Source organism: Terrapene carolina, unplaced genomic scaffold (genome assembly GCF_002925995.2).
Source record: "Terrapene carolina triunguis isolate 2854851 unplaced genomic scaffold, T_m_triunguis-2.0 Scaffold926, whole genome shotgun sequence".
In the NCBI taxonomy this organism is placed as follows: domain Eukaryota; kingdom Metazoa; phylum Chordata; order Testudines; family Emydidae; genus Terrapene; species Terrapene triunguis.
Window position 1 is genome coordinate 4,121,956 of NW_020665277.1, and position 131,243 is coordinate 4,253,198.

General features: G+C 48.5%; 1 protein-coding gene across 1 annotated transcript; it reads right to left on the minus strand.

The window, feature by feature from the left end:
- Positions 1 to 36,083: 36,083 nt before the first annotated feature.
- Positions 36,084 to 121,667, minus strand: SYT6 (synaptotagmin 6). The gene is made up of 7 exons (XM_024211388.2): positions 121,514 to 121,667; positions 84,484 to 84,814; positions 79,402 to 79,960; positions 47,553 to 47,673; positions 44,874 to 45,045; positions 44,007 to 44,157; positions 36,084 to 37,018 (listed from the first exon to the last, which is right to left on the minus strand). The coding sequence occupies exons 1-7, from the start codon at positions 121,665 to 121,667 to the stop codon at positions 36,947 to 36,949; spliced, it is 1,560 nt and encodes a 519-aa protein (XP_024067156.1). The 3' UTR covers positions 36,084 to 36,946.
- Positions 121,668 to 131,243: the final 9,576 nt, after the last annotated feature.

The following is a 131,243-nucleotide window of genomic DNA, read 5'->3' on the forward strand; positions in this document are numbered from 1 at the left end:
TTTCTTCTCCTTCCATGCCACAAGCTAACACTGCAGCTGTAAATTAAACCCTTTCTTCTGGTCCCCAGATGTGGACTTTTTACCACTGCCTTTAGATTTGGCTGAATTGTTATAGACACATCACAGGGGAACAGTAAGTGTTGTGTTCTTGTAGATAATAGAGCTAATACCCCCTGTGGACATAAGGCGCTTTCCTGCTGCTCTGTAACGCCTCCCCAAAATGAACACATCCACCTTTGGCATGTGTCAAGAAGTCCTGCAGTGAGGCATTGCAGCCTCCAGGCCGCTCTCCAGGGAAGATCAGGAGCTGTCATTCTTTTTAGTTTATTACTTACAAATCTAGTAAGGGCTGGGTTTCCAGTGTAAGCCAGGAACACGTACAGATAATTAACAAGATAGAGAGAGGAGGGAAATATTATCAGGCAGTTCCACACATGGAAGGGGGTAATGTAATTTAGAACCAGTCTTGGTTTTCATTTGCAAGCGTACACATTCTAGATGAATTATTGGGTTTAGAACAGGATTCTATTTACATCCTGTGGATTTCTAATTGGAGACCATCTAACTCCTCCATAGAGCAATCTGCAGGGGAAAACCACAGAATCCGGGACAAAACCTCACCCAGAGAAGGAAAACTGAAGCACCGGTTCTGGGAGAGGAATTGTGTACTCCGATTCAGAAGATGTAGAGGAAAACATTGTATTTCACCGCCATCCATTTCCCCTCCTCAGTTACTGACCAGTCACAGTGTCCCCCCTCCGACCCACCCATCCTGCTATGTCCCTCACACTAAGGGATCAGCAGCAGCCAGAGAAGCAGTCTCTATTGTGTGCTTTGCTGGACTCAAAGGGGGAGACGCAGACATTCCAGTGGAGATGGCGACACCAGGACTAGAACAGACAATGTGAGACAGTCCGAGTTGAGTCCCTTAGTGAAATACACCCAGTGGGCAGAAGCCCCTCACAGAGCTCTTGCTGGCTGAAACCCCATGTAAATACATCCTGAGAGCCGCTGAGAGGGTTGGACCAGTGCCCTCTTGCCAAGTAACTGTTCACCATTCCCAAGGCTCATATTCCCACTAAAATAGAGTGGAAGGAGGTGAAATGCTTATGGAGCCCTCATCCGGGGTCAAATACACTCAACAAAAACCCAAATGCGTATCAGTCATTGTTTTTCTTGGTGATTATTCATATCCCACGGAGATCCAACCGCTGGCAAAAAGAAAATAATTTCTTCCCTGGGAAAAGCAGTGAAGCAGCCAGTTAATTTTCAGCAGTCTGGGGACATAATTGTCTTGTCTGATATTTCTCGTACATCTGCCTTGCCTGCTAGCGTCTTCTCCCGACTCCCTGTGTTTGCTAGCGCACGCTCAGAAGTTTCACATTCTCCTCCATCATTCATTAGTTAAATAAACTCCTGTAGTATTTCATGCACTGCCACCCTTTTGAGAGAACCAGGAAGGATGTATCTCTTTTCCATACAATGTGAAGCTGAGGTTTATTTCCTTATTTCTGAAGTGAGGAACCCAAAGAGGCACAGTGAACAGCAATGTTAAGCATAAGGGAAAGAGATGTGTGCGATGGAGTTGCGATATTCTGTAGCGCTCTGAAATAATGGGTCTGATTTGGACTAATTAACCTAACTACAACCAATAATATTCCATTAAACCCTGTGTTGCACATGCACACACACACACACACAGCCCTGGTAAGCTCCCTTCAGGACAGACACTCCCATGTCTATTGTGTGTGGCGCCCACCTTGCTGGACCCATATGCTCTTTGAGCCTCCTGATTCCGACCTGAGTCCGGGCCCTGCCCGCGGCGGGGTCTCTAGCATGTTTTCAGGGTGCAGTGTCTCTGTCTAGTACCCGCTCAGGAGAGCTGGAACCCCCGGCTCCTGGGCCCAGTGCTGACCCCTATGGCTTCCCATTACTTACACACCCCTGTTCAGAACTCCAGCCATGTGGGTGCTCTGGGTTTGCAGTTTAATGTGTCAAGGGCACACGACAATGAAAGCCAACAGATGGATGGACAGGCAGACAGCCAGCCTGTGCACAGGTTTCTAAACACCGCTGCTCTGTACTTAGCACGAGGGATACACGGCTCTAGACAAAATAATACACACATCTGTCTGCATTTCCCTGCTTCAGTTTTCTCACCAGGATAATATCTGCTTCTTGGTGCTGCAGCTGACTAATACTAGCACTTTGGCTATGCCACAGAACCCACGGGGTTGACTCCCAAAATGTTTTTGGAAGAATAACTTTACTGTGGAACGTTGTCCCGGGTGCTGAGACACCTAGGTTAGACAGAGAGATTGTGCCCCAGAGATGGCTGCACTTGGGTTGCTTTCTGTACTTCAATCGTTTGTAAAGCACTTGGGGATGAAAAGGTGCTATCTAAAGATAACCTGTCTGTTAAATTCCCACCAGGGTAGCCCACTACAGACAGATAGGAATGGCCTCAACCTCACTTCACCTCTGCTCTCTCCACCACGAGTCTCTCCCTTTGTCAGACTTGCTCTGTTCTAACATCATTGGCAGTGAAGGGTACAATGCAGAGGTGTCACTGCTGCTGCATTAGGAGGCTTCCTTGGTCTGTGCCTGGAGCAACCCTTCATGTTATCCATCAGAGAGCCATTTTCACTTCTCTGTGCTAAAACTGCAGCATTCACTCCTCTGTGCTAAAACTGCAGATATTTGCTGGGTAATTATTAGGATTGTTGATGAATCACAGTTAACTCACACGATTAACTCAAAAAAATAAACGCTGCCAAATTAAGTGTAAAAATGTAATAAGAAAAGCTAAAAAGGAGTTTGAAGAACAGCTAGCCAAAAACTCAAAAGGTAATGACAAAAGTACTTAAAAATTTTTTAAGTACATCAGAAGCAGGAAGGCTGCTAAACAACCAGTGGGGCCCCTGGACGATCGAGATACAAAAGGAGCACTTAAAGACGATAAAGTCATTGCGGAGAAACTAAATGAATTCTTTGCTTCAGTCTTCACGGCTGAGGATGTTAGGGAGATTCCCAAAACTGAGCCGTCCTTTGTAGGTGACAAATCTGAGGAATTGTCACAGATTAAAGTGTCACTAGAGGAGGTTTAGGAATTAATTGATAAACTTAACAGTAACAAGTCACCGGGACCAGATGGCATTCACCCAAGAGTTCTGAAAGAACTCAAATGTGAAATTGCGGAACTATTAACTATGGTTTGTAACCTGTCCTTTAAATCAGCTTCTGTACCCAATGACTGGAAGATAGCTAATATAACGCCAATATTTAAAAAGGGCTCTAGAGGTGATCCCGGCAATTACAGACCGGTAAGTCTAACCTCAGTACCGGGCAAATTAGTTGAAACAATAATAAAGAATAAAATTGTCAGACACATAGAAGAACATAAATTGTTGGGCAAAAGTCAACATGGTTTCTGTAAAGGGAAATCATGTCTTACTAATCTATTAGAGTTCTTTGAAGGGGTCAACAAACATGTGGACAAGGGGGATCCAGTGGACATAGTGTACTTAGATTTCCAGAAAGCCTTTGACAAGATCCCACATCAAAGGCTCTTACGTAAATTGTCATGGGATGAGATGGAAGATCCTTTCATGGATTGAGAACTGGTTAAAAGACAAGGAACAAAGAGTAGGAATAAATGGTAAATTTTCAGAATGGAGAGGGGTAACTAGCGGTGTTCCCCAAGGGTCAGTCCTAGGACCAATCCTATTCAACTTATTCATAAATGATCTGGAGAAAGGGGTAAACAGTGAGGTGGCAAAGTTTGCAGATGATACTAAACTGCTCAAGATAGTTAAGACCAAAGCAGACTGTGAAGAACTTCAAAAAGATCTCACAAAACTAAGTAATTGCGCAACAAAATGGCAAATGAAATTTAATGTGGATAAATGTAAAGTAATGCACACTGGAAAAAATAACCCCACCTATACATACAATATGATGGGGGCTAATTTAGCTACAACTAATCAGGAAAGAGACTGAATTCCTTGGGGGAGAATTATATGTCTCCTGCTCTGTTTTACCCGCATTCTGCCATATATTTCATGTTATAGCAGTCTCAGATGATGACCGAGCACATGTTGTTCGTTTTAAGAACACTTTCACTGAAAATTTGACAAAATACAAAGAAGGTACCAATGTGAAATTTCTATAGATAGCTACAACACTCGACCCAAGATTTAAGAATCTGAAGTGCCATCCAAAATCTGAGAGGGACGAAGTGTGGAGCATGCTTTCAGAAGTCTTAAAAGAACAACACTCTGATGAGGAAACTACAGAACCCAAACCACCAAAAAAGAAAATCAACCTTCTGCTGGTAGCATCTGACTCAGATGATGAAAATGAACATGCATCGGTCTGCACTGCTTTGGATCATTATCGAGCAGAACCCGTCATCCGCATGGACGCATGTCCTCTGGAATGGTGGTTGAAGCACATTTGAATCTTTAGTTCATTTCGCATCAAAATATCTTGTGACACTGACTACAACAGTGCCATGCAATGCCTGTTCTCATTTTCAGGTGACATTGTAAACAAGAAGCAGGCAGCATTATCTTCTGCAAATGTAAACAAACGTGTCTGTCCGAGCGATTGGCTGAACAAGAAGCAGGACTGATTGGACTTGTAGGCTCTAAAGTTTTACATTGTTTTATTTTTGAATTCAGTTTTTTTGTGCATAAATTCTACATTTGTAAGTTCAATTTTCATGATAAAGAGATTGCACTACAGCACTTGTATTAGGTGAATTGATAACTACTACTTCTTTTGTTTTTTACAATGCAAATATTTGTAATACAAAATAAATATAAAGTGAGCACTGTACACTTTGTATTCTGTGTTGTAAGTGAAATCAATATATCTGAAAATGTAGAAAACATCCAAAATATTGAAATAAATGGTATTCTATTATTGTTTAATCACGCGATTAATTGCAATCAATTTTGCTAATCGCTTGACAGCCCTAGTAATTATTGATCTATACTCAGGTGCTGGATTCCATTTGTATTTTGTTTTATTAACCCTTGATACAGTCAGTCCCCAGTCATCTTGGCTCTTCCTGTTGATTGAAATTGTTTTGCAATTATAAACTATTGATTAACCTTTGAAAAAGCAACATACATCTCTTGAAATCAGTGACTATTGTAGTTAATAATGAAAGATTACATGACATTAGCAGCCTCTGGCTCGAGACCAGGAAAGTTTACCAAAAACCATTAAGAGCTACATGAAACAATTGATTTTCTTGCAGTTTGTCGCCTGAAAGGACTGTTTTTATTTCGCTGAAGATAATACCCAATGTTCAGCTCCAGCACCTCCTCCCCTTGTTTTGGGAGCTTAGAGCACTTTGTATCATTCCTAACCTTCATTGCTTCCCTTCATTCATTTTATGCTTATCTCCTCTGAGAGCAACACAGGTTTCATAGTCAAGGCATTGAAAATGTACCTCTCTCTCCTGGTGCCAAGATAATGGACCTTAAATTCCTCCCCTCCCAGAGAAAGCAAATCTTAACATCGACATTAAATGCTTATTTGAGATATAATTTAAAGAGATTTCCCCAAACTTTAATTTAACACTTATTGAAAATGCTGCTTGCTGTGAAATCAGCTCAACACAACATTAGTAGGAAACATGCAGCTAACGCCTGATTGGTTATGATGAACTGACACTTTGTCTATGTCTACACTAGCACTTTTGTTGGCAAAAAAACCACCCCTGACATAAGTTTCATCAACAAAAGCATCAGTGTGGACAGCGCTATGCCGGTGGGAGAGTGTCTCCTGCGAACACAGCTACTGCCGCTCATTGGGAGTGGTTTAATTATGCCGGCAGGAGAGCTCTCTCCCATCGGCATAGAGCGGCTACGCAGGACACCTTACAGCAGTGCAGCTGCAGTGGTACAGCTGTGAAGCTGTAAGGGCCATAGTGTAGACATAGCCTTAGAGGACACCGCTGAGAACTCTCCTGCAGGAGAGCTGGCTGGGATGGGCCTCACACGACACATCCATTAACATGGATTGGCTAGGGACATCACGGCATGGGTGGTGCTTCTTTGCAGCACCTCAGGGCCTAGCCTTGCTTTGCTCTCCTTTCCTGGGCATTGGACTCATTGGCTGCAGACCTGTGAGTGAACCAAAGATTTCCACTTGCTAGATATTCACCCCTACAAACGGGTGTTTGTACTAATTTTATCCTAGGCGAGTTTTTCCCCCACTTTGCCAACAGATAGAGGGTTGGTTTGTTTTAGCGGGGTAAAGCCAGGAGTATCAGGGTCATGCCTACTCTTTTTCTTTCATCCACAGGACACCTGGGGGAAGTCTTTCATGCCAGTGAAATACTGGGAGCATAGGCGCTGACTCTGTGGATGCTGCGAGGCTGGAGCACCCATGGGGGAAAAATGGTGGGTGCTCTGAACCCACTGGCAGCCCCCCTATCAGCACCTCCCCCTCCCCCCAATGGCTCCTGCCCACTGGTGGGCCCCACCGATCAGCACTTTCCCCTCCCTCCCTGCTCCTGCCGCCCGCCGCAATTAGCTGTTTCGCAGCATGCAGGAGGCTGGGGGGGAGGAACGATGACATGGCGCGCTTGGAGGAGGGGGCGGAAAGAGGCGGGGTAGGGGTGGGAAGAGGTGGGTGGGGCAGGGTGGGGTGTGGCTTTGAGGGAAGGGGTGGCATGGGGGTGGGGCCTGGGGTCGAGCCCTGCTGGCACAATGGAAAGTTGGTGCCTGTGACTGGAAGGGGGAACCAAAACGATTTAAGTATGTTCACAAACATGATTGCTTGGCTGTCTGTGCCAGAGCCTGGTCCCCATCAAGCTGCGGCGCTAACTATGGTCACAGAGAACAGCAGCATCGGGCGTGCATGGCCAGAGCACCTTCCACCTGAGGAGCCCAGAACCAATCACTAATACTAGTCAGTGCTCCCAATCCTCAGGATAGCGGGAGATAGACAGGTGCTGTTCACTGCACTGCACGGCAGCACCTGGGGTCCTGAGGCAGTCATTGCACCAGGGAATTCTCACTCTGCCCGACCTGTTAGCAGGTGTTCCCAAAGCCAGTATGAACTGTGTTGTACTTTCCTCCCGTGGTGTAACTGTGGGTAGATCTGTGTGGCAGCTGTAATCTGATTGTCACTACATAGCCTGCTATTGCTGATGTTGCCCCAGGATGGTTGGTTGGTGGATTCATTTAAGTGGCACCACATGGTGGGGCTTGTTAAAAGTGTTGTGTCAGTTTTTATATTGATTGTTTACAGGTTTAATTATATTAGATTTCAAATGGTTCCTCCAGGGCCCTGAGCGCCCCAGCAGGGCAGCATGCTATAAACAGCATTGCTGTCACCACTGAGACGAGGCAGACTCCTGACCTGCTCTCCCTAGCTGATTGAGCCCAAGTTCCCTGTTGTATTAATGTAGATGGAATATGGGGGCCTAAGAGTCACTGTCCAACGTTAAGCAGTGTTGGACAAGGTCTGGCATTCGGTACACGGAGACAGATACTCGCTTGGTTACTTGGTTCCTAACATCTCCCCAGCACTCCCCCACTACCTTGCAGAGACATCACAGGCCGGGGTTGAGAGTTGAGGGGTTATAAATATGCTGCATGGATTCAACTTATCTTTGGATAAAACATGCCAATGAAGATGTACATTTTAAGGGGATTTGTTCAGGTTCTGTCACTGCTGCAGTCCAATGCGACGGATAAATGTGTGGTTCATATAATTTAATCAAAGGGCTAGATAATGATTCTGTTTTCCGTCAGATGTGAGTGACAAATATGCTTTCTCAGCTGCCTATAAAGGGAAACTGCTTGGAGGATCTCATTATCTGGATCTCTGATTCATGTGATTATACCTGAGTCAGCTGCTGATTTACTGTAGCTCCAGATATTAAAAATCTCAGTGTGAAAGGAGGCTGAACAACTAATGCTGTGATCGTCTTGAAATGAACGGGACTCAGGAGATCCCATCTCAAGGCATTTAACGCTAGACTGGCAGAGCTCTAGCAAAGGTATCTAGGCATCCCTCAGTGCCTGAGCAACAGAAGTACCAGGCTGGGACAGCGCCCTGCATGGGGGCTTGGTCCTGTAGGAGCTGCTGCTTTAGTTCTCCAGGGGCTGGATTCAGTCTCTGGTGCTGACCAAGACAGCCACGGTCACAGACACACTGGAGGGAATGCTTCCTCACTGGCCTGTCCAGTGGGCAAGGGTCCCAGGGTGCTCAGGTTCCAGGCCTGCCAGCCCCTCGGACACAGCATGCTAGGCCTCGGCTAAGCTCGGGTGGTTGCATGCTGATCGGATCCTTGGTGCAGGCATGGATGCTAGGGGTGAGTGTAAACGTGCCTGCGTCCCAACCCAGTGGTCACCTCCAGCTGGAAGTCAGGGGCTCCCCTTGGGCCCCTGGTAAGAATAGACACTGGCTCTGCCCCATTTCAGAGCGCTCTGGGTCAGTGCCCCCTGGCATCACCCTGCCCCCCAGGACTGACTGACACCAGAGAGTTAGAGACAGGAACCCTGGCTATGGAGGAGCAGCACTGGTCTCCTCAGGACCAGGGAGTGAGCTCAGGTGTTTGTCGGTAACATCAGATGACAAGCTGGGACTGTTCCCTTGCTCCTAACGATTAAAGCCAACACCTGCTGCTCGTGGCATTCACAGGGCTGAGCTCCCCGGGTGCCTGAGGTATGCCCTGCCCTTTGCCTGTTTGGGCCATTAGAGTGAAAGCTCTGTGGGTGTGAGATGCATCTCTTCCATGCTCATGCAGCACCCAGCACAGCGGGGCCCGATCCCAGCTGGGACCTATGGAGCCTTCTATAACTATTTACTGCCACTAGTTACAGGGGAACCCACCAGCAGCTTACGGCTCCCCTGTGAGAACTGACACAGGTGGAGTGAGTCTGCCAGCGGCAGTTCTTCACGTTCCTTCCCCAGATAGCCCTGGAGTTGTGATGGGCAGTCGCACATACTCCCGAAGACTCATGGCTGCTCTGATCTCAGTGGGACGCTAGTTTATAGACGGCTCATCGGGTGTTGCTAGTTTGTATGCAAAGGACTCGTGCACACAGATAACACCTGTTTGCTTCTCTTGAGCTATTTTAATCTCTTCTCCACACATGTGGGGCTGATCTGACGCGGACTAGGATACAGAGAGGGGGTTCTGAACCACTAAGTGCTTTGTGCTACTTTTAGAGACAAAAATTCTCGGAGATAGCCAAAAACCTAAAAGCCACCTCTGGTATGCAGTTTTTCCTCTCTGCAGTGTGATTATCACTAATTCCAGGCATGCAGTTTGTATGACATTTCTTTGGTACGCTCCTTAGAATAGAATAAGCAAGCAGTCGCCTTTCAGAAAGACTATGGTATGGGATTTGAGTAATCTTTAGTTGACTTCTGAGCTGACCTATGATTTGCATATATATGATAAACTCTGCCATGATACAAGAACAACTCACAGTGAGGCTGATTGGTGCAAAGTTGGACATGCAAGGAATAAATCTCTCTGTCAGTGACAAAGAGACAGTTCTGTCTAGCAAGCTTTTAAGGATGCAGTAGACGTTCTGCTAGCCTACATGATAAGAAATCATAATGGCTGTTGCCTTATTAATTAATGCACAATGAGACTGTACCGCAGTCTCCAAGCACTGGGCTATTCTCTGAAAACCTGCCCCATCATGCAGATAAACCTTCAAAATCTAAGTCTGTATCTCTGGGCTTGGAGAAGCTCTGATAATTCTTTTAGCTTTCAGAGTGCTTCCAGAATCTAGGTAGAGAGAGTGAGACTGTTCTGTTCTGGGTGCTTTGGGACGACCTTGTTTTGTATCTAACTCATCCCATGGTAGCTCGGCTCCTGACAGAGTCTAAACTTGTCCTGAATCACAGAGGTTTGTAAATCTGAATTAATTGCCACATCCCCTCCATGAAGCGTTGGACCCCATAGACATCTGAATGATCCATCCCAGATTTACCTGCCCATCACAAGCTTAACTCTGCATCAAGGGGACTAATTTGTAACCATACATTATTGGTTCACTTAATCGTTCATGATTCTGGACCCCTTTGGCTGCAGTCTGGGCATTGTCATGACTGTCAATGACGACCAGGTGGCCCTAGATGAACCGGGGGGGATGAATGTATTTGCTATGAAGGGCGGCAGACACTGCAGCTCATGAAACGTTGCTGTGAAAACTCCGGAGCCCCAGGTCCAGGGAAATGACATTAGAAGCTCCCTCACTTCCTGCATCTTGCAAGAACCCCAGAGGTGATATTGCCCATACTAATGGCATCGCTTCTGGAAGACCAGCGTCAGAGAAAGCAGGTCCTTCTGGGTCAGTGTGAGCTCCCCTCTTGTTTATTTGGAATATAAATGATCTCGGCTCATGTTTGCAGAATGCCATCTGGTATTTCAATGTTTTTTTACTCCTGTGACTTGTGTTTCAGACAGGAGAGATGCCACTGCTTCCTGGGCCAGAATAAGCACCATCCATTAATTCCCAGTGCAAGTTTGAAAAGCTGCTGCTACTTTGACATGCAGATTTGTGGCAGGGGGCACGATGCTTTGGCCATCTCGTCTCCAATGTACATCACGCAGATCAGCAGCATTGCAGAGGGGCAGGTGGGCTGCTAGAATGAGGCTGGTGCTAGCATATGTGTGGGAAGTAACAGACACTTATGGCACCATGACAGTTCATACCAGCTGAGGAGCATCCTGCCCTGATGCCTTTACTGTTCTCCACAAAGTCGGTGCCATAGGAGGGTTGAGCTGAATCACCCGCCGTGACTTTCTGTGCCTTTTAAAGTTGTTTTGGGGCAAAGAAAAGAGGGTTGTCTTCTCTCTCCCCGCTATGCTTCGTTGTTGGGGACACACTGTATCAGATGTTGGAGCAGCCTGCACTGCACTAACACAGCTACACAAACGCGCGTGGAAGGGGAAGAAGAGCGTCGCACCCCAGCTTCTCTCTAACTTGTTGTGCAACACGTTACAGGGTAGCTTCCGAGCTCACTTATGCCAGCGTCGCCTCACTGGCTTTAATGGAATCACTCCTGATTTACACAGGTCGGTGAGAACAGAATTAGCCCTCAATCTGTGTCACAGCCTTGTCAATGTCAGCGTGCTGCAGTGACCCTCAGCTCTAGCTGACGGTAGTTGCTACAAGTGGAGGCAGAACCAGGCATGGTGGTCGTAGAGCTGCTCCGCATGGCTGTGTCCTGACTACGCCTTAGTGAGCATCATTGGACGTGCCTTTGTGGCACACGTGTAAAGCATGTTGGTGATTCAACTTCTCTGCATTATCTGGGATCTGATGCTAGGCATGGAGGCAGCGACACAATCATTAAATGTCAAATGTACGACTAATTCTCAGCTGCTCTCAGTTTGCCTGCTCTGTGTTAATTGGGAGCTGTTCCTGGCTGGCTTATCTAGGTACATCGAGGCAGGGCTTCCAGTTCTATCTCTCCCTTATGGCTGGGAAAATTTCAAGGCCTCTCAGATAAATACACCGTCTTACCCACCACATCTCCAATTTGTTCCCTAGTAATACAGCCAGTCCTCAGTCCTTGATTTCAATACATGTGCAAAACTGGACAATAACTGGCAGACCTTGACGTGGGCTGGGCAAGCTGCTATTCAGCTGGGAGAATCCACAGCTATTCCTCTGAAGGTGGATTTTTTGCAAGGGCAATGTGGATACGTTCTCAATGAGTTCATTTAGAATAAAGCTGCACTTTACAGGCCCCAGGATGCCAGAGTCTGTGGCACCACCTCTGTCCTTCACGGGTGTTTCCTGTCCTTGTTTCCAGCTACTTGGAAAATTCAGATTTCTGCTTCAGCCAAAATTTTAATTCATGCTGGAAAGTAATTCATTGTTTGGACAGGCAAGCCGCCCCGGCTTTCTCTGTCGGAGTGAGCAAATAGCGGCCCTATTGTCTGGCCAAATTATAGACTGGCCAGTGACTTTATGCCTCCCAAAATCCCTCACCATATTCTTCCCTCTCTCTCCTAGACTATTGCATGGTGTTACTGTGTGCTGGGAAACAGAGGTGGCAGTGTTTCAGTAATGGGTGATGTGAGCCCTGTACACACGAGCTTGCAATCAATTTGCAAAATGCCTTGAGCTCTTTGGATGGATGACGGGCACTAGGTAAACGTTACCTGAGCCATTATCACTGTGCGCACAAACAGGAAAGGAACAGATCCACTTATAAATCCACTCCCGCTGTTCAGTTTCTCACAAGGCTAGCTGGATAAGGGCAGGTTATATTGTCCTCCGTCCCGCCCTTGGTACCAACGGCTAATTACACTGGGAAGGACAGTCACACACTTTTCCTCTTCTCTAGGTCACGACCCACCATGCAAGCTCTTTTTTCAGGGGGACTGGTGCTTCTGGATACATGTTGAGAAGTAGCCACTTGATTCGGTGGCAGAACAATGCCTCTTAGGGCTGCAAACAGCATTATCAGTGTAAGAGGAAGCGGATGGACAATTCCTTCTGATCTCCTGGCCGAGGGTCCAGGGATGGACAGAGCCCAGCCCAGTCTGCTACCTACACCTGATTAGCTCTACCAGAGGGGAACACAAGCTGCCAAATAAGCAGGCAGCGTGATGGCAGAGGCCCTGCAGCCAGGGCCCAGCATGCAGTAATTAGAGCCTTCATGAGATAAAGAAGAGATTACACAACAGCCAGAAAGGTCCTCCTGGTTTTCATAACGATCACAGCCTAGAAAATTCATTTATGATCTTCTCCAGCAGGTAAGGCCGTCTGATAGCAGATAACGCACAGGGTCAGCCAGCCCAACGCCCTTCATAGGAGCTGGGCCTCAAAACACTCATGGGGCTAAACCGACACTGAGCTGAAGAATGCCACAGCCACCTCGCAACAGAACAGGGGAGGAGAAGACACGTTTTCAGTGTGAAAATAAATGGGGAGCTGGGAAGGCCATTCCAGATAGCAGGCACTGCAGAGGAGAAGGCACTCACACCAGCAACACTGGTATTTTCTGTAATATCTTCTGTCTAAAGGCCCGCAGAAGGTGAACCCAGCAGCTGCTCACGGACACAGCAAGGTGCCCAGCTCCTCTCTCTGGGTGCTAAGATGAGCATTTATTTCCCCACCATCCCCAAGATCACTGCATTGTGGAAAGGGAATGAAATCCCCCTATGCTGCAGAACGTGGGACCTGCCTGTGTCTGTGTGACCTGCCCTCATTCAGGTACCTCCTACTCGACACCGAAGCCATTGCAGCTCTTGAGGAGCATAACGGAGTCGGGAGCAGCCACCCAGTGAAACTCGGTGTGCCAGAGTAGAACTGGGGGCTCTGGGGGGCTCGGATTTTTTTTTATTTAAATTGGATTCTTTTGATAAAATGCTTTTTGAGGAAAAAAAACTATCTAAAGAATTTTAATTAAGATACATTATAGCTCAAAGATATCTCCTCATGGAATAGGGATTATAAATTCTAATTCTATAGTATGAGACAATATATTCATGTAATGTTTAAGAAAAGTTTTGTAAATGAGTTCCAATAGTTCATGGATTAGGGACCCAATTTTATGGGGTTCCAGGGGCTTCTGTATCGATTATTTAGGTTAATCTTTCTATCTACCCAGTGGGACTCAGTGCTCAGTCTAGAAGATACCATCAGAGATGCTTAGTTTTGCAGTTCTCAAACTGTGGATTTGTGTCTCCAGAGATAACATGCTTGTTAACAGCAAAAATGTTTTTAAATAAATAAATAATGTATAGAGGTGAGAAATAACTGACCTCAACCCTATTGTCCCTCTGCAAATTTGTGTACACAGAGTCAATCTCTTACCTCGCTCTAAAAGTGCAAAGTTTCAAAAAGTTCAATAAACAGAAGATTGTTGGGGGCAGAATAGATCTGGACAAGGAGAAGAAGTCTGGAGATAAATTTGAGAAGGGAGGGATAGGCAGTAGAAACAAAAGTGAAACTGTTTTGAGTAGCATATTCCAGAAGTCTTGAGGTCTTTCTGAGTGTAGCCTTCATTGATTTGAGATCTACCATACCATTCTCTCACTAGAAGGGAAAACCTATAATGGCAGCAGGCCATAAAAGAGACTGAGTTTGGGCATAAGAACCATTCAAGAAATATATGTTTGCTGATGATGTTTTAAAGAAAGTCGCACCAGTGAACTGGTGGAAGTCACTTAAGCACTTGGATTCAGAGACTGTTGAAGTGATAATCTCACTTTTAACAGCAGTAGCTTCTTCTGCCGGTGTAGAAAGAATATTTTCTTCCTTTGGACTAATTCATTCCAAATTGAGAAATCGTTTGGGACCTGAAAAAGCAGGAAAGCTTGTTTTTCTTTTCCACATTATGAACAAACAGGAAAATTAAGGTGAAGACGACTGAGTTAGCCGCAGAAGCCAATATTTTAAGTTTATCATGTTGACCTGGCTGACACAGTCAATTTAATTATTTTTTTTAATATTTCATTTAACTATTTTAGTTAAAAACAATTGTAACAAAAACAAACCTGATTTTAAAAAACTTGAATGTTTAACTAAATTCAAAAATTCATATGCTTGTTTTGTTAAAATATTATATGTTTGCTGTTGAAGAAAAAAATCCAGAAAACATAACGTTGTTGTTTTAGTTAAATAAAACAATTTAAATGTCTGTCTGGTGATGTTCTCCTCCTAATACAGCATGTCAAGAAAATCCTCCAAATATTAATGATTAACCTGTTGAATTGGAGATAGTTCACCTCCCAATGATTTTATAAATCTCTGCTTCAATTACCTTTGGTAAATGAAATAACCAAACAATCATTCATTTTCTGATATAGCTGTAAAACTAATCTGAAAAGTTTTCAAAATAAATCATTTTTAAAATGTTTAGCGTGTACCTTCTAAAAATGAAACCTACATCTATCTCTAAGTTGTGAAGAATATGTATTAAGGTTATAACAACCAACAAGAATGCACTTTTATGTAGAAATCCATGATTAAATCGCGTCTTCCTGACTAATGATTTAAATCAAATCCACCCTGGGTTACACAGACCTGGCCTTGGACTGGGAGCCTGGATGGGGTGTGGGGGAAAGTAGTTGTAAACCCTTGGAGCTGCATTGCCACTCCCCAGCCTTTGCCCCCTTTCCCCATTCACCTGAGCTGATTTTGGCCAGGTGGATATTTACAGAAAACACCATGATTGGTGCACAGACCTTCATGAACAACCTGTGTTCTGACCAGTCCCGTGGTTGGAATAGCAGAGACCCAATCACAGATCAATAGTGCTACAGTTTGTGAGCTGTCCGTTGGCTAAAACTTTTTCATGTGAAATCTTCAAACAACAACAAACATCTGTAAAATCTGTGATTTCTTGTTGGGCATTTTAAGAACAGAAAGCAAGGCTGAATTCAGCAGAATAATTATTTGCAATGTATTATTGAGCCGGTTCTAGCCGTGACACTGGGGTATTCCTTCCACATGGAAATGGCAACAGGAGCTTTGTTAGACATTTGTACAGCACCTAGCACAACGGGGCTGGGGTGTCTAGGTGCTACCACAATACAAATAACGTATAACTGTCTCCAACGTTCAGCTGGACCAGCTCCCGGAGCAGGAAGAGGAAACTCCAATACTTGCCATGCTAGTACCTAAGCATTTTGCCCGCTTTGATGAATTTAGCCTCCCAACAGCCATGCAAAGTGTCATCCATTAGCAGCGTGACGCTGCAGTGATTTGCCTATCGCGCTGTCACTGAGCAGCAAAGCCAGCGAAAGAACCCAGCTCTCCTGACACCCCGTCCTATTCCTTAATCACAAGGCCTTGCAATAGCTCCTCCAGCACTGCCTTATGCATCCCTTTGGAGCACGGGGTGATGCAGTGCTGCATGCCCACTGGCACTAAGAATTAGGCAGAAAGATCTTTTCTTTGGTGGGTGACACCCTCTGTGAATGCAGCAAACCGCGGTGTTATGGAGCCTGAGCTCGAGATTCAGTGGGACTAGACCTGACAGGCTGCCCTAGAGCTGAGAGCCATGCCTGTGGATCTATGTTAACATTGCAAAGGTAAGGCACAATGTCTGGGCCTTTTTGCAGGTAGCAGTTGACTAAGCAGTGTATTAATGGAGGACTGCAAACCAGGAGTGAGGCAGCTGGGACTGCAGGATTCGGAGGAAGTTGGCAGAGCAATAACAGAATCCAACTCCATTTATGAAAAACAGATTCATTTTATCCTAGAGTAGCACCAACAACTGACTTAATTAAAAAAAAGTCATTAGTGCTCTTCTTCTTGTCCTTTGTGGCAGCAAGACTCATTTGCTGAGGCAGTTTGGAACGGAAAGAGATGTGTGATTGCTAATGGGAGATTAGAAACGACCCCTTTGCACTGGAAGTAATTAACCGCCCAGAAAGTATTTACAGATGTGAACTGATTACTGGGTCAGGTTTCCTGTGTATTGGTTTGCTACGTGTCTTTCTGAGCCCAGAGTGTACAATGCCAACGTGCTGTAAAGAGGGCGCATGGGTTTCCTCCCTTTCCAGCTGCTCACCCCCCAGCGCTCGCACCCCTCCTATAGCAAGGCAGGGATATGACCCTTAGCGGCCCGCCCTGAGGGCTTCCTCCACCCCAGCTCTGGAATTTGAAATCCAGGCGCAAGCTTTGGGGCCCAGTGGGATCACCCCTGTTAGTCTGTGAGCCAGGCAGCAGGTCAGCACACAGACCAGCTGGCCACAGCATCTCTGTCTGTCTGTCTGTCTCCTGCAGAGCCAGAGAAACCAGAACCAGCCCAGGTGGGACACCGTGGGCAGTGCACGAACTGCCAGCTGGGGGAGGCTAGCTTCCAGGCCTGCCCCGTCCGCATCCCTCCACCAGAGTCCAGAGCCACACACCCTGCAGCCGCCTGTCCCCGCCCCAGGCTAGCTCCCCCAGCCCCAGAGCGCCGGGAGGGCGGGTGGCGCAGCCCAAGCCGGGGCCACCCCACAAGGAGACAGGACTCCAGCCGCGTGGAGTGGGAAGCAGGAGCGGGAGGGGTCACACCTGGTTGTTTGGGGAGGCACAGCCTCCCCCAGCCTATGGGCTGGTCCAAGCTAATCCCCCACTGCGAACTAAGATACGCAACTTCAGCTCCGTGAATAACGGAGCTGAAGTCGAAGTATCTTAGTTCGAACTTACCGTGGGTCCACACGCGGCAGGCAGGCTCCCCCGTCAACTTCGCGTACTCCTCTCGCGGAGCAGGAATACCGGCGTCGACGGCGACCACTTCCGGGATCGATCCGGGATCGATTTATCACGTCTACACAAGACGCGATAAATCGATCTCAGAAGATCGATTGCTTACCGCCGGACCCGGAGGTAAGTATAGACGTACCCTATGATACCCACTACCCATGGACACAGCCAAGGGTCAGATGGGCCAGGGGATGATCTCATGTCTGAGGAGAGGGCAGAAGGGAAGGAATTGCTACATCAGAAGCATCCACCATTGGAGCCCTGCAAAGAGAAACCACCAGCGGTTCCCCTTGCTTTCCATATGGGCTTGGGGGAAGAAACATTCTGTTGCCAGCTGTGGCATCCCCCAGGGCCCTGTCATGTGGCTCTCACAGGCAGAGACTGAGACATTTTCAGGCCAGAAGGGACCATCATGATCACCTAGCCTGACCTCCTGCACATGACAGGCCACAACCTCCCCCACTAGGGAAATGCCCTGCAGCAGGATTCTGCATGGAAGAGTTCAGAGACATGCACCAAGCACTAGCAAACCCTGTCCCCAGTTGTTCTGCATTTGAAAAGCTGCCCCAGGAGAAGTGATTTGGAAGCCCCCATCCCAGATGCCAGGGAAGGGGGCTCCATTCTACGCCCTGGTTATTTCTTTGACATGGCCAGATGTAACATTTCAATAAGCACTGCTCCCACGGGCATGGCAGCTCTTTGATGCGTGAGAATCAGTGGAGCGCTCATGGACTACATGGGAATTGACATGCTGCCCAGCATTTCTCTTACAAGTTAGTGTTTGGATGGCACGGCTCAGCTGCCAAGCAGACAGAACAGGGAGATTCTACCTGTGATTTGCCCTGCTGTGGGGCGGGGGTGAGAGGTGTGTTGCTTAGCCTCAGACCTATTACTCCAGTCAGGGGGTAGGCACCGTACAAATGCTTGGGAAGAACCAGTCCCTGTCCCTGAGTGCTCACAAGCTAAATCGATAAGGCAGAGTAATGGGGATACAACACAGAAGCAAACCCAACCTGTTTGCAGGTCACTACGTGCCTTAGCTGAATCTAACTGCTCTGCGGATCTGGATCATGATGGCATTAGAATGGAAGTGCTTCTCAAAGTTTAGGAAATCCCCTGTTCCCTGCTTGCAGAAATCCTTGGGCATTTCTCTCTAGTTTCCCTTGAGCCACAAGCATGGCTGGAAATATAAATCTTGCTGCCCCATGAACACAGGGCTGTTCACACTGCAGCACCAGCCGTTTACAGCCCAGTTTGGCCTGAAGCAGTCACTGTACGTTTCCCCCCCCTGCAGCTATATATAGTGTGTGGGTTTGTTCGGCACTAGTAGGGCACCTTCCCGAAGAGAAGAGCTTCCCCTTTGTGAGCAGACCCAGCAGAGCTGATAGGCTGTCTGCACTTCACCAGAGCGAGCCTGGGAGCGGAGTAACAAGAGGCTGCCTGAGGAGGAGGTGGTTTTTTTGGTTTGTTTTTTAGAATTTTGTGCATCTTTTAAGGCATTTAACCTCCAAATCATAACCCCATAAAAACCTTTATAGTTTACAAAATTGCAACATAAGACTACAAAGAACAGCACACTTTTTTGCACACAGTGAAATACTAATTATTGTACTTTTTTGTAAACTTCTACTCTTATTTTCCATAATTTTTTTAAATACTGCACACTATTCCAAATATGTTTGGATAAAGAACTGGATGACCAATTTGGTAGCATTATCAAGTGTCCTGACATTTTCTGTACAAGTTTTACAAATGCCTCTGGTATCACGGAAGCATATATTATGAAAAGAGTTCTACTGAAACATTGCACAGACTTTCTGCCACTAGGGCTTATACATTGAGTCAAAGGCAACTTCCAGGCAGGAGCAAGTGGCTCCTCAGCAAGGCCCTCGCCCTGCAAGCTGACTCCACGGGCAGAGCTCTGTGCACAGCAGTTTGTCCCACCTAGGTGGAGTTTGAACTCCTCTATTTTCAGCCCCGCCATAAAGCAATTCTCTCCATGCTGCTGCCTGCTCTCATGTAGCTCATGTTCCCTAGCCGGCAGTTGTGGTCTGTTACAGGCATACTGGGCTGAGCAGCCCCTCTGGTTGTTGGTCAGGCAGCACCATTCCCCTTGCCCAGTGCAGTGCTCTTAGCTATACACATGTTCTGCCTGGCTGCTCTCCTAAGAGGGGTCACAACCAGCTAGCTTACACCAGAGAGCCCCAGCCCTGCAGGCTAAACACCCTGTGAAAGGGACCTTCTAGAAACAGCCCCTCTCTCCACTTTCTCAGGGTGTCCCTGGAGCTAAGCTCAGACACACTGAACCCACTGCTCGAATGTGGGAGCTTCTAGAGGCAGCAGTTCCCTGCCACCTGCTCTCCCTTCCATTCAGAGTCCTGGCCTCTAGGCAGCTACAGCCCTTCCCACTCCAGTTTGCCCAGGGCCTGGCTCTTCCCCTAGCTCAGCTGGAAAAGGCATCTCTCCAGCAGATGCTGCAGTGCACGAATGTAACACAACCCTGCCCTCAGCTGGACACAGGTTACAAAACCCTGCCTTGTGACCCTCCCTCTATAAGCTCCCTTGCAGCCCAGTCAGCACCCTGGAACACCATGCACCTGTGTCGGCTTTAACTGGAGCCCAGCAATTAACCCTTCATTAACCCTCGGCAGCCTGTGCTCTGCCCTGTCCCACCCCTTGCTCTCTAGTTCCCCATGATTGTTCTATGGGGTGATATTAGCAGAGATTGGACAGCCTCTGTTTACTTTTCCTCTAATTACCTCAGGTTGGTTCATGCGTCAAGGTCTCCCAATCCACCTCGTTAGCCGACTGAAAGGGCTCCTGCCTCAGCTTTAATGCCCTCCTTTAGAACCCTAATTACACAGAACGATTTATTGGATTTCCCCTCTTGGAACTCAGCCTGGAGGGGATCCAACGATTGCAGCCCAGCTGCTTCTTAAACATTTAACCTGGTTCTGAACAAAGATTCCTCCTTGTCCTTAGAATCCCAGTCAGCACTGGCCTAGGGAGGAAGCATGCCCTAGTGGATGGAGCCTCTGGGTTCTGCCACTGAACCCCTCTATGAGCTGAAATGAGCCCCCCGGCCCCCTCTGTGCCTTAGTTTCCCCAACTGTCAAAGGGAGCAATGACAGCGACCTGCCTGTGTAAATGCTGCGAGATGTACGGATGAAAAGGTGTGCACCTGCAGATATTATCGAGTGTTATTATTAAGGCACCGGATAAGCCCTCGTGGTTCCTTCCTCAGCTGTTCTGATCTCTGTCTGAGCTAACTGAGCCCAGCCGTCTAGCCTCACATTCTGAGTTACAGGATCTGCTCTTCACTTGCACTGAAGAGTCTATACAGTAACATCCAAGCATTACTATCCCTCCCACCCACAGCCCCTAGCTCTTACCCAAAGGTAAGCGGAGGAATGGTCCTGCTATCGTGGGGAACTTCCCTGGCCTAGACATCACTCCGGAGGAACTGGCTAGCGAAAGGATCTGAGTCCTCGCTCCCACTCCCTTTACCCAGGAGCCTGCCTGCCCTTGAGGGTCCCCTTCCTCCCTCCCGTGGGGCAGAGTCCTCGTAACCCCGACAAGGCCGGGCCCAGGATCCCTGGGGGGGGTTGGACCCCCAGTCTCGTTGTGGTCACTTAGGACAGTGGCTAGGGTGTCCCCACGGCGGGGTGTTCTCTCTGCCCTGGCCACGTCCCCGACCCACTGCTCATTACATAGAGTTCAAAGCAAATACGATTGATTAAACAGCAACCAACAAACAAAATAAGGCAGGGACGCTGCGGGTGGGCTGCCAGTTTTCAACCGAACACCCGGTTGAGAAAGGGCCCTCCCCAGCCCGGTGAAAATGAGCGAGTGAGTGTGTGTGTGGGGGGGGGGGGGGGAGGATGGAGTGAGTGGGGCGGGGCCTCAGAGAAGGGGCGGGGCAAGGGTGTTCGGTTTTGTTTGGTCAGAAATTGGCAACCCGGGGCCGCCCTCAGGCTCTAGGTGGCAGGGCCCTTCCCCCCAGCGTTGCCCCCTCCCAGTCCGGCTTGTGAGACCCCTTGGCTGGCGACCTCTCCCTGCGCTGGGCCCCTCTGCCTGGGGTCCCCCCTCGCGCTCCCCAGCTGCTCACCGCACTCGGCTCCGGACGGCCCCAGCTCCTGCCTCAGCGCGGCTGCGGCTCTGCCTCCAGCGCAGCTCCCCGGGCTGCCCCTCTGGCCGGCGCGGCTCTGCTCCCGGCCCAGCTCTGCTCTCTGGGCTGCTCCTTTCTGGCTCTGCCCCCGGCCCAGCTCCGGCCCCTGCTTTCCCCTTAGCTCGGCCCTGCGCTGCCTCGGGCAGCTCCAGCCCACTCGGATGGGACCCCAGCTCCTGACTCCCTCATTGGCCTGTCTGCCCTGTCAATCGGGCTGACCTGGAGCACTGACCTCTCCCCATTGGCCCTGGGGACTGTCAGTCTCAGGCTCCTGATTTCTCATTGGCCCTGCCCCTTTCCTTTGGCACTGGGCGACCACCAAAACCCCCACTCAGTGTCAGTGAGGGGCCAACCGTCCCCTTACCCCAACATCCGTAGGGCAGCACTTCACCTGTCAGACGGCTCTGCGCACACACCACGTCGGGCACCCACCTGTCCTGTCCCCTGCTCTGCGCCGGCAGCAAGTGCATTATCGCGAACTTCAGCACAGCCGCCACATTTCCCTGGCCTCGGGCAGCCCTAGCTGCTATCACAGCGTGTCGTGCTGTGACCCTGTCGCTGGAAAATAGGCTTTGGGGGTCAGACTCAGACAGCATTGAACAGGAATCATCGCTTTACGAGTGGGGTGACCCCAGAGAGCCTCTGGGTAAGAGGGAAGCTGGATTTTGTTCTCTGGCCCCAGTCCCATGAACTGGGGCTAGGTGACTAAGCCGCTACCTTTGATAGGCTGCTGTTACCCCATGTGCAGTCGGGGCCAGGAGCCTTGGTGCCCAGAGGGCTTTGTGAAAAGGCCTGTTTTGTACACTGATAGGGAAAAGTGTCCAGGGCCGGCGAGTTCTCACCCCTCTACTGCTCCTCTCCTAATGGCACATCTGACAGAGTGTTGTGTCCCTCCTGCTCCACAAGCAGCTAGTTGTTCAGCCTGTGTTACTCAGCTCTCCCTCCGCCAGCCTCATGCCGCAGCTCAGAACTGTTTGGAGAGCAACACACATTTATTACTCATGTGGAAGAGAAGCATCCGTTCAGATCTCCAGCCCATTCCCTCTCTTCCCCGCTGGAGCAACATCCCGAGCCTTAGCCTATCATTTACTGTGCCTGATCCTGCAAGCTGCCCACGCAGACAGGTGGTTGTGCCTGCAGAGAGCCATACGCAATCCACTCTGGCACCAGGGCTTCCTAGGCTGGGCCTAATGCATGGCTGCAAAATGAGGGGATGCTGGAGGTAAAGTGCTGGCCATGTTACACTAGGTCATGATGGCTAAGGCTGGATATTTATCAAATTAGCTATTCTGAATCCTTTCTCTGGGATAGTTATTGCACTATAAACCCTGGGTGGACACGCTTATTCTGGAATAAAAGCTTAATCCACTTCCAATATGGATGATTATTCTGGACAAGCTATTTCAGTCAATCCCAAGTGCAGACAAGCCTTATGTCTTTACTGCCCAGTGAACATGAGTCAGCTGCATTCCGGCTAACTCCTCTCGAGCTAGCCTCGCTCAAGTGAGAGCGGCCACACTGCCCAAGAACACGCGAGCGGCACAGAGAGCGTAAGCAGCTGACAAGTTGTGCTAACTCAACCGGCAGCCTACACCCGCCAGCAGGCCAGCCAATTTGAGTTCAAAGCACCACCACACTTGGGAGTGTGGACAGGACTTGAATTAGAGCCAACACATGAGTTATTCCTCAAGTTAGCTCCGCAGTGAGGACAAGGCCTGGGAGTTTTCCATACATGGCACATCAGGTGAGAACCTCTTGATACTCTTGAGTTCCTAGCTTTAGTCCTTGCCACTATCTTTCCCAAGGGTGACTGAATGCTCTGGGATAGATTCCTGGGAGTCAGGAGACCCAGAATGTGCAGACGCGGAGATGTGCAGCAGTTACTCATGGGGCAATGCACTAAGGGAAAAAAAGCCAGGGGAAAAAATCTCATGTCCATTAGTGAACGGGACCCACCAGAATTAAAATCCTCCCCGCTCCAGCTGTTATTGGCCCTTAGTAGCAGCATTGTCCATCTGTCCCAGATCAGCCTGGGGAATGTTTTGCCTCACATATGGCTTAGGCATCTCTGTACACTGTGCTGCTGACGGTCCTTCCCACAGTACAGTGATGCTGTGGCCTTGTTGAAATAATTTATCCGTGGTTTCCATTTGCCAGTGAGAGTGCTAGGTCCAGTGCCTGGCTACATGTCAGCGCCTTCTCTCATTGACACACAGGATTCTCGGCTGTGGGCGGGAGACTCAATGCTCTGCTTAACGGTCTCTTGGCTTCACAGGCCTGCATTTTCCCAAGTGACAGTGGTAGTTGGTGCCCAATACGCAACACCACAAAGGAGCTGGTTTTCAGGCCATGCCTAGCACCCACCCTCTGAGAGCCAGACCCCACGAAGGTGTCTCAAACTGGGCACCCAAAATCATTAGCCTAATAACCAGGGAAGCTGTAATCCACATGTGTCATTTAAGACCCAGGAAGCAAGAGCAAAGCTCGGCTTATGTCCTTGGGAACTAAGCAGTGCCCTGAATGTGCCCCTTTGACGTTCCTGCAAGATGCTTCCATCACTTTATGGTAATTTTCTTGCCTCCCTAAGCTTTCCAGTGAGACTTTTTGCTCTGGTTCATTAGTATATTTAATACTTCTTGGGGGTGACTCTGAGTCTGGTCCCTGAATGTTCCAGCACTGTTTGGAAATCAAATCCATCTAAAGGCCCTGATTTCCTGGGGTGCAGGAGCTCTACAGTTATAATGACCCGCATTGTGTCTAGGTTGGCGGCCTGATGTTTGACACTGTCCTAGGTACAGGAAATTCAGTTTTTCTTTGTTCAGGAATATAGGATTTGCAGTAATGGATCAATCCCTTAACCCACAGAGTCTGGCATCCTGCCTCTTGCTGTGCCAGACCATCCATCTGTCTAGTCAGCTAGCTCACTACCTTCTCCACCAGCTCCAACCACTGGAACGTACAGTCTGGCATCTCAGCTTTGGAGGAGGTAGAAAAAATCTTCCAAATGCCCCTGTCCAGCTGTACCACGCTGCACATGGAGGGAAATTCCAGGCCCCAACAGAAATGTATTATAACCCACATCTGGTGGTATGAGGAAGACACTATAGGGGAGACTGGCTGTTGTGCATTTGGGCTCAGCTGGGCATTGCAGCCTCACTGGCAGACGCTCACAGTGGGACAGGAAGGAACAGGGGGAATTGTGGGTTGTTTGTTTTCATTTTATTTTGTACTTGACAAAGATGCAGGTTATGCTCATCACCACGGGTGTTTTCCATGGCAACAGAACATATATTAAGATTAAAACTCACAATGAACCATTCTAAGTTATTTTATTAAATTTAATAAACTACATTTTTGAATGCATGTCTAGACTAGATTTCGGAAATAAAGTGTATCGTAAATTCCTTTTTCTTTTTAATTAGGAGTTACACACATATAGTTGCATGCTTAATGCCCTGTTTTAAAATATAGAGACTCTCTAAAGACAAAGACAATCACTGCATGGTGCAAAACGGTACAATTATTTTACACGTCTAGCTACAGGAAATAAACATTCCTCATAACACAGAGATTCAAGTAAAATTGCCACTGATGGGGCACTGAGGATGTAAGGCACAAGAACTATCCCAAGATGTTTAATGCAGTCATGTACTAAGTGCCACTCTCTGTAAACCCAGGCGAACTGTAACGATGAGTGAGAGCCTGCTTCTCTTAGGCCCAAGTTCACCATGGGCAGATGACCAGAACAAAGTCTGACCTTACCACAAAATAGACTTTAAATGGCGCAGTGGCCTAGTTTTTGCCGTTTTCATGGAGCAGCATTCCTTCTTGGGCAATAGAACCAGTCTACATCTTTCCCTTGTGCACAATGAGGAGTGAGTAGGGTGACCATATTTCCCAAAGAGAAAATGGGACATCCCCAGCTGCTCGCCCGAGGATCCCCCTTCCCCCCGCAAGGCTGTTGCCCATGGCTAGACCCCTGCGGGGGGTGGGGTGGGGGGAGCCCTCAGGAGGCTGTTGGCCCCTTGCTGGAACCCTGCTGCTGCCCCCCCAATGCTGGAACGTTGCCTCCCATCCCCAGCCCTGCATCCCCTGTTGCGGGGGGCTGACATCTCTGCTTACCCTTCCCTCCCCCCCAAATTCCTCCACACTGCACCCCACTTTTTTGACAAAAGTGGGCATTTATCCCATTTTCTTTTGCCAACTGACAAGACAGCAAGAGCAAATGGGACAAATGCCTCCTTTAAAAAAAAGTCGGGACAGCCAGGATAGGGCTTAAAAAAGGGAATCTCCTGGCCAAAACAGGACGTAAGGTCACTGTAGGAGTGAGCCACTCCAGCCCCATGCACAGACACAGACTGCAGCTGATCTTCTCAGCAGGGCCTGCGGAATAAGGTGGTGATCCAAGACCGAACGCATTGCTGGAACTGACGACAGAGCACAACCCAAAGGCTAAGGGAGACCCAAGGCATCAAAGTCCTGACTGAATGCTGGAATCAGTAAGGGCAATTTCCTTCCAACTGCCTCACAACGTGTGCATGGCCTGCGGGAGGTGTGTAAGTGTGACAGCCACGGGTAGTCTGCACAGCACATGCCCTTTTCATGCATACTTAGCAAAAAAGGCACAGTCTAACTCGACTGCACACTGTGCCGCAGGATTCCCACATGTTCACAACGCAGCTAGAGCTAAAATAATTGTTCTTAGGGTGCCCCAAGGCTTTGCTCACTTGGGAGACCTTGTTCCTTGCCAAGGTTCGGCCTCCAGCCCCCTGTCGTTTCTGCTGCTAAAGAAATGACCAGAATGTTTCTCATAAAGGGGAAAGTATCTTCCCTCTGCTCATGCCAACAAAGAGCTGAGCCATTTTTGCTCACCCTTAAAAAGCTCTTCTGGGCAGAGAGTAAGCTTGGAATATGTTCGCCTGGAAAGGGAACGTTTCAGAAAGTCTGACAGCAGCAGAGCTTAGAGGTTTATAATAGAAACTGTTACAGCCTTTTAGCTAGGAGTTGCCCTGTGGTACCTAAGAGATGAGACTCGGTGAGCGTGACCTTCTATGAACTCTGTGAGGTTTCCGCTAGAATTACGTCCAGGTTGCTGAAGAATATGGGCCTGTGACTGGGCTTCTGCTCTAGTAGAAATCCATGTGTAGCAAACTGCTGCCAGCTCTGCTCTGGCAGACCTCGGGGCTGGATTCAGACACTAATGTGTGGAACGACACTGATCGCACATGCTGGACGTCACAGGAACATTTTCTCTTCGGACCTGTTGCACTTCTTGCCTATTTGCAAAGCTTTGCTACAAAATAGAGAGTCATTCATATTTGTGTTGGAGAGATTATCCCAGGTCTGTCTACTTGGGGGGCTCTTGCACCTTCCTCTGAGGCAGCCAATGCCACTGGCAGAGCCAGGATACCGGACTAGATGGCCCCTGGGTCAGATCCAGTCCGGCAGCTCTATTTTCCTATTGGCGTCTAGGAAAAGCAGATGTGCAAAGTGCTTTACTGGATCAGGGCCTAAAGTCCCAAGTGCACAAACCTTTCCCTGGTTCCTGGCATCGCAGGCAGCAGACTTTGGAACTTTCCCAAACTGGCACAGACGCTTGCTGGGAGAGCTCTCGCTCACCCGAGGGATCCATGATTGCAAGGGGGAAGGAATGCTCAGGTACTTCACCACATTCCCAAGACAGCTGCAGGGAGTTAGACAGTGGGGGACACACTCACTGCATGGCAGCACTGAAGTTCAGCTTCTGTATTTATTGCTTTGGTCTGTCTCAGATAACTGCACAGAACCTTCATTTATTTCTTAAGGCCTTGTAAAGCCTCTGTGGCTGCTCTGGTCTCCTTTTTTAATTTGCCCAGCTGTGACAGTCTAAAATCAGGGCTCAAAGACTTCCTTGAGATGTAAAGATAACTTGCTAGGATAAGATTCCTGTCACCAGCAGGTCTTGGGCTACTGGTGCTTAGGAGAGTTTCCTGACACAGCAACGGGCCTGGAATCTATGGCAGATGGAGGAAGATGGCCAAGCTCCCCGACTAAAAAGGACAATTTATTCAAAAAGGAAAAGAAGATATTGCGGTGAACTAGTCCTTGGGGGCCTAGGGAAGGAGGGCAACCAGCTGACGGGATACTTGTCAAACAAGCCTTGTGAATGGGGGGGAAGCGGTAGACGTGGTATATCTGGGCTTTAGTAAGGCTTTGGATAATGTCTCGCATGACCGTCTCATAAACAAACTAGGGAAGTACAACCTAGATGGAACTACTATAAGGTGGATGCAAAACTGGGTGGAAAATCGTTCCGAGAGTAGTTATCAGTGGGCACATCAAGTGGGATCCTGCAGGGATCCGTCCTGAGTCCAGTTCTATACAATATCTACGGTGATGATTTGGATAATGGCATAGAGAGCTCTCTTACAAAGTCTGCAGATGATATCAATTTGGGAGGGATTTCAAGCACTTTGAAGGACAGGATTAGATTTCAAAATAATCTTGACAAACTGGAGAAATGGTCTGAAATAAATTGGATGAAGTTCAATAAGGACAAATTCAAAGGACTACATCTAGGAAGAAATAATCAGTTGTACACATACAAAATGAGAAATGACTGCCTAGGAAGGAGCACTGCAGAAAAGGATCTGAGAGTCATAGTGGATCACAAGCTAAATTTGAGTCAACATTGTCATACTGTTGAAAAAAAAGCAAACATAATTCTAGGATGCTTCGGGAAAGACATGGACAAACTGGAGAAAGTCCAGAGAAGAGCAACAAAAATGATTAAAGATCAAGAAAACATGACCTCTGAGGGAAGACTGAAAAAAATTGGGTTTGTTTAGTCTGGAGAAGAGAAGACTGAGGGGGGACATAATAACAGTTTTCAAGTACGTAAGAGGGTGTTATGAAGAGGAGTGTACCGTTCCTCCCTCTCGGGGCCAGGGCGACCCCTTTTGATGGTGTTGGGCAGTTGGTATGCCCACTGGGAGCTTGCCAGGCGGTCTGACTTGTGGCTGCACAATCGCCCATATGACAGTTCAGGGTGCAGAAAGGAGGATTCAGCACACCCCCAGTCAGCTTGTAGCCCTGGCTTCCTGGCTGGGTGGGCAGCAATACACTGGGGTGCTGGCCTTTTGGCGTGGGCCGAGCAATTAAACAGTTTGCATTGTTGACCTTCTGGCCTAAAGGTTAGCATGCAACCAGCCCCGCGTACGGGGCTGAGGGTAGGTGGACCCCAGGCCCACCCTGCTCCACCAGGTCCCAGCCCAGGGCCCTAGAAGTGATGGGCGATCCCACCATCGGGCCAACGGGGAAACGTACGGTCGCTGCCTCGCATCCTGGCAGCACAAACGGACCAAAGTCTTGTTTCCCTGAGCTACCTCCTACTGGCTGCTGCTGGTGCTGCTCCTTCGCCACTGGGACCTGCCTCTCAGTCTCAGTCGGGTGGCCCTTCCTCCAGTCTCTCCCTGGGGTCTTCAATCTCCTGGGGCAGTGGGCGGGGCTGAGGGCTCAGCTCCCTGGGAGGGATGTCTACCTCCTTCCCTGGTCCAGCCCCAACTGAGCTGCAGGGCCCTGCTCTTATACCGCCTGCCCCGCCCTGCACATCCTGGGGGAGTTAACCCCCTCTGTGCTGGAGGGAGGCCACACTGCCTCACTACAAGGTGGGAGGTAGATTGTTCACCTTATCCACAGGACCACAGAGGACAGGACAGGAAGCAATGGGCTTAAATTTCAGCAAAGGAAATTAACATGAGACATTAAGAAAAACTTACTGTCAGGGTAGTTAAGCACTGGAACAAATTACTTAGGGATGTTGTGGACTCTCCATCATTGGGAACAGGTTGGACAAACACCTGTCAGGGATGGTAGATAATCCTTAGTCCTGCCTCAGTGCAGGGGACTGGACTAGATGACCTAGCACAGTCCCATTCAGTCCTGCATGTCTCACGCCAGTTCATTTCATTAAGCTCACTAGGGTTACTTCAGAGTTGCAGCCGTGTATGAGATCCAGGACTGATTCGCATTTAACTGTGGCCCCTTTATACAGCTGTAGTGTAGCTGCGGAGTCAGGCTTGTAAAGCTCAGTCTGGAACGACAATAGATGTTTCTTACTGTGACTGTTATCTGCTTTTAACAGAGATGAACAAAATCAGCTGTATTCATTTGAAATGTTTCCTTCCACAAAGCACTGGGAAATCGATGCTATAACCCAGGGCCTGTCTACACTGGCACTTTACAGCGCTGCCACTTTCTTGCTCAGGGGTGTGAAAAAACACCCCCCCGGAGTGCAGCAAGTTTCAGTGCTGTAAAGTGGCAGTGTAGACAGTGCACCAGCGCTGGGAGCTATTCCCCTCGTGGAGGTGGGTTTTTAATAGTGCTGGGAGAGCTCTCTGCCGCGACTACACAAGCCACATTAAAGTGCTGCCCCAGCAGCGCTTTAACGTTGCTAGTGAAGACATGCCCCCAGTGAGGGATGCACAGAGGTCTTTCTGAACACTAAAGTGCCTGTATATGGTGCAAAATAAAGGCAGGGTTGATGGCGGACCATGACAAGTGTGTCATGCAAAAACATATTTGCAGGCCAAGTATTTAGATACACCCAGTCTCATTTCAGACAGTCCCACAGGAGCAGCTGGTAATTACGCTGCACCTCAGGCAACACCACTTCACTGATTTTTCTGCTCTGAAGCAGGGCTCTGAAAAACAGGAGCCGTGTGAGGCCGTAACAAAGAGAAGAGTGAGGCTGAGGTCAAGCCCAGGGCCTGGGAACATTTGGCAGGGTTTGGTTAGCTTGTTTCCCTTACACTGAGTAAAATTAACCACTTGTGGCTACTGTTCCTATTTTGCAAAGTTGCCAGTAACTGGTACGTGCCCTGTAAAGACTTACGTGTCTCTGTTGTGTGGAGGGTGTACGCAATCAGGGGCTGGAGCCTGAGGGACTGAAGGGGCAACGCATATTTTGAGGAGTACTTAGGCGAGCCTTGATCCAGCTCCCATTGGAAAGACTGTCAGTGACTTGGCTTGATCAGGCCCAGGAGCTGTCCCACTGATTTTAATGGCCCATTGGCATGAGTCAGTACTAGAGGGTGAAATTCACCCTTGTGCCGTGGGTGACCATTGGCCAATGTAGCACTGACGTCCCACCTAAACCCAAGGCGTACGTGGTGCATGGCCCTGGCCTGCCCCTCTGCACGAGGAAGGAAAGAAATGGTTCTGCATTCCACATGTGCTGGCCCAAGCTGCTCGCAGAGATAAAAGAACAGGGTTTCCATTGGGAGGAAGAGAAATAGTTTGTACTTGGACAATCTGTGCATTTGCTCATTAGTGTGGTCAGCTTGTGGCCTAGCGCTGATGAACATACAGTGGGGTCATTATCCCCTCACCAAGTGTCATAGCTCAGCTGCGGCATTTCCAGTCTAACTGTGGGTTTCGTAGCACGCCGGGTTGGGGGTGTTAGTAACAAGGTGGCAGCATTTCAGCAATGCCGCTGACAATCAATAGCGAGAGGAAATTGATTATCTGTGTGAAGCAGGGATTAAAAATAGAAGCTTGATGCCAAACCCCACATCTGTTTTGACTAAGTCCCAGCTAATGAGAGACGTGACGGAAAGGCAGTGATTTGTACAGAAGCACAATGCCTGAGAAGAGAGGCTTAAGGAAGCAAGGGACTGAGAGAGAGAGATATTAATACATGTTTAACTGATAACATCTTACCCTCCAGCTGAAACTGGACATGCAGCTCCCAGGGGATAAATCTTCCCTGCAACCATAACCCCCGCTATGGGCACCTGGGTTTGAACCCCGGGTTAGCCTAGGTGGGGTGTGAGCTGCCCTGCTGCAAGGCCCTGTCTGCATTGCTGTGACCTCCCTGGGGCTGTGCTCGCTGGGAGCACAGACCTGGCTTCTTTGGGCAGTGAGCTGACCTGCTCCCTGATTCCTGCCCAGGGACTTGTGAGAGAACTGATCTGGGGCTAGGGGTGGGCTAGCGGGAACCACTGGAGGGCTCTGAGCACTCGCCTGCATTCTCACTGCAGAGGGAGCAGGTTACCAGCCTGCATGAAAGCAGAACTGGGCTCCACCAGTTAACGTGGCCTGGGTCAAAGCTGGTTAGATCCGAGCAATTTAAAAAACACCAGTAGGCGCCACATGGACACAGAGGCCATGGCCGGCTAGCACAGGGTAGATTCACACCCCAGTGTGCCACGAATAAAGTGGTCTTGCAGCCGCGCTCTTGGGGAACTTGACTAACATGACCATCATTCCTGTGCTGGCTGATGAGCAGCTGAGTGTTTGGGGGGAGACTGTAACGGGCCAGGGGCAAGCCGTGCACCTAGCTCAGTCACCAAAGAGACTGAGCAATGGACCCAGGCCAGCTCCGAAAGGAGTGAGTGGAGCAGGGGTCTGCATCGGATCTAAGTTACAGCACGGTGACTCCAGAGTAATTATACCAGAGCCAGAGACCCCAGTGTACTGGGGAGCAGAATCCAACCATAGGACTCACGACACTCAGGGTGCGTCTATAGAATCATAGAATATCAGGGTTGGAAGGGACCTCAGGAGGTCATCTAGTCCAACCTCCTGCTCAAAGCAGGACCAATCCCCAACTAAATCCACAAATCCCTAAATGGCCCCCTCAAGGATTGAACTCACAACCCTGGGTTTAGCAGGCCAATGCTCAAACCACTGAGCTATCCCTCCCCCATCCCTATGCTGCCTTGTGACCACAGCTCTGCGGGAACTGGCCTGCAGACTCACTGTTTCCTCACCTGTACTTGAGCATCCCCACTTCATTGTAACCCTGCGTGGCCTAGTGCTGGCCCTGGGTCTCACAGCTGTGCTAATGTGGCCAGACTGTGTCCTGCAGAGCTGCTGATGGGGCTGTGGCTTGAGCTGCAGCCATGCTGCAAACATGCCAGGGCTTGGGTTCAAGGCTCGGTGGGAGTTGGGCTCTGACCTGCCCCAGTAGGTAGCCAGACTGATTTGTGAGTGGTCACAATGGGGTCTTGGCAGGGCTTAAAGTCTCATAGAATAGTTCCCAGCCTCCCCCCCTACCCCGTGACATCCTCCCATTCTCTGCCTACCAGATTTGGGGTGGGGAGCTCTGCAAATGCAGGGAGGCCATGGAGCTAGGGACTTTGGGGGGAGAGCATGGGGCTTCTGTCCTGAAAGGCGGGTTGGTCCTGGGGCTAGGGGATTTTGTCCTGCGGGGCTATGTGGCTCCAGGCTTCAGCTGCAGGGCAGGAGGGCCCCCGGGAGGCACTGGGGCTCAGGGCTTCTGCCCGGCAAGTTGGAAAATATTTTCCAGAGTACCACTCTGGCCCTCGCTGCCTGAATTTAAACCCTGGGTCTTGGGTTCAAACCGAGCCAGAACCTTGTCTCAGTGCCCACTGTAGCCATAGCCTGCAGTGTAAGCCTAGGGTTAGTAACTAGCGGTAGCAGCGCCTGTGTTTGTTACCCTATGGCTTGCACGTCCACGCTCATTTGTAACCCCCAGGTTAGGAATTGTTGAACCCTGGGGCCCAGCCTCACTCCTCTCTGACAGCGTCTACACAGTGTTATATGGGCCCGAGTCCAACCGCCCACAGCCCAGACTTCTTAGCGCCCTCCCAAAACATGGCCACTCTAGCCCTTTGTTTATGGTGCAGCATGAGAAAACGTGGCTGCCCACCCAAACTTAACTGTCCAGAGGATGGTCCGTGGGCGTGTGGGATACTGTTGGCCAAATCTCAGTGTGTGTCCAGTGGGGCCACATTTACACTGCAAAGCAATAGGGCATGAAACTTGGGCTTGACTCAGATTTGGCCCCTCAAGCCCTGTGGCAGGGGGCTAGCATGATCTCTGTGTAGACAGAAGGGGGTTGGGCTTGAACCCTGGACTCACATTGCAATGTAGACCGGGGTGCCGGAACGGGGGGGGGGGACTTTTTACCAGCCCTAAAGGGGGGGAGAGGCAGAGAGGAGCAAGTGTGGACAGAGTCGAGGGGGGGGGGGAAGAGGCAGTGCAGGAATGGGGGCTTGGGGGGGGGGGGGGGGGGGGGGCGGGGGGCGGGGCCTTAGGGGGAAAGGGTGGCATGGGAGGTGGGGCTACAGTTCAGGTACCAGTGACCCCCCACTTTTAGGAAGCTTTCACCATTCCTGGTGTAGACACACCCTCAGTGGCCCCAGAAGGCCAATCAGGAGATAATAGCATGCATGCATTGCAGAAGATTAATATGATCCTCTGAAAGCAGTGGGAGGCACTTTTAAACTTATGATAGCGACCCTCAACAGGTTCAATTCAGCTCAGATCATGGTTTAGAACATAAGAACGGCCATACTGGGTCAGACCAATGGTCCATCTATTCCAGTATCCCATCTTCTAACAGTGACTGGTACCAGATGAGTTAGGGGGAATGATCAGAGCAAGGCAATTTATCAAGTGATCCATCCCCCATTGTCCCATCCCAGTTTCTGGCAGTTGGTGGTTTAGGGACAGTCAGATCATGGGGTTGTGTCTGTGACCATCTTGGCTAATAGCCATTGATGGACCTGTCCTCCATGAACTTATCTAGTTCTTTTTTAAACCCAGATATAGTTTTGGCCTTTACAACATCTCCTGGCAATGAGTTGCATAGGTTGATTGTGTGTTGTGATGTAGGACTTCCTTATGTTTGCTTAAAACCTGCTGTTTCAGCATTTCATTATGTGACATGGTAAACAACACTCCCCTATTCCCTTTCTCCACCCCATTCATGATTTTATAGACCTCTATTATACTCCCCCCTTAAGTGTCTCTTTTCTAGACTAAGGGCTAGGTCAGTCTTTGTGTTGTTTGTAGGGGTTCGGCTTGCCCTGCTTGTGAGTCAATAGTTGAACTATTAAAGCTTTTTCCTACTAGAAGACACAGGAGACAATCAGAAAGGATCTACTGCCTGGAAGGTGTTTGTAGGATACCACCTGGGCCGTATAGTCTCTAGCACCAATCACCACACTTAATTCTGCACCATTACTGCAGTTTCACTGCTTCTCTTTTTAAAACAAATTGTAAGTAGCAGCGGACTGCAAAGTAATATGTTTTATTGGGCCAACATCTGTTGGTGAAAGAGACACGTTTTCAAGCTCTTCTTTCACCATTAGATATTGGGCCAATAAAAGATCTGACCTCAGCCCCCTTGTCTCTCTAACATCCTGGGACCAACATGGCTACACCACCACTGCCAATATCATTGGATTGTCTCATTTTCAGCAGGGTGTCTCCACTCAAGTTTAATTCACACAGGGGGTCTTTTGGGGTGTGCTCTGATTGGCTGAACATCTGGAAATGGATAGACACTGTCACTGCTTTCCCAAGAGAAACAAGCATTTGGGCCAGTAAAACAGGCATTACAAATCAAATCTTTTATTGAGTTTCTGCTCCTTTAGCATGTGGCACACAGAGAATTAAGATACAAAGTCTGGTGAGAAGTTAGGTATTTGTGCTTCACTGAACAACGGCTCCCTCTCACCCAGCAAAGACATACACACAAAAGTCTAGATCATTCAGATCAGTCAATCATAATGCACAGTATAGACTAATGCATGGTGTAACATTTAGGAAAAATGAGGCTGAGTTGGAAATTGTGATTGCTCGCTCAGGTGCTTGCTAACCTGAGTCACCATCCATGTACCTTGGTGATTAGAGAGGAAGGGGATGGCTGCCCAAAATTGTTTAATATCAGTGAAACAAACACTAATGTATTTAGCAACTTAGAGAACAGACGTCCAAGATGAAAAGTCTCAGAAAGTCTATTTGCTGATAAATACCAGTCAACTTTGTGGGATTCAAAAACATAGTACATTGAGATGTGGTAACATTTTCTAGAGCTTGCAGCCAATGGCATTAGCAACCATTAATTATTCACAACATAAACCCAGGTAAAAATCTGAGATTTTAGACACTTTTCTTATTAAATAGCTGCTTACAACCAATGGAAAAATTTAAAGTAGGGCTGTCAATTAGTCAGTTAAATCAAGAGATTAACGCAAAACAAATTAACTACATTAAAAAACTTGTAATTAATCGCAGTTTTAATCACACTGTTAAATTGATATCTATTGTTTAAATTTATTACAAATATTTTGGAAGTTTTTCTACATTTTCAAATATATTGATATCAATTACAACTCAGAATACAAAGTGTACAGTGTTCATTTTATATTACATTACTAATATTCGCATTGTAAAAATGAAACAATAGTATTTTTCAGTTCACCTCCTACAAGTACTGTAGTGTAATCTTTTGTGAAAGTGCAACTTACAAATATAGAAATTTATTTTACATAACTGCTCTCAAAAACAAAACAATGTATAACTTCAGAGCCTACAAGTCCACTCAGTCCTACTTCTTGTTCAGACAATCGCTAAAACAAACAAGCTCGTTGACATTTACAGAAGATATTGTAAATAAGAAGCAGGCAGCATTGTCACCAGAAAATGAGAACAGGCATTCGCATGGCACTGTTGTAGCTAACGTTGCAAGATATTTATGTGCCTGATATGCTACACATTTGTATACCTGTTTGTGTTTCACCACCATTCCAGAGGACATGCTTCCATGCTGAATTTCAGTTGGTATTCTAGTATTGTTTAACAGTGCAATTAAAATGGCAATTATTCACAACTTTTTTTTTTTAAATCTCATGATGAATTGTGATTTTTTAAAAATTGTTTGACAGCCCTAGTTTAAAAGTTTAAAAAAATAATTTTTTTTAAACCCACTTGTTTATATGTTTTGTGCTCCCCTGTATTCTCTCACGCTGTACTACTAGGACTATTTATAAAATAAAGATCTAGTGTTCATGCAAGACTTTCACCTGCTCCTATAACCCATTTCCCACCTCACATGAGAACCCTGCTTGTGTCAATACAGTCCTCTTCACTCCACATCAGACAAGTGATGTCACAGAGGAATGAGCAACAGGCGCAGACAAGATCTTAAGTAACTGTTCATGCAAATGGCCCTAGGGAGAATACAGATACAGAAAATGGATCGTTTTCCCTGAGGAATCAACAAATCTTTAATACGCCACAGAAGGAAGTTTGGGGTACACACAGCACAAACTTTGAAAGGCTCATGAACATTACTACATGAATAAGAAACCTGTAAACATGTGGCTGAATTCAGATTGATCACAATAATAAAGAGCTGTGAAGTCTAATCAAGGCTTCTATTTATACAGTTCCAATCAGAGGCAGAAAATGCAGCTGCATGCTTCTCCCCATGCCTCTTCCCTGGGGCATGTCATCGGTGTTCATAGAGGCTGAGAAGGTCTCTGTTACTGGTCCAGCATTTTACAGGTTATTTTACAGACCAACCTTCCAGCTCATGTTTCGTTCCATCTTCTTCCTCTGGCAGCAGACCCATAAAATGAAAGCCACAAACATCATCACCTTGGGAGACATAACAAACCAAGACAAATTTGACCACAAAGCGTTTCTTCTGCCTTTACCTACATTGGAACAACTAGGCCTGGAGCATCTCGCTGGTGCCACTCAACAACAAGTTGTTCAGACTGTGTAGGACAAGTGCAAAAGAACTTTGTTTAGTCCCATTCTAGTCCACTGCTTCGGTGGCTCATGGTGTGGGAGGTGGCTTAGGAGATGGACACGAGCCTTGGCTGTCGAAGCTTGCTGCTCGGCCTTGCCACTGGTGGGAGAGAAAAGCAGCATGTTATTCTCTCCACATTCCATTGTCACAACCATTGTCTTACTTTCCACAGTCTCATCTGCTGCATAATTGGGTTTAGCTTATGATTGTCTACTTCCATCATTTGGTCATTAACACCTCATTGGTGGCAGCCATACCTGCCTGACACCACCTAGGGGGGGTTGCCAGTGCATTTTATTACTTTTGTAATCCTGAACCCCGGTGCCGAGACTGAGCATCAGATAAATCGTGTTCATGCACCTTAGCTGGAGAAAAATTGCCCTCTCATTGTTTCCCATTTTAGCATGCAACTTTTTTTTTTATATTGAACTAAAGCAAAGTTAATTAAATCATTGCAGTAAAGAGAGATGATGAGACTCCACAGGACCCAGTGCCAGAGCCATTTTTCAAATTGAAAATCAGATCAGACTGGGGATGGATGGATAGGTTAGTATGTAGTAAACACTTCATTGTCAGGGACTTCAGACCATAAATTATTAGCAATTTGTCTTGGAGCTATTAGTGTACTTTAAAACCAATATCACTCGAGCTTTTGAGCTCTTGCCAGTCTCTTTCTCTCTCATTTTATTGAATGCAAATGACAAACGACATGCATCTCCCAAAGACTGCAGGGAACATGGTATTTCACATTGCACCTGCTACTGGCTCCTGTTGCAATGCTGTCCACCCCAAACCAATTCTCTCCTCTCCTGAGCCAGCAAAAATCTTTGCATGTAAGTATTAGTGCTCAAAGTGCATGAAGTTCACATAACAGAGAAAATTCACCAGCTGATTTGCACCAAACCACTGCAAATGAATAAATCCAGGCAAAAGTTACACCCCTGACTGGCTTTGCCACAGGGTTTCTCTGTTCCAGTCCAAACAAGCAACATGAATGTTACACTGTTTAGGAGGACCAATGCTCTCGACTATCACCCATGCACGTGAATCACCCTGTGCCATGAACAGCATGCACAAGACAGGACCCTGGGGAATCAACCTGCCCTGTAGGATCTGAGTGGTGTAGTTACTCACTTAAACTCTCAGAATAACTGTGAAAAGTTCCAGAGGAATTGCTCCCCTGACCCAGTGTAAACCTTGCAAGTGGCTGGGTTTGCTGCCACAGAGAAACAAATGTAGTTCCATACCTGGCTGTGGATCTCCTGTCCGCATGATGCCATTGCAGCTTTGGCCCCTGATTGGCTAGGAATTCATTCCTTGCAAAGTGTGTGGGAAAGGCCATGAGAAGTGTGTATGGGTGGAGAATTCGGATTCAGTTTCATTGAACACCCACTTTGCACAGGTATAAATGGTGATCCGAGGTGCAGAGCCATGGCCAATCAGGCCTTGCACCCATCATTTGCTACCCTGGATACACTGTCCCTTCCATGTGCAGTTCTCTCCCGTACTCTGCTATGCCACCAGCTCAGGATGGCAGATCAGAGCTATGGAATCCCTTTGTGTAGGATGGCTGGCTCCAAAGCTCCTGCTTAAGACACGCCATCTGAACACACTTGCTGGCCTGCAAGAGTTCTCATTAATTCCTTCCCTGTTTTTCTCTTCAGAAAATAAATGCTTGCTTTGGCCCAGGCCTGTCAGTGAGAAGAATGAGTCAGTCATGGGGAAAGGGCATGGTGGTGGGAACATGATAGTGACCAACCAGAGAGAGAGAAATGCTCAAAAATCCTGCTTCCATGTAAGGGTCATTAATACTAAAAGCCAGAGGGCTATAAGGGGGACATCAGGGTTGCACAGGCCTTGGGATGGCTCCTTGCATGGGGGGGAATTTCTCAGGACTCCCCATGTGCTCTGCAATGGGCACAGTCCATCTGCCCGAGTGGATCGGATGTGCTAACACACAGCTATGCCTGGCGGGATTGTGAGGTCTCCAGTCAGTGCTGAGCAGGTCACAGGGGAAGGCGTGCTGGCCATTGCCCATCTTAGAATCATAGAATATCAGGGTTGGAAGGGACCTCAGGAGGTCATCTAGTCCAACCGCCTGCTCAAAGCAGGACCAATCCCCAATCTTGGCTCAGCTCTGCCTTTGCAGGGTACACGCAACACTCAGAAGAATGTAAAGCTAGCATTATGCCAGCAGCAGCAGACATGCTGATGATCACTTGATCATTGCCTGTTAGGTTCACTCCCTCTGGGGCACCTGGCATTGGCCACTGTCGGTAGACAGGATACTGGGCTAGATGGACCTTTGGTCTGACCCGGTACGGCCTTTCTTATGTTCTTATGCTTTCATGACTTATCTGTACAAATACTCATTCTGGGGAGGCAGGGGCAGAACTGGGGGGTTAAGGGTTGGCATTTACTCCTTCTCCTCAAAGATACCAGACACTTTTCATTTCCAAAGCAACCCACTACACAGCACAGTGGGTATTTAATTAAAAGTCAGCAGAAAGTACTGCGTTAAGAACCAAGAATTGTCTCTCAGACATAGGGTACCTTAAGGTAAAGTCATTCTGCAGTGCCGCTGCCAGGCTGTTCATTACAACCTAAAGCTCCAGAGGAACGCACGACGCAGATGTAATCTCAATGGTAGAATTACCTCCAAAACAGATGGGCCATCAGAAATTACTCCAGAAATAAGCTCTCGGTAGAGTTTAGGATGTGCCATTGCAGCATTTCTCCTGCTTTTACAATGATAATGTTATCTATTCTTAACAGTGAAGGAAGCTCTAGTGAGACCAGGGTCAAGTGACCTATGCGTCTTGAGAAATTTCAGGATATTTTCCCTTCTCTTAATTAGAGAAGTGAGTCATTCTTTCTGTAACAGCAGCCAGGGAAGTGTCAGTTCTTGGAAGGACAGATGGACTCAAAGGACTAGAGGAGATTGGCTTTGCATATCTTTAAAGATGAGCAGTTGTCCTTCATTCTGGACTTGATCCTGCTCCCGGTGAAGTTAAATTATTTCTCCAGAAAAAAGTTTTAAAACAAATAAATGCCCAAGTGCTGAATGTCAAAACTGCCTCGTAACATTGGAGACGCATTGGAGACGAGATAGAGCTTTCTTCTTTCCTCCGTAACAGAGACAAATTTCCACTTTTCACGGTTCCCTTTAATGCTCATTAAAATACTCTGATTTTTAAAAATCTCTTCCTGTAAACATGGCACTTAAAGATCCTGACTGATGTCAGGAAGTATTTTGAGGGAGACAGCAAGGCATGAGAAAGGAATTGGAATGGCTGAAGCACACCTAGTACTGCAAGGGGAAACTCATCAGATGCTGAACTGTCCTGGCAGAAATGGATCAGCGTGTTGGTTCTTTAGCCATGTGCTGATGATTGTAAGAAGCGTGTGTTAGGTACCGATTAGTGCAAGGCACTGGAAAGCAGGATTCCTGGGTTCCATGACCAGCTCTGTGGAAGTTGATGAGTGAATGTGGACAAGACCCTTAATCAGTCTGTGCTCATCCAGAGAAAGGGGTATAACACTTCCTTACCCAATAGGGGCCTGTAATTAATTAATGACTTGAAAGTGCTTTGAGATCCTTCGATGAAAGTCACCAGAGACGTGCAAGCTTCTCACTTACTGGCAGCAAAACAAGAGTGAACAGAGCTGTGGCTATTGACAATGGTTCATTGCAGATCATCTCCATGAAAGAGGGAAAGGGAGAGCAAGATCTTGGCTCAAGCAGACTCAGGCCTGATTCACCATTCTACTACTCCAGTGCAATTCCTGCAGGGAGCCATCTGTGTAAGACTGGCGCAATGGCCATACTCTAGTTGAATAGTCAGGAAATACCAACGGGAAGGCAGGAGGTCCCTGGAAGAGGCCTCCAAGTTTTACACTGCCCTGGAAGAGTTTCACTGAGAAACCATAGAGCTGTGTTGTGTCTGGAACAGACACCAGCAGCTGGAACTGTACAGGGATGGGCAGCAGCAGCCTTGGAGGAGAGAAAACCTGGGGGTGGGGTGGGGGGACTAATTCATTTCATTAAAGAAAGAGTCCTTCCGCTTCCTAGCAAGGAAAGTCTCTTTTTCTGATTATTTATTTGAGGTCTGTGATCTTATTCTAAGTCCAAAGTGTGACAGGAGCACCTTTTAGACAGATTTCTGCCCCCTCCCCCTAAAATAGGTGCTAGTTGAATGCAGATTAGCGAATGTATAACGATTAGCAAGGAATTCTACATTGCCCAGAAGAAAGTGACCTCTTCAGTTTGCACGTGTGCAGTCAAATTGGGAAAGGAAGATGAGATGGGCAGGAGCTTTATCTGAGAGGAGGGGAGGAAAGACGTACAGAACTGAATGGTATAAATAACTTCAGATTCCCCCAGCTTGACACAATTGTCTGTTTTGCAATTCAGATCACTTTAAAAAAAGAATTCAAATTGGTTTCCTTGCTTTTGACTTAAGATCCAGGTCTGAATTTGGAAAGGAACTGTCACATGACAGATTGTTCCATTTCTTTCTAAAGTTGTTGCTATTCCTCGTCATTAGAGGGAACACACCTGGGGGACGGAGAGAAGAGAATCCAGAACTTGCATATTCTAATGGAAGCTTCCGAATAGTGACATTTCCCTGAATAGCCTGGTCATGACGGTTCCCCACAATAATGCAAAGTAAGCTCACCCAACCCCAGAGGGCAGGAGGGGGAGACAGCAGCTGCTTTATTGTGACAATTTACGCTGCCTAGGTGTTTCCCCCAAAGGATCTTATGCCGCAGGTGACACGTACCAAGTACACTGCATAGTGACATCTCAAACAAGTGCCTCCGTCTTGAGAAGTGTGACCAGAGATCTGAGTCATCAGCTTTGCTAAGACTGTACATTATGAGAACCGAGTCGATCAGCTCCCTTGTTGGAAAGCTCAGCTGCCCACGCAAGATCTGAAAAGGCACACTTGCTGGCAAGCTCTGGGAACCGGGTACCCGCCAGTTATAGGAGAAACCTTTCATTTGCCACCCACCTCGTTTTCTGTGAATTGACGTATGCGAACATGACAGTGGGTGATGCCCAACACCACACAACAGCCCATTAAGGAGTGGGAGGAGGGGGATGTGCAGGGATGAAGCAGCTAAGGATAACAACTTGCCACCAAAATTCATCAAGGCATTTTCTAGAGTTTAGCATCCTTACCCCTGTGTTTTACACAAGGATCGTGTCCTGACCTCCAGAGACTCCTCGGTAGGAAAGTGATTGGTGGATCCAGCAGGGGGGCAACAGAGCTATTTTTATGCGCAGAGGGAGATTAAATCAAAGACACCTTGACCCTAAACTCTCTTACAAGACTATCTATATTTACTGCAATAGAAAAACCATTTCCCCAGTAATTGCTGCTTGGGACTCTGGTAGGTTTTTCATTGTGTTTTTTTCATTTGGTTTTTAGATGCACTCCTGTACAAAAGAGTTGCACACAGGCGAGCAAAAGGGACCATTTGCTTGCTGACTGTGTGTCGTGGGTTGTGGCAAGAATACAGGACTCAATAATGCTGGGCTTTTGTCCCCCTGATCTGCCCAGCATTAGGGTGAAATGATGCATTTGATTTTTGTTTTCAACATTTGGGTGGCCGAGCAGTGGATTTTGATTTCCATTTTAAGTGGGTTTCATATTGTGCCTGTTTCTTTGAATTTCCCTGTAAATAACTGAATTTTTCCTTGTTTGTTACCAGAAATTTTATAGGAACTGAGCCTTGAAACTGCAACCCGGGTCTTAAATATAATGGAATAAAATCATGCAAACTACCAAATGGAGAAATGATTCTATTCTCCTGCGTCAGACATGACAGCTGGAACCAGGTGCTGTGCGACTGCTACTGAGACTGCAGAGGTTAAGCTTCCTGGCTAATGGATCACTGAATACTGCATATTTATCCTGAAACTTAGTAGCCACTAAATCCCAGCCCAGCAGACAGGAAGAACTCCTATGTTCCTGCCAGAGGGGCTGTATGACATACTGCAGTTTTAGTCTGAGTGGTAGATCACAGCACAGCTCACCGCCCAAAGTCACTGCTATTGTCAAACAAATTCCATATCAGAGACGACTCTGGTTATGATTCTAGTCTGACTTGCACCAGTTTTATACTACTGACTTCAGAAGAGGTCACTCCTGATTTACGGGATTCTAAAGCACCTTGGTGATAGGAGACCAGGTTTCAATGGACACACACTAGTTCAGGCCACTGCTGTGATCCATGGGGCCCAGCATCTGGTTTCCAGCAGAGCCCAATCCCTGACACTTCAGAGTACAACAAAATACTCCTTATACCACACCTAGCCATTGGGCAATGCTGCATAGGAGGGGAATGCTGTCCTGGCCCGGTTGGGGATATTATCGTCTTTATTGCTTTAGATGGCATAGCTATGAATGGTGGCTTTGCCTATCATCACTAAAGTGCCATTGATGTGCCTGGCACTGTGCAGGTGGGCAACTGCACCTCTGCCCCCAGGGATTTACCGTCCAAATTAGACATATAGCAAAGGAGACCAGGAGGCTGCGTGAGGAAGGGGAGGAAATGGAGAACAACAGAAAGGGAAACCTTGTGGATGGTCAGGAAGTTGTCCAGCCTTTTAAAGTCCAGTCACCATATTGAGTGATACAAAGATGCAGTGAAATGCTCTCTGAAGATGTTTGGAGCAGTTACACTTGCTCTGTTTACTCTTGGAAAGGCTTGAGGATGAGTCAACCAAAATCTTTTAGGGGCACAAATTAAGAGTAGAAACGTGGTGTGCCTGGGCTATTTATTCTGGATCACAGCAGTGTTCCCTTTTCCTGTCTGTTCTCTCTCAGATTAAAAAAGGAAAACCACAAAAACAACCTGATCTGTAAATTCCATCTCTTTCCACTCCTGCTTGCCAGCCCAAGGAACTATTTCAAGCCGGAGCAGAGATGCTAGTTCTCTGGGGTCCACCTCCAGCGAAAAGCTCCACTCAGCCCATCTCAGAAACTCCCCAAGTGAGAGTAGAAGCTTTTTGCAATCCTTGCACCAGCTCAGCCATGCGTGGCACACACAGTCAAAGGAAGTCAGTGACGTCACGCACCTCTTTGAAGGATTTCTTCACCTCCACTAATGGGTGCCAGTGTGCGATCGGTTTGCGAGGATATGCCAACATCTCGTTCCAGTGGTCTCGGCCCAGTCCCTCGGCATTGATCCCCACACGGCAGCCTCCAATGATCTCATTATGACCAACTCTGAAAGGCAATGGGAAAGTGGTGTAATTATCCTGACTAGAAAGTGCATGTGCACATTGCCTATACAGTCACACTGCCTACGAGTACTGGAAATTTCCCATGGACTGCCAAGACAATCTCTTATTGTCTCTTGCAACATGTGTGCTGCTCCCAGCACAATGGGGCCCTGACTGCAGCTGGGCCTCTGGGAGCTACCAAAATATAACTAAGAGTCATGCTGATGGTTTTATCCAAGCACAGGCCTTTTGGGATTCTGTATGTGGGCTGACCTCCAGACTAGGTCAATAGACAGGATCCCAATGGATGTGTGTTCTGATAACTGAGAAGTGAGAATAGGTGCTTGGGGCTCACTAATAAACAGATCCCTCAGACACTGACCGCTCCACTTTGGGGGAAGCGGTTTGCCTTCTAACAGGGGTGATGGCTCAGATGAAATGCACTCAACACTCTGCAGCCATGGGGCATATTGTACTCATTCAAGGAGAAAATGACTTAAAAGCTAAGGATCAGGTTTACTGTACTCATGTTTCTAGCAACATAATTATCCAGAGCATTAAATATACATGACATTTTGCAATGCATCGTTATGGGACGCATGTTGACACAAACCGGTTGTGTAATCCAGGCAGCAATACCAAGGCGATTTGGAATGGAGCAGGAAAACTAGGCCAAATGGGATTTTCCCGTCTTTCTGCTCTCCAGAAACTCCCACCTACCTATCATAATCCATGACGGAGATAAGAAGGCTAACTTGATCCATGTTCTCTGGGGGAATGTCGAAGATTATCGCCTCATTGTAGGTAGGATTAAGAGTGTTTTTCTTAATGGTGGTTTTCTTCTTTTTCAGCCTCCGCCCATCACAGAGCAGAGACACCTTGACATACGGATCTGAGGAAGAGTGGAAGGGAAAAACCTACTGCTTATGGAGGATCATTTTGTTCTATAGGAGGTAAATACTATGCATAACACCACCGCTGTGGGATGTTTGTAAGAGGCCATTCCATGCAGCTAATTTATTAAAAAAACTCCACCCTTTTCTTCTACCTGCAAATATTCCAATTCCCGTCCCATAGCACTAGCTCAGGGCTCAGTAACATGAGTGAGCAGCAAACTGAGATTAAACAAGGGAGGTGATGTTTTGCTGCAAAAAGAAAATGTATTTAAACCCATGTTCTATACAATGCCGGAATGGCATGAACAAGAACCCCATTCGAATTTCCCTGGTTATAGCAATAATTAAGACATTTGCTATGACAGAAATCTACCTACTGTGACCAAGGGGATGAGGGGCCCCAAAAGAACTACTCTCTTCACCAATTCACCCCGGGAAATGAATGTGTAATAACTCAGCCCACATGGGTCATCAGCAGGGTTTGAAACCAGGATCTTCAGCACCAAAGTAAAGCCTTCTACCCCTTTAACTAAAGGAGTAACTCCATGAAGCTGGTAGAAGTAGTAGACTATTATCCTGTAGTGGACCAACTAATAGAATGGGACCCAACATACATTTTACCAATGAGTTACATATGATATGTAGCAGCAATGACTCATTTCTCTGCAACAGTAAGACAGTTCAACTGCCGTCTGTATCAGTTCAGAATAACTCTGTCTCTTAAGGAGAATTTTTTAGGTAGCAGAATCTTTCTTTATACTTTTTCCCCCATTAGGTTTCATCCTTGATACATCAGTGTCCAAGTTACCTCAGGAAGGTGCCATGTGCCTACTATAAAATCCTCGCTGTATTTCAAAGTGGAGGGAATGTTCCACAGAACAAGCCTGCCGTGTGCCAGTTTTCACCTTCATCCCACTGCTTTCAATCCCTGTTTACTTTTTGTCATTTTACATTGTCAGCTCTTTGGGGAAACAATCTGGTCTTCCTACGAGTTTGTACAGCTCCTAGCACAATGGAGCTGAACTGAATCTGCAAATGCATCTGACAATACAGCAACCCCAAAACATTTCCTGAAGCAAAACGACAACTTCAGCACTTGTAGAACAGAGTAAAAATGTAACACAGCCACCTTGGAGAGCAAAATATGGAGTGGAACTTAACTTACAGAGATCTTTTGCTGCCATAGCTATGAGTGCCAATATGATGGGGGGGGGGGTGAGTGTGAGAGTGAGAGAGAGACACCCAGGTACTCAGCATACAGTAATTAGATAAAGCAAAATGCCTTTGTATCTTAGCCAAAAATGTCCTATTTCTAGGACCATCCTCTAGGAAAGTTTCCATAACTTGCACATACAAGTTTATTGTCTAAGTGACATGTCTGCATGTTGAGGAAATAACTGACCATCACATCAGGGTCCTGATAGCAAGAAGCAGCCTTTTAAAGCCCTTTTTCTTGGTGCGAAATGTCAGGGGGAAAAAGAGGAGGTAGGGCAGCTGTACCTCACTTGCTTCACCCGTGGCTGGTTTTGGCAGAGTGCCTCTAAGTGATGAGCACAGCTTGGTTGCTATGTAGACTGCTGGGGAAATCTCAATGCACTTGAAGTTCCAGTAAACAAACAACATGTTATTGCAGAGCTACTAAGCTGCCTTCCATCTGAAACTGGGATTCTCAGACATGTCACACTGCAGCAAGTTCCATTTGAGCAGATCTGAGTCTGGTCCGAGATCTCTTCAGTTAGCGTTACTGTTTACTAAAAGGTTTGTCAGAAGAATTCAGGTTCTTCCATAGACCTCCAGGTAAGAAACTCGGCTGGCTTTCATGTTAAACACTAGTGTTTGTGCATGGTGAGTTCCCAGGCAAGATTTTGGTTTTTGGAACTATGAACGCACAAAACCTTGCTAGGTGATTAAACTCTCACACTGGAGCACTAGGGCAGTGCGTGTAGTGGAATTCCCAGTCACACGCCTGGGCTCATCACAGGTCAGATTATTCAGGCAAAACGGCTAGATTCTGGCAGCAAGTGGCTAGCAGAAATTTCCCTTGGTGGAGGGGAACGCCTTTGCTGGCATAAAGCAGTTGGAGCAAGTGCCTGCATCATTCCCCAGGCCCCCAGTGTCTCAGGAGTGCAGAGAGAAGCTGGAGGGACGTGTCTGAGCTCCAATCCGCCAGTACCACACTGTTGTAACTGGTGATGCAGCATGGCACACCCAGCAGAGAATTAGGAACCGTAACTGCCTCCTCACTTCCCCGGGCGGAGTGGAGCGTGGCTCCGGAGAGGGTCGTGCACCCATTGCTCTCCTGGGGCTGGCTTTCCAAGTTAGTTTTATTGTTTAAAGTTTTGAGAGTATAGCTCCATATATCTGTATGCACACAAACACCCCACACCCTTTGTCAGGGCACCTCAGCAACAACACAAACTAGCACAGCATCAAAGCCAGCAAGCTGCCGGGTGGGGGAAGTAAAAGGGAATGACACTAACTCTTTGAGCAAATGCACACGTACCTGAGTAGCCAGTAATATCCATAGCTTTAAGATTCCTGCATTTAATGACTGTTAAGGTGAGGCGACCTGCAGTTGGCAAATAACAAAGGGAAAACATGATCTCTCCCAGGTCCACGCTTTCCTTGAATAAAAGAGAAGACAGAGCATTAGACGTGTGTAAGATCCAGCCAAGCACCAAGGTCTGTCCTTTGCATTTTCTGACTCTTTTACCCTTCTTTCCTTTTTCACTCTGCAGAACTGCTTCACTTCTCTCTCACCCCAGAAACACACTTCTGGGGAATGCATTTTGAATGCTAGCGGTACACCTGAATTAGATACCATGGACTAAAAAGCCTCCTGTTTTCCTGAGTTAATATTGTGACAGTGTACCCCATAAGGCTTTATGAGGAGGGGGTGCTTATAAATGTATGTATGACATAACTGGAATATGTTTTGTGCTGCCTGTGCCAGGTAACATATCTCCGTAAAGGTTATGGTCTACTATATCTATTCATCCTATTTGTAGATATATATCATTTTCTACTTGAGGTTAAGAATATGGGCTGTATGCTTGCTTGGTTTCTAAGTAAGCTTTGGGAGGCATTTGGTCAGCTTCTTTAGGAAGGAATTCGCCAGGTTAAGTACCTGATCAGGAAACACTTGGAGAACAATGCATCTTGGAATGCTCCAATCCACATAAGAAGTCTTCCTGGAGACATGCAAGATACCATGTGGACAATGGCGTTGGCCTGTAAAGACTGAGTCATGCAGGGGCATGTGACTTGCCCAGGTGACTCCAAAACTCCATCTTGGAGCTGGACTTTGCATAGGAGGGAGGAGGGGGGTCCCCACCCACAAGAGTCTATTTAAACCCGTGGGAGACCCCTCCATTGTGTCTTCAGCTGGCTAAAGAAGGAGCCTCTCCACCCCCCCAGGATACTTGAAGGAAACTGAAACAAAGGACAGTAACTACAGGGGTTGTGAGAGATTGCTGGACCCAGGCTAAAGGGAGATTAGCCTGTAAAAGGGAGCATTCTGGAACTGGTGAGGAACTTATCTGTATTTAGTTTGATTAGACATAGATTTGCGCATTTTATTTTATTTTACTTGGTGACTTACTTTGTTCTGTCTGTTACTGCTTTGAACCACTTAAATCCTACTGTTTGTATTTAATAAAATCACTTTTTATTTAGTAATTTACTCAGAGTATGTATTAATACCTGAGGGAGCAAACAACTGTGCATATCTCTCTATCAGTGTTATAGAGGGCGAACAATTTATGACTTTGCCCTGCATAAGCTTATGCAGGGTAAAACGGATTTATCTGGGTTTAGACCCCATTGGGAGTTGGGCATCTGAGTGCTAAAGACAAGCACACTACTGTGAGCTGTTTTCAGGTAAACTTGCAGCTTTGGGACAAGTGATTCAGACCCTGGGTCTGTGTTGGAGCCAGACAGGAGTGTCTGACTCAGCAAGACAGGGTGCTGGAGTCCTGAGCTGGCAGGGAAAACAGAAGCAGGGGTAGTCTTTGCACATCGGGGGGCAGCTCCCAAGGGAGTTTCTGTGATCCAACCCGTCACAAATATCTGTTGGGGAAGTCAGCACTGTTTAAAAATCCTAATTTTGCAAATATTCTCTGATCAACCGAGGTTTCTTGTGAAAAAGAAACCAGTCAGCTTCCTGCTCAAATTGCAACATATCCCAAGTTTCTCTCACTCACTAATATGTGAGGGGCAAGGCAGATACCATGATGTCCAACAATGCTTCAGTACACAGGCCTCTTTGGATACTGGGCAGAGACTTGGGAAGTTGAGCCTTTGCCCAGGATTCAGACTTTCTTCATCTGAACCAGTTTGCCTCCCTCATTCTGTTTTACTAACTGATACAAAGGGATCAACATTCCCCCCACCCCCCTACCACCACTACTCAGACCCATACACTGGTTTTATTTTTAGTTTCTCAACAATGAGTCAACTCCTCTTATAGTGGTAAATACCTGCCGGGATGTTGCATTTCCACAGCCATTTGAACAAGGTTCACTAGACTTCCTCTAGGTGGCAATGGAACCCCTCCCTTTCTTCAGACACATCCTTACACATCTGCCCTGCCAACTAATTAAATCATGTATGGAGTGTAATGAGCCAGAACTCCCACGTTTAGGAGGGGCAGCGGAGGGACAGAGGTACCACTATCAGCTTAGCCGTCACTGTTCTTCATGAATCCTTGCAAATTGGATTGTATCTAAGTCAGCGGCTCCAAAATCCCATTTTAAACAGATGCTATATCTTTTCTGACTCCAACCGCTGTACAAAACCCCACGCTAAGCACCCGACATCAAGGGGCAGCCATTATACAGCCATTAAAAATCTCAGGCCCGGCCAAGCACAGCTTTAGTTGGCTAAAAAACTGCGTTCTAACTGAGCTGAGATGCTGCCTGTGACCCTAGGCCGCAGCCTCAGACCGTATCCGTATTTGTACACTACATTACAGCACCACCTGGAGGGCCCAGCCAAGATTAGGGCCCCATTGTGCTGGGCACTGCCCATACATCTAGTCAGAACGGCACTTTCCCCACAGCGTTTTCAGTCTAAACAAACAAGATGGACACAGAATGGGAGGAGAAACTGAGGCCCAGGAAGATGAAGTGATTTGCCCAAGGTCACCCAGCAGCTCGGTGGCAGAGCTGGGAACAAAACCCAGGTCTTCTGATGCCTCATCCAGTACCCTGACCACACAGATAGGGAGATGCCCATCACCATGACAGCGACCCTTGACACTGTTTATCCTGGGCAGGACTGCTGCACATTATGCTATTTGTCAATCTCATTAACTGAGGTGAAGCTGCATTGCGGACAGCCTGGAAAGCACAGACTGCAGGCCATTATGAACATGCTTCACATACCACACAATTCCCGCACCCTCTGGATGTGACGCAAGGTGATTTTCGTTTGCCTTCCTGATTCGGTTTCACTGGCCTGGGATATCATCTTGCCCTAGTGCTGTATCATTTGGAGAACTTCTTTGGGGTGTCATGCGCAAACTTGCTATTAGCTGAGACATTGCTCCTCACAGAGCCACGGAACTGTCCCCCCGTATCAGTGTAGTGGTGGGTCCCACAGAACACCACTATTCCTCCTTGCTCAGCAAGGTGCCATCAGCTGCACATCACAGCATTACACTTCGCTTGGGTTTGATCTGAATGAGCGTATTAATCTGCCTAAGACACAGTATTTCTACAATGGAGCCCAATTCCCAGCAGAGGGTTTTACCAGAATAGTTCATTCTAATCAACTCTTGCAATCATGCTGCATTATTCATGGCTGCTAGTGGAAAGCCTAGCCATTTGCAGATAGTGCTTCTAAAGGGCCTCAGGGAAGGGCTGCCAATGTGACAATCATTATTCAATCACAGATCTTCCCTGGCTTCTCTTTCGTTTACTGGACTCTGCTCATTCCCTACGTCTAAACACCAAGACACCCACATCTTGCTACTTGTATGCTCATGAAACAGGATGTGAACAGGTCCACAGGCTACTTCTAGCTAACCCTCACCTGCACAGACACAGCACTCATTAGTCGCTATAGGTATGGATGGGGTAAATGAGGTTTCTCAGCAAATACAAGGAATGGGGACTAAGAACTGAGCAAAGAGCCTGACAGAGTATTTAGCTTTCCTCCACTTTGCCTTTAAATTCCAACCTAACTTTCCTCTGCTGAGGAAATTGCCAGGCAGTAAATCTGCCCGTCGGCTCACCTTGTCTATCTGCTCTTTTGTAAAGGGGCACCATACGTTTTGGCCTCTTTTTTATCCCAACTAGAGAGGATTTATGTGATTGGAGAGTAGTCGCTCTGGCAACTCCAGACAGCACGGCAATGTGTATTTCTGAAGAAGATTTGGGGGGAGGGAGGGAGAGAGAGAGATGTCCATATGTTGGGCATGAAGAGGAGCATGCACTTGATCAACAGCCTAATGCTTCTGATTTAATTTCTGACGAGCATCGTGTCTGGAACTTCCAGATTGTAATGAGCTTTTCAAAGGCTCTTGCTCCTTAGTAATGATGATGGGGGAGCTGGCTCAGGATAGAGGCAGAAGGAAGCCTGCTGTCTTGGCTCCTTTCAGGAGCAGCATGACTTGTTGGTAGAGTTGAAAAGAGCTCAGTTATCTTGGGAGGAGCAGTATAGAACTGGCAGAATGGCAACATCTCCCCTCTAGTGGCTGGGCCACTAGAGGGCAACGGTTTACTACTGCTACCACTTAAACACGCCTTATAGGGTTAGACTCCAGGAGCTCAATCTATTTAGCTTAACAAAGGGGAGGTTAATGGCTGCCTTGATTATGGTCTATAAGTATCTACATGAGGAACAAATATTTAATAATGGGCTCTTCAATCTTGCAGACAGATTCAGACTGGAAGTAAGGCGTGTGTTTCCCACAGTGCGGGCAATTACCCATGGAACAATTTACCAAGGGTTGTGGTGGATTCTCCATCACAGGCAGTTTTAAAATCCAGAGTGGGTGTGTTTTTCTGAGAGCTGTGCTCTCAGAAGGATTGTGGGGCAGGTCTCTGGCCTATGTGATACGGGGGGGTCAGTCAGATGGTCAATGGTCCATGCTGGCCCTGGACTCTGAATGGAGCTGCTTCTCTAGCTGAAGCAGTGAGAAGTCTGGTGCAGCTCTGAAGTTCCTGGTTTCCAGCCCTGCTGACAATCCATGCCAGGGGAGGAAGGCAATATGATACAAAGAGGATTTCGGTGGCTGAAAAACAGAGTTGCAACAATGACATGTGTTGGGTCCTATAGAGAATCAGAGACACCTCTGGATCCACTACATCCTTATTGTACAGTAATGCGTGAAACTGGAGCATATTAAATAACTCACAACTGAGGAGATGCTTTGCAAATTAAGAGACCCAGGAAGCTGATGCAGACCTCCAAACATTGTTCTTTCCAGCCCGGCTTGCTCTGCCAAAAGTATGCATTCTTTCCTTAGCATTGCTGGGTTTGCTGATAGGCCACCTGCCCCTATGTATCAAGCTAAGCATCAGCAGTGGGGAAGCTGGCTACAAACAGAGCTACTGGAATGTGTTTGTCAGACACTCAGGCCTGGTCTACACTACGACTTTAATTCGGATTTAGCTGCGTTAATCCGAATTAATCCTTAACCCGTCCACACAACGGAGCCAGTTACTTCGAATTAAAGGGCGCTTAAAATCGATTTCTGTACTCCACCCCGACGAGCGGAGTAGCACCAAAATCGATTTTGTAAATTCGAATTAGGGGTAGTGTGGCCGCACACCACCGAATTAATGTGGTTAAAATTAATGGGGTAGTGTGGCCGCACACCACCGAATTAATGTGGTTAAAAACCGAATTAATGTGCTTAGTGTGGCCGCGCACAATCGAATTTATACAATCTGTTTCCCAAATTCGAATTATCTAAATTCGAATTAATCTCGTAGTGTAGACGTACCCTCAGACTCCTTTGTAACCCCACCTAACCAATGCTTCTTTAGAGAAGAGACTTGAGCCAGCAGAGCTAGACAAGGCAGAAGAACGTGTACCAGAGCCATTGCCTCCTAGGACACCAGTATCCCCAAGACTTGGAGCCTGGCATTCAGAGGAGGCAGAGGCTGCAAGTCTGCATCCAAACCATAAAACAATATAGTATAAGTAAATCACCAAATCTGCAGAGGCTAGTTTAAAAGGGGGTGTGGACCCAACAGCCAGCCTCACATATTGGTAGTTCCTAGATGTAATTGAGACAGCGAGCACATCTGCTTCCCCATTAGTACAATGGGGACCCATCTCCCAGGGATGCTGTGAGGCTTAATAAAGTTATCGTCTGCAAAGTGCTGGGAAACCATGGTGTGAGGGGTGCGCTATAAAGGAAATCACTGTTCTGAGTGTTTCCATTGGCTTTTGGGATGCTGCTCTGGGCCAATGAACCTGGAAAGCTTTTCCTCAGGCTCACCTTCCCCTAGACTGTGAGCTCCTTGAAGCAGGGACCATGTCTGGAGTGTTTGGAAAGTGTCTAGCACCTAGGAGGTACATCCCTGAGTAATAAAGCAAGGCCCCAAATAGCTGGCATATCCCCAAGGTACAGACTGACAAGAGTCTCCAAGTATTGATTATGCCAAACTTTGAAGTTTGGCTTCCAGAACCTGTGTCTATTCCTCTTCCTTTGGATGGATGCATCCTAAGACTTCACTAACTTAAAATCCTCTTGTCCCTAAAGACCACATACAAGGGAAAGCCACGGCCTGAGTTTTTCCTCTTCTGAATGCAGGCAGCAGGAAAGAGACGTGAATGTCCATTGCTTCTAAAAATCACTGATTGATATTTGTTCGAGTGATGGAGAAACTTGTGTGTCTGAATACAAGCAGCAGCCAGCCGGAGACCACGACTCAAATTCTTGGTGTGGACAAGGAAGCTCTGATGGGAAGCCAGCTCCAGCTGTGCCAATGCAGAACTGGGGGTTGTTCTGAAGTGTAGTGATCCCATTTAATGGCTGTCTCCCCGCTGAGAGGCTCCAAGCCCACCTGGACTAGCAGGGTGCAGAGGGAACTCTGCACAAATACCTCTGAGTTTCCAAAATATGGTGGGATGCTGCACACTCTGGGGTGGTTGCTCTCTTCTCGGGGTTGCTGTGTTTGTGGCGTCCCTCCACTGTATATATCTGAGCTGAAGAAATTTGTTTTTCACTCTGAAGAGCAGTGGTATGGTATGAGAGAACAGCAAGTGTGGGCATAGAGGTGTCTTATGTGAGACTATAATAAACTGACTTTGATGCCCAAGACAGGGCTATGACTCCTCCAGACACAAAGGGAGTGACCAGACCCAGCCGAAGTGATGCTTTCACCTCAGTTTGATGGAGCTGAAGCAGGTAGAGATTTCTGAGATTCTGTGCAGCTTTCCTGTTCCCTTTGAGCACACGCAGGACTAGATTCTGGCACCTTGACTCATACTGTGTAGCCCCTGACTCCACAAGATGCATTATTGATGTTGGGGGTACCTTCAGCCCTGGGTATCATGAGCAGCCCTTAGCTGTGAAGGGAGCACAGGACGCAGGCAAACACCTTTCAGTCCATTCAGGAAAACGTATTACTTTATTTTGAGAATATTTGCCCAACCTTCAGCCTCTTACTTGAGCAGTTTGGAGGGGCTTGCTGTGAGACACAGAAAAGTGCATTTGTGGGCAACAGTCACAGGAGGGGATTATTAGGAACAATGCCAAAGCCAAGGGACGTTGGCCACTCCATCCTTGGATTCTAAAAACAGTCTATAAATTACTGCAGATGTCCCTTCTCAACAGCACTGCGTGCTGCACAGCTCACACTACATTCTGTGAGCAACAGGATTTCACCGCTTTATGTGAATGTTTAGGGTTAATAACATCTACAGAATGTGAATTTTTACCGCCTCCGTTACATTGTTTCTTTGCAGTACTTGTGGAAACACCTGATGAAAGACAGGATATTTTCTGGAAGAGACGTGAAGATGGAAGGCCCTTTATTTCTGGCATTTGCTGGCACATGAATTCCTAGTTTACAGGGTTTGCTTCAGAGAACACAAACTATCTAATATATGGCATCTGTTAAGACCCCAAAAACAGCCCATTTCCTTCTTCTGGGTGTGTGTGTGAGACTGCAGGCCTAGAACAGCATGCAAAGGATGAACAGAATGAGAGGAGGGTTTTTCTGAACACCTGGAGGCCTTCCTTGGAAGAGTCAGTTTGATTTAGCATTTGAGATTGCACCGAACCCCCAATCCTCACAGAGGGCAAAATTCACCCCGTGCCGAGGGCCAGCACCAGGCTTCCGCACTGCTTCTTAGATGGTTAGTCAGCATTTGGCTGTCCCTCAATGCCAGCATACATTTCACCCTGGAGAAAGTGCCCTGCACAACCAGCTTCTCTTCTTCTTGCACAGTTTCTGTAACACCATCTTTCTCCATGTCCTGATTTGGATCTTCATAAGGAAGAGACGAGATTTTCTGCATCTGGCTAGAAGGTAACCTGCAACCTCTCTTCTCAATCATGTAGAATGAGTTGTTGGTAAGATAGCATTTACGCAGCCTCACTTGGATAGCTCACATTAACCAGAGCAACTCACTTTAACTTACCTAATTCAATGTGCTAACAGCAAGTTGCAATGAAAGCTGACTTAATACTGTGCTTTTTCAGACAAAAATCAGACACATTAAATGTGCGCTTTCACATTAAGACCTTTCATATCACTGGAAAAGCTGGCACTGTTTGTGGTAAGAGTCTAAATGAGACAAATTGATAGCGTCAGATTGAATTGCAAATTGTGAAAGCATCAGTTTCTTGTTCACTCAGAATTTGGTGCTAGGATGCTGGCCTCGATGGCTCACTGCCCCTATCGATACCTGTTCAATGAGACCTGAAACCCTGGGGGGGGCCTTGGAAAGAATTATTTGTCTGATGATCTTATTTCTGAAGAAGCAAAACAAAACCAAAGAGGAATTATTTCTGTTTCCAGACAGACAGACAGACAGACACACATTCCTTAGGACGCTGAAAATCTTCTCCTTTGTTGCAGAAAGGCCCATCCCTGCCTCTCACTTTCCCTGTAAGAAAAATACGGTTACTTACCATCTCGTAACTGTTGTTCTTCGAGATGTGTTGCTCATGTCCATTCCAATAGGTGTGCGCGCACCACGTGCATGATTGGCAGAAGGTTTTACCCTAGCGGCATAGGCGCCGACTCCGTGAGTGGTCCAGGGCTGGAGCACCCCCAGAGAAAAATTAGTGGGTGCTCTGCACCCACTGGCAGCCAAGTTCCCCTCTCTCCAACTCCTCCTCCCCCACCCTGAGCGCACCGCATCCCCGCTCCTCTGCCTACCTCCCAGCGCTTCCCTCCAGCCACCGCCAAACAGCTGTTTGGCGGCATGCTGTGAGAGGGGGGAGGAGGTGGGGAAGAGGCGGGGCCGGGGATTTGGGGAAGGGGTTGGAATGGGGGCATGGCAGGGGTGGGGCCGCATGGAAGAGGTGAAGTGGGAGTGGGGCCGAGCACCCAGGGGAAAGCAGAGAAGTAGGCGCCTATGCCTAGCGGTACCAGTCGGGTCGGCTGTGGAGCCCCCTGGAGTGGTGCCTTCATGGCAGTGTATATAGGACACTGCTGACCCGCCGCCTGCTCAGTTCCTTCTTGCTGGAATACTCTGACAGAGAGGAGGTGGGCAGGATTTGGAACGGATATGAGCAACACATCTCAAACAACAACAGTTACGAGATGGTAAGTAACCATTTTTTCTTTGAGTGCTTGCTCATGTCCATTCCAATAGGTGACTCCCATGCAGTTTCCATGGAGGAGGGGTCGGAGTTCACCAAGGTGCTGATTGCAGGACTGCCCTGCCAAAGACTGCATCGTCCCTCGCCTGTTGGGTGATGGCATAGCGCAACGTGAAGATGTGGATGGAAGACCATATTGCTGCCTTGCATATGTCCTGAATAGAGACTTGTGCGAGCAATGCGGCGGAAGAAGCCTGCGCTTTTGTGGAGTGTGCCGTCAATGCTGGGGCTGGAATTTTAGCATGTTCTGATGCAGAACATGATCCATGATGAGATGCACTGGGATGAGATGGGAAGCTCTTTCATCCTTTCAGCGATTGCAATAAAGAGCTGTGGTGACTTACAAAATGGCTTTGTGGGTTCAATGTAGAAGGCTAGGGCACACCTGAACTCCAGAGAATGGAGCACTCACTCTCTGTTGCTGGCATGAAGTTTAGGAAAGAATACCGGTAGAAATATGTCCTGGTTTACATGAAAGTGTGAGACTACCTTGGGTAGGAACGCTGGGTGAGGGTGTAGCTGCACCTTGTGTTTATAAAAAAAACATGTAGGGGGGCTCGGAAGTCAGTGCTCTGAGTTCGGAGACCCTTCTGGCCGAGGTTATGGCCACCAGAAAAACCACCTTCCAGGACAGGTAGGATAGAGGGCAGGTCGCCATAGGGTCAAAGGGGGCCCCCCATAAGTCTGGAGAGAACCAGGTTGAGATCCCACTGGGGAACGGGCTGCCGCACCTGCAGATAAAGCCTATCCAAGCCCTTGAGAAACCAACCAAAAATGGGATGTCCAAAGACTGAACTAATCACTATGCCTGGATGGAAGGCTGAGATGGCAACCAGGTGCACCTTAACAGATGATCTCGCCAATCCCTGTTGTTTCAGGTACAGAAGGTAGTCTAGCACCAGGGGAATAGGGGCTTGCTGCGGGGAGGTACCTTTCTGTAGGGACTAAATGGAGAAACGCTTCCACTTCACCAGGTACGTTGTGAGAGTGGAGGGCTTCCTGCTCCCCAACAGAACTTCCCTAACAGAGTCTGAGCACTGCAGTTCAAACGGGTTCAGCCAGGCAGTTTCTACACCAGGAGATGGAGGGACTCCAGGTTGGGGTGCTGTAGTTGATCATGGTCCGGTGTGATGAGGTCTGGGAGCACAGGAAGGGCTACCGGCCTGTCCACTGATACTGTACGTTCAGCAATGTGGTGAACCAGTGCACCAGCGTGGCCCTGCGAGCTATGAGGGTCACTGAAGCCCTGTCCTGCTGGACCTTGAGGACCACCTTGGGTAGGAGAAGAAAGGGCAGGAATACCTAGAACAGGTGACCCATCCATCCTCAGGAGGTGAAAGGCATCCGCTATGGAGCCGTGGCTGTGGTTCTGAAAAGAGCAGAACAGCTGGCACTTTCTGTTGCTCCGCATGGCAAACAGGTCCATGTGGGCATAGCCCCACCTTTGGAAGATGGAAAGGGCATTCCCCGTGTTCAATCGCTTGGGGCGGAGAACGTGAGTGGATGTTTCCAGGCACCAACAGAACTTCATCCACCCTCCAAGTGGCTGTCCTTTGGCCCATTTTTATCCATTGTCATTTTAATTATGCCCCCGATAATCACAATGGGCCATCAAGTTTCCAGTAGGTTGTTGCACTGTAAGAAGCCTAAGCAGGTCCAGCTGGAGCTGCCTAGAGAAGATGCTGCTCTGGGGGGCTTGGTTTTTTATTTTAAAAATAAACGCTAACAGGGTGAAGGAGCTTTTTTAATTCCCAAAGGCAAGGAAAGCAGAGACAAGAGCCCCATCTCTTCCCCAAACCCTCCCATGTACATGTGTGGGAGGGTATTTCAAGAGTGGTTTTGGGGTAACCTGGCAAACAGAAACTCAAACATGAAGCACTTCAGCCCTTAGTTCTCAATTTTATGGATTTCAAGGCCATAAGCCAGACTGATCACTCTGGTAATTTTCCTCAGGTAGGCTCTAGGCTCCTTGCCTTTATGTTGCATCATATTGTAGATTCATCACCAGGAATTGACCTTATATAACACTGCACCAGACCTTCCCAGAAGGCAGAACTAGCTACTGGAATCAGGGGCGGCTCCAGGCACCAGCGCAGCAAGCGTATGCCTGGGGTGGCAAGCTGCGGGGGGCGGCGTGCCAGTCGCCGTGAGGGCGGCAGTCAGGCTGACTTCGGCGGCGTGCCTGCGGGAGGTCCACCGGTCCCACGGCTTCGGCGGTGGGTACACCGAAGGCGCGGCACCGTCGGACCTCCCGCAGGCATGCCGCCGAATCCGCGTTACCAGCGGACCTCCAGCAGGCGCGCCCCCGAAAGCTGCCTGACTGCCGTGCTTGGGGCAGCAAAATACATAGAGCCGCCCCTGACTGGAATGGGGTTTGAGTCAGTCTAACAAAAGAGAAGAAATAGGTCCAGATGCCACTGCAGGTAAGAGAATTGATGTAATATACCTAGACTTGCATTGGTACAACAAGACATTTTGAGTAAAACTAAAATACAAAAATTGATGTGGCACACATTAAATGGATTAAAAACTGAACAGATATACAAATACATTTTGAGACCTACGGGGAATCATTATTACATGGGTGTGTTTTAGCAGGATCCCTCAGGGATTGATCTCGGCCCTACACTATTTAACATTGATAACAATGACCCGGAAGAAAACACAAACACTCTCTGAAAGTTTGCAGATGGCAAAGACTGAGGCCTTGGCTACACTGGCAATTCACAGCGCTGCACTTGCTGCATTCAGGGGTGTGAAAAAACACCCCCCCTGAGCGCAGCGAGTGCAGCGCTGTAAAGTGCCAGTGTAATCAGCGCCTGCACACTCCCTCGCAGCGCTGCAAGCTATTCCCCTCGGAGAGGTGGAGTACTTGCAGCGCTGTGAGAGAGCTCTCGCAGCGCTGGGGGTGCGACTACACTCGCGCTCCACAGCGCTGCCGCGGCAGCGCTGTGAATCCGCAAGTGTAGCCAAGGCCTTAGGATGTTGGAAATAACAAAAAGGTGAAGTCACCGATACAGAATGATCCGCATTGCTTGGGAAACTGACCAAAAGCAAACTACATGCATTTCAATACAGCCGAATGTAAAGCCATATACCTCATAGAACAAAGAATGCAGACCATACTTACAGGATGGATGACTCTATCCTGGGAAGCAGGGACTCAAAGAGACTTGGGCTCATGGTGGATAATCAGCTGAACATGAGCTTCCAGTGCAATACTGTGGCTGAAAGGTCTAAGGTGTAGGGGAATACTGAGTAGGAAAAGGGACGCTATATTCTATCTGTATTTGGCACTGGTGCAATCACTACTGGAATGCTATGATAGCCACAATTCAAGACAGATGTTGAAAAATTGCAGCGTTCAAGAGAGCCTACAAGACTACAGTAGGGTTGGAAAGCATGCCTGATAGTCAAAGGAGCTCACCAGGTTAAGGATGACTGGAACACTGCCTACAGGTATCTACATGGATAGCAGCCATTTGAGAATAGAGGGTTCTTTAATGTAGCAGATGAAGGTATCACAAGCTCCAGTGGATGGAGGTTGAAGCTAAACAAATCCAGACTGGAAATATGGTGCAAATATTTACCAGTGAGGGTAATTAACCATTGGAACAACGTACCAAGGGTTGTGGTGGATTCACTATCACTGGAAGTCTGTATACCAAGATGAGCTGGTTTTCTAACAGCTCTGCTCCCATCAGGGAAGTCCTCTGGCCAGTGTCAGTATCACATTGGCCCCTTTGAGTGAGGGCTCAGAACAGACAGCGAGAAGAACCCAGTCGAACGAAGAGAAGGCACACAATCCCCCCAACAGTGTGATGGGCAGGATTCACTCCAATGCAAGCCCACTGCAGGGTGAGGGAAACAGTGCAAACTGTGACATGGGCCCAGAGCACTCAGAAGCCGTTTGTTGTTGAATGTGAATTAATTTATTAACAGGATGAAGAGCTGAATTCAGAATGGACGTTACCCTGGAAGGCTCTTTCAAAACAATTTGGTTTTGGTGCAGTGATGGGGGTGGCAGAACTCCAGGCAAAGGCTCCAAGCAAAGAATTTTGCCGTGGTTTAGAAAGTACTCAAGAGTCTGCAGTATGTGTAGGAGTCAGACAAACCTTGCGACCTGACAGCCTGGCATTCTAACAATCTGCATCCAGCCAGCCAGTTGCCTGGAACAAAAACAAACCTATTTTGTAATAAAGCTAATTTCTAAACTCAAATATTTTTGTTCCAGGATCAAGGTCTGAAGTGAGGGACACAGCTCTAATTGGTGTATGTTAAATGTTTTATTCTGGAAGAAAAGAGAACATTGGAGGAGAAATTAGTTGATCATTAACCTGACAGAATTTGGTCTGTCCCTCTTGAATGATAAAACTGATACACCCAGGAGTTTCACTACGCTAGCCTATTATTCTTTTTTCCCCCTCTATAATTTTGCAGTGTATGGCACTATATTATTATGCCTGGCGTAATGGAATGTGTATCAGTGTGCCCCAGCCATGTATTTCCCCTTTCTCTTAAAAGCTGAATATTTTGAACGGACATAAAAAGTAGCCTGACTCCTATCCTACAGTTCGGAGCCACAGCTCAGGTTAACCCCGCTCTGCCTCCCAAGGAATATGCAAGTCCCTTCACAGTGCAACACTTACTTCTCTTTGTTACAACCAATGCACTTGTCCTTTCCTTTGCTGTTGCTTATACAGAAATGAAGTGACATGTAATGCCCAATGAAGACCATTAGGAAAATTATATGCTGTACATTCAAGCTACGCCAGCTACTACTATATCTTCCCTTGCCAAGCACGTGACATTTGTTTCCTCTGCTCCAGGAATATAGAGCAGAGACAGGAAAAGACAATACAGAACGTGAGCACTTCAACGTAGGGAGCTGACTGCATCCCAGAAGTTTGGATAATGTGATAAACAAGGCAGAGCTCCTACCTAATTGTTCCACGCCATTCGTGTAGCCAGTAGGGTGACCAGACAGCAAGTGTGAAAAATCAGGACGGGGGTGGGGGTAATAGGAGCCTATATAAGAAAAAGACCCCAAAATCAGGACTGTCCCTATAAAATCAGGACATCTGGTCACCCTAGTAACCAGAGCAAAAGGCAGCCTGCCCTCAGGCAAGAGATGCCTTTGGAGGGTGCAGCTGGGCAAAACTTTCAAGCAAAAAACACAGATTAAGGTTGACCAAAACAATTTGTGAAGTTGGGTCTATTTCAGCGAACTGTTTTGGAAGTAAATTAAAAGAAACGAGAATGTCAAAAAAGGTTCATTTTGGCATTTCCAAACCAAAAAACTGGTTGAACTTTCATTTTGGAAAGATGTTTTGTTTTGAAATTTCCTCAATTTTATTTAAAAAACATTTTAACACATTATAAAAAGCTTGAAATCTAAATGAAGAATTTCATTTTGGGCTCAACCAAAACATTCCCATCAATACGACAAAACTTTTTCCCAACATTTCTGTTCACTGAACACTTTGAAACAAGTCGCCCCCCCCCCCCCCCCCCTGTGTTTCAGACCCCACCCAAACCAAATACTCAATTAACCGCACAACCTTGCTGGGGGGTTTCTTAGTGGGTCACATTTATGGCAGGGGTTTTGTGAAGATAAATACGTTAGTGATGATGATTGCTCTAAGATCTACTGATGAAAAGCGCTCTAAGAGCTAGGTATTGTTATGGCAAGCCCCCCCCCCCAAAAACAAACAAACAAACAAATGTTGCCAAAAGACTGTGGCAGAAAATGTGTTAGGAGCTTTTTGTTACCGATTTTCACCTCATTAGTCTGGGCTTCTCCACTCTGGATTTTCCTCCTCTGCTCTCTGTACAGTCACCCTGGATGCTGTGGCTCACCTGCATGTACCGTACCTACCGACTGCCCTCTATTATGCTATAGGCACTGGTGAGGTGTGAGATCTTGTAGGCCTGATGGGTGCTGGACTAGGTCCCATGCCATAGTCTGCCATTTGCCTGCACAGGACAATGCACCTCTGATGCGACAGAAATAGAGACATCAAGGCGATTGGGGTAGTAATTCACTCCCAGTGTCTTTCACTCCTAGGAAATACAGACTGACTTTGGCTCAACCCACATTGTTATACTATGTTTTGGCTCTTTAATGTCACAAAGATTCCTGATTCCAGGCCAGCTGGGAAGGAAACAAATGCTCGTGTTTCAAAACGCTGAGACTGTCAAGCTCTTGGGTTGCCATCGTGCATGCTGGCAGACATTCAATAAACCACTCAGTCCTTCTGATGCTGTGGAATTGAAATCTAACCTAAAACCCCAGAAACTTTAATCCAGCTGTCTTTGGACCTACCTGAATATTAGCCTTCCAATCGGTTTTCTTTGGTCTCACCTACAGATGCCAGACAAACAATAATACTCAATGCAATGTACCGTGCCTGCAGGAAGGACTTCCCCTTCCTGTAAAATGCTTCCTCCTTGGGAGGAGACAAAGAGCAAAGTCTACAAACAGCTCCTAAGTATTTAAAACAGCCAAACCAACTGAAAGATTTGGAATTAGGGTTGCCAATCCTCCAGAGTTGTCCTGTAGTCCCCTGGAATTAATTAAAGATGATGTCATGTGATGAAACCTCCAGGAATATGTCCAACTACAATTGGCAACTCTATTTGGAATACATGAAACAACCTTGTTATTTTGCCTAATCGAAGCAAACATTCATCCTGAATAGAAAGGTGAAGGAATGAGAGCTGTTCTCAACGCACTGCAAACGTATCAGACAAACCATTTTAAAATGTCTCTAGTACGCAGGCCGTTTGTGCCACATTCTACCTCCTCCCTTGGTCAGAGCAAATGCTTCTGCTCTGCATATGGACGCTTAGAGCCCCGAGGAGAAAACCCTTGTAGGCAAGTGACAAAGTCAATAGGCAAAGCTTTTAATAGAAACCGAAGGTTTTGTTTATCCAAGAATATTAAGCACCCAGATTCCCCTCAGGTTACAGCACACAAGTCAGCAAACTTTTAAGTTCTTAATACAGTTGAGTGGGGAGGGGAGGGAATGACAGAAACCTTCATATGGCATAATTGGCTCAGCTACTAGACGAACATGATGGCCATGGCCTTGGCCTTGTGATGCTGCTCAGAGAGGCTGTAGCTATGCTGAGCTTGACAGGACCTGCAGGAGGGCCTGCCTCTGAGGGGCAGCAGGGCAGTAGCGTTGCTATGGAGTTCTGGGACCATTATATGCTCCCAGCCCGACCTCTGCATAGGCCAGACACAAGCCACTTGGTGTTGACTTTATACTGAACTTGTTACAGTGACTATTCAGGCTGTGGGCTGGGTGCCCTACCGAAGGCAGTGTGGGCCAATGGGGCAGGCACAGGACTGGCAGTCAGAAGCTCTGGGTTCTAGTCCTCACTCTGCCATTGGCCTGTTGTGTCACCATGAGCAAATCACTCCCACTTTACACTGGGGAGGCTGTGGGACCTAGTGGATAAAGCACAGGACTGGGATTCAGGGCTATCACAGTGTAAGGCAGGAAGCTATGCAGCCTTACAACCCCTCCGTCAGGAGAGAGAGGGGCAGGTGTCCGTGCCCAGGCAGGTGATGGTTGGAGATCTGAGACTGCCTGGGAACTCCTGCAGTGAGCCATGGAGGGGGGAAATTCAGGGGCAGTTACCCTGAAATGGTGAGAGAAAGGAGACTTAAGTTGCCATAGTACATTCAATTTTTAGTCTCTCCTCTGAGGCTACCAGTAAGGAGGTCATTAGTGCCAGCTGTGCTTGTGGGTTTGTGATGTTTAGTAAAATCTGGAGTGAGGCCACTAAAGAGCTGTCAGACAGTTACAGGCCCCCCAGACCAGATTCAAATGTAATCCTAGAGGTCTGCATCTATTCCCTATCCCATCCCCAGTGCCCCGCGGGCATACTCTCAAAGGCACTTCCCCCTACAGATCTTGTGCATGTCTGAATGGAAAAGCCCTGCCCTTCATCGAATATTCCACACTCTGCCTTTTATCCTCAGCAAAAATAGTGCTACATAAATATTAACTGAGTCTTTGTGAGATAGGTAGGGGATACATCAACCACTACAAAATGCAGCCACTTCTGGGGTGGCACAGAGCAGCAGTTTAATAGAACACTACAAGACCCATGCAAAACAAGAATCATTGTGGAAGCACACTGCATTGTTTTCAATTGTGTGTGCATGCTGGCTAGGAGGGGACCAAATTGTGCAACTGCTAATATAACAAAAAAATGTTCTTATAGCCATGTGCTGCAAGTCATAGATATGAGCCTGTCCATATGACATTGGGGACAGTTCTTCATGCTTATTTTCCATTTCCACACACTGTTATCCCATCAACAAAAGCATACTGGCTGTGTCCTGGAGCGTCCTCAGCTTTGCCTTTTGCTTCAGGAAGTCAGTACGTACGCAAAGGGATTACGTGCTGTCCTGCTGCATGCCAAAGCCCCAAGCCAGGGAACTTCTCTCCCTCTGGATCTTTACGATGTGAATTACCTTTACCCAGCCCCCACTTTTATAAGCTCAGTGAGCACAGATTCGTTAGCAACTCAGGTTCTCTCAGACCAGACCCATTTGCGGTAGAAGTTTTAAGTATAGAAACTGCTAGTAGCAGGAGCACAATTACACAGCATGAGATTGCTGAACTAGTCACAGAACCAGAACGTGTATGATCGTGTACGCTGACCCGACACACATTAGAGTAAATGGTAGGCACAGGAGGAGAAGAAAGTAACTAGCTGTAGTGGGACCAGTAGTTAACAGTGCAATTAGTAGCTACATTTTTGCATTAAATTAGTGAAAGCTACTTAAGGGCTGAAGCAAACTCTGGCACTCCTCTGCCACCCCAGCTCCAAGGGAGCCAAACAGCTAGTTCCTGGAGGAAGTGGTCACTGTTTTGATAAATTACAGCCTCTCTCTGTCTCCCTGGTTTCCTCTGCCACCCAGTCATCTGTTATCTGCTTCAGCTCTGTCAGGAGTGGATTAATGGCTCACTGGCCCCTTGGTACTTGGTAAACAGAGAGAAGAATCACAACTAATTATTGTGTCATCTTACTACTTCCTTCCCCGGTATTCTACACCAACATTACAGGGTACCCAGGAAACACATTGTGCATCCTCCCGCCTTGCCAGATCAGCGGGGGGTGTAATTGTAAAGCCAAATGCTCAGGTGCCTCTGGGGCTAGCCCATATTCCCCTCTCCAGCCCTATTGCCTATGCTATCTTCTATATAAGAAGAGTTCTAGAAACAGGGCACTCAAGCCAACAGAAGAGGCATGTGTGGTGAGCAAGTGCTCTGGAAAGAGCAGGCAAAGGAGACACATCCCAGTTGGTGGTATTCAATGACTGCCATTACCGTTGTTGACATTTCACAGTCATTGGTCAAGACTAAAGGGGGCCAGAGACAGGTTAGCAAAGGAGAAAGCGTTCAGGAGCCATAACCCAAAGCATTATAATAAACAGGAATGTTACAGCTCCATAACGCATAGTCAAGTGAAGTTAAGAAAATCTAAGTGAACTGAGAATCAGGCCCAGCGTGTATTACCACAGCCTTGTTACACTGCCAGAGTGGTGTAAGTGAGACTCAGGAATGGGGTAGATGGAGAGCTGAAAGCTGCAGTAGCAACCTACCATCAGAGGGCCAGTCTGCTCTATCCTGGCAGCCAGGCCTCCATTTTCCCTCTGACTCTCCATTGATCTGCATGCAGCCTACTCACATTCCCCCCCCCCCCCCAATTAGAACATAACACAAGACTAATATAATCAGTTTGCTTAGCCATGCCAGGTGCAAACTCTTCCTTTCCCAGCACAAACAATCCACTTTACTGCACTGAGTTGCAGTCACAGGCTCCTCTCCCCCCACTCCTGACATTGCTTGGCTCTCCACCAAACACAGTCCTCACTGCCAGAGAGCCACCTCCCAAATCTCTGCTTCTGTGGAAAAGTCTGCCTTTTATAGTAGCTCTGCCTCCAGGCTGCTGTCACATGACCCAGTCACCTGATCTAGCTGCAGGCTGCACTGGGGTTTTAACCCCTTGTTGTGAGTGCTCTATAAATGAGTGGAGTGCTTAGGGTGACCAGATAGCAAGTGTGAAAAATGGGTAAGACAAAGCCCCTAATATTGGGCTGTCTGGTCACTCTAGGATGGCTTTATATGTAACTAGCTAGTTAACAGATATGGTGCCAGTAGCTGGGGCTCAGGAACACGTAGCATAGCTCCTGGGGTTTCTAGGACCAATACCACATGTTGCGCACAGCAAATGGATTCTTGTGTGCAGCTCTTTACACACAGCTCTTAACACCCTTTGCAGGCCCAGCCCCGCCCCCCCCCCCCCGTGACACCTTCTAATAGCATAGTCTGGTGTGTATCGCTGTCCTGCTCATGGGAATTTAAAAAAAAAGTGAAGCCAAACTGAGTTTATCAACAGATTGGTATTGCTCAGCCTGCGGAAAAACATTATACTCTGAACTAAGCAGAAAAATCCCCAAACATATACAGAGCATGGTTACAAGTTTGCTTATTTCATGCATAGGGCATACAATCCATTTATCCTTGCAGAAGGGGTATTTGGTTCCTTCCACTGCGATAAAATTATCTCTTGAAATTGCAGCTGTTAGTATCCAAGTGACAGAACTAGCAAGAGAAGTAGCTGCATTGGGGAAAGGTAAAATGCCCATGTGTTAGAGGACTAGGTCTTGTTGATGCATGTGATTTATGCCAAATGATTTCCCACTCTTTCTCTGGCAAAAGATTAGATATTTATTGCACTTAGAGGTGCAGAATACTAATGAGTGATGTATTAAAGTATTGGTTCTTGGCACTAGACTTCTCTTGACTAGCAAATAAATCCCAAATCTTTTCAAACACGAAGAGTATGAAAGAAGCAGTGACAGCTAAATGCTTTCTGGACAGAGGGGGATGTATGACTAGACTTGTAAGAATCTAAAGACATATTGTCCCAAAAGATGCAAGTTGCTTGTAAAAGTGTTTGATATACCAATCCATTCAGAGCTCCCTCCAGGATCTCTCTTGTGTTAAAATACCAACTCTCCTAAAGACCATTCCCTTCAAAATGACAAACACAGCTTAGTCTAATGGCATGACAAAAACATTGTAGTCCCACTCTCACTGTCAATGAGATACAACCCAGGAACTGTGTTTTCACCTATTATATTGCCCTATCCTTAGCACCTACTGAGAAGTCCATTGGGAGTTGAATTTCTAGCTTCCCAGAATATTAACAAGGGGCCTCATTAAAGCATCAGAGTTCCCTGCATATCATCTGCAGCTTTTAGAATCTCTGTGCCTTCGGGGTCTTGACTGAAGTCCAGCTACTCCCAGCCAGAGAGATGAGGCAGGCAGATAGCTTGAAAATAATAGCTGCTTCTGAGTGAGGGCGCTGAGCTCAGAGAGAGAATACGAACGAACAATGCTGCCTCAGTGCTTAGACACTTGCAGAAATGTTGTTAGTTTCTATTCCCGTTATCCTGTGCGATATCATCTGCATTCAGTGAAGACTTAGGCGGTCCTGCTAGCAGCTTTACTCTCTCTCGGCAATGTAATGGCTTGGCTCGTAATTCCATTAGCTACGCTAATCATTGTTACAGCTGTATTAGTCATTAGTTCTTGGGAAGAGTCATTCTCTACTTTAATGTTCCCAAGCTCACTAAGAGTTACATCTGATAATCTACTCCTCTTTTGTTTCCTTTTTCTTTTTTAATGAGGTGAGGAGACACAGGGTGGCTACACCGTATGCTCTGCGGCTCTTCATCACAACAGTAAATCTATGGGGCGGAGTTTTTTTATTTTTTTCCACAGAGAGGCTATGAAATGATGTATTCAAGTAGGGTGGGATTAAAATGAATGTCTTGAGCAGTTGCTCAGCTGTGTGATTTAGAGCAGATTCCGCAAGTGGGTTTGAGGGGGGAGGGACACTTCCAGAAAGAGGAGAAGAAAGGACAATAGTGTGTATCTGTTATATTACAGAATGCAGTCAAGGTATTTCTAGAAACATAAAACATGGCATTCTAAACTAAAGTAGGGCTTGTCCGTATTGCATCTCCAACTTGACAGGAGTGAGAGCAGTATCAGGGCTGTGTATTCAGGTTCAGATATACATGCCTGCCCATCCGCAGTCTGCATACCGTGCTTCACATCGCCTTCTGCACTGAACATCCCTGACTCCTGCAAACTATATAGCTCTTCAGCGTACCCTCCGATGGGATGTTTGGAACAGGAATCTGGCTAAAGTCTCAGTCTTTCCTAGTCCACACATCCACTGAGTTTTTAGGACTGTATGATTAAGAGGGAGAACTACTTAAGTCTGCTTTCACTTGTGGAAAACTTTCCTCGATTTAATAAAAATTAAGTATTTTTGTTGAGGAACCCCAGTGGAGTTATGTGATTCTTTGATACTCAGCAAACCTCCCACTGAAGAGAATGGAACTCTGATTTTAATTATAGTCTCTGAGGCCAAGATACTTTCTAACCTGTAACAAGAGTGCCCAGCAAACTACCTCCACCGCTCTGCCCGTTCCTTGGCAGAGACACTGATCCTGTGCTCCCTGGGGGATGTTCTATTAAGAATGTTATTCTGTTTTCCCCATTTAAACCAGGCAGTGTTATTTATTTCCCCTCTCATCCTGCACAGTCTGTTTGCTTCACTTGCTTCATCCTACCCCCAGCTGCAGGGTAAGCTCTACAGGGTGTTGGGTTTATATGACTGCAAAGCTCATTGCACAGACTTTGGCCACTGTATGAATACAACAGAGCATGTGCTGATGAACATATGCAAAGAGAAAGGCACAAGAGTAGGGCACTCATCAATACCATTGCTTTAGTTTTCATCTTGTAAAGTGAAACCCTCCCCTGTGCAGAGCGTCAGGACAAGACCTACTCGCCACGTAAGTCCCCCTTAAGCACCCAGACATGTGCTGGCCCTCTGCCCAGGGGTAACGTTTCATTCATGTTTGCTCCAGTTTTGTGCAAACAGTGATCAGACTGAGCAAGTATAAGGGTGTCTGCCTGCCCCTCCACCCAGCACCAGCCACGCCACAGGCAAGAGACTTTGCCTTCATTCAATGGCATTTTTATTAACCATCTGGTCCCTAGACCAGAAGCCAGTGGGCTCAGAGAGTAATACACAGCTGGGCACCCATAAACCCTGCTGCCCCAATACCGCCAGGGGCACGTCCCACCACCTCCCCGTCACTAACGCACTGCAGCTGAGGTGCTACAGGCTGGGGACAGACAACATGGCCATGGGGTGTCTGTACCCTCTGGGGTAGCCCCTGCTAGAAGGGACCAGCCTCGCACGGAGAAGCACCTGGGCACCTGCAAGGAGCTGCAGCTGCCCCAGGGTTGTGAGGGACAGAGGGCAAGAGGCCCTGGGAGAGGCCCAGCAGGTGCTGCAATGGAACCATTGGCCCCTGCGTAGTGCGGGGGGGACGGGGAACATGGCCCCCTGGGGATTTTGCCACAGGATTTTCTATCTCTGGGCCCAGAGCTTCCTCTTGTCATTAATTCTCGCGATGCAGCAGGATAACTTGGTGCTTCCGTTAGAATATTGTGCTAAGAAGTCATTTAATGGCAGCTTCCCCACCCCCCCCCTGCAGGGACAATGGAATGCCCCAGCAGCTTCCCTCCACACAGTGGGTGCAAGTGGGGGAGTTGTGCCTGCTCTGCCCTCGGGCTTTGCCCTGTGGCCAGGCGAGAGCTCAGGGGGCCCCATGCAGCTCCACAGCTGCTGGTTTATGGTTCAAGGGGGTGTTCGACAGAGCTCGACCCCTAACCCCATGCAATTGCCAAGTCAAAGCAGAGACGCCCCCCCTGCAAAGCCCAGGTGCTCCCTGTGATCTGGGCTCCGGCTTCCCTCCGTCCCTCCAGACACAGCGTGATATGGGGAGGGCATGCGGCAACATTCGGACAGACAAAGGGACTCATGCGCCTGGCTGGCCAGGCAGGGGCTGTTTCAGGCTAGCTGTGCCTGTCTCCTCTCTACTGTTTTATTTCAATCTGCGCCCACGGAGCTTGGTGTAACGAGGGTAAGGAGCATGGACTGGAGAACGTCTAACTCGGCACATGGCACCGCTAGGAGTCAGACAGCTACGCAGACCCATTCTTCCTGGGCACCGGTGGGCACAGGCCCAGCTGCTCCTCGCTGACAGCAAAGAGCTAGCCACACATTAAAGAGGCGCCCACTCAGGCTCTGACCCTCCATGCAGCCGAGATAGGGGGGAAATGCTAGGAGCCAACCCAGCAAATACAGGAGAAAACGTGAGCAAGGTTTTAAACCTTCCTCCTCCCAGGTTGTACGGACAGGCTTTAGTGCTTGTGAATTTTAATGCACCGCACCAGCTGTGCTCCTGAAAGTGAACTCCTCCTGAGAGAGCCAAGCTCGGCTCTACATCACAGCCTGGTGTCACTACCATCGATTCTACCCCAAGGGATCTGGTGGAGCTGACTGACTGGATATCGCGCTGCCATCAGAAATGTCAGATCAGTATATTCCTGCACCAGACGTGGTGCCAGGAACTCCCACCTGCACAAAGCAGCCCCCGCGCATGTCGGGATTGCCAGGATAAATGTGGACTGTAATTGAGAACATGGAAAGGGCAGCTCAGTAATACCCGACCTGCAGCAGCACCCCTTAATTGTGCTGAGGAACGGGTCTATGACAGCAGCACCCATTCGATACATCACTTACATCCCTCAGAAACCCCTCACTGGGGCCCGGCTCCCTACACAGAGCTTAGCGATCACCGCTTGTACTGATCCTCTGGCTCGGTGGCTCAAGTTAGCTCCCAAGCCCTCTTACTGCATAGGTGTCAAAGCACTTGCTCTTGTCTATACAGATCAGTGAGACATTTGGCTGGAAGAATTCAACGGGGACGAGTTTTTTCTGTTGTTGTTTTCCAAGGTAGAATTTCACACCCTTCTGAGAGCCAGTAGCTGCAGGTGAAGGTTCTTACAGACTGCAGTTGAAGGCACCTATCAGAGACCATAGAACCCCACTGACACATCCGGGCATTACAAGACTTAGCAGGGCCTGCTTTCTGGGCAAATGGAGATCTTGAAAGGGAAATTGCCAAATTGATGCCTGTAAAAGGATAACACTGTGTATTACTCCAGCTGCAGAGTCTGGATCCAGCTGTGAACCCAAACTATGCCAAATGTCAGGGGGTGCTCTGGGGGAGGGAGAGGGGAGCATGCGCTGGCTCTGGTTTAGCCCTATCTCGCCTCCCGAGTCCAAGGAGTCTTCAGAATAAAATCTGGGCAAGAGTTCTGTGAAGTTTGAGTAACATTCCTCTCTAAGCCCAGCCCAGTCCTTCCCATATGTGGCTGGGAACCAGCCCAGTCCATATGCTTGATGGTGCCCTATAACTACTTAATACTAACAAAGCTTCCCCAGGGCTCCTTGTAAGATCTGCCAAAGTGGTCACTGAGCACGATTGTCACCTGCGACTGGTAATTATAATTCCTTAGCTTTGGGGGGGGCCAGTGTGAGACCCTGGGGCAGGTGAAAATCAGGTTCCCTGAAGATGTCTCAAGCCGAGCAGCCAAAAAGTGAGATTCAGGAAATTACCTGGCCCTGTACCTTGCAGATGCCGAAGAGCTCAGAAAAAGCCCGACTGCCGGAAAGTGCTCTGCACCACGTCCCTGGAACAGCCTCGCAAGCACTGACACTGCCCCAGCACTGCGATCGGTAACAGTACATCTGCGTCAGCCACTGCAGCTCCACCCACGCAGCGCACACCGGAACCCAGCAGGAGGCGGCAGGGGTTGGCAAAGAGTTTACACACAAATACTGGGGAACAGCCATTCTGGCTCGGACCACTTGTTATCATGCCCAAGCAGACAAATAATAAGTGGGAAAGCGTCTGTGCTTGGTTCTGGTTCTGTGCGCCTGACTGGACTGTGCAGCACACCAGTGACTGCTCATTTGGGCAGGGCACAGTGCTGGCCTTGATTCATTCCATGCATTGTCAAAGGGCTCACTTGGGAGCAGCTCTAGCAGGAGGCCATGGACACAGATGCTAGAAGAGATCTCCTTTAGAATGAGAGAGCATCCGAAAAGCACCGTCTCCTCCTCTGCTTGCCCTGCGAGAAGCTGCACAGGGCATGGACCCGGCCCTACCAGCACTGACTGGGAGCATGGTCTGGAGGGTTTTACTCTGTTACCACAAATGAGACGAGTGAGAAGGGCCCTACTGGATGGGTGAGTTGCCTGCACATTTGAGACACTGGGCCATTTCCTAACTTCACGTCAGCAGCTCAGCAGAGTGAGCGGAAAGTCTGGATCAATAAGCTTTGCAAACACCGAGACCAGAATGGCTCACAGGTTCGTAAGCTACAGTTCATTCATTCAGTAGCTGCTCAGCAGTGGCACTGTCTGAATGGCTGTACATCCTCCTTTGGGCACATTGTGCTTTTCCACCGACATGAACAAACTAACACATTCTTCGCTGCTCAAGCCTTTGCTGGTAATGTAGGATGGAGAACCACATTTATCTTCCCACTTTCTGCTGAAACAGAAGTGTACCTGGGTAGTTACAACTGGCTATGGCAGACCAGTGCCTGCAGCACTCCCATGGAAATGAATGGGACCATGTATGTGATAGGGAGAGGATGGCAGGACAGAGCCAAGCAATTGTCCCATACTGTCCTGGGGGAGTTCTGTGAGGCTTGCTAGATGCTACTGTCTGTACATAGCCTGCTCTGCTCACCCCGCAGCCAATATGACCCCTTCACAGCCCGTCCTTTAATAATCCCTCTGTTAGGGATTCTCTGCTTGTTCGGTACAGGTCTGTCTCATCTTACGCGGGGGTTCCGTTCCGCGGTTAGCGCGTAAAGCGAAAACCGCATATAGCCAAAACCCCATTGAGTTCAATGGCGGGCGAAATCGCCTGCACTACAGGTATAGTATTAAAACTGTTGTTTTTCTCTTTTTTTGTTTTTGTTTTGTTTTTGCCGACTGCGTAAAGTTGAAATCGCGCATGTTAAATGCGCGTAAGATGCGACAGACCTGTACCTACCATTAGCTAACCCCATTCGCTCTCCCATGAAAAAGCCCTTACCACTTCCTACACACCCAACCTTGATCTCTGCTCCACAGTCAAATACAAACTACACACCTGGCATTGTCACAGACCCTCTCCACGGACGATCCCGTCCTTTCATTCCCCTCTGGCACTTTTACAATAAAGAGGAAACTTGTTTTCCTCCTCCTGGAGAAAAGGAAAGAAAAATACCTTTTCTTTCTGGGCTTTGATGTTCTTTAACTGTGTTGTATTTTTCAGATTTCATGCTGGAAGGCACTATAAAAATCCCATATCATCTGCCTCAGCTCTGAAGCGCTGACCAGTGGGCTAGCGGATGCCTGTCCCAACCAGGGCTGGCTTTATTACCAAAGAAATGAATAACCGAGTTAGGTTTAAGCCTTCCTCCTCAATTGGGCTTGCTCCTCAGCGTCCTACCCCAGAATTGCCCTATTCCATTATGTCCAGGTAAGGGTAAGGAGCCACCTGCCTCTGGTAGTCACAGCAGAGCCCGGTTAAATAACTTGCACCTAGAACTGCAAGTGATCTATGGTACACAAGGGTCTGTGAGCAACAGCAGCCCAGCGCGCCAGCCACTGAATATGCTTTTGGGAAAAGCTCTCTCAAGCAGTCTATACGTATTACCTCTCTCTTCTCGGTGTCAGGAATGGCTTAAACATGGGTGTCATATTAACAGAAGCTAAGCCTGGCCTTGTTGTTTACATCACAAAATGAGAATATTAAGAACTTCATTTAGGCCACATGCTAGCCTCCCGGGGCTACTGCTGCCTGAGACCTGATGCATATTTGTTATGCCGGTTATGGCTACTATTCCTTGCAATAAGCCAGCCTCAGTAAATTAGCAATGTGAGCTGTGGATTTTTAGCAATAATTACAATGTTATGGAGATGTTTGCAACATGCACGACAGCTCCGCCATTATAATGATAAATGTGGAGTTTCACACAGAAATAATGAGTCTTTGCTCCAGGGCTGTAGGAACTGCTATGGTCTTATCCAGTGCAAGTACAATAGGAAGGATTTCAAGGATGAAAGATAAAGCCTGCATGTGATGATCCTTAAAGATAACAGACACCCTTCCAAAGCAGCCCAGTACACAAAGGACTTCAATCTCAAACAAGACAGTTAATCTGGCAAATTTCTTAACTACGCATTTCAGTGGTTTTGTTTAAACTCCTTCTTATAAGGAACATTTAATAAGGAAGAGCCTTTCAAAGCCATTCGAAAATTAAATTCAAGCCAGCCTCAAGCCAGCTAGCTCAGCCTGTGGGGAGTAAGGGCAGACTCTGGCTACGAAATGACCTAATCAACTCTTTTTGTCCGGTAGGTAAAGATTAGCTAGAGAACCCCAGCTGTGGCCACAGAGAAATCGAAGCATGTTCTCACGGTGGGAAAAGCAAGCAATTTCATAGCAATGTCTGGAGTGCAAAGCTGGTATTAGGATTTCAAAGCAGGGAACTATTCCCTAGTAGTAATCTGAAGTTAGAAACATTAAATCAGCAAAAGAACACTTCTGTGTCTTAAGTCTCCAATACACTAGTCATGTCAAATAACTGATGAGCAAGGCAGGTTTAGACTGCACACCCTGGGATCAGGAAATTCACCACAGAATCTATGCAAAACTGTATAGGCCTTAGCCAGGAGACTCACAAACTGAACAAACTCTGGAGCAAGTGACTGGAGTAGCACTAAGAAGTGGATTCAGGGACAGTACTGCGAGTGCCGGGGGCGGGAGTACTAAGTGCCGAAATAGAAGGACGATGGATGAAGATAAACAAAAAAGGGCTGGTGTTTTGGGTGGGCTGGGGAGCGTCTGGCTCGACTGGTGCCTGTTGTTCATTGGATCAGATCCTCAACCGCTCAACAAAATACTCTTGTCAGAGAAACAGCCACCATAGGCATTGTTCTAAAAATGCCCCTGTTCGGAACCGAGTAGCAGGCAGCCCATTGACAGCTGTCCGTTATGAGCAACCACATCGCCCCTGAACAGTGCACAGAATCAGTGCGCTGCAATGCGCACACACGGACACCATGCACAACACGCGCGCACACACACCAGGTTCCAAGTCCACGCTGAGGGTATGTCTGCACTACAGCTGCCACAAGCGGCACAGTCATGGTGCTGCAGTGGCGCAGATGTTGTGCTGTTGTGTAGACGCCTCCATCAACATAGGTATCCACCTCTCCTAGAGGCTGGAGCTAGGTTGACAGAAGAATCCTTCTGCCCACCTTGCCACATCCCCACCAGGGATTAGTTCGACCTAACTATGGCCATCCAGACGGGACATTCTGCACAGCCCTGAGTGACATTGCGAGGCTGACCTAAGTTTTAGGTGAAGCCCAGGCCGCGGGACCGCTCAGGATTAGCACCAGCAGGGCAGTGCGGAAGGACCTGATCCCAGGTCCTGGATTTCTCTGAAACTGGCTGAACTGAAATCCAAGAGGAAGTGGGAACAAAGAGGATCCTGCAGAGCTCTGCCTAGTGCATGTCCCAGCTGCAAACAGCAAGTGCAGGGGCCACCTGGGTGCAAATACGCCCAATCTCCATGCAGACAATGTTGCCGGAGGCAGCCAGAGCATGAGGGTCTCCCAGTGAGGAGGCACTAGTGTAGGACTTGGAGATCTGGAGTCCCTGCTCTACCACAGACTCCCCATGTGACCTTGGGCAAGTCACTCAGCCGTTCTGTGCCTCAGCTCCCCCCCTGCACATGGGCTGGTGTGAAGATAAATGCACTACAGATTACCAGATGCTGCGTCAGTGCCTGAGACCCACAGCCACACACCAGGGGTGCACGTCAGTACCTGAGACCCGCAGCCACACACCGGTTTGGTACAGCTACGGGCAGCCCTGGCTCCCAAGGACTCTGTCTTTGGGAATCCAGACAAACAAGTCTCTGGTGCCAGCGTGTCGGGGTCAGAACCGGCAGTGTGATGGGATGGAGTCCAGAGTCAAACAGGAACCGCAACGCCTCACCTATCCCTGGCCTCAGAAACACTTCAGGGGACTGACTGCTCAGTTCAGCTCACTCCATCCTTTCCTACACAGAACAGTCAAACTCCAGCTCTGGACACGTGCTGGGCTGTCCGGCAATTGCATTAGCAAAGTGCAGCTCTCTCCCTTCCCTTAGCACTGCACCTCCCCAGGCAGAGCACAGCTAGGGGAGGTCTCACCAGCCCTTGGTATCTGTGGCCAGCAGATGGGTGGCACTTGTAGGTCAAGGAGAGCCCTAGCTTGAGGGGAATGCAAGGAAAGGTCAGAATTCAGTGCGATGACGGAGTGATATTGTTGGCAGAAATCGAGTGGCAAGATGGGGATGTGGCCAGAGAGCGAGAGCAATACTGCTAGAGGTCCCAGAGCAGTGCCAACAGGTGTCCTTTAATATTGCTGGCCCCTGTGCAATAGCTATTGCTATGCAAGAACTCAGTCCCCGGGCAGAAAGCAAGAGAGCTGAGAGACCAAATAACCCTGGGGGAATTCCAGGCAGGATTACACACAGCATTCACTCCGTTTGCCAGACAGGTGGATATGCTCATCGCCAGGCAGGGTTGGCAGGGCCTTTGCTTTGGGCCACAGGGCTCTGGAAATCCCATATTCTGCAGCCTCAGAAATAAGGCTGTGACATGAGACAGAAAAAGAGCAAGTCGCTTCCAGACCTACAAAGCAGATTGGTTTGTTGTTAGGCCTCAGGACTAACTATCTCCAAACAGGCACTCCTGGAGGTGATATGGGAAGAGCAGAAATACAGCGATTTATATGGGGGTTAATGTGCATGCTTCTGAACTGAGCAGCCAGTGTGGGCAGGTGGCGCCCCCCGCTGGCCATAACCACAGTCTGACCAGTCACAATGGGTCAGAACCACCCCACTTCATTCACTAAAGGAATTCAAAACACCCACCAAAATTCCAGTCTCCAGCCTCCGCTGCTCCTAAGGGTCCTCCCTCCGGCCTGCTCAGCTCACACACTAGATCTTCTCTGCAGAGAACCACCTCCATGTCCTCTTATCCCCAGGAGGTAATAAGCATCCTTTTCAGTGAGCCAGCACAATAGGCTTTATTTCCCAGCAGGATCATCACCTGCTGACAGGGCGTGGAGCTAACACTGCAGCCTCTTACAGGCCATTGTTCATTGTGCTACCCCTGTCTCACCATCACCGTTATTGCAGGTACTCTCCCCCGTGCAGCACAAGGGAGGGAACTACTGCAACTGCTCCACTGCCAAAGAGCGGATGAGGGTAGCACTGCGTGAGTCATTGGTCAGCATCACACACACACACACACACACACACACACACACACTCTCCCAGAGCTCATGTGACCAGCCCAACCCCACCAATAGCCAGGGGGCAGTGAGAAGTGACACTGCCAGGCAGCGCTGATGGGCTACTACCCCGTCAGACAAAACCCCGACTGTGCACTCGGGGCTAAGGGCAGTGTCTGAATGAGGAAGCTGCCGCTATTTGTACATTTTATCCCCAGATTCACAGATTTTACAGCCACGAGGGATCATTACGATGCTCTAGTCTGTCCTGCACAACTCATGGAATAGAATTTTACCTAGTGATTAATCCCACAACTTCTGGTTGAACTTTAAAAGAGGTGAAATGATGATGCAACCCTCTAAACGAAAAGCAAACAAAAGTTATGGTTCCAGCTGATCCCTCTGGGCGTAGATTTCCGAGAGGGTTCTGAAAGAGCCAGATTAATACTGAATAATAATAATAATGGCTGGAGCGTCTCTGTTTGAATTTTCCACGCAGGATCAGCTTGCAGGTTGGAGTTGTTTGCTAATTTGTTTTGTTTAGAGGACTTGAAAATGTTTCTTTTCAAAAAGGTAAAAAGAAAAACTTCAGGAAACCTAGCAATTCCTACACGTTTCCGAAATGATGTTTTCTGATACTGTGGAAACAGGTCACCCAGTAAATAAAGACGGTGTAACTTCTCAAAATGGAGGTAAGTGATCTGATGGACCAGGATGTTCCTCCAGAGTAATTTATTAATGTCTATCCTATGCACATGGCAGACATTGAGAGCTTTCAAGCTACCATGGACTGAGTACATGACTCACCACATGTGGGACACAACACACGGTACTGAACAGGGAGATAACAGCAAGATGGGGCAGGTGGAGCTAGAACAGGGTCTGCAATAAATGAGGACCCTGGTAGAGCTGACAGGCCTGTGCACACAACAGCCTGCCTCCCCACTATGCTTGGGTCATCATCGGTGGAGTTTAAACCGTGGGTCTTCAGTGCTAAAAGTACGAGACCCTCTCACTTGTGCTAATGGAGAAACTCCGTTAGTTGGCTACTCTAATTGACTCTTATTACTGGTGTGGAGCAGAGCGGGGGGGGGGGGGGAGGACAAAGACACACACTCTCCTGGTGTGTGTCTCTAGACACACTATCCAGTTTAATGTGCACAGACAGTGCATACAACATTGATGCACAATATCTGCATAGATCTCAACCCATCTGAAGGCCAACGTGGCTCTTCTGCAGCAGATACTCACAGTTGTCGCGTACTGAATGTCCTTCCAGATGGAGGTTTCCCGGGAAATGTCCGAGGCCTCAAACAGGTTCTCCAAGATAACCTCCCCTATCATGTCATGCCTGGAGAACCTGTCGAAGTCGAAGACACTCAGGTGGAGTTTCCTGCTAGTCAGATCCTCATAGGGCACAGAGAAGTGAAAGGACTCATCGAAGGTGGGGTTCAGAGTCTTCCTGTGGACTCGCGTCTGGAACTTGCGCTTCCTGTCCGGCAGGAGGTAGATCTTGACGTAGGGGTCTGAGCTGCCGCAGAAATCCTTGGCCGGCAGGTCAAAGGCCTTGAGGATCCGCACAATCAGCGTCTCGTTCTCATAGTCATATTTGAGGGTGAAGTTTATTTTCCCACAGGTTTTTGCCGCCTCCTTCTCCGGGTCCTCGGAGTCCACAGACTTTTGCTTATAAAGCTCTGGTTTAATCCTGCCGATGCTGGTTGGCTGCTCGGCCTCAAGGGGCGGGTCTGTGCCATAGTCCATGCTGGACACGTGCATCTGCCGAGGCAGGTGCCTCTTGAAGGAAATGTGCCTGCAGGGGGAGAGGACAGTTGTACACTTTGCCTGGCGCATTCCCACTGCTCCCTCCCTAGATGAGCCCAAGCAGAGCTGGGGATGGGAGAAGGAGGGGAACAAGTGCTTGTGCTGTCTGTGGGGAACCTCTGAGCTGGTTATGGGCTTGGGGCATTAGGCTCTCTTCCTGGATCTGCAATGGAAACATCCCAGCCCCAGCATGCAGAGGTGCCGCCTCCCCCCTCACACGCAGAGACGGGCCTGAACTGAGGAGCCCAGATAACAAGCAGAAGCCCAGGGTCCTTCCAGTTCTCATTTGTTCTCCTTCCATGCCCTGTGACACAAATGAGAGCAAACACACTGTGGAGAGCCCACAGGCCAGGGAGACTCTCCAGCTCTCTTGCCCCTTTCCATTGCCAGACCCTGGCACTAAACTTCCTTCCCCTCAGAATTCACAGGGCTGTGAAAGCCAGGCAAGCAGAGGCAGGACTAGCTAAGATGGCTGCTTCCGGGCCCTGCTGCACCCAGACCTCCCCAACAGATGCCAGCCGGGCAGTGGCACATGCAGACCTGGCAGGCTGGGTCCCCGTCTCGCATGGAAGCAGCTCCAGTCCCAGGGGACCTCAGCATTAAAAGCATTTCATGCTACTTCAGATGCATTTTTCATGTTTCACTCTGAAGGGAAGGGGCTCAGAGAGGCCCTGCTGATTTCCCAGTACAGGTTCTCCGGACTCTAGTGTTGTTGTTATTCACTTTCATTGTCTCTGCAGGGCTGCAGAATCTGCCCCTGCGGGAGCTGGGTGACGCCCCTCAGTTCTTCCTTTTGCTCTGTAGCTAAAAACTGAGAACTCAAGGAGCCCCCACTCCCTGCCTGATCACCCATAACCTGCCTCACTCCCAAAGCTGGGCCTGCACCACACAGCGCTGAGCCCGGTGGGGTGTGAGAGGCCGTGTGACAGCATGGCAGGGTCCCCTGGGGCAGCAGGCGAGGTACTGCCGAATCACTGGGGCAGGTACGGCTCATTAGACATTCCCCGAATACAAGGGGAGAGGACTCTAGGGCCTGGGGACTGTGGAGCATCCAAGACAGGGGAGAAGGCTGACACTGGGGGTCATGTAGCGTGGCTTTGGAATTACCCTTCGTTCATATAGCCGGCCCCGAGGAAGATGAACTCAAACTGGAAGGGACACCGAGAAGGGCTACTAAGATGACAAGGAGCTTGGCGGGTTTAACCTAGCAACACAACGCTGACAGGGATGCGACTGCTGCCTGTAAGCCCATCGGGGTAAACACCGGGGAGGGAGAAGTGCTGTTTAAGTGAAGGACAGTGTGGGCACAAGAACCAATGGCAATGAACTGGCCATGAATAAATTTAGACTGGAAATGAGAAGATGGTTCCTAACCATCAAAGGAGGGAGGCTCCGGAACAGCCTCCCAATAGGAGCAGTGGGGCCAACCAGCTAACCACCTTTACGATGGCGGTTAGTGATACATTTATGAACAGGGTTATGTGGCAGGGCTGCCTGTGACAGCAGGGGACTGGACTCAGGAGGGCCCTTCCGGTTGCTAGGGGGAGTTTTGACTCAGCAGTGAGCGTGTCGTGGTTGTGTGGAGCTGGATGGAGATCCCACCAGGCCCCAGGAGGGCACAGAATGAAAATGTGTGTGCCTGGCATTCAGATAGCACAGGAAGGAGCGATTTGGAAATAAATCCAAGAACAATCCCTGTTCCAGCACTTGTCTCTACCCTCCCTGCACCCACAGCAGCTCGACCTGCTACAGAGACGGCTCATGTGCCTGATTTGATCATTCACACCCATTCGCATGAATTTATTCCGGATTCAAGAGGATACCCAGCTATGCAATACTCAGTACAGGAGGCAGCCGCAGGGCAGCGAATCAAACAAAGGAGGGCAGGGTTAGCAGTTTGATCTCTGGTTTTGATGTGGCACTCAGGGACCCGAAATGATGTGACAGGATGATGATTAAGGTGCACAAAAGAAACAGGGCTACTACCCAGGGGGCCTTCTCCACTACGCAAACCTTGGAGCCCGGGTAAGTTTTGAGAGTGTTACCACAAAGGCCAACATGCTGCATTTCTTTCTTGGAGGTTTGTACATGATTTTTTCCATGCAGTTGCGTACCTCCGTACACCTGAGGAAGGTGCAAGAGGGAGATGAGTGACGGTAACACATCCGCACCATTATCCCAAACACCCCTCTGTAACTCAGGGTGCAGTGAGACGTTTGCCAGTGGAGTCTGACACAACTTCCTGTTTAATTTTTTTCTCTGTTACATCTTGGGGGGTGAATTTAATGATGCAAGTGACTATGAAAAATGAGAAGAGCTGGCATACCGTGGGCAGGCCCTGGCAAGCTGTCCCCACACACGCTCAGCCTGACCGAGCTTTTACCCTCTCTTGTGCATGAACGGTTCTGGAGAAGCAGAACGTGCGTGTGTTTGTGTGTGCACAGAGCGGGGGTTCTGGGCGTGTGTGCAGTGTTTGTGTGTGAGTGTGGGCACATGCTGCATGTGTGTCATGTGTCCACGTGACTGAGCTGCCCAAAAAGCAATGCAATTCAGTCACAGACAATGCCTGGCATAATGCCAGCGGTCACAAGATGAGTTTTAGTTCCCCTTCAAATAGGAGACTGAGGTGTGTGTCTTGTATGCTGGGCGCTGGTGCAAGCAGCGTTCTGAGCAACAGCTGCCTGCACAGTGGGGCTGCCCACCTCACTGGGGCTGTGGCCAGCACTGCAGCCGGAAAACAAGGACTCAGCTTCCTTCCCTAGTTACACAGACTCCGGACTCAGGGAGAATTTCTGGATTCTTCCCCAGACTAGCCATCCAAGGCCCGTGCATCTCACCTCTAATGTTAATGACTCTCATGCACAGGCCTGTGGGCTGCGGCTGGGGCAGCAATGAGGCATTGAGCGGGGCACTGGCATGCAGCTACTCCTACGCCTGGCCAGCGAGTGATACGTCAATTCCATTTATCCAATGAGTTCTGCTGTGAGCCAGAGAAGCAAGAAGAGAGCAAAGGGGTCTAATTCTATCTGACAATATACCATGTCACCAATCCTTCCCTCGCCCTGTCTGTGCTGTCACAAAATTAAAGTGGCCACAAGCATATTGTCAGCTTGACACAATGAGGTCAAGTCACAGTAACACGGTTTGAATCCTTTACTTTTAATCAAGGGCCCACCTTAAGTTTGACTTAATACTTCAGCTGGTTCAAAACCAAGCAAATCTTTGGCAAACACTCCAGCATGGGGATGGGTGTGTTTCCTTCAGTCCCACTGGGTACATCTCCCCTCAGGCTCAATGACATAGCTCTTACATATCGAACAACAAATACTTATTAAGAACCCACCCAAGGCAAGCCACTTGCTGGAGACTAGAGATACGTGTTATCACACATTCTCAATAATCACACAGTATTGAGCCCAGGGTATAACTACCCTGTTGAGTGTAAGCTAGACACGTACACATATCTAGGGTCGTTAGTGTACAGTGATATAATATCTGATTCCTTGTGAGTTAGTAAATAGCCGTTTTGGAAAGTCTGACTTCCCATTGCTGAGCTCCAGGACGGATCAGATGGAATGAATCATCCAGGCTAAACTTGAACACGGAGAACGCCCCCGTTACACAGCATGGAGATTCTTTCAGGGACCCATGGAGACCCCCTGGTTTAGGCACAGCAGCCAAGAAGCTGCGGGCTGTACTAACTTGCTGTTTTTAGGGCTTCTCTCTAGAGCCAGGCAGACACTAGAAACAATGGTTCGCTTTTGCTGGCAGCTCAGTGCCGCTTACTACTGAACTTCCAGAGACAGCGTTTCTCCCCTACGGAAAGGCGCCATCTGGTAAATTTAGTCGAAGCCATTCCCAAGGAGTAGTGCAGTGGGACTGGTCTTGGGGGAACATGGGCTGGGACGTACAGGAGGGATAGATAATCTAACAGCCTCTGCCCACAGACCATGTCAATGGATACCTACAGCATCTCTAATCCTCTCTTGGTTTGCTGGCCAGGCTCCACTCTTCTCCAGCCTGTGCTCAGGATTACTGTACCTTCTGTAATTTCAGGGCATGACATCACAGAATGGGCAGTTACCCGACTTCTCCCTGAGAAACCCAACCTCCCCCCAACAGCTGCTAACTCCATCCTTGACCACCTACTGGTCAAATAGCCTTTGACCAATGGCCAACAACACAGGTCCACTTCCAGCCACCAGGAGGTGCCGTATTAACAAGGAGACCTATAGCTCTCCTATGTGTGGGGCAAAACTGTCCCTTCTTGCAGGCTCATGCTAGTAAGAATCCAACCCAAGCCTGAACTTACGCCTCTTGCTTTAAGTGCCAGCAGTCTCCAAGGTGTGGGGCATCTGGGAAGGCCTGCAGATCAGCCCAGGCACTGCGCAGCTTCCTAAATGGAAGGCTCTCAGAATTTAAATGGAAAAGCCATTTCAGCCACGCGCATGGCACCGATCTGCACAGACCCACGCTGTCTCCATGCTGCACGGAGCACAGCGCAGCACTCACCTGGTGGACGATGCCGGCTCTGTCGTCTGCCTCTGTAGCCGTGCGTGCCGCATGATATGGTCTTTCATGGACATCTGGACCTCGGCTGGGATATCCGGCGAGGTGTGGCTGATCTTCACAGCTGCCTCCAGGAAGCCAAGCGTGCCTGTGTCCTTTAGCTTGTCTGCCATGGTCTCCTGGTTGCAGGCCGCCTCGCTCTGGGAGACGTTAGAAGAAATGGCCTTGTTCCTCCAGGGCACCCAGCACAGCTTCCAAAAGAGAAAGAGAAAAACTGCCACCAAGGCGAGGCCACACACAATAACTATCACTGCAAGGAGGCTGATGGAGAGCTCTAAGGGCAGGAGAGGGGACGGGGACACACAAGGAGCAGGAGGGGCAGGGAGGGAGAAGAAAAAAGAAAAGAAAAGATGGTTGTGAGAAAGCTGTAAGGTAAAATGAAAAGATGGTCCAAGCTGGCTTGTCTCGTCTCTACCCCGGGCCCCTGCAGTTCTGCGAGTGACGAGTGAACACGCACAGTTCCCCTGCCGAGTGCTGGACTCAGACAAACTGCCTCAGCAGGAGAGGCAAGGACCAGAAAGGTGTGGGGGGGGGGGCAGGGGGGCCTGCAAAGCTACTAGGCAATGGCGATCTCTGCTGTGAACGGTTTAGAACGCTCAGAAAGATTTGGTGATAAAACAAAGTTTGATCTGGCTAATTGGCACGGTCAGATATTGAGTTCGCACTTGGGTTTGTGTCCCTAGCAGGCCGCTTTGCCGCAAGCCTGACTGCAGAACTGCCGTGGGACCGAGCTTTAATAAACCGCCCTGGAGATGCACCTTTCTGCTGGTATGGCAGAACGTGCCTTCCACTGCAAAACACGGGCTTTCCGATGTGCTATTAAAAACCCACTGCCATGACTCTGAAAGGCAGGCTGGTTATTGGCCTATTAAAGTGCATCTTCCGTCCAGCTGTGCTCATGGAGAATACAAAACCACAGGCTGCTGACACAGTGAAATCAAATAGAGAGGGAGGTTTTATAGCAGGCATTACATGTTCTCCCCTGCATTAAATAAAACAGACAAACCCAAAGTGAAAGCTGACACTGTCCTCTAGGTGTTTGGTCACTTTCCCTTATATGTTGTAGGTTTCAGGTTTTAAATCTCTTCTCTGGAGAGGGAAGAGGGTTTATAGCAATGGTGGAAGAATCATGGAATAAATAAAGAGCATGCACATGACATGGGGTTTAATATGATCCACAATATCTCAGAACAGGATAGGACAGTTTATTTTTACATCACTTTTTGCAGCATATTAGTGGACAAATCACTGATATAACATCGTAGGAAGATTCCTCCCCATTGCCTAGATTCTGGCACTGTGGCATATACGAAGAAGAGACGGCCCACTCAGCATCGACGTGTGTCCTGGGACTTTGGGAACTGAGGTAGGTCTGTGCACGGAGTTGCAAACACCAGTTTTGGTAGTTTTGGATACGAGTACGCAACTGCAAATTTGTTCCCCAGCCTAGCTGTGCATCTTGTATTAGTGACCATTAAAGCTCTATTCCAGGATCTATCCAAGACTCTCAGGTGCAAAATGGGTAACAGGAAAACAGGCAAAAAGGGAAAAATCTCAACGTTCCAAAATGTAGTCTGAAGTGAAATGTGCCCCCTGTTGTCCTGTGTCCGTGCAGACACTCGGGCTGTAGGTTGACATGCAGAAAATAAAGCTCAGGCTGACAGTACCCAAAGCTCTCAAGAACCTGGGCTACCACAGTATTGTTAAGGTATTTACAGAGCTAAAATTAACGCCCGCTGAATCCCACAAACCCAACCAAGCCATTGAGATACTCGAAGGAATATACCAGAGGAAGTTCAAACCATCTCGTGTGAAGTGGGACTAACCAGTTCCACTGGGTACCTGCCTACTTTCCCCACACTGCACTGCGGGGCGGACTCTGAGCTCCTTGCCCAGTTCTCTCAAACCATCCTGCGTGAGGAGCGCCAGGACTCTGCTCTGCCAAAGGGGCCGGCACAGTGCAGCTCCAGGAAGCAAAGAGACAGGGGGCTTTCACTGGTCAGAACAGCCCTTGAGAGAGCAACCGTAACTGGCCATCCCTGGGCAGGACTCTCCTGCTCTCCCTGGCCAGGTGTTGAGGGAAGAGCAGGAATGATGGAAAGAGGGAGAGACGGAGGGGGACGGGCAATGACAAGAACGGGTAAAGAGACGCCTAGGAGGAGGGAGGGTGGGTACAACGGCTCAGGGAAGGAGCAGAGTATACAAAGGTTGTGCCAATAAACAGGAGGGTGGCACAGAATAAAGAGACGTGAGGACAGGACACAGAGAGCAGCTGGCCGGGAGAGCTAGGGCTGATCAGAACCCTGCCTACAGCCCCAGTTTGGGGTGTTTATTTTCTGCTACTGCTGGGCTTGTCACACACAACGGAGAATCCGGAGAGTGTGCTGTTTTCAAACCAGCCTTTGCAATTCAAAGAGCTAATCCCACCAGGCCCACCACATCTCCCCGAAGTCAGAGAACGCACTGCTAACCAGGGGCACCCTGCTGAGTGGTGATAAAGGGACAATGGATTTATGGGACAAATCTTGGGCCCCATTCAGGACAGCACTGAAGTACGGGCTTGCTTTTAGGTCCATGCTGAAATCCCATTGATTTACAGTTCAGCTTGGGTTCAGGTGTCTCCCTGCCTTCTATGCCGGGGTTCTGCACGGTGGCCAGAAAGCAGATAGGAGTCCCCAGCTGATCAATAAGCGCTGAAGGCCCTGGCATAGGAGGCAGACTAGGCGCGTGACTGGGCTCCACAGCCAGCAGGCACAGGTCACAGCAACGCAAATCTGCACTGGAGCCAGAATCAAGGTGCCACAGCTGGCTCCTCGCTCTGCGGTGCCTGGGGATCTCCGCAGCAAGCTGACGAGGCTGACGGTCACTAGTGTGTGTAAATCCCATTAATAGCAACTGCAATTAGGACCCACACTCACAGCCTGATTCACTCCCCTTGAAGTTAATGGAAGCCTCTCCATGGAAGTTTGGATCAGGCCCGTGTGAAGGAGAATGCACAACTCTTTGCCTTCTGCCCTCACTCCTGATTTTTTGACTGCTTGAGTTAATCACAGGATTAGGACACGTAAAGAAACAGATGGTCTCTGTGCTGAAGGAAGCACATAGCAAAATGGTACCTTTGATAAAGAAGCCTGTTTATTGCTGGTTGAGATTGAAGTGCATTGGCAGAAATTTATTGATTTGCTATTTTTTACAATCGGCCTAAATGTATATGAGTTTACAATACCTGTTTGCACTATGCCTGAATCTAGATAATGCCAACCACTTCTCACTTTCCTGAGCTCTAAAAGGTTCTTAATTCACCCCAAAACTGCAGTTTAAAAATAAATCACTCAAAATCTGTTATTAGGCAGTTAGCCTTTATCAGACAATCCAGGCAGCTCGCATCTGTTCTTCATTGCAGCTGTTACCGAAATAAGCCTTGAAATATGTCTCACAATAAAATACATCTTTCCATGAGTTCTATTCCTTTGATTCTATGTTTTAGTTTAGATCTAGCCATAATTAGATCTTTGATGTTAAAGCCTGGAAAAAAACCCTATAAAACATGAAGGGGATTTAAATTTTCATCTTGACAAAACACCTGAATCTAAAAATGAAATCAAGAAAATCACTTTGTTGGCGTAATGAGGGAACCTGTTCATATTGTTAGCTGTCACTGGCTTGCTGTTTGGGAACACAACTGCTATTGGATCTACAGGATTTTTTAACATCAATTGAAATAAACAAACAACTCTCAAACAAGTGTTATATATACACAATGTGACGTCTGGATATCAATAAGCTAGTGCCACTGAGATAAAGAAACCTCTTCGGGAGACACAGCTTTTTGTGGTTCCCATTGTTCCATGTATCTTAATTGTATTAACATCTAGGAGCTGCATCCCAATGGTATTAACTATCTAGGTTGGCAGGCCATCTAGGAGAGCAGGGGAAAGCTTCTTAGCTGCCCTCAGGTTAATTGCCTTGAAGGAGGCATGTAAAAGCTGCCAGTGAGTGAAGGAGCAGGGCCTGGATAGAATAAGCACCCACCTCACACCTCTGAATACTGGAAACCTCCTGCACCCAGCTGCTCTCCTTCAGCAGCCCCATGAACAGGCCATGTCTGAGTCAGACTGTACAGTTTATCTTATTCAAGCCATTGCAACCAGAGCCTTGAGAGAAAGAGCGTGTCATGGGCTGGTGCGTGAATGGGTTTAGTCTCATTTAATAATAAATAGAATTGCAAGACAGATGGCGGCGCTTCCTAGGATACTTGGCTAATCGTGTTCTCAACATCGCAGGGTTCCGAGACACCGCTCTACTGTATTTTGAGCTAAGTCCTAGAATTCTTCTCAGGGTTCTCAGTGTCAAACACAGTTCTGTGCGAAAACATAAGGAGCTGGGTTGTTTGAAAATGTGTCTCTGTTGCTCCTTTTCTGGCACTTTCCTTTGCAAATGGTTTTTGAAATGAAGAAATGTTTTCCACTACAGTTCCTTCAAATCCTTGTCAGAAGTCTCTAGCCCTAAGCCTGGAGATATAAATATGAACACATGGCATATTAGCATCAACGACAAGGAGTTACCATGTGGTGCATCCCCTGAAAGCATCTTTATCCTTATTATTATTCCTATGATTAGCAACAAAAATAAGGTTTGAAGGATAAATAATACAGGACATTTGTTGCTGGCCCTGAGCTAAGACCCTGAGGATGAATCAGGAGTATACATATCACCCTGCAAGGGGACAGCAGAAACGAGAGAGCAAATCCTCGGACAGCTTAGCTGTCAGACTTGATTTGTGAATATAGTGACAGGAAGTTTTAAAAGGAAAAGAGAGTTACAAAATCCAACAGCTCAGCCTGGCTGCATTCAGGACCAAGCTGCTTTTTGGGTTTACCATCAGGAAACCCAAAATAATAATCATAATTCCTCCCCTTAATGTGCATTCCTCCTTTTGATTATTTAAACTACCTACAGTGCAGGATGCTATAAGGGAATAAGCAGAGCTGCAATGCAGAAGTCATCACTGATGGAAGTGACTGTGTTGCAGGAAACTTCTAAGACATTTCTTTCATGCCATGGAATTATGTAGGACTCACAAATCTGCTAACACACCATAGCTGTTAATGAAAAGCTTCAGAAATAATGAATCATCAACTCTGAAAACTTGTTGCCTATTTGAGAGGGCTCCACACGTCTCCTTGCTGAGCTGGCATTCACAAGATATTGACAGGATTTAGGGATGCTTTTATGCATGAGCTCCAAAATCCTTCCTCTAGCAGCTCACCTAAAACAAAGGAGGATGGAACCAGGAGTTTACAGATGGTGTTAAAAAAAGAGCCAGCCTCAGAAAAACATCGGCTTGTTTGAAGATGACATTGGATTATCTGAGAATAGATTTATCAAACAAAGATTAATTTGATGGAGTTGGACCATAATTGAGTCCATGAGTCTTAAACTGGGGCTGTGAAAAGATCAGGTCCTCTAAAAATGTTATTGGACCAACTTCTGCTGGTGAAAGAGACAAGCTTCTGAAGTTACCTAGAGCTCCTCTTCCAATCACCTGAAGCAGGAGGAGCACTAGGTGAAGAAGAGCTCTGGGTAATCTCGGAAGCTTGTCTCTCTCACCAACAGAAGTTGGTCCAGTCAAAGGTATTATCTCCCCCACCTTGTCTCTCTAATAGCCTGCGATCAGCACGGCTACAACACTGCAAGTTACTTAAAAGACATTTAGTGTTCAACAAGGTACGGCTTCAATGTCCTCTCATTTACAACGAAAAATCAGAAATTCCTTGGCTAACAGAAACTCCCGGTCAGGACCCTGCGGACAGAGGTTGCTAGGATATTCCTGCCATCGGAGTAGATGGGAACTGCATGAAGATTGCTCCTGAGAGGTACTTGGAACAAGAGGAAATTCTAGCTTGGGGAAACGATCAGCCTGTGTGTTCATATCGCCCTGCCATGCGCAGCACTTCAGGGCTGCCTTCGCGGGCTGCCTTCGCGGGCTGGCAGGTCTGACAGTAACGAAGCCAGACTCCACGTGACTCAAAGCACAGCATAAATAGTCCAGCCATTTGCTTTGGCTTAAACACTTCCCCAGCCACAAGTGGGAGTTCCCTGGAGTCTTCCCTTCTTACAGCATTTGCTTGGCTGCCAAGTATGCATGGGGGAGAAGGGCAGTTCACAGCTTTCCGAGAAATCTGCTACTCAGAGAAATTCACCTTTTCCCCTTAGAAATGACAGTGAATTATTAACTAAGGCAAACTACTTATCTGCCGTATTGACACTTCATTACTGGGGAAGCAGGATGTACAATTCCAGAATCGGCAATGTATCACGAGGCTCTTGTGACCCTGTGGTGGGACGGTTGTCATAATCAGGCCTACAAATATAAACAATGTCCCAGTAACCAACCACAACAGATGCTGATGCGGAAAAGTGCATAAGAGAGACAGACGGACTGGATCACCCCGAAGCAGAAGGCCTCCTGTTCACGGGGCCTTACCCCACTGGAACACGGAGAGCTCTCTTGAAGACCACCCATGGTACTGCAGGCTCTTTAGGGTCACATTTCCTTACTGTTTAGGAACCCTGCAGAGGGTTCCTAAACTGCAGCTGGGGCCTCAGTATTGGTTGGGTCTCCCCCCTCCCCAGCTCCCGTTTCAGGGGGAGCGGTTCTTCCTGGACACATCCCCCTCAGGATCGGCAGCAGTCGCTGTTGGCCAGGTTACCAGACATTCTGTCTTCCCTCTCCTCACGCTTACACCTTGACCCTTGGGAGGTTTCTGGGGTTGGCTCCACCCCTATACAAATAAACTGCTGCTGTATCCTACAGTGGGGACCCAAAGGTGAGTGTCTACAGCAGCATCGCTGAAGCCGTGATGACTGAACACCAGGAGAGAACCCTGGACCTTCAGCTCTGAGCACAGGCTGCTACCACCCGAGCTAAAGCAGTAACCCCAGAGTAGGGCTTCAGGATAAGCCACTAGATGGGGCTATAGCACAGTGCACACTGGGGCAGCTGGCAGCAGCTTGGCACCATGATGGTAAGATACTGGTGCTGAAGATTACAGAGCACAAAGCCCCCCATGTTAAATGGCACAAGAGGAGTGAAAACTGGCTAACTGGAAATGTTGTTTGCCTCAGTGGTTTGCTGGGAGCACAAGGAAAGTCTCACTCACACTCTCGCTCTGCACCATGTGCTTTGCTTTTGAGAAGGGGGTGAGGGGATGTTCACTGGCTGGAGGAGGGCAGGTGGTGCCGAGGAAGCTGCTGCTAAATGAGTTTTTATCACTGTTTATGCAGTAGGAGGAACAGTTAACACATCAAAGAAATTGAGTCAATTTTGTTTCTGATCTCCCACACCTGCATCCTGACGCTAAGGAAAACAATGAATCAGACGAGTCCTCTGAGCCAACAAAGAGCTGTCTGGATCAGCGCATCGCCAAAACACCACTGTGCGCTCTTGTTTTCCTGCAGAAGTAGCGGTCACTTTAACAGAGCAGCGGCCAGAGGGGTGCAGCTCAGGAGCGGTGCCTGTTGTGTGAGGGCAGCTGGAGCCACCCTAGGAAGCTCTGGGTCCCTTTTGCTCGCTCTGTCCAATGGACACAGCACACTCAGAACCCTGCTGGGAGTGGTGCACAGAGCTCCCTGTAAGCCTCTTGCAGGCAGGGTCGCTGCCCCTCTTTCTACCCGGTTTCTGTACAGGTGCTAAGAAGCTCTAACTGCGCTGCGGACCGCCACCATCAAGCTACCAGATGCCCCCAGGGGCTGCCTGCACTAGCAACTGATCTCAGAGGGCACGGTCCATCTCCCCTAAGTCACGTCCCAGCCAGACCCAAACCAAACCAGCATCATGAATCAGGCGTTGCTCTTTGCAGAAACTGGTGTAGTTCCCTGGGGTCTGCTGCCAAGGAGGCAGCCCAAGTGAAGCAGCTCTCAGATTGCCCCACAGTGTCAGTGGGCCGGCACCCCGATACAAAAGTCAGTGCAAACTGCTCCTCCAATGCCTTGCCAGGTGGCCTGTCATGTCACCTACCTGCTCCCATGTGCAGCCAGTGACTCTGCTGGGAAGTACATATGGCAGGCTGGCCCCCCTTACAAGCAATGTCCCTGGCTCCTGATCCAGGGCTGCTCATGGCTGCTGAGAAGGCGTCACATCCACATGCCACCCCCCGGCCAAAGGCTGCCACTGAGGCCAGGCCTGACCTTGGTTGCGGCACGCAGTCCTGGAATGGGAACGCTGGTTTGGAGACCTTGGCAGAGACAGAGCGTAGCCATTCTGGTGGCTGATGCCAGTAAAAAACGAGGAGGCTGAGATGACCTCCAAAAAGCCAAGGAAACAGCCGCAAGTCCAGAGCCCCAGAGTATTCTCTCCTTCCTGAGAAACGGAGCACGTGATCAGCTACTGCCTCAGCACGCCCTGCACGACAACATGGCACCTGGCACAGTCAGAAGCAGGGGTGACTGGGAGATCCACGCAAGGGCCATGTCATGGGATCACCCTACAGGGAGCAGGAACCTGGCTTAGAAGCTGTGCATCAGAGAGCAGGCCACCCCCAACCGCAACCTCCAGCCTCCGCGACACTGGGATAATGTTTGGTTGGAGACTCACACACTAAAATGTCCTATAAAGAAATCTCTGTGTCATGGAAACAGCCTATAGAATTTAATGAGTTTAAACCAATAGAGCCCTAGAGGAATGTAACAGGGATCTAGAGAAATGGTGCTAGAATCGTTCAAACTGAACCAAGAATGATCTCTCTTCTCTAGTTATCTGTAGCCATCCTAGAGAATTACATTCCTGCGATCGATTTCTCTAGTAAACCCTACAGGATTTACTCAAAAGAAAGAAAACCAACCAACCAACCTGTGGGAAGGTTTCCATTCTCTATTCCATCTTGTGGGTCTTTTCCAGGAGGGGTGCCCAGGAGATGGGATGAACCCTGCAGGCAGATAGGACAGTTTGGAGATTTCCACCTTCAATCAAAAAGCAAGTCTGTGCTATTTGCAGAGGCAAAGGCAGGGCCTTTGTTGGGTTTGTCAAAGCCCTTCCCTGCCCCCCCATCCCACCCCACCCCACCCCACCCCAGGCTCAATGCCTTCTGAAGCTCCTGAAAGCAGTTAATCAATAAAATGCTCCGTTTTGTTTCACCTTGGATGGAAACATGTTAGGAGAAGATGGTGTGATTAAAATGCAGTTTTTATGTCCCTGGTGATTTTATGCTCCCCAGGCTTGAGTTACCAATGGAGATAATTAGCAGAGTCCAAACAGAAAACGGATTAACACTCTGGACAAAGCCCCAATTACACCAGTCTATTCATGGCAAGACAGTGCTGGGCTAATTATGGCAACAATGACTTTTATTACTTTGAAGTAGCTTTCACCATCAAGATTCATAGATGATTCTTAGTCTGATGTGAAGAGTTCCCCTGACTATATCACCAGCTATAATTTAGCTTTTCACCCACCTCTCCCCGAGAGAGAAAAGAAAATAAATATGGTAGCTCACACCACATTGTAGCATCTCTGGGTCATTCTAGCCACGTAGAAAAGGGTCACTGTGTACTGTGGAATGCCTGCATGCCTCCCAAGAAATTGTGGGATGCCCTACCAACTGTGCAACACGCTTTTGCCAATACAACTGGACTCGTGTGGACACAACGCACTGAGTGTGACGCACACTGCAGAAATAGTTTTGTTGGTGGCACTACACTGACCGAGCTTGTGCCAGTACAACGTTCTAGTTGGCCTGCATCTGTTGTTGAGAGAGAGAGAGAGCACATCTCTCTTGGGAATGCTTCTTGCCTGGTAACCTTGCAAATGGCCTAGTGAGAGATGAGAAGTCTTGGCACCGGGAGCAGGTGTGGCTGGCGCATTCCCAGCTAAGATTTTCTTTCAGATGAAGAACTGGCTCGGAGCTATGCTGGGATGTGAGAGCCACCTGCTGAGGAACACCAAACTCCACTGTTTCACTAGGGGAGAGTAGGAAGAGACAGAATATCTCAGGTGGTTCCTTTTAAGAAATAACCTCAGAGCCCTTTGTCTTGATGTGATTCCAAAGGATTTGGATGCTTTCAAGTCAATGAGACTGATCAATAAAAGTAGTTAGGATAAGACAGCACCTTTTAGCCTCCCAGCTCTGCAAAGACGTTAACTAATTAGTCTTCACAAAAACCTGTCAAGTGACCTTGGACGGCACAAGTCATTACAAAAACCTTACAAAGCAAAGCAGAATCTTGGTTGCACTGTGCCCACTGTCATGGGCAAGGATGCCAGTACAGCAAGCCAGCCACCACCACTACCGACATGGCAGGGCCTGGCGGAGTCATGTGAGGGCCTCTCTGTCGCAATAGCAGCTATGAAGATGTATGGGTCTATCTTCAGAGCTTTTGGCAATCAGACTGTGGGTTTCTGTCAGATTACTATGAGGGTATATGGCTAGGGGAGAGGCAAAGACGCTCTGCTCCTATGGCCAGGGCCGCCGAGAGCGGGTTCGGGCCCCGGTGAAAAAATTGTTTTGGGCCCCCCAGCAAGGGCGGACTGGCTAAACAGGGCCGACAAGGGGGGGGAAGCCGGGCCCCGGGCCCCCTTCCGGACCGCCGGGCCCTGGTAATTTGTACCGGCTTCCCCCCACTTTTGTCGGCCCTGCCTATGGCAGCCCATGTGGGACATACACCGACAGGCGATTTAATTCTTTTTCCACCAAGAAGCACCAGCACTACACATCTGAAAAGCTGGACTTTGTAGTCTGCGCACAAGGAGCTGCTGGAAATCTCAGGCGCAGATGGGCTAACGGAAGAGAAGAGCTCACCTTGCATTTATCTGGGAAGTGAAACACTAGCGTCTTCCATTAAATCTCAGCTATACACAAACATTGGCCATCGGAGCTCTGCCTTGTGTGTCTGCAGAGACACCCAAGAAAGCAGGGAAAATATGGGACAGAAGCATAATTTTAACAAGGAGGGACAGAAGAGCACCCCAAGGAACAGCAATCCCAGAACACCTGGGAAATAGGGAGTGGACCCTTCAGAAGCAGGAACCTAGCTTGGACTAAGCTCTGGAAGGCTCGGGGAGGGGAGGGAGGGATGAAAGCAATGTGAAATGAAGAGCTTTTTTGACCAGGGCATTTAAGAAGAAAATCTGGTCACCTTTGCCCCCATTATGAATGTGGAGTCCCAGCTTCAGGCCCGCATAGGGCCCAATCAGGGTGAGAAGCATCCCCCACCTGCTCTCTAATGGCAGCGGTTTGTTGGCATTAGTGTCAGGTGCCAGTCAGCCAGCTGATAGTTTTGTGGCTGTGTCCTTGTTTCCATTTGGGTGGTGTCCTAGGCTTCAATAACGCTTCTAATTCTAATTAACTGGCCACGTTCTCTTGGTGTCTGTAAGCGACGGAAATATCTCCTGAAACATTCTGGAACTAGAAAGGTCATTTGCATCTGTTGCTTCCAAGTCTAACTGCTGCTGATTTGCTTTTCACAAGCTATCGAACAGGCTGGATGCCTGATGTGAATGTGTTGTTAAGCACCAAATCTGTGCTCCTGGAGAAACAAGCCCCCATCAGATAGAGGCGACTCAGGGTCACGAGTGATGGGGAGAGATTTCATTAAGTTCTCGGCAGCAAAACAGGTTAGAAAACAATTAGGGACTGGACAGAGCTTTATCCTCCTTCAGACATTCTCTCATCTTGTGTGCTGCAATAAGGAATGCAAAGCTGCCTCTCTCTGAAAGGAGCCTCCATGTAGCAGCCACTCAGCCAGCAAAGGGCATTCAATCCAAACTGAGATACAGCCCCACCGGTCCCCAGGTGAGCCGGGTGCACTTGGTTTTCAGAACAGCTTCTGTTCACACCAGTAACTCGAATGACAAGAGCAAATGTCACCAGTCATTGTATCTTTCCCACGGTAGCAACTGGAACTAGCAGAGGTTTATGACTCCAGGCAAGGTGAGGTACTTCACAGCCCAGCCATCTGAGAGGCTTGCCGAAGAGCAAGTGTTTCCATTCCCAGAACGGACAACAGGGCAGACCTTAGTAAAAGGCAGCTGGGACCCCCCAGTTACCGAGTTCTTTGCCAGTGTGACCAAGCAAAGAAAACAAATCAATGATTTTCTTTCCCCAGGAGTGTATCAGATACTTCACTGCCCAGTGCCACAGAGATACCAAAAGGTGCCAGGGATGAATGCTGGGCTTGTTGGGGACAGCAGCCCAGGAACCCAGGGGGGCTGCTTCAGATGCACCGTGCATGGTCTCAAAGGAGCAGGGCACATTTTCAAACTGTCACAGCCTGAAGAGGGAGTCTTGGTTTCAGCGGCTCCCCATCATAGAATGTGGGCTGAATCCCGTTCTCAGTTACGCTAGGGGTCAATCCAGAGTATCTCCACAGGAGTCAATGCCGTTCATCTGGATTGATACCATTGTAAATGAGAGCAGAATTTGATCTGGATAGCTTTATATGAAGCATTCTTGCAAGGTTTAGCTGTGTGCATATCTTCCAATGCCTGGCGCTCCCTTCCCAAGAGGTGGGGTAGAAATCTCCACAAGGAAAACTTCACTGATATCCTGCTCGGAGAGGCTCAAGTGCCCCTTCCAAGCACTACAGATCTGAGATCCATGCGGCAAGGAACCTTCCTTCAGCCTGGAGCCATGAGCCATTGTGCACGGACCCCACCCCTCCTTCCTGGAAGCCTGGCTCCCTGTGGCTGATTCTAACTCCCACCCAGATTCTCACTTGGCAATCCAGGGGCTCTGCAGTACCATGAAGAGTGGCTCCAGCCATGCAGGGCCCCAGTGGAAGGGCATTGACGCGGGAATGCAGAGCTCCATACACAGAGAGAGCACCCTTTGTCCCTACTAAAGAGTGTCCCACACTGCTATGGAGACACCAGGCCCTGGAGTCAGCTACACCAAAGTTTCAATTACATAGAAATGACTTCTGAAAAGTTTAATTTACCACTACAAGGTGCTCCTTCAATGAGAGGGCTTATTGGAATGCAAAGTGCCGACTTCAAAGACTGGGATGAATCAGAGGATATTTTGAGAGTAATTATATAAGATTATAAACATCAAAACCACCTAATTATTGCCAGCTAAGCGTGGAGACAACCTGCTTTCTACAGAGATCTTGGAGGGAGCTAGTGGCTGGATCTAACCAATTATGTTTGGTTGCCCAGAGCATACGAGGCTACCTCATGTTTTCAGTCCAAACCACCCTTGTTCCATAGGCAGCTGCAGTTTTTCCCACCCTCTGTAATGGGGGGAGGGATAGCTCAGTGGTTTGAGCATTAGCCTGCTAACCCCAGGGTTGTGAGTTCAATCCTTGAGGGGGCCCACTTAGGGATCTAGGGCAAAAATCAGTACTTGGTCCCTCTAGTGAAGGCAGGGGGCTGGACTCAATGACCATTCAGGGTCCCTTCCAGTTCTATGAGATAGGTATATCACCATATATTATTTCTTGGGGTGTTTTTACAGACTCCAGTGCCTGAATGCCACTGAGGTCCTTTCCATGAGTTCTAGAGCTGGTAGAATAATTGGAAAAGTGGCTCATTAACAACTTTGTGAAAAAGTTCTGTTCTGAGTTCTAGATTGGTTACTCAGAGGGTGAGATTATTCCTTCTTCATGAGTCTGGACACTGGTTTATTACGTTTAATGAATTTCAAGTTGAATTATGATTAATCCAATTGCATAATTCATTATTTGTAACTATTTTGCTTCAGAAGTTTCATTCAGCAAACAGACATCATACCATGTGCCTAGATAACCAGTCACAAACCACATAAAAGTATTAGCAGGCAATGAATAGTTTAGATATTCTGTCAATCACACTTTGGATACAATTGCAGAACTCATCTCTTCCCCACTGCTCTGTTCCTTGGTTGGTGCACAGCGCTGTACGATTGACATCTCTTGGACTCTGGTTTGGAGTCAAGCGTATATGATGCATTGGTTAATAGGGTCCCAATTAATGAGTGATTTTTCCACAATGAGTGTATTACCGCCGAGGGTTTGCTGTCACTATGACCTGAGTAAATGAGATATTTCTTTTCTTGCTTGCAGCATTTCTCATCCACACCTATCAATCTAATCTCACTGATGCCCTGGATTCCAGATTTGGGACCTAGCCACATCAGCATGGTGATGGGCAACTGTAATGCTAAAGTAGGCTGTGACAACCAAGACATGGAAAGAGCAACGGGGATGCATCAGCTGGGGACCATCAACCAAAATGGGGAGAGACTCAGTGAGCTGCACTTGGTTCTGACCTCATTCCTGCAAGTAACCTGTTCCCACACAAAGAACCATGGAATTCACCGGATGGCAAAATGAACACTCAGATTGAGTGCATCTGCATTAGCTTGAGCATCAGGTCACCTGTCCCAGAATGAGGTCCTATTACGCTGTAGATATTCCGCAGTGACCACAACCTTTCCACTGCTAAACTGAAATTAAAATTGAGATGATCAGCTTTAAACAGAAGGTGGTAGAGAACATTAAGAGTATAAAACTGAAAACAAAGGAGTACTGTGAGAAATCCCAATGGGAAGTAAGGGGCAGATCTGAGACACTGCCAGAGGCAGAGGAAGGTGAGATACAGCTTGGTTCTGAGGGAGAATGGGCAGTGCTCAGAGACAGCGTGATTCCAGCTGCAGCCGTCACAACTGGATATCAAAATAGACAAAGGAAGAAGTGGATAAACCAAGAAATCTGGCCTCTCATAGAGAAAAGAAAAGTACTGAACAGAAAACTCCAGAATGCTAAGACCAAAGAACTACTGGAAAAGGCAAAGGAGGCATATAAGAAAGCAGACAAAAGCTGTGAAAAGCAACACAAGGAAGATAAATGGAGATATGCTGGAGACCTAGCAGCTGAAACTGAAGCTGCTGCTTTGATAGAAAACCACAGAGCTGTTTACCTAGTGACCTGGGTAGAAATTTCAAAACAGGACATGGGCCAATAAAAAGCAAAGATGGAAAAATGCTTACACCCGAGGTAGAACAGAAAAACAGATAGGCAGAGCTGTCCAAAGTCCTCAATGGATCCACCCCCACCTCCGCACCAGATTTTAATGCAACATGTGAACTTGATCAACTTGACCCCGATCCCCTCCTTTGCTTAGGATATTTAAATGTGGTTTCCATCTCTTTGATGAGCTGCCAACCCTTTTTGCTCACGTTTGTGACTCAGCCCCACTGGCCATTAGCAGAAAATTAAGCAAGTACTACAATCCTGCTCTACCATATGGTGCTATTCCCCAAGCCCACAGAGGCACTAAATCAATCCATTATTTATTGTTAATTACAAAGCAGTAACCAAAACACATATTTGTACAATTAAGGGGCTAATGCAAAACAGGTTCAGTTCCTGCAGTGTATTTACATATAGCATCAACATCATCCACCCTGCCAGAAAGATCCAAATCTGGTAACAGCTATAGGATATCAAAACGCAAGTACCACCTTCTTCACATCAAAGCTGATTGAATACACAGGTAATCTAACCACGTAGCTCCAAGGAAGTTCTCCCATATCATTAATGCCAAGTAGGTACAGGGTCTTTCCATGAGAAGACTGGATCTTTGCAAGCAAAAAGAAAAGAAAAGCTACTATGCTTAGCTATTGGTGGCAGCTGTTCACAGAGAGTGGGCAGTGCCTTTATTTAGGAAGACAGGCCCTGTGTTTGGCTGGGCAGACCAGTGGTCCAGGCTCAGGGTCCTGTTCCCAACTGACTCTGATTCACTTCCTGACACTGAGGAAGTTAACTTCTTTCTGCTTCAGTTTCTCTGCAAGCTTGAAATAATACCAACCTCACAGGAGCATGCTGAGACTTAACTCAAGCTTGTAAAGGGTGCTGAGATCCTCAGATGAAAGGCTGTATGATAAACACAGTACAGACAGTATATACGCATACATTAGTGCATTATTAGCAGGGTTCTCCGTACTGTATTCCAATATGTAGCTGGAGGTTCATTTTGAAGAGGAAGGGCTAACACTAGCATAGTCAGAAAATGGGAGAAAGCTGAGCTTCGGAAGGCCTCCAGCTGTCTCTACATGTTATAGGCCCCAGTCCAGCAAAGCACTTAAGTATGTGCATAGATCCAATGGGATTACCGATGTGCTTAAAGTTATGCATGAGTTTAAGTGCTTTGCTTTCACTTGATAATTGCCCTGTTTTGTTCATTCCCTCTGGAGCACCTGGTACCAGCCACTGCTGGAAGACCGGAAACAGGGCTAGATGGACCATTGGTCTGACCAGTCTGGCCGTTGTTACATTGGTATGTTGCTGGATGGGGGACTTGGTGAGCCCATCTCTGTGGTATTTAGGCGCTATGAAATGCATTAGTTCCGCCAGTCACAGAGGACAAGGGATGGAGGTTGCATAAACTCCATTCAGGCCCTGGTCTCTTGCCTCTGGGGTTCCCCATCAGTGGGGATGCTGAACAGTCACTACCAAGGTAAACCCACTGGTTTGAACTTACCTGTAATGGAGAATGCTCCCTGCCTTTACTGATATCGAGGTTTAAGACAGTGACAATGCACAGTGCACCCATTGCTGCAGGTGGAGGATAAGGTAATGGGGAGTTAGCCACATACACAGTCTCCCAGTCCATTAATGTGTGTATCTCCTCTCCTATGGAGGCTGAAGAGGAGCGCATGGCAGAGCAGAGAATGCAGCTCCTCTAATGTTCATCAATAGAGGACAATATTAGCAATAAACGAAACTGTTCTTCAGCACAGCCTGGGAGCCCGGAGTGCTCATTAACTTGGTACTTTGCTCGGTGTCTTTCTGTGGAGGTGAAATGCATAGCGCCACTTACTGAGACGAAATTCACTAGGAGCAAACATTTATTAGAGATATGGCAGGGGAACCTGTGTTGACGGGCCCCATACTGCTTGCCTTGCTGATACACACAGTGCTGTCTGCTTTGCTGTGCCTCTCCTCCGCTGCTTACGGGCAGTGCCTGTACCATGGGTGTTCCTCCTGTGACTTTTCAGAGCAGCGGGCAAAGAAAGGGGAGCGTCACAGGCACGCCACTCCTGGGCAGTTCTATAACAGCCCCCCGTGGCTCAGGATGGCTCTGCGGCACCTGTGTCAGTTTCCCCTCTTTCAGGACTTTCTCAAACAAATTCCCAAACAAACTCTTCTCTGGTTCCCCTCCGTGGGGCTGGATTTAGTAAAATAACAAAATTTCCCACAGGAAATTCTCAGATTCCCACCAAGTTCAGACTCCCACTTTTCCTGCTGGGAGTCTGACAGGCCTCCCCTGCCTGGAGCCTTTTCCCTGACACCTCAGTATTCCCTGCTGGAGCCTATTCGCCCCACTGGAGTCTCTCTATCCCCACGTGACGCTCACGGTTCCCTGCTGGAATCTCATCACTCCCTGCCTTGGCAGGCCTCTGCTCGTCTCTTCCTGAGCATCTTCCCTTCTCGGGAGCTTCCTGCTGCTCTTATAGGGGAATCAGTTGATCCCTGCTCAGGTGGGCCTCCTTAGTAACTAGGGTTGGCTGGCCCCTCCTCCAGCCCTGCCAGGGACGCTATCCTGTTACAAGTACACTAGAGACATGAGGTTTTCCCATGGGTTCCAGCTGAGGTTTCCTTCGGCAGAAACACCTGCTATCACGTCAAGGTGGCAAGCTGCTGTCTGAGATGGACATACCATCCTGAACTTGCTTGGCTGCATCTCAGTTTGTCTCAGCTGCCTGAATGCTAGCAGCAGGGTACCCTATTTCCTGCACTTTCCGGGGCGGAGACACGATTGAGGTCGTATTGGCCACATTTTCTGGACAAGCCTGGATTTGCAGAGATCATTAACTCTAAGCAAGACTTTGTTCTGAAATTAGTCTGGGGGCTGGGCCAAGAATTAAATATTTTTTGCCAATCAGAGAGAGGACATAAGTTTGGAGCTTTTCAAAGGACAAAAGCGACAGGCCCTGGCCACGTTCTGCCAATGCCCAGCACTACAGAAGGGAATTCACATGGAAGCCAAGGAGCCTCTGCTTCCAAGCACATGTAATAGTGAAGAACATGGGCGCTTCATAAGCAGCTGGAACAGACCTGCTGAAGCATTTGTCCTCACTTCAGTTAAGCACCTCTCAGCAGCAGCAGAGACTTCCAACAAATTCCATCCCAGAACAGCAGGAAAGTCTGGATAACTGTGGAGCTACTGAGCACTGGGGAAATGAGCAAACATTTGGAGGACACTTACAGCCCAGCCATATGGAGACTATCACAGTGACTATGTCAGCATCAGTCCCCACCTATCTCAATGAGAACACCATCCACCTGGCAGTACAGGACTACAGGCCATCTCCTAGAGCACCTCGGCACTGGCAGCTCTTCCCAGCAAATGGCAAAGAAACTTAACTGAATGCAACCCAACCAGCTGAATGAGGTTTCTCTTCCTATGCCACTGGACGGCGACATGCCCCCCATGTCCTCAGGCTCTGGGGGGAGGGAGGCTGGTGACAGCTGCAGCTTTGCTATGTGTCTGAAACTGTATATTGCCGTTTTATTGTAACAGTCTATAGGGAGAGATGCACTAAAGTGATTTCTCAAGTGCTGAAGGCTTTTAGCAGCACCGTAGCCTGGCTGTCCGGCACAGTCACCCCCCTTTTATCTCACATGCTTTCTACTGCCGTGAGCCCATGTGGGGTTTTTGGAAAATGAGCTGTTCCTCTGGGTTCCTCCCCCAGCCAGAGCTGCTCTCCCTCACCTGTGGAAGGGGAATTCCAGTTACGGGGCTTGGGGACCAACACACCCAGTGGCAGGTTCTTGCTGTGGGCTCCTCTGGATAGCACCGCTCTGGCTGGCAGCAGCTCTCCCACCTAGGCAGCGACCGTAGAGCCGGATCAAAGGTCTGACAGGCCAGAGAATCAGGTTTCAGAGATCAACACCCAACCCAGGCATTCGAGCCCTTTGCCCACATGGGAGCAAACCCCACCCAGCGCTATTTGATCCCTTGTGTCTCAGGCAGGCTGGGCCAGAATGCTGCCTGGGGATTAAAGCATCGCTCCTGCGTGTTAGTGAGGGGATGCTGGAGGAGAGAAAGACGAATGAGGCAGGTGCAAGGGGGACAAGCTGTGTTTCCAGCTGGAGACATGGTGACGCAGAGGAACATAGGCAGGCATAGAAATGTAAGGAAAGATTCCGCGTGGCATTCTCTTCAGAAGCCCGACAGACGAGGGGGCCCCACCACTAGCCTGGCAGGATTAGCCCCAGGTGGGCCGGGGCTTGGGGCCCAGGTGCCAGGATTTAAATCTTGGGGAATTGCTCACAACATCTCCGCACTTGCACGGCCATAACCGCCCTAGTACTAGGAATTCTCCCATCCCTGCTAAGGATCTGTTCTGTGAACACAACCGTCAGTGGGACAGAAGGTGAACTTTTCCCTGAGTCTGTTACTCTACCTTCAGAGCTCGATTCTAGCACCGGGGAACGGCTTAGCTTAAGGCAGCAAAGCCAAAGTATAGGATTACGGAGCGAGGCATCATCAGAGCCACCAGAACACCTCGGGAGCTGCTGCTCGGACAATGCCCCCTCTCAGTTCTGACTGGAAACGAAAGTGCCAGACTCTGCCCCAGGAGAGGAGAGACCTGGCCGCTGGCTTCCAGGAGCGATGTTTATTTTGGGTTGGCTGGCCCTTTGCTTGCTTTGCTGTCATTTATAACGTGCTGGGAGCAGGGACGCTCAGAGAACGTGAGCGAGTGGCATTCTAAAAGGCCTCTGAGCAGAGCCTTGGGTGAAAGGATTAACCTTGTTGTAAATACAACCCTTTGCACCAGCAAAGCTTACCAGCCTGGATGCTCAAACCAAGGGACACTTCCTGAGCTGCAGAGCAATGGACCTGTACACACCATGCTCTGTCTCCGGCACATGCCATCGCTTCCCTCTCGCCTGTCTCACCCCCGACTCTCTGCTGAGGAAAGAAGGCAACCGCAAGGCTCAGAGCCTGGACCAGCAGCCACAGCTCACCGTCTCTGGATGCTGCTGAGATCAGGGGGTTTCCATCTCCGCCTTCAGGCTGCAGCTTGAGGCCTCGCTTGGTGCTGAGCTCCTGGTTCAGAGCAAATTGCACAGGAGGCTGTGCAGGGGGAGGGGCTGCAGGTCCCTTTGCCATCTTAGCTGGCTATTACACGCTCACTTCTTCTCTAGCACAGAGTAGCTACCACGTGACACCAGGCCTCGAAACTGCCTCTTCTGTTTCCCAGTCTCAGGTCTGTCAGCAGGAGCCTGCGTTCTTTGGGTTTGTCTACGCTGGCACTTTGTCGGCACCTCCCTCCCCCGAACGACAAAAGTTTTACCGACGAAAAGCGCCCGTGTGAACAGAAGCGCTCTCCTGCCGACAAAGCCAGAGCCGCTCGTGGGGGGTGGAAGGAGAGCTCTCTCCTGCCGACAAACAGCAGCTACACTGCGCGGCTTTTAGCAGCACGGCTGTAGCAGCACAGTCATGTTGCTAAAAGCCGCGTAGTAGTGTAGCCATAGCCTTTGTCTTTTAATGGTGTGTTTTAGGGAAACACATTAACCCCAGAACTGGGGGAAAGGCGGACGTTCCCCCCGTACCCAGCGCCTTTCAGCATGTGGCTTGGTGCTTTTAGAACAGGGCAGCGAGCCCGCTAATCTCCCTGACACGTGCTATTCAGGCACAGCTAGCGAACCAGCTCATACGGGGTGGCCAGCTAGCTCACTGTGCTGTGGCTTTAAAAACCAAACCAAACCCCAGAGGCAGTAATTTCCCAGGGAAATACCCGGGGGGGGGGGTTCAAACGCAGAGGCAGCTTAATTTATAATGGGAACTGACTCACGTCTCCAGTCTGGCTCTTGGGCCCCACCCGGTGGAGTGAGGCAGGGAAGGATTTAATTGCCCAGCAAAGAGCAAAGGATCATAAATGACTGACGAGCACAAGGATTCTGTGTGCCTGCTCCATGTATGAAAAGCCTCCGTCTTATCAGGCTCCAGCCAGGCAAAGCGCAGCTAATGAATCCTGGCTCTCTCCAAGACATCTCTACTAAGCAGTAATACACACATAAGCGACAGAGCTTCGGGGGGGGAACGGACACTGAATGTTCAAGAGGAGATATAGTTAGTTTTTGCTCCTCTGGATTGTTGCAAGTACAGTGCCTCACCTAGCAGGATGGGGGAAATTGAATCACAAGCATAAAATCAGTCTGCCTTTAGACATCTTTAATTTGCAGGATTCTACCTGTGTCTGGTGTGAGTGGAATACACAGGCCACAGCCGGTAAGTGCTTTGTATTTTTGTCCATATGGGGGGGCTCTGGGCTCTGCCCCTCAGAAACTCTGCAGCCATCCCTGACTCATTGCTGTGCATCACCACTGATCATAGCTTCCCTTTATAGTTACACACACACACACACACACACACACACACAAAGTACAATTTACAGCTTTTGAGACAGACAGGCCCAAGATGAAGAGCTTGGCTCCAATTGCAAACTTCCCCAATATTCCGGGGTATCTGGAGCCAGGCCCACCTGTCTCCCAAAGGGATGGGGAATTGGCTTCCAGCTTAGGCAGACTGTCTGTCTGTCATAAAGCAGCAAGTTCCCTTCCCCTCGTCTTCACTAGATGCACACTGAAGCACTGAAAGGTTACAAAACCCTGATGTGTTTATATGTCCTGAATCAGATCACGGCTGACAAGCCAAAGATTAGCAATAGAAAGAAATCTGCAATCTGTTCTACTGGGAAGCTTCAGGCCACAAAGAAGAAAATGGAAAGTTCAAGACGGAGGATGGAGTGAAATGTGTCATTTCTTAATTTGGCATCAAGGGCTACAGAAAAGTCACAAGCCAAGTAATAAGCAAACGGTCACACTTGCTGTACAATGAAATTCCTTTAAAATCCGGAGCTGTTCTTAGCATAAGGGCTCCAAGTGTAGCAGATCTCTGCAAATTCCTCTTTCCACCCTGCGTGACATCCCAGGCTGCACCAGGGGCGGAGGGCAGGTGGAGTTGTACTTGAGGCAGCTGGCCCATGCTCTGCTCACAGCTGCCCCACTATGTTTGGCCCGCTAGCTCGGATGAGAGCTAGTGCAAGTGTGTCTACATGAGCTGGGGCTCACTCCCTGCTCGTAGCTTAGCCATGGCCTTAATCTGCCCTGTGCTTCAGTTCCCCATCTGTGAAGTGGGGATGAGACCTTCCCTGTCACACAGCGGTGTCGCAAGGATAAATCCCTGAATCATTGCGAGGCAGCAGATACTACCGGCGTGGGGCTCAGACAAGTACCTAGAGAATCAAGCAGCCATTTCAATGGGCAGCCACGTTCGCAAAAAGGCAAGGCCCCTACACGGATGATACAAGGCATGTGAGAATCAAGGAGTCACGGTTCAATGCAAGGAACACAAATTTACTGCCCCGGTAAGAACCCTGCCTCTGGAATCCTGGCACCCTGCATGTGCGCGGCTTGCCGTTTGGCCGAGGTGGGCAAGCAGAAGGATAGTTTTCAGCTACAAGATGCAAATAACAAAACAAAATCTCCCCGTGCCCCCAAAGCCCCCACAAACCCAAACAAGAACCAACCAAACCCTGCCCCGGAAAAGCACACCTTACCAAACCAAGCCACTCTGAGCACACACTTCTCCCCTGCGGAGAGGATGAAGAGACAAACCACACGTGACAGGTGTGAGGGATGTTGTGTAATTCACTCCTGGGAGGGGCTCAGCTACTACAGTTAGGAGCATGGTAGAAGCATCTCTAGTTAAGAAAAGCTCCAAAATATATTTTCCAATATAAAAAATGAAAGGTAAAAAACCCTTCTTCCCGCATCCAGGGAGAACACAATTCCTCAGTGATTTCGGGTGTTTTGTCTTAATCAGCTGCTCTCCAGAGGGTTATAAATGTAGTAGTAACAGTTGTCAATGCTTTTTGCCTAACAGATGCCAATCTAATAAGCTATAATAAGCCATGCTGAGTATAATTATAGTATGGGGCTGTGTGCTAACCCCATGACATTTTATCATAATGTGTTGTAGCAACATCTGTAAATGACTCAGTAATACTGAATACACAGGACTGCTGCTCTGTCCCTGGCTCATGTTAAATAGCTGCAACTGAACCTCACAACCTTCCTCCCACAAAATGCCCCACGTACTTTAGCAGGCTCACTCCCTTGGGAAGGCCAGAGGCCCTTTGGTCTGTGAACTCTGCTGGGATAAAGAGGAGAGAGAGACAGTGGTGTCCCCTGAGTGAAGGCTAAATAATCCATGCACACCATGTCTCTTTGACCAGGCCGCTGGGACCTGAGTAGAGGTGGCCAGAGAACAACTCTGCTTCACACAAACTTGTGAGGTTTTGAAATCTCTTTCCATTCCAATGTGGAACAAAAGCAAAACCTTTTGAGCATTTTTGCAGAACGGGCACTTTTGGATCCATACGGTCGGATCTCGATAGATAGATAGATCTGACCGTGTGGATCCAAAAGTGCCCGTTCTGCAAAAATGCTCAAAAGGTTTTGCTTTTGTTCCACATTGGAATGGAAAGAGATTTCAAAACCTCACAAGTTTGTGTGAAGCAGAGTTGTTCTCTGGCTGTCTCTCTGGTGCTCTCTCTCTCTCCAGAAGTGAGCAGAGCCCAGGACCTCAGAAATCTTCCCATTGCAAGGTAGTTCAAAACCGCTGCCGCTCTGCTAAATGCTCTGGCTTGGATAGAACAGCACATTGGGACAGCAATACATGTCACCAGAACTGTTCCGCCCTGCTGCCGAGCCGAGAGGCAGCCTGCTCAAGCCTCCCCTCCGTGACGGGGCAAGGCTGGAACTACGTGCTGAGGGCGCCCTCTCTTGGCAAAGCTCCAAAGGACAAGTGGCTGTTTCTGGTCTCAGTGCCTCCCCTGGCGTGGAGGATCCAGGAGGGGGGCAGTTTGGCTCCAGGTGGGTTTAAGTCACCACTGAAGTCCCACTTTCGATTATCAGACGTGACTCCCTAACGGCACTAGCTGTGGCTGTGTGCTAATGTAATGCCAACAGACCCCGGTCGTCAGCTGACGGGATTGAACCAGGGACCTCTGGAGCTTAGTGCATGAGCCTCTACAGCATGAGTTAAAAGCCAACTAGCTCTTAGCTAAGGCTGTAGAGCAGACTCATTTTCTCTCTCTCCAAGTGGTCTTGGTGCCACTAGATGGGACAGAAAAACTCCACCCAGGAGGTGTGTGGGTTACACTAAGACTCACCCCAGCACGTGACTGACAAAGCCTCTTTGCAGGCTGCAGGGAAGGATCCCCCAGCCGAGCTCTGTGCAAGGGTCAGTGCTTCTCTTGGCCCCAGCTCCCTGCTCCGGACACCCGGCATCGCCCGGCCTGGTACTGCAGCAATGATGGAAACCACCTCTGGTAGAAAGGCTCAAGAGCGGACTTCAGGCTCAGCTGAGGGATTGAGAACTCTCCACTCCTGCTCTGCACGGCTGGCTCCTATGGTTAGAGGCTGCTGTTGTTTTTATGAGCTTGTAGCAAAGGCAGAGAGCTCTTTAACCCCTAGAATGTACTACACCGCAGCAGCTCATGCAGGCAGGACCGTCTGATCCTGGAGATTTATAGGCAGATGCCAAGCTTCCTTTGCCTTTTCTAATTAGCTGTGTGGCTCTGTGCCAGGCACCGTAACATCCCAGCAAAATAAACCTTTTAACCAGAGACCAGATTCAGCACTTCGGCCAGATGATTCTCAGGCAGATGCTTGCCCACGGCCGACAGACAAACTACACGGCACATAGAAAGGTGCATTCAAGTGGGGTTTGGAGGTGTTGACCTAAGCCTGTGTTTCAATAGTAAATACATTTCCTTGCATCAGCTGCAAACATGGATGGAAAATCAGAAGGATGATTTACAGTACAGGAGGCATCAGGACACTGGAATTTCTGTGCAATTACTATTCAGACAGGACCTGGATTTTCTGTCCTAATGATGTTTCCGGTGGGTATGTAAAGAACTGAGTTCCTGGCAGCCTGCCTGCAGTCTTTGCTGCACAGTTTCCTCAGATGTTGTCAAACACTAGCATACTGTACCATAACAAATTGAACTAAATTTCAAGGTGGCCCTAATTAGCATCCACAGCTTCCAAATGCTTAGCACTCCCCAGAGAGTAACTTCATCTTTGCATCCCCTGTCTACAATTTCATTCACAACAGCTCCAAATCTCCCCCCTCCTCAGCCCCACTCGGATGCCATTTTGCAATGTGTAAGTCTAATTTAAGACACTGCATGGTGCCGAGAGGATTCCTATCTCCCCCGAACAACTGCTATTCATTAGTAGTGACTATTAGATTAGTGAGTTCATCAAAGTGAAATGATGACATCTATTGCAGACAAGTCTTGTGTTTACACAATTCCCAGGTAGAAAGAGCATCAGTCATTGCCTCTGACAAGAAGGAAGAGGGAAAATATCAAACTGGACAAGGAATGCAAGAAGAAAACAAGGGTTTCTCAGGGAAAAGATGAAATTCCACCAAATATGTGAACAGTGAGAAAATGAGCAGGGATAAAAAAGCAAGCAGGGGTTACGCTATAAAGTTAAATGAAGAATTGTGTCAGGCAATGAGATCCAGGGCTGGTTTTGTTGATGTTTCTGTATCTCTCATTGATACATACACACATGTTGGAATGGGTGCATAGCCGGCATGAAAGTGCGGCATACACTACACTGAGACTAGTTTAACAAGCAAAAGATGTCAAGCACAAACAAACATCTGCAAATAGAAAATCACTAGCTTCCCAGTTTCATTTTGCCCGACAATGGAGAAGAGGATAGAAAGGGTTTGCTTTGATCTGAAGTAGTTAAAAGCACATGCTTGGTCTCAACACAATCTAGGCAAAATATTTGAAAGCAAAAGAAAATGTTTCAGAAACAAAACCGCTGAGGCAAACTGTGCTAATGCAGAGGAAGGGTTAGCATTACATTTAGAAAGGCAACCAACATTAAGAAAGCAACTTTGGAAGTGTGGACTTACCAACCAGGCTTCTGTTCCTGAGCCCAATTCCTAGCCACCTTCCGCAGCCCACTCCACACACACAATTAACACTGGCGGAGATCTGGCTGGCTGTTTCTATGGAGTTTTAGATTCCGATTCCTGACTATGTATGAGGCTACTGCAGCTGCACTGGAATAGGCTCCGAGGTACACAAAAAAGTCTACAAACATGATCAGCCTCACTGTACGGCTTCAGGAATGATTCAACCAACAACAATCAGCTAAACCTAAACCCACATCTGTGCCGAGGGATGCTACCAACACACGCACGCCACAAGGCTCTGTGGGTGCATGTTATTTACATGTGCAAACACACTACACAAAGACAGCTACATATATAGGTACACACACAAATACAAACATTCACGTGTGAATAGATGATTCAATTATTGTCTCTATCTGCATGTCTCTGGTTTTGTAGGTTTAATATTCTTTTAATATCGTTTGATTAAAGATGTAACCTGCAAATGTAATACACCCTATACTTGAACCTGGAACCTTCAACATCAAAAGAGAGCCCTCTATTATTTGAACTAAAGGAAGAACTCCATCAGCTAGCAGTAGGCTCTTATTCTATATGTGGACCAGCCACTAAAGGGGAATGCAACATACATTCTTACAAGTGTGTTACACAATGTGTAGAAAAAGTAGGTGTCTGTCCCTGTGTCTCCCCTGTCTGCTCTTTGCCCCTACATGCTCCTCCTCACCTGCGTGGCCGCTGGCGGTGGAAGTGTAAGCAAGGAATATCTTTGCTTTGGAGGATTAGGACTCGCATGGCACGGCATGCGACTGTATTCATGTCTTGGTTTAAAATACATTTTTAACGATGGTTCGAATGAATCCATGATGCCCAGTGCACTCATTTAATTCACACACCTGCACGTTCAGAGCTGCTGCTTGTAGCCGCACAGTGTCAGCAAGGAGTGACGCCACAATTCTATGCAGCTTTTCCGTCAGGTCTCCCTGCTACAGGCACCATCTCAAGCGGAATTTTTTTCCCCAACAAATTTCAGAGGCAAATTTTCCATAGAAAAACCCCAAGCGACGTCCGTGCCCAGCAACGTCTATGCAATGCGGAGAGCTTGTAGCGCATGAAGAGGCACCTGCATGTCTGTATGCAGGGACCAGCCACCGAGCCGAGACATTCACGTGCGGGTGTTTAGAATAGTTACTGTTTAGGAGTGTTTGTTCAGTGCCAACAGGGTGTTCCCCACTGTCCAAGGCCCACTGCCTGCCCCCGGAGCTTGCACGGGGCACCCCCCAGGACTACACACAGGGCTACAGGTAAACAGGACCGGGCCTACACGGTGTGCCAGGAACTGGGAGCTTAGCCTAAGGCCTTCTGTTTTCCTTGTTTTTACGCTTTGCCGAGCCCGCCATTTCCTTCCTTCTCTCTCCATGTTGGTATCCCAGGGGGCGGGAAAGCGTTTTAACGGCAGTGAGTCAGCAGGAGTGGGTGCATGGAAGAAGTGAGTTTTGAGGCAGGTCCCATGTGCTTTACTGAGACGAGCGCCCAGCACTTGTGGTGGGGACTTACTGGGAACATCGCAACAGTACCTTGCAATCATTCAGTCCTTAAGCTGCAGTGCGTCCCCATGAGGCAGGGATGCATTTAACATATGGGTAAACTGAGGCAAAAGAGCAGCTAATTGGTTTACACAGGGTCACGCCCTGCCTCAGAGCCACGGTTGGGACCAGAGCCCAGAATCCTGGCTCCCAGCCAGCTTCTCTAACCATTACACCAGATTCCCTCTCAGAGCCTGACGCAGAACCCAGGAGTCTCAGCTCTCTAACCACCAGACAATGTTTTTCCCACATGAACACCCTCCTGCCAGCCTCTAAGACACTAGCATAGTACCTATTTCCCATTTTATTCCACTGGGTCTCTATCCAGTATTGGATCCATTTTATAAATTCTCATCCTGCCTTGGACTCACGCTCTCAATATCTCGCTTGTCTCTCAGACCCCTTCTGACCCACCACATCCATTCAAATTGCCTGCCCATGACTTATTGGTGACCCTGCCTTCCAGGGGACGGCCCTGCTGCCAGAATGCCCCAGGCCTCTGGGCCTTGCTCCCCCAGGACATTAGGAGTGAGTCAGTAACACAATTCAGCCCCGAGGGGCAGCCTAATTCTGCAGACCAGCTGATTTCTGTCAGACTCTGAAGGAAACTCGTTGTCTGCGGGCAGCCAGAGGAGCTCATTTTCATGCCACAGAAAAATAACATGTTGTGAAGCTGACAATGAGGACTCTGAATCCTGCACTGGCCCCTGGGAGAGGTGGGATGGCTGTGACCTAACTAGGTCTTTTCCTTCTGATGGACGGTTCAGTTAAATGAACTGAGAACCTGCCACTGCAGATTCCTGTTTCTCAAGACCCTACTGACCCCCCCCCACACACACACACACACTGGCTTTTGCCCAGTCTCTCAGATGTCACCCAATGCTGCAGTATCTCTAAGCAGTGGCCCAGAACCTGGGCACTTGGGGCTCCCCCACAGCTCCATGACATTTGTCTTTGGCCATTGCTGGGTGTGTGTGTGTGATCCATCATTGGATTTCACTTTGCGCTTTCGACTCTAACTATACTGATTCCTCTGCTCTTCTCCCCTAAGGGCTTCTGCTTATTTGACAGAAGGAATTTTCTGTCTCCAGGCAATAAAGCCAGTGGTACCTCCAGAGTGGGCCACCAAGCAAAAAGACCCCAAGTCTGCACCCACCAACTTCACAGACTGGGGAATTCCAAACACATTGGTCAGATTACTAGCTGAATTCCGCTCTTCCCTCAGGCCAGACCTGCTGCCTCCAGGCACTGGACAGGAGAGATTCCCTAAAGGAAGGAGTTGGGGTTTCTTTTGGAGAGAGCTCACTGTGATTCTCAGTCATGTACCAACTCCCGTCTGAGTACCAGAGCCCTGGCCCTTGAGAAATGCTGACAGAGAAGTAGAGTTGTTATTATTATTTGTGTTACTGTGGTGTCCTGAAGCCCAGCTATGAAGCAGGCCCCGGTTGTGCTCAGCGCTGTACAAACACTGAACAAAACAATCTAAGTATCAAACAAGCCACAGACTGATGGGGGAGCACAAGGGATCAGGGACACAGTATTAGTCAGCATGACAGGCAGTGGTATCAGTGCGTCGCTCCAAAGAGAGTTTTAAGGGGTACTTGGAAGGAATTCCTTAGTGTTGCAGGTGTTTATGGGAGCCCGTGGGGGACAGCATGGGAGAAAGCACAAAGGTGCTTACTTGAATGTTATTGAACAGGTGGGTGACAGAGGCTGCCAGCATGGGCTGGTAGGAGGCGGGAGCCCAGGTCTGGAGAGATCAGTAGGGTGAGAATAGGCAGTGAAAAGCCTCGCAAGGGAAGACAGCAGCGATGTGACAGAGAAGGAGGAGCCAATGGAGGGATAACAAGAGAGGGGGGATGTAGCCAAAGTGACAGGCTAGGAAAATGGCCTTTGCAGCAGCATTCTGATGGTTAGGAAAGGTGTCGGAGCACATTTGTCAAGGCCAGAGAAGAGGATGTTGCAGTACTCAAGATGCAAGATGATGGACAAGAGTTCTGGCTAGGAGGGTGGATAGGAAAGGCTGTGTCTATGCAGGAAGAATCGGCAAGATTTAGACCTAACCTGGAGGTGAGGATCCAGAGAGGTCTGAGTCGAAGATGCTGTCCAGGTTACGGGCCTGAACGCCAGGCAGGATGGTGGTATTGTCCACAGTGACTGAGAGACAGACAGATATAACAGCTGGGGTTTTACAACCTGAGTCTGTGCCACTAAGGGGCAGCACCTCAGGGCACTGTGGAGCTCCTGAAAGATGCTGAACTGCAGGTGCGCAGCACCACACAGGATCAGGCCCACTACTGGTTCCTTGTCGCAACTACAGCATCATGTGATGCGTCTAGGTTGCAAAAAGGGATGTAGTAATAAACCATAAATCAATAAACATTTATTGTCAGCACAGAATCTACCTCTCAGTCCAAGAGCAGCTTGCTCAGCTGCTGAGAGCAATGGGAGGGCAAGGGACCCTGACTGCCCCCCGACCAAATTCTGGAGCACTGCTCAGACTGCATTGTGGCAGGGCTATTTCTGCACACACCAACCCCCCAGGGGGGGCTCGTTAGCTGCCTCGGGGCAGGTACGCAATCTACATTCAGCAGCTGGTATTCTAACCAACCAGTGTCCCCAGGCTGCGGTGGGAGCTGCTGCACCAAATGCATCAGACCCCAGCGCACAGCTGCTTTTACTGGCAAGAAAGCAGGCAACTGAGCGATCCCAGCTGTCTGGGGTGGGGGAGGGGGTGGGTGGCACTGGTGTGCCTCAGGCAAGTCTTTTCCAGCTCTGGTTGTGACACTGTGAAAGGCAAACGGAGGGTGTAGCTTACAGAGGGGGATTTCGATTTAATGTAACAGCACCCAACACTGCCTGCTCTTGACACAAGCCAACACACCCCAAACGTGTCATGGGATCAGGCTCCACAACGGAGCCACAATATCACGAACTACATGCGCCCCCGTCCCCGCCCCCGTCCCCAGCAGTGGGACCCCAGGGGGCTCACAGCATGCCCTCTAGGTAAAAAACCCGGGGCCCAGTCCCAGCTGCATTTCTCCAATCTAATGCCAGCAGAGCTGTGTCACTCTCTGGGGTGAATGGCATGAAAGCAGCATAAAGCTGGAGGGACACAGTGAGGAGGCTGGCCGGCCCCTGGGCTCTGTCACACAAAGCACGGGAGGGCGCGTAAAGGCCAGGCAAACCAGGGGTGCATGTCCCCTGCAGGCAAACCCTGGCAGAGCAGTTCCCGGAGGAAGCTTGGGGGGGGGGGAGGCAAGTGCCCCCCTGGGTGAAATGTACCCCCAGTCCCACACGCTCATGCCTGGCTGCAGTTCAGCTGGCCTCTGACAGGCTTTGTCGAGAGCTACGTGGCCTGCCTGCTGAATGGCACATCTGCTCTCCTGTGATGAGATTTGCACGTGTGGCCAGCGGCATGTCACACTTCACGCCAGCCATGTCACGGGGAATCTGACTAGAAGCACGTTGGAGCTGCAGATGGGAGCAGCCTGGGTGTGAGATACTGTATTGACATAGGTGCCCACAGAACAGCCTCCAAACCCGCCTCACCCCAGGGCCATCCTGCTTGTGTGCATGGCCCCCTGCAGGAGGGCACTTCAGGGAGCGATGTCACAGTGGGAGTGAGTGCTGATTAGTCCGCACTCACGTCACTGCGAGACACCAGCCCAAAGGAAGGCGGGGCATTGTACTTCTACAATATAAGGCACACCCACCTGCAGCAAAGCGACCCTAGAACCCTCCCTTTCTCCCAGCTGGACAGTCCATTTCGCTGCGGCACAGGGGAAGCGGGCTAGGAATGAGACACCCTTCCCCATGGAAAGCTGCACTCCATGGCAGGCATGAGGAAGCTTTAGCCTACAGCCACTCACCTGATGAGAAATGCACCCCGGGCTTAGCTCTCCTCCTGCCCTCTCACTGGCAGAGAGCTTCCAGCCAGCTCTGGAGAGGCACGACAATAATACAAACAAACAATAATAATAAGGGCACTTCAGGCATCGGCATGGCAGAGCCTGGAGGGTTGCTGTCTTAGCTGGCAGACCTGCTATGGCTTCCCAGATCCCCAGCTCAGCCAGTGTGACGATGGGCAGAAGTAAAACACTGCCAGACTGCATTTGCTCCTCTGTTTCTATTAAACATTGTCACTTCCAGTCTTGTGGAGAGGGCACAATTCTCAGCCCGTATGCTCTTCAGTGCGGGGACTCTCTCACTGCACGTCTGTCCAGCACCCAGCACAACGGGCATCAATCCCGACTCCAGAGCCATACAAACAAACAACAATCGATATTCTGCACTTCTCTGGGGCCTGTTCCCCAGTATCTCAAAGTGCTCTGCTAACTTTGAGCCTCACACTGCCACAGTGAGATAGGTAACCCATCTATCCATCAGCTAAGGTGCCTATTACCGGGGTATCCAAGTGCCATGATAAAGATGAACTGATATTTCAGAGTTCACTTCTGCCAGCATTAAATGCAGCTGCCCCTGGGGTGGAGCAAGATGAGCTGTTTAACAGCTCACAGCACCACTGCACAACAGCTTCAGACTTGAAGGGAAGCGGGATTTCCAGATGGAGCTGCAGGGGGGATTTGAGGCAGGCAAAGCAAAGCGATGCTCTCCCCTGCTAAATTCCCATTCAGATCCTTGATTTTTCTAGCTGACTTAATGATCTGTTTGCAGTATTAGCCAGCAGCAGCCTGCAGCATGCCTTTGCTGTGTAAACAACACTGCAGAATGGGCTGGGAACACGCTGCAGCTGCATTTACCTGAGCACTTTGACTAGGGGAGAAATAGCTGATATATAACCCTAAGTGCATACAATGGAACAGCATCTGCTTTTATATACTGTAGCACCTTTTGCACACACCCCAAAGCACTTTAGCAGAGGATCCCTGCATAAAAAGCTGCTCAGCTTATCCTCGATTTTATTCCAGCTCATGAACTGTTTGGCAAAGGTTTATGCCTTCACAGTTTTAGACACTGACCCAGGGCAACCAGCAGCCATTGAACAGGGTTAGTATAGGCTGGCCATTTGCTGTGTAACTGCAATTTTGCCCAGCACACACTGCTCTCCATTGGCTTATGAAAGCCCATCCCAAAATCCACTCTTTCCTACAGGCCTGGTGACACGCAGGAGCAGCCATGCAGAACAGCCATGGCTCCTAGCCTTATCATAGAATATCAGGGTTGGAAGGGACCTCAGGAGATCATCTAGTCCAACTCCCTGCTCAAAGCAGAACCAATCCCCAGACAGATTTTTTTACCCCAGTTCCCTAAATGGCCCCCTCAAGGATTGAACTCACAACCCTGGGTTTAGCAGGCCAATGCTCAAACCACTGAGCTATCCCTCCCCCCTTGTAGCGTTAGTTCAGTTTTCTTTCTCGAGTCTACACAAAAGGTGCAAACTGCACCTAAACATCGGTGATGGGCACTTAGCAAATCAAAGTCTGATAGATAAACAGATCCAGAAACTGCAAACCCTGCTTGATTTATTCCTTGGTTAACAGATTGACCCAAACTATCAACCTCTGATAGAGAAATGGCTCCAGAGATAATGTGATTAGAGAAAGAGTCAGTCTTGTCTCGATGACAACAGGTAACGCAAAAGAAAAGTCCTGCAGCTGCTGCCTTCCCTTTACTGCACCAACCGTGATAATTATACTCAAGGCTTTATCGTCTTTACCATACAATCTGCAGGCTTTTGCTTGGGGCTTGGATCTGACTTTTCACACAAGATTGTCTGGCTCAGTCTGTTCTGTGCTGGATTGATAAATGACCCTATGTAGTGCAGAATAAGCAGAACTACCATTCCCCAAGTCAGTGATGGGCTAAATACCCGAGTTAACTGGGCGTACACCGGAGAGGGGCTGTGTGTTCCAAGTGCAACATGTAAACAAGAGCATCTAAAACCCAGAAGTCCAACCGGGCATCTGGTTAGCTCAGTATCCTCCCTCCAACAGCATCCAGCACCGCTAATCTAATAGCCCATTATGCGGCAGCGTGTCCCTAACCCCCCGTCAGTTAGTGACTGGTTTATGCCTCGAATCAGGAAGGTTAATATCCCCTATAAACATTTGATGCTCTCTAATGGAACTGGATCTTCTCATTATCCATATAAATGTCGAATCCATTTTTAATCTTCCCAAGCCCTTGGCTTCAGTGACACCTTGCAGTGGGGAGTTCCACAGGAGAATGTTAAACATTGTATAAAAACATACGTCCTTCCATCAAATGTTATCTTTTCATTGGGTGTTCCTTGTTCTTGCATAATGAGAGAGAGTAAACAGAAGGGCCCAGTTTACCTGCTCTACACCATTCCGTATAAACACCTCACTAATGGCCCCCCATTCATCTTCCTTCTGACCTGCACAGTCTCTTCCTTCAGCCTCTCCTCATACAGCACTCTCCCTGCACACAGCATTTTCATTGCCCACCTCTGGACCCTTTCGCCTTGTGCTCCATCCTCATGCAGGAGACGTGACCAGATCTGAGCCCAATATTCCAGGTGGCTGCCAACAGATTTGCTTAGCATAGGTCTCTAATGCAAAATGTGTAGCAGGCAGGCTAAGACAGTTCAGAGAGGCACTGAGGCATACCACAAATAATAAATAATAGTAGTTGGGAGAAGTTTCTTATCCAAGTGAAGGCCCCAGACAGATTGCAGCTTCTTGTACTCAGGTCAATATGCAAATATGCTCATTTGCTGGGCTGGAGAAGTTCTGCAGTCAGACATTCTAGAATTAGCACTACCAGCTCAGCTGGGCACTGATCACTGTGCTGAGTGCTCTGTAGGCATACACATGGCCCTGGCTTGCCCCACGCAGGGACCAGCGAGCAGAGGCAGTGGAAGCAGCTATTAACATGCCCTCTGCTCATGTTTCAATCTGCTTAGCATGATCCTCTCCCATAGCCAGGTTCACATACAGGATGTAGCTCCACTCTGAGCTAGGAACACTGCAGTGATCATCAGACAGAGTTTTGAACCCTCAAAGGGGCATAATGCTGTGAACGGTTAAAATGGGACAGGCCACTGCAAGGAAAAACTGCCTGCAGTTCTCCCTGTGTGTGTGTGGACTAATGGGGTTTTAAACGGCTGATGGATAAACACCGGGTAGCTATGTGCCACTGTAACATTAGTGACTCGAACATACAGGTACGTAGCCCAAAACAGCAGTAGGTAGACCGACAGACAGACAGACACACACATAATGGATAGAGACTCCAATGCAGCACGGCTGCCTTGCTTAACATGCACAGATAGGATCAGCCCAGTGCAGGGCACAGAGCCAGCACAAACTGCTCCTATGCACATGAGGAGCATGCTGGCTGCAGTGGGAAGCAGGAGCAGCTGAGTGGAAGGTGGTGACACAATCCTCCTGCAGGCTCTGCAGGGTTCCCCTCTTCTGTACACCCCCACCCCAGCATCTCCTACTGTTGAGAGCAAGGTCCGAGAGCCCTATGCCAGCTCATTGCACTGCCCTGGGGACACAGATGTGTTATCTTGCCTCGGGCAGAAGAGCCCATTAGCTCCATGCTGCCCTGCTCCGGCAGGGGGATACAGGCCCTCTCTTGGCAGAGACCACTACCAGTCCCCAGAGTCTGCAGCTCAAACTGAGAAAATTAATGCTGGGCTAAACTCAAAGGGTCCCAAGTGCCAGGTGGGGTTAGAGAACTGTCCGCACGCTAACAGTCTCTGAACCAGGGCTCCTGGGTGTGGAAATGCTTGTGGGAACAGCATTCTCCAGGACTTCCCAGTGCCGCTCTGCTTGGAGACACCACCAGTGTCACGGGCTGGGTGCAACTCCAGTAATTCCACTTATGGCCAAAACCAGGGAAATGTTACCCTGTCCACCTCCTAACAGACTCACTTCACCCCTTCGGCGCAGGTTTAGCCTAGGGCTTGTTTTAAGCCAACAATCCCTAATACTATGCTCTACAAATACACAGACACTCCAATAAGGAGCTGTGAAATAGAGACGTCAGTTCCGACTGGCATGCGAACAGTGTAGTGCTGTGGGCAGCAGAAAGATGTAGACAGACATGATATCTGGCAGAGCTTTTACACATGGCATGCACTGGGCACACACACAAAGCGGGAGACAGGCGATGGCAACGGAGAGTCGCGTGCGCTGTACTCTGGCGCCTTGCACGGGTTGTGTTGAACACCAAAGGCCCCGTTACTAAGGCTACAATGACTGCCCTGCCAGCCTGTTCTGAGCACAGCACCAGGATTTGAGATGCTCTGGGACACAATGGGGGCCCAGGCACCACCACCATGTAAGTGTTAAATAATAACAATAGTGATGCTTTTAAATAAGATGAATTGTTTAAAAGAACAAGAAACAATATAGCAAAATACTTACCCCTCCCAGGGATCACGCCGCCGGACTGAATGAATCTGGCCCAAGAAGTCTGTGAGAACTGCCTAACACAATCTGCGCAGGCTGAGGTCTGGTGATGGCAGAACGTTCTCTTTAAAGAGGTTAAAAGACTCTCAGCAGCTGACAGATATTGCTGAATACGGATTCTGCACTTTGTGGGCAACCTGCCGCATTCCAAAAAAGGATCGTGCTAAACTACGGCGTTATAACCGCAAAAGAGGTTGCCTGGTTGATCTCCCCCAACTGTGGAGGTGGGGTGCAAGGATTCCTCTGCAATGAGACATTTAATCTAGAAGCCCCTGGAATAACCATCTGATAGGCAGAGAGATGCAGGAAATTAACCTCACTTAAAGGGTGAAATACCCCTTTGTTGCTGCAGCGCCCAAGCTCAGTTAGTCTCTGAAATGCCCGTGTGTCCCTCTAGTGTTAGCCGGCTGGCAAGGAAGAACTGGGGACAGATGTGAAACTACAACTGCACTTGCTTTTGCTAGCAAACACATACAGAAAAGTCTATTAAACGCCTCATTAGTTAAACAAATCGATTCAAGCCCTTCCTGTCCTCCTTAAATAGAGATATGGACAAACACTTCAGGCTACTCTGGTCATTGAAACCACTGCTGTGTTTACTACAGGTATCTAACTTGTCAGTACAACACGGGACTTTCACAGAAACTTTAACAGACAAGACTTCTCTGCAGCAGGATTGTCCCTCTGTTATTTGCACTGGTAACATCCCCTCCCTCTCCATTCCCATTCTAGCTGTCCTTGCAGCTGCTAGCTCCAGAACTTCCAACTTGCAACAGGTTACTTGGAATTTCCAGACAGAACATGACAGCCGAACTATGGGATGGGGGTCAATGGCAACACATACACAGAGACGGAGATAAATTCTGGACAGAGACACAGCCCCTCAGCTCCTGGCAAGGGGATTATCAGTGCTGCTAGCTACACATCTGTGCCAACTCCAGTCCCTTTGGAGAAGTCACCTCCTATGCCAGTCTGCCTTGGCTCTTGGTGTGCAGTAGCTCTCTTACCTATGGGAAGAGCTCAGCCCTGCAGGGCAAGGGTTACTGTACCTGGCTCCGAGATACTCAGGCTGTGGTCTGAAGGCAGGAGGAGGAACCCCCTGCAGGTGTCCAAATCCAGGCTGGGCAGGCTTTTCTTCCGGCACAGGTCGGTGACAATCCGAACTGCCTTCTGACACCGGCTGTCCTCCTTGGTGGCACTCATCTCCCAAACTGCATCCTTCACTCTCCCCCTAGCTGACTGTCTAGGAAAACCAAACTAGGGAAAGAATGTATTTATCTCCAGGAGCACACCACCACCCACTCTGCCCCCTGGTGCTCCTGTGCTGTGCCTGGCTGCACACTGTCCCTGAGACGTCAGGGAGCTGAGCCCTTCTCAGAGTTAGGACTTGACTGCCGGAGGGCAGCTTCCTGAGATCCAGCCAGTGTCTGATTGTCTGATTGCCTCTGAGATCAGATAGCTCTGTGCTGCCAAGGCGTGTGCCAGACAAGGAACCTCCTACCAAATTCAGTTTGATACCTTCCATGTTACATTTTAAAGCTGCAGCCCAGAGCATTTTTTTTAACCTCTTACTTGCTGCACCTTCTCTCTCAGCATGTGAGGAGACATTTTTTCCCCTGCCCCGGTGCATAGCTCAAATCCAAGCCTAAGAGCTTCTGTGCACAAAAATGAGCGTTGGAATCCTCCAGCCAGGAACAGCTTGTCACCAGAAATAGCGGAAAGCAGGGAGTGTGCTACACACTGCTTCCAATTGCAGAGAGCAATACACAGAAAGAAACAGGTTTCATTTACTGGCTTGTGCCAGTGCTAATGAACCAGGCTATGGACAGCGATAGGGAGTGCAGCCGTTGTTATGTTGTGTAATTAGATGATTTTTTTAATGTATGATGGTGTCACTTTTGGATGCCTATTGTAATTTAACAGATAGGTCATGCAGCATGACAGAGCTACTCTGTTTAATAGAAAACACATTTGTTAGGCATGAGCAAAGAAGCAGATCACATAATGAGGTAATTACAATATCCTCAGCGGAATCATTTCTTGCTGCTTCTGGAGAGGAGCAGCTAATGCAAATATAAATGAAGGTGCTGGAAAGAAAAGCAGAGTTAGTTGGCTGGTGTGCTAAGCCTCCATCTCACGGCGGAACAGGAAGTGTGTCTGGATCCATGCCACTGCACTTGTCCTGTCCGGTAATTACTTGCTGCAGCTCTCCGAGCAACACCACAATGTGAGCCTCAGCTCAGGGCTCCGCAAATGCCCACACAAAGTGTCAGGCACCTCTGCAGCCGTGTTTCCTCACACAGAGCAAACTAAAAGACACCCTGTAGCCAACTATCAGGGCCTTCAATGCCCACTCCTGGGGGCACAGAATAAACTGGCACTGTTCTGCCAAATGGCACTGCAGATGGACCAACATGGGTTGCCTGGCATAGCTAGGGAGGAATAATTCTCAAATACTTAATCTGAAATATACCTGGTTTAATCTGAAATAAGAGTGTCCACATTGGTTTGCTTCGGATTAACTAAAATCAGTTAAAAATCACATCGTTAGTTAAAACAATGCAGCTTGTTGTGTAGCCAAGGCCTCAAGATCCTGTAACACGTCCAACAGCTCTAGATAGTAATATTTTAAACTGGCCTTCATGCTCTCATCTCCCTGATCAGGAACAGTGATACTGACCAGGAGTTTAGGCTGCCCTGATGGTGAGATCTAGACTGTAGAATGGTCAGTCCCTAGGGCAGTAGTTCTGACTCTTTTCCATACAGTAACCTGGGAACCACCCCCCTGCATCTAGCCAGGAGCCCCCACCCAACAGTGAGGGGAGGGCAGGGTGGTCACAATCCCCTGACCTTCTTTGTGATGCTGCTGGAGGTCATGACCCCAGGTTGAGGGGCGCCCCTACTCTGAGGGAAGCTCTGTCACTTGGAATATTTATTGTATTTTTTCACTGGGCTGAATAGAACACTAGAAAACGGGCCAGGCCTGCTCTGACCCCCGGATGTGGCCATTTCTTTCTCTAACTTCTCTCACCTTCTGTCTCAGGGACATGGACGGCGAGTTCAGAGACAACTGCTACCAGAGCTATTTGCTGTGGGGCCCCAATAGAAAAAGGCAGGAAGTGTCCACTGCTCTGTCAGGCCCGTGGTCTGTGCCTTCCCAGGCCTAGAAAAATCCTTGCTCGTCACAGAATAGGTGGTATTTGCAAACCCCTGGAAGAGGTTCCAAATATTTAGTTATGTATAAAAACAACCTGTTCCCAATTCAAGAGCCGCTTTTGGGAGGGATGCCCGACTATTTCATACATCAGAAATGCCATCGGGGAGTTAACGAGATACCCAGGGTGAAAGGACACACAAAAATCAGTCAGTCAGACAGCCACAGAGCATAACCAAGTCCATTAAAATGGACAATAAATCCCTGGAATGGCAGGTTAACGACTCCCTCCAAGTCATGCCGTGCGGGTTCTGTAACGGCAGTGACAACCGCCCCAGACTGAGGTGCATGTGCCAATCGAGTGCTGTCAGTGACACTGGCTCTGAGGTTCAGATCCTGTGCTCAGGATTGTCACGGGCGCATTGTTCCTTGCTACACATCTAAAACAGGCGACACTGCGTGTACAATTCTAACTGTGCGAGAGATACCGTTTCACCATGACAACGTGATACAGTGTTCCAACCATCCTGCCTGTGCGCAGGCTGCCATGACAGTGCGGTATGGAGCTCAGCAGCTAGTGTACCGCGTGGAGCAAGACACCAAGCACTTCTCAGGTCAAAATTCCAGTTGCCATGACAACATGATTGAATCTGTTTATTGAGAAGCAGTGTCCTGTGGCTAGCCACACACAGACACTTCTAATGAGTTCCCCCACCCTGGCCGGCACAGCCAGGAATATGCGCAGGATCAGAGACATTTCAGGAATAGTTTGCCATGCACAAGGGTAAGACAGAACGTCTTCAGCACCAGCAACCTGCTAGGGTCTCGTATAGAGCACACAGGACTCTGCAAACCAGGCAGGGAGCCCAAACTTGCAACACTGGAAGCCGCACTGGCAATTTGCCAGGAGCATAAGAGTCATGTGTAATTTGCATTAAAGTTTACATAACAGCCTCACTAAACCCCGTCTTTATTTGCATGTTGAAAACTGCAAATTATCCACAGAGCTCATCCATGTAACCAAGCCACCGCCTGCGCCCGCGCCCGCGCGCCCCTCCCCATTGTTTGCGTCTCGGCGTTAGTTAGACTAGATGCTCTTTAGGGCGGGACCTCTCGTTTTGTTAGGCGAGTTGTACAGCCCAAAGCACAGGGGGGCTGATCCTGATTAGGGGCTTTAGGCTCCCCACAATACCAGGACATTAATAATAAAGTTCTCTCCCAGCAGGGCTGCCCACTGGGCACGGGATGCTCTCGACCTTGCATGGGCAGGGGGGGTATTGCTGCCTCCCATAGTAGAGGGCATATTCCTGTGTTTACACTGGTGTAAGTGAAGAGGATCCAGAAAGTGAAACCAAATACACTGTGTCAGGAAAGGTTCAGAACAACTGCAACCCGCTTTCTGTTCTCCCGGTCTGTGACTGAGAAAAATGCAGGGTGGAACAGGAGCTTGGAAGGAGGTTCGCCATTGCAACCAGCCAGGGGCTCGCTGGCCTTCAAAGCCTCCACAAGACACACACGCACACCGCAGGGGGATGTATTCACATCTGTAGCTCAGAGCTGTCTCCCCTCAATGCACAGCAGCTATGCCCCCAGGGCGTGCCGGACTCAGCCCTCCCGGTTTTAAAAAACACAAGCTTGGTTTTCTTTACTGGCTGTGCCATCAGCTGGGCTGCAGTGGACAGAGCGTAGATGTGTGACCATAGAGCTGGTTGTAAAAGAAGGAAACAAGAGAGACGGTATATACTGGTTATAACCAAACTGCACTCAGTACTTGATCCCTCTCCATTAGCGCCTCTTGTCTCTCTCTTCTGAGTCAACAGCTTCTATACACTTGATCTCTTTCCATTAGTGGGCTGGCACCTTCTACTCTCAGTGCTCCACAGCACGCGGGTCTGTGGCCTTTGCGTCAGTTATTAGTGCTAGCAACTCCAGAATCAGGAGCAGCATGCAGACAAGTAATTAGGACAAGGGTTGGGGAACATCCTCCTGGGCTTCCAGGGGAACACCACACTCTCCAGGCTGATTAGATCTAAACGCGTAATATCCTGGAGCGGCTCGGCAGGGCAGAGATGGAACATGTGCAACTGTTGGCCTTGTCAGCAATGATCCAGATCTAGGGGTTTTAGGCCTAGGGCTAGATTCTGCTCTGCAGATGGAGGGTTTAAGCCATTTTAAACAAGAGCTGCAGGATCCAGCCTTAAGTTACGTCTTCTGCAATTCATGAACTCCTGTGCAGTTGAGGAGTGGGGAAGAGAGGCAGACTATGCCTTAGTCAAAGGTCTGGGAAATGCATACAGAGTGGCAGACTCTGTCCAAACAATCAGGTATATATAATCTCCTCTTGTGAAGAGCGAAAAGCAGCCCAAGCCAATTGGGGCCCTTCCTACTGAAAGGCATGAGGGTCACACTCGTCCTTTTCTCAGTTTGTTTCTGGGAAAGGAGAGGTTATGCCCATGTGGGAAAGTGAGAATCAGCTGCTTGGTGAAAACACTGGAAGATCCTGCCCTCTTCTTCCAAACCTCTGCGTCCCTAGCTCACCTCTGCATCTATCCCAGCTCTTTCCCTGCTGCCGCCAGGATCCAGTCTGCCTCCGGCTGTGTGCAAGGCTGAAGGCAGCAAGAACACCAAAACAACTCTCTGAAAGAGACATCCAGACATTCCCTTGAGCACCAGGAAGAGCGTCTAGAGACGCTGTCTATGCCCACAAACTCCCACAGGCCCTTACTGTCACTACAGCAGAACCCAGACGTGCTCCCCACAGCCAAACTTCCATTCCTCGAGGTGACCAGTGAAGGCGTCTGGTGCCTCCATCTCCCCCAGGCAGGAACCATGACGCGATCTCAGACTCCCTCCCTGATCCGACCTATATGGCCAGCAAATGTCTGCCCTTGCACTGCAGCGTTCCCAGCTCTGGCAAGCATCTCCGCGCAGATGTGCTCACAGTGTTTGGGGGAGCACAGCACCACTTTCTCACCCCTTTATTGCCAAGTGCCTCAATGTTACGTTTAGGGATCATTAAACAGAAGTGTCCGTGCTCAGCACTGCATCTCCAGCTAGTCCAGCGGAGCTCAGACTTGAGGATTTAACAAGTCTCTAAAACGTAAGGTGAAAACTGCCTAGTAGACCTGGGTAACCTAGAGAAATGCTTTGTATGCAACAATGCAGATCTTCAGATCATTTGTAAATAATCCCTTCAGACAGGACCGAAAGGTGAACTAATGAACAGAAAGCTCTGGATGTAATTTGCATTGGATATAGGGCTGCACACAATCTCCAGCAACCAAGATTAAAGACAGCCATATTCATAATGCTGCCAGAGAGAACAGGCTCACAGAAGGACTGGAGTTTTTCTTCCTTAAAGTAATACATGAAAACCAAAGCACAAATCATTACAATGAACGTTTGAAAGAGTATACGGGCAACAGAGAATCAGCGACCATACATTGTGGCAGTCAGAGCCAGTTCTTGTACCTTGAGCTCATTGACATCTATATCTTGCAATCTACATCTCTATAAACAATTGAGGAAAAACAGAGCACTAGATACAAAATCCCTCAGAAACAATTGGCACAGTTGTTCTCCCTCACCCCAACCACTGAGTCTTTATGTTTTGAATATTAATGAATGAGCAATTTTAACGAGCATGCTGCTGGCAGCTGGCACTCTCAGTTGACTGGGGGATCATCTCCTTTTACCCAGAAAGCTGCATGTGGCACCACCACTGACTCAGCCCCCAGTGCTGTCTCTTGAGGCTCTGAGCTTCCCTGCAATGCTTGTTTGTACATAACAGGCCTTTGACCAAACAGGTCCGGAGTACAAAGTGACAGGACAAAGCATGACTCATGCATCAGAGCAAAGACCCAAAGGGCTAGGGAGACTGGGAAAAGACGCCTGGGGCACACCAATGAGTCAGAGATAACCTTAGCAAATGGGTAAGCAACGTCCTTCTCTGAGATGCTCTAGGACACCACGCTGGCACTGCTGCCCATTCCAAGTGTCACAGAGTCACAGTTCTCCAGGTTCCAGAGAGTACAAACATGGGGAATGGCAGGGAGTTTCTTTCCTGTGTGTATTTCACTCTTATGAGTCCCATCACCATACAATACATTTCCAATCGATCTAATGCCATGCTGTGTTGTTTACAGGACACAATGGCACGAGCTGTGTTTGGTATGAGTCAGTACACTTTATGTGTAAGGGGTCTGGTCACCGACATGGGAAAGGAATTGTCCCCTACGTGGGAAGCCATTCATGATGTATGCTTGTCCACCTCGGCGCTTAGCTTCTTCAGGAAAATATCACATTTTGTTTGCCTTTGAATTACAATTTCTTTGAAACTGAATTTCTAAACTGACGGAGTCTGGAGAGGGAATAGCAGGATTTGTTTATGCCAGTTCTCACTAGTAATGTAATATTGTTTATTCTCTCCATTTATATTATAATTGGAAATGGCTCCAAAATGATTCATAGCTTCTGATAGTGAAAAACTACTCTGATCTGGGTCCTTTGGCAACATCAATGCGCCATCTGTGTATAAACGGAACATGTATTTCTGTGCACCAACAGATACCACTTGGCTATGCAGATGTGCTGGGATCACCCCTGTCTGACTCAAAACAAAGGTGAAACCAATATCCTCACTTAATCCCAGCACTCAGCAAGGGGGAGGAAATTATTGCATTTGTCACTCTAGTCCCAGAGCTTGAAGCCAGGAAAGAGTCTCAATCCAGTAGATGCAGTGGAAGTTGGAGTCCAAGCTAACATGGTAAAACAGAGTGTTTAAATCAGTGACCCTGTTCTCTGCTCCGGGCTGGGGTTGCAGTGGAGAGCAGACGGAGAGTGATGTTTCTCTGATTCCCAAGGCACAGCAAGCCAGACTGGAGCGTAAGTCTCTGCTGCTTATTCCCTGGGAACAATGGAACGGAATTAAACACCTCTTGTCATGGAAGCACTGCTCACGCTTGAGTTTTGCACTTCAAGCCAGGATTCACCCTCTTCGCTGGGTACATACACAAGGGGCTCGCCTTTTCCCACTGACCACAGGTGGAAAAGTCCAAGACCTGTCTGTGCAGGAGCCTTTTATAGAAGGAAGGATCTCCTGGAGCCGGGTCCCTTGTGCTGGCAGCTTACAAAAGCCTTATGAAGGCTCCACGTACTACACAAAACAATGCTATGCTTAAACACACAAAGGAAAGGACATGCCCCCAACCTCCATGCTGGGGAACATTCTCACCTGGTCACCCACTGTCTCCATATTGATTTCAGTGACAGTTGTTCTCTTTCTATTCCAGAGTCTCCTCTGCTTGGACACTGTGGCTTGTGGCAACATAAAAACCGACGGGGGGAAAAAGACGCTCAATATACTCCTAACAGCTGTAGCCCAAAGTGACAGCATCTAGATTGTGCTGTGAGCAACTGGTTAGATGTGCTGTTTGCAGATAAACACCTCATTTATTTCCTCTGCACAGCAGGTGTGGAACTGCTGCAGCTGGAAAGGCCAGAGCGGTGAGGGAGGCCCCTCTGCCCAGCTCCACTCCCTAGTATGGGGAGAGGAGGCTATTCAGCCCTTAGTGCTTTGGCTCAATGAGCGCACACAGAATTCAGGTCGGTGCCCTGAAAAAAGTATCACCCAAAACGCACTTCGGCTCCCCCCACATCCCAGAGGCAGAGGGACACTTGGAGGATCGACTGGCCAGAGTCATTTGGGAATGAGAGTTTTGGCAGACTGTGGCAGCAGGTCAGTTACCCAGTCCCAGGGCTGCTTCCTGAAGAACAGGGAAAGTGGGTTAGTTCCGAGCAATTTACATTCTTTAATTGAATTAATCAAATCAGCTTGGGCCTCTTCTGGGTCTAAACCCTGCTTCCACGAGGCTGTAAAAGGCCCAAAGGTTGATGTGCCGCCCTCGGAAGGACCAAGCCAGCCTTACATAAATATTAATGCAACACACTAATGGTTCCCTTGTTCTGAAAACATATTGCCAAGCTGCTTCTTTTATGGTCTCATTTCATCTGCCTCTCTCACAGCCAGCAGACATTACCAGTATTGCAGTATAATTTGTTTGACCAAGGTACCACTTTTCTCTACAGCCAATAAAACATGGCTGTCAGAACATGGAAGATAGATTATTACTTTATTACTAAACACAAATTGTAAACCTTGGTTTGTGAGTCTCCCTCAGTCACTATAACTCAGGAGGAGCAAAGTGTGGCAAGTCCTCTGACCTTCTCCAGTGGCAGTAAATGTTTCCAGAGCAGCACGAGTTTTAGCCAACGATTCCATCGATGTCTTATGTGTTAACCCCACCATTAAACTCACGCCCGCCCGCAGCTCCACTAACATGGGAGACGAGGTAATCAGCAGTTCTGCTTCAGCCCTGCATTGCCTGGTTCAAGGCCACATTTCAGTGAAAACCTCTGCTCAAAGTGCAGCAATAGTCACATAAGCAAAGAGAATATTTGCTGCATGAAGAATGGGATACAATAAGATGGGCATTAGAATGCCAATATATCTAAGTGGATGGGATGCCCTCACCTCTGATGCTATGTTCAGTTCTGTCTTTAAGAAGATATAGCAGAAATAGAAGGGATTCAAAGATGGGTGATGAAAATGATTATGGGCCTGGAGAGACTTCCAGAGAAAGCTCAACTGAAAAGATTTGGGATATTTTGGGATAGTTCAGTGAGGAGGGGAGAAAATGGCATGTGATGGAGGCATACCGAATAGTGAGTGGGAGAGAGATGGTGAGCCAGGCACTGCTGCTTGCCCACTCTCACAGCACAAGGAGAAGGGGGTTAGGGATGAAAGTGAAAGGCAACAAACTTTAAACTCATTGAAGGAAATTCTTTTGTGCACAAAGGACAAATAACCTGTGGAACTCATTGCCACTAGATAGACCTACAGCCAAGAGGTGAGTAGGATTCAGAAAAAGATTAGACATTTCTATGGCTAATCAAAATATCCAGAGTTACGTGAGACCTTATACAAGTGTACAAGGGCTATAAACCCTCCCTGCTTCAGGGCATATGCGAGCCACAAACGGTCAGAGGTAGGCCGAAAGGTGACCCATGGGCAAGTTATTCCACAATTACCTAATTGAGGATTCTTGCCCCTTCCTGTTTGTCAGTTGCTTCAGAGAAGGTGAGCTGGATAACAGCCTGGCCAGCCGGACAATGCCTGTGCCTCTATGTTACTTGTGAGTAAGATTAGAGAGGGTTTTCCTCAAAGACTGCTAAGAAAACTGACAAGGGCCTAGGTGTTCAGACTCGGGCCTGACCCTCCACCCTGTTGCCCCAATGGGTAGTTTGTTGTCACTGTTCTCTCCCCTCTCTGCTGGGTTTGAGACTTCTCAGCTTTCCTGCCTGCCTTGGGCTTTGTCCATGGTGCTGAACGACCAGCTGTAGCGCCACACAACAAACCTGGGCACTTGCTCAGGCACAGGTGTCTCTTCACATTGTTGGGTAGCCAGGCAGATCAGGTCCATCTGCACCTCCCATATTTCATCCAGCGGATATGGGTAATAGCACCAGGTAGGGCACACAGGAGGATGGAGCTGACGCACCCCAGAGGGGAGCATTTGGACCTCACACTACAAAATTTTCAGCACGGCAGAGAAGACCAGCAGAGG

Bases quoted from the DNA above. Each gene is read 5' to 3' on its own strand.
- SYT6 (XM_024211388.2), bottom strand. From the start codon at position 121,667: ATGAGTGCCACCAAGGAGGACAGCCGGTGTCAGAAGGCAGTTCGGATT. The intron at 47,674-79,401 runs GTGAGTATCTGC...CTTTTATTCAAG, and splicing joins ACATTCAGTACGCGACAACT to GAAAGCGTGGACCTGGGAGA. The intron at 45,046-47,552 runs GTACGTGTGCAT...ACTCTTCCTCAG, and splicing joins GGATATTACTGGCTACTCAG to ATCCGTATGTCAAGGTGTCT.